Source organism: Polypterus senegalus, chromosome 3 (genome assembly GCF_016835505.1).
Source record: "Polypterus senegalus isolate Bchr_013 chromosome 3, ASM1683550v1, whole genome shotgun sequence".
In the NCBI taxonomy this organism is placed as follows: Eukaryota; Metazoa; Chordata; class Cladistia; order Polypteriformes; family Polypteridae; genus Polypterus; species Polypterus senegalus.
Genome location: NC_053156.1, coordinates 305839674 through 305983552, shown reverse-complemented (window position 1 = coordinate 305983552; position 143879 = coordinate 305839674). Strand labels below are relative to the sequence as shown.

At 50.5% G+C, this 143879-nt stretch overlaps 2 protein-coding genes across 6 annotated transcripts in view; both read left to right on the top strand.

The window, feature by feature from the left end:
• utp25 (UTP25 small subunit processor component) overlaps positions 1–24616 on the top strand; it is a 25361-nt gene extending 745 nt beyond the window's left edge. Inside the window, exons 2-12 of the mRNA XM_039749558.1 lie at positions 2391–2430; positions 3122–3296; positions 4053–4244; positions 5604–5692; positions 10642–11046; positions 12774–12990; positions 13067–13269; positions 14606–14788; positions 18377–18486; positions 22138–22383; positions 24083–24616. Coding sequence (XP_039605492.1) covers positions 2391–2430; positions 3122–3296; positions 4053–4244; positions 5604–5692; positions 10642–11046; positions 12774–12990; positions 13067–13269; positions 14606–14788; positions 18377–18486; positions 22138–22383; positions 24083–24338 — 2116 coding nt within the window. The 3' untranslated portion in view covers positions 24339–24616. The remainder of the gene's footprint in view (positions 1–2390; positions 2431–3121; positions 3297–4052; positions 4245–5603; positions 5693–10641; positions 11047–12773; positions 12991–13066; positions 13270–14605; positions 14789–18376; positions 18487–22137; positions 22384–24082) is intronic.
• A 10781-nt stretch (positions 24617–35397) lies between these two features.
• Positions 35398–122324, top strand: LOC120526401 (synaptotagmin-14-like). 5 transcript variants are annotated; one of them, XM_039749555.1, is made up of 9 exons: positions 35398–35425; positions 49252–49299; positions 70039–70191; positions 91978–92190; positions 103975–104246; positions 104355–104804; positions 112942–113131; positions 117394–117450; positions 119759–122324. In XM_039749555.1, exons 1-9 carry the CDS (start codon positions 35413–35415, stop codon positions 120070–120072), a joined length of 1710 nt encoding a protein of 569 aa, XP_039605489.1. In that variant the 5' UTR covers positions 35398–35412; the 3' UTR covers positions 120073–122324. The 5 variants fall into 5 exon arrangements, with proteins under 5 accessions (XP_039605489.1, XP_039605491.1, XP_039605487.1 ...); XM_039749557.1 differs by lacking the exon at positions 49252–49299 and having other exon boundaries at positions 35408–35425; XM_039749553.1 differs by lacking the exons at positions 35398–35425; positions 49252–49299 and adding an exon at positions 55219–55445.
• The last annotated feature ends 21555 nt before the right edge of the window (positions 122325–143879 follow it).

The window sequence follows — 143879 nt, the reverse complement described above, 5'->3', positions numbered from 1 at the left end:
TGCTCCTGTATTTTTACAAAAGTGCCACAGTTGAGGTGGGCCAACGCTTAACCACTTCTAGTGCCCTTTAAACGTCACAGCAAATGTCATTCATTAGATATAGGAGTGCGCCATCTCATTGGGCCAGGAAAGGCTCAAGTGTCAGAGAGGGCTGGCAGGAGTTGAATAAGGAGCTGCGAGCCAGTAGCCAGTCCGAGGGTTGTGTCTGTTTGACATGGTGGGCATGCTGTTCATGCCAGGAGCCCACCCATTGTGCACACAGCCTCTTTTTCGATGTCTCTGAGGAGAGAATTTGTTCTTTTCAGGTCTGATTGGATTCCAGAAGCTCCTTCTGTCACGTCGGACTCGTCCTCTTAGTTCAGGGTGGACGGTCTGAAGAGCTTTATTTGTGAAATGCTCGCCTCCTTCGAGTCTCTGTTGTGGCATCGATGAAGCCTCGGTCTACAAAAGACCACAATTCTTCATTTTCTATTACAGCAGATAGAAGTGCCACACTGCGATCTGTTTGGGTGTTTTCACTTGCTCGGAGCCAGCAGGGGGCACTGGTGTGCCGACTGTAGCACATGAGGGGTGGTGGACTCCACTATGACACTCGGGGTCAAAATGGGGGTCCCTGAATCGTCAGCCTGGGCTATATGGTCCTAGAGAGCAACTCTGCCAAAGCTGGCCCATCTCAGTCAGAGGGTGGCGAGTCGCATTGGCACCAGACAGACAGACGTTTCGTTTATATGACTTTCCAAACTATGCCAACCCACAAATGACCAAAAACAAAAAGAGAACAATCTGAATACGTGGCGGCCGTTCTTCACACGCCAGCTTAGCTCTCTTTGTCCTTGGGGTGAATTTGACTTTTTAGAGGAGCTCAAGAAGAACCAAATCCATCTTATTGTGCCGTAGCCCACCTGAAGGGGGTGAGCCAGTCTGGGCCCGGCCAGCAGGGGGCGCCCACCTTGTGGTCTGAATGTTTGTCCCAGTGCAGTGACGCCGTGCTGTTAAAGTGGCACCATCCAGGGTCCTGACTCTCTGTAGATGTGTCCTTTGTGAAGAGTGGGGTGCGTCCCGGCTAAGTCGTCCCCCACAGCCTGGCCATTCAAGCCCCCCAAGCCGCCTCGCTGTTACCACCTAATGTTTAATGTGTGGTCAGCACCCTGGTGTAAAGATGGCTCCTGGCACAATATCCGGGTTGGCGCTGCCCACTGGCACCTACTTACCAGGTAAATGAGAAAGGCGCTATATAAATGTCATCTTGTTAGAAATCAGATTCACACTAGAATGACTAAAATGAGGGGGCACTTGCACCTTGGCTAATGACAAAAAGAGCAGTCCTGGGGGGCACAATAAAGGAGCCCCCTTCTTGTGCGACACAGACAGGATGGGCAGCAACTGTCATAATGGCCCTCGGTTTTGTCTTCATACGATGACCTTTGGGGGGGTCCAGCGTGTTGATTCGGTGGTCCTCTCCTGAAGTGATGTCACCTCTTGAGCTAGAGGACCCCGCACTGCCCGGTGTTATGAGGCCATTGGTGTGGACCACCTCGACACCCACTCCCTGACTTCTGGGCGGGTGAGAGTCAGTAAGCAGTTTCTTAGTGTTGAGCCCCCCAACCACTCCCCTTATCAGGACAGAATAAGGGGCATTACCAGGGGTCTCAATTATTAAACTTAGCGTGGATCTGAGTGTGAAAGTAGGCAGAAACCTGATGTGTGCCCGTTTGTACCCACTCACTGTTCTAAGTGACCGTCGACTTGTCAGAGCATTTCAGTGGTTGGCACCCTGACACTGCCAGTCATCCTCGCGCATTGCTGTGGCTTTGTGACACGCCGGCTCCTTTGACCCTAGTGTGGTGTCCTTTGAATGTCACTTGACACCTGAACAGCATTGTCACTTGGGCTGGTGCCACCTTGGCATTTTCGTGTGCGTCTGCAGATGGGCTGATTCAGCAGGAGAGGGAAGTCCAACAACCTGATGGTGTGCCCTCCACTACCGCAGACTTGGGTCCGATGAGCCAGAGGGGGTCTCGGCAGCTTTGTGCTAAATCGTAGTTGACGTGGGTGGCTGGCTGGCTGGCACTGTTGTCACTGCCGATATATGTTGAAGGGTTTGCATGCCCATTGGGCTCAGAAGTGACGGGTGTGGTGGTCTGCTTGATGCTTCGCCACAGTCAGATTCTAATGGGCTTGGGCAGGCGGTGGCACCTCGGCGAGCAGCAGTGGGTGGCAGACATCGACTAGACGGGTGGCCATCGTTGTGTATGTAAGGCTGCCCACTGACCTGTCGGAGTCCAGACCCCCAGGCCTGTGTGTGCACTGCTTTTTGATTGGATGGTTTGACTCTTGTGGGGGTCTTTGAGGGTGCAGATGTGCTGATTGAGCTCTTTTTGTGATTTTAGGGTCGACGTCACAGCGGGACCTTCACGTGTCACCGAGCTGGTAAGACGATTGATTTCATTTTGTGTTCTTACGTAGGGCGAGAGGAGGAGGAGCAGACTGGGGGGCCATCATCATCATCATCGTCATTCATGTCCTGGCCTGTCTCGGCACACTTGGGGTTTACGGCGGGCATAAGGGGGCTATCAGTATACAGCCACGTGTGTGCAAGCAAAGCCCCCCGAGGTGATGTCATCCCAGGGCGCTGAGCGGTCAGACTAAGAAATGTGCCATCGGGTTCTGCGGAGATTCTTGACACCATCACTTGCCATTGCTGGTGTTTTATTGGTGGTCTCCTTTGGTTATTTGGTTGCCCCACAATGCTCACCCATATGCCCCAGCCTTCCTGGGGGTCTCTCCTCCTATCTAAGGTGAGTTGAGGTGTTCGTTGTCCAAGAAGAACTTGTGAAGATCAAAGAGCGGGCCGTGGTGCCCATCGCGCTGGTGGCAACACAGGTGACATATTCAGAAAGGTTTGAATGGCTTTGTGGTGGTCTGCCTTTCAGTTCGGACCCCGTGCCTCGGCGTCACACACACTGGCCCCAGAGCTTCACCCCTTGAAAGTACAAGTTGGGTCTGCTGGGGGCGTTTCGTCCTTTGACTCTTCACTAATGCGCCCTGAAGGCCTCGGGGAGGGGGGCTCATTCAAGGTGGGTGGTCCGTGACGTAAGTCTGACTGCTGCTCCTCTTCCAGCCAGGCAGTCCGGAGCACTCGAGTGAAGGCAGTGACGAGGACAGCGAGCCCGAGGGGGCATCGGCCTACCAGACACTACTGTCCTCCCTGACCGCGGCGCCGGACGAGGACACGGAGGAGGACGATGATGACGACGATGACAGTGATGATGAGGAAGGAGAGGACGAGGGCGCAGGTAAGAAAAAAGGTTTTGAGCTCCGCCCATAAACGAGACCCCTCTGAGCTGGATGTCACTGACCCTCGGGTGGCCATTAGGCCTGCTGGGGTATACTGACAGACAGCGAGACCCCCGACGGTCCGCATCAGAAGACCACGCTTAGCATGGCTGTGCCCCCCAGGGCTGTTTGCTCGGCCCACCTCTGCTGACTCAAGATTGTGTGGTCAGTTTACTGATGATGCAGCGGTGGGGGTCTCGTCGATGCGACACCGGGCTGGCAGGCGGGTGCAACAATCCAACGTGTTTAGAAGGTGGATGTGGTGGTCCGCTCTACTCCCAGACCTGCTGTAGCTGCGTTTGTGATGATCTCCGTATCCTGCTACAGGTTACCTGGGGCTCCCGGGTGGGCCGCGCTGACCCGGACTGCTGTGTGGCACTTAGCCTTGGCGCTCACGCCGCACACCTCAGTGCCTAGACCCCCAGCCGTTCTCATTTTGAGGTCGTGTGCCCCTCGCCCTGCCTGACCAGCAGGACCCCCCGTGTGATTCTCTGGTTGCTCCTTAATGCCGTATTTACGGCCCACACGGGTGGCACCTTCGCTCTTTATCTGCAGGCTCGTCGCCACTGTGCTGCGAGTTACGAGCCGCTTTGCCAGTCACACCTTTTGGACACACACAGGAGCTGGCGCGTCACTAGAGTCCACGGCCTAATGTGGAAGGTGCCAGTCAGTAGAGACCTGCGTGGCACCACTCAGTGTTGACTTTGTGTTTTTAGAATTGGAGGAGGACGAGCAGCCAGACGACGACGACGTCCACACGGCAGAGCTGGGGGGTGACGGGGACCCCGATGACACCGCCGAGGACTTCACAGACAAGGAGCACGAGTCCAAGTTCAGCCTGGAGTCCAACTGCCTGGAATCGGACGCCACGCCGGAGGGGCCGAGGACCCCGAGTGCCTCTTGTCAAGGTAGCCAGCCGCCCGTTGATTTGCATGCCACTTTGTTTGTTTGGTTTATGTGTTTATTTTAATATTCTGATTCTGTTTGGAGAAAGTAAGACGCCATGCGGTCGAGTCAACGTGAACGATCCACAGTTGGTGTTTGTGACGATACTGGGACGAGTAGCGGTGCGCCCGCGGTTTGAGACGCTCGTCATGGGGCACATCCAGCAGGCCTCTTTGGAATCGGCGGAGGAAGACGAGGGGGGATCAGCGCCGACATACTTGAGTTTGGGCGTTAAGAAAGGTGCCGGCTGCCAGTCGTAGCTCCAGACGTCACATTCGGAGCATGAAAGACGAAACCAGCAGAACTTCAGGTTTAGGAAAGAGTCTGCGGCAGAGAAAGTCCAACTTCAGAAGTGGATTCGGCCCACGTCAGTCTGTAGGGAGACCCCCCGCGCCAGTTGTTGTTTCTGGCCCTTTTAAACTTTCCTCAATCAAGTGGTAGTACTGGTTGTGTGCGCCGTCTGTTGGAATGACAGATGCAGTGCATTTGATTAGTACACACACACGACGGACGCCTTGGGTTGGGCGTGTCAAGAACGACACACATGAGTGACGTCACACGTGGGACCAGCTGCTCTTGGGCTTTTCTTAAAGCGGGGGGTCTCCTGGTGTGCTGCGGACATCTCTAATTGGACCAAACGCAGGTAGAAATGCCCTTTGCTCTTTAACGCCTCTGGCAGCCTTGGCACCATCACTCCCAGTTTTACAACACCAAGGAGCCTGTCATGGATGTCACCCTGTCATCCTCGTGGGCCCCTTGGTGACTGCGAGTGCCCATAAACACGAGATAATAAAACGTCACCTCATCTAGGAGAGCCTGCAGGGGACCCCAACGTTTAACAGATGAACTTGGGCAGCCTGAGGGATTCGGGTCAAAGTCCACGCAGCAGAGCCCACATTCCCAGCCTGCCCTGCGGGTGTCCATATGGGGGTCCCATCGGGGGAGGGGGGGCGCTGACCTCTGAGCAGACCACTCCTTCTGGCAAGGAACTTGCCAGTCCACTACCATCTCCCACCCTGGCAAAGAACCAACTTCCAGCCCAGTCGGAACATCAAGCTTGGCACTCGCAGTGGATGGCAAAACAAGAGGGAAGAGGAGAGCCCTGGTGATGGGGTACCGAATCGGGGAACCCCGAGATAAAAGCAAAGCGCCAGTCAGCGTTCCGGAGGGCCGACTTGGAAGTTCTCCAAAGGTGCCACTTCAGGGCAGCCATGTCGTGTGAAGTGACGGCCGGGGTTAAACGCTGCAGGTGAGCGCGACTGTGGATGAAGGTGAGACCGGCGTCCTCCTCTGACGTCAACGTTCTCTGTCTTCTCTTTCAGATCCCTTCATGCAGCATCTGTACACGGAGCTGGACGAGGAGGACATCAGGAAGGCTTCATCCGGCAGCAGATCCACAGCCCAGCTGAAAGTAAACCCCTCTTACGTTTTGATTTGTCTTAACTCGCAGTGTGCCACGCTTGGCCGAGCTGCCCGATGTGTGCCGCAGCTTGTTTAGCTCTTCATGCCTCGTGGATGCCCTTTTGTGTGCCGCGATGCCAGGGTGTATAGTGCTGTGAAAAAGTATTTGCCCTCTTCCCGGTCTCCCCAGTTTGTGTGTTTGTCCCAGTGAAGAGCTTCGGGTGACAGTAGGAGGCTGAGGGGACACACAGCCCCCTTATTAAAGCGTAGTAAAGCTGTCCAACATCTTGATTAGCTGTGTGCAAATGTAATCGCCCCCTCAAACATCTGACCAAAGCTCGTTGGTAGCGTGACTCGGCAAGGCCTGTTTGTGTAAACCTGAGGGCTGTGAGGCGCCCGTCAAAGGAGACCCCTGAAGAGAGTTGCTGAAACTGAACTGTCAGGGTGGGTGACAAATCCGTTGTCTAGGGCACCACAATGAGCGCCAACCGCAATGGAGAACGCATCGGCCTGCCCCCGAGGGCACACTGATAGTAATAGTGATGGTCATTCATTCGTTACATTCAAAGAGCCCCTTTCTCACCAGTCAAAGCGCCACTTCAACCCGCACCCACCTGCATGGTGCAGTGCCAGTACACTTGGCACACGTTCTCTGTGAGGTGGCGACAGGTACCCAGTTAATTAGATACTGTGCACTATTAGGGGTCGGAATGACTAGACCAGGGGTGTTTATTTCTATAGCACATTTTCATACAAACAGTAGCTCAAAGTGCTTTACATATTAAAGAATAGAAAAATGAAAGATATAATTATAAAAAAATAAATCAACATTAACATCGAATAAGAGTAAGGTTCAATGGCCAGGGGGGACAGAAAAAACAAAAAAAACTCCAGACGGCTGGAGAAAAAATAAAATCTGTAGGGATTCCAGACCATGAGACCCCCTGACCAGTCCTCTCTGGGCATTCTACCTAACATAAATGAAACAGTCCTCTTTGGATTTAGGATTCTCACGGAAGGGCTTGATGATGATGGTCACGTAGACTTCTGCCTTTTAATTCGTCCATCAATGTTGGAGCATCATGAAGCTTTGAGTAGGTGGAGGTGGCGCAGGAAAAAGAAACAGAAAAGAGAGTAGAGGTCAGTACGGATTTTAGAGCCACCATGAGTAGTTATTATGATGAATTGAACATACAGAGTATCAGGATTAAGTTAATGAAGTTATAAAATGGCCATGTTAAAGTAATGTGTTTTCAGCAGTGTTTTAAAGTGCTCTACTGTATCAGCCTGGCGAATTCCTATTGGCAGGCTATTCCAGATTTTAGGTGCATAACAGCAGAAGGCCCGCCTCACCACTTCTTTTAAGTTTTGTTCTTGGAATTCTAAGGAGACACTCATTTGATGATCTGAGGTTACGATTTGGAATATAAGGTGTCAGACATTCTGATATATAAGATGGAGCGAGATTATTTAAGGCTTTATAAACCATAAGCAGAATTTTAAAGTCAATTCTGAATGACACAGGTAACCAGTGTAGTGACATCAAAACTGGAGAAATGTGTTGATTTTCTTTTCCTAGTTAGGATTCTAGCAGCTGCATTCTGCACTAGTTGCAAACGATTTATATCTTTTTTGGGTAGTCCTGAGAGGAGTGTGTTACAGTAATCTAGTCGACTGAAAACAAACGCGTGAACTAATTTCTCAGCATCTTTCAGTGATATAAGAGGTCTAACTTTACTTATGTTTCTTAAGTGAAAAAATGCTGTCCTAATGATCTGATTAATATGTGATTTAAAATTCAGATTACAGTCAACAATCACCCCTAAGCTTTTTACCTCCGTCTTGACTTTTAATCCTAATGTATCCAGTTTATTTCTAATAGCCTCATTGTATCCATTATTGCTGATCACTAAAATTTCAGTTTTCTCTTTATTTAACTTGAGAAAATTACTATTCATCCATTCTGAGATACAAGTCAGACATTGTGTTAGTGAATCAATAGAATCGTGGGTCATCAGGTGCTATTGATAAGTACAGCTGTGTGTCATCAGCATAGCTGTGGTAGCTCACGTTGTGCCCTGAGATAATCTGACCTAACGGAAGCATGTAGATTGAGAATAACAGCGGACCCAGGATAGAGCCTTGTGGAACACCATATTGGATATCATGTGTCTTGAGTTGTAATTCCCACAACTAACAAAATATTTTCTCCCTGTCAGGTAGGATTCAAACCAATTTAAGACACTGCCAGAGAGGCCCACCCATTGACTAAGGCGATTTCTAAGAATGTTGTGATCAATGGTGTCAAATGCAGCACTCAGATCTAAGAGGATGAGAACAGATAAATGGCCTCTGTCTGCATTTACCCGCAAGTCATTTACTACTTTAACGAGTGCAGTTTCTGTGCTGTGATTTGTTCTAAAACCTGACTGAAATTTATCAAGAATAGCATGTTTATTTAGGTGGTCATTTAACTGCATAATGACTGCCTTCTCTAGAACTTTACTTAAGAAGGCAGGTTAGAGATGGGTCTAAAATTTTCAAGAGCGAGGGTCAAGATTATGTTTCTTAAGTAGGGGTTTAACTACAGCAGTCTTAAGACAGTCTGGGAAGACCCCAGTATCTAGTGAATTTACTATGTCAAGAACATTATCAATTAGCACGCCTGATACTTCTTTGAAAAACCTTGTTGGTATCGGGTCAAGGACGCAGGTGGAGGGTTTTAATTGAGAGATTATTTTTGTAAATCAGGTAAATCTATCCTAGTGAAAGAGTTTAATTTGTTTATAACAGGATGTTGGGGTTTAGGGGATCCTTAGTGTTGGGGAGATATACTATGTTATTTCTAATATCATTAATTTTTGATTGAAAATACAGCGACAGCCTCACAGGTTTCACTGGAAGCACTTAGGAGGCATTCCTTTGAGCTACCTGGGTTTAGTAGGCGATCAATTGTTGAAAATAAGACTCTGGGATTACTAGCATTGTTATTTATAATCTTAGAGAAATAGCAGCGTCTCTCAAGACGGACAGTGTTATTGTATTCTGTTATTTTGACTTTTAATATTTCGTGGTGGATAGTAAGTTTAGTCTTCCTCCATTGACGCTCAGCTCTACGGCATGTTCTCTTTAAATCAGACACTCTTTGGGTCTTCCATGGTATAACAATGCTAGAAGATTTTTTCACTGTCTTTTCAGGTGCAACTATGTCAACAGCAGCTCTCACTTTAGAATTAAATCTTTCCACTTTACTATTTACATTGTCCTCGCTGTTATAGCTGGCACTATAAACGGACTGATTGCTTAAAATGTTTGTAAGTTTTAAAGCTGCTGCGAATCAAAGAAGTGTTTTTTAACAATATTTCTATATTAAAAAGTAGAAGAAAATGGTCTGATAGACGAATATCAGTGACCTGCTTTATATCAACTTTCAGTCCTTTAGTAATCACTAAGTCTAACGTATGACCTGCTTTATGTGTAGGCTGATTTATGAGTTGTCTCAAATCAAGAGAGTCCAGGAGGTTCATAAATTCTTTTACTTTTAGATCACACTGGTTATCGATATGAAAATTAAAGTCACCGACTATTAGGAGTGTGTTATAGTTAGTAATTAAAATTGACATTAAGTCAGAGAATTCCTCAAAAACGACGTTATATTTAGGAGGTCTATACACGGATAGTACTAGAACTTGAGAATCTCCATGAATAACAACGGCGAGATACTCAAAGGACTTGAACTTACCAAAACTGACATCTTTACATTTTAATCGGCTCGAGTAAATGTTAGCCAATCCGCCCCCCCTTTTCCCTGGCGGTTTGCACGAGTAAAACTGATGAGACACAAACCAAGCAAATCGGGCGACCAGCCAACCTCATTATCTGAACATAAAGAAAGATGAAGGACTCAGCAAGATTGATCTTTCAGCTCAATAATCAGAAATAGAAAATCAACAGTTGTGGAAATGTCTGCTGTAGCAGCAAGCCGTGGAATTAAAGAACGAGTTTAATTAACAGCTTCTCATTGTGAAACTGGTTGGAGTTTGAAGCCGCAGTTTAGCTGCTCATCTGATGGCTCGTTTCACGTCTCATTTCTGTTTGGCTGCCATTTAATGAAGTAAAGAATCAGCTGAGAGGACTGAATCCTTAAAAACAGGGCTATTAAAACGCAGGGAAACGGGTCACTAATTAAGAAGGTGGTTAGAATGAAAACTTGAGGCCCTCCAGGACCAGAGTTCGACACCTGTGGACTAGACTGTAGTGGGCACTTTAGCCTGGGCACCGGGAATAGCCCCCTACTCTCTCTGAAGGAGATCTTTAGTGACCACAGCGAGTCGGGACCTCCGTTGTACGTCTGACCGGGGCATTGGCGTCAGCGCCCCCTGCAGGCCTCACCAGCACCTCTTCCCACGCAGTCTCCAGTTTTTTGTGTGTGGACTGCACTTTCCGCTTGACGTCACTTTGTGCCCACCGCTGGTCTTGGGTGTGTGTGACGGCCGCGTTGACGAGTGTCACATCTGTAAGTACTTTATAGACGCCGAGTGAGCACAGAAGTCGGACGTTTTTAAAAGCTGCCACTGGTCGGTGCTGAGGTGTGTCGTGTGTTGCACAGGGTCCTGATTTGGGTGCTGAGGTGGTCCGTTGTGTGGTGGGTGCAGCTCCCAATCCACCCTCCCATACAAACCATCCCCTTTGGTATGACCAAGCTTTTGGGTCAAAGGACCAGAAAAAGGGGACAAACGGAGAGTCCCAGTGGTACAAGTGATGGGAAGTGGCAGCAGGGGTCCGTGGCGTGAAGCAGACACACTGGAATGTGATTCATACCAGGCATCACAGTTAAAGGCCTCCTGAGGCGGGCTTTGAATGAGGAGAAGCCGCGAGGGTGAAGACCACAGGTTGGGCGGGCGCAGGTGGAGATGGCCGCCGCGTTGCTCTAACAAGCTGGCATTTTGTCTCTTACAGTGGCAAAGGCTCGGAAACCTGCTGCTGTCTAACAGCTTAGAGACGTGCAGCTCGCTGACTCCGGGACACGCTCCCTGCGAGGGTCTCCTCCACAAGCCCCTGTCCACCACCTGGCCCAAAGTGAACAGGCCCTTTGTACACGCGGAGGAGCAGCGGACCTTCACGCCTCTCCAGCAGGAGCTCTTCAGCCTCATGGCCGCCTACAAGGACGTGTACTTCCCCGAGAGCTCGGTGCTGGGAGACGGGCCTCCGGTGCGCGCCCTCTACTGCCTGCACGTCCTCAACCACGTGCTGAAGGCCAACTCGCTGGTGCTGGCCAACAACGCTCACCTGCGGGACCGTAAAGCCAACCTGAAGGAGGAGGAGGAGGACGAGAGGCGAGATCAGGGTCTGACTCGGCCCAAGGTAGGCCACTAGTGAGTGTGTTTAGTCTCCATCACCTGTGACTGTGGGCCGCGTGTGGAGTGGACGCACGTTGGGCACCTGAACCTTTAGAGTTTCTCTTCCAGTTAACTGAGCAGGCGCGCCTTCCTGGTACAGAGTGGCGGTGAACATCTTGGCACGCGTCGCGTTCTAGTTGTAGTAAAGGCCGTTTGTTCTTCAGCCGAGTTCTGTCAGAGTACCCAGTGCCACTGCACAGTTAAATCACATGAAACGCCACCGGGCAGTGTGGCACAGAGGTGAAGGCTTTGGTGCAAATGCTGCTGCTGACACCGTGTGACCCCGAGCAGGTCACGCCATCTGCCTGCGTCCCGATGGGAAAACCAAAAGAGGTGGAGTCCGTTGTATCTGAGAGGATGAGGAGGGCGTCAGTCAGTCCATCCGTCCGTCCGTCCAACCTGCTGTATCCTAACTGCAGGGTCACGGGGGTCTGCTGGAGCCAATCCCAGCCAGCACAGGGCGCAAGGCAGGAAGAAGCACTGGGCAGAGTGCCAGCCTACCGCAGATAAGTCAGTCAACAGTTCAAAGACGCACGCACACACACACACACAGGCCTCCGTTGGTGAAGGTTTCTTCATTAAATGAATGCATACGTGCCATACGTCATACCAGGGTCCCACCAGGTGGGGGCATCTGACTCCCTGGTCTCCCACAGCGCAGCCAGCCGCTCTCTTGAGCTCCTAGGCCGTGCCATCACCTCTCAGCTGGCACCCGTGAGAAGACGCGCACAGACCAGTGGGCCCGAGCGGTGGACGCGCACCTCGTCAGGGTTTGCAGGTCGTCCTCTTCCTCCTTTCATGGCCGCCTGTGGTGTCTTAAGGTAAAGTCGACGGCCAACTACTATTGTACTCTAGCAGGACTGACTGTCCCTTCTCGTCTTATTTTATGTTCCCCAACAGGACGAAATAACCAGAAAAGAGTAACAGAAATGGAAAATGAGAAGACGGACAAATATTGAATAATCTAGATATGCGTGCGCACAACAGCGCCATCCCAAATCGCTCTGTGAGTTTTCCGTTGAGCCTCCATTGTCACTAAACAATAAACCCAAGCACAGATCAGGTTGAAAATGGGGCGACAGACGAGCCCGGCGGTGTTAATGCTGCTGTCGCGTATTGCGCTTCTTCCTGACGACACAACCACCTCAGAGTGAAAAGTGCTGGCGGTGGCTGCGATGACTCGAACCCCGGGGTTATCGGCTGTGGCTGTCGTGGGGTAGAAAACAGCAAGCAGTGGACGGTTAAATTGTCATTTCAGCGTGGCACCGAGCCGCGTACAGGGTGATACAGGTCTGCAGATATCGCGCAGCTCCGTTTAATCAACTGAAGCTGGCACTCTCGGCTTGTCGTCTGTACTGGCAGCTTGTACAGTTGCTGATTTATAGTTATTATCATCATCATCAAGTGTGTCGTTCGTCTTGGTGATCCCCAGTACGGTGGTAAGGCGTGAGAAGGTTGGCATGAACCTCATTCTGACCAGCACTGGCACAGCAATAGTAACGTCACCCGTGATGCCAAGAGAAAACACAGACGGGAGGGGGTCTCGGCAGCGCCACCTGTCAGAAAGGCAGCAGTTAAACCAGACGGCGGGCCCTCCTCCCAGCAGTGTCCCATAATGCATTGTCGCCGTCGTCGGCTCATGAAGGTTCAATGGCCGCTCCCAGAGTAACCGCTCGCTCGTTTGTCCTCCAGGTGCTCATCCTCGTGCCCTTCAGAGACGCAGCCCTGCGCGTCGTCCAGACCTTCATCAGCCTGCTGGAGGCCACCGACAAAAAGCTGGATGTCAGCAACAAAAAGAGGTTCAAAGACGAGTTCGGCTCGGGCCCAGAGGACCGGCCGCCCAGCCGCTCTCGACCCGATGACTACCACGCCACCTTCTCGGGGAACGTGGACGATCACTTCAGGATAGGTGGGTGTGGGTGTGGGTGGCTGGCCTGGTGACTTGTTGTTATCGTGATGTTCATTGTGTGCTTCACTCTACGCAGGGGTGGCCATCCTGCAGAAGAGCATGCGTCTCTATGCCCCCTTCTACTCCTCGGACATCATCATCGCCTCCCCGCTGGGCCTGCGCACTCTGCTGGGAGTGGAAGGAGACGTGAAGAGGGACTTTGACTTTTTGTCCTCCATTGAGGTCCTCATCTTGGACCAGGCCGACATCTTCCTCATGCAGAACTGGGAGCATGTGCTGGTAAGAGACACTTCGGAAAACGGGAATCGCAAGGAGAGGGCAAGACGTCAGAAGTGTCCTGTGTTGTGTGTAACGGGAGGTGTCGGGAGCGTTGATCTTCTCACACACACACATTCAAAATGGAGGAAGTTGGGGACACGAGTTCATTCACGCCACGTTCTCAGGGGGCTCTGCACGGCTGGAGTTGTTCCAGTTTCAGTGCAGTGTGAGGTTTGGTTTGTCCCGTTGAGTTATGGTGGCTTACGATTCTACTGGTTGAGCGAGACCAGTTCCAGTACAGCGTGGGATGCCATTCCCGTCTGGCCTGTGCCGCTCTCCGGTGGAGTCCATGCTTTGATGTTGTCGTCCCACCTCTTCCTCCGCCCGCCTCTTTATCTCCCTCCTGGCACAGATGGATGATCAGGCGATGTGCCCGCACCCTGAGAGTCTCCTCTTCTCTTTGGTGGTCAGCAGGTCTGCGTGTGGTCCACTGGCTGCGCACTTCCTCACTGGTGGTAGGGTCCTTGAAGGACCACCAGAAGAAAGTCCATTCTGCTCTAGTATCTCGCGACCCAATCTTGTCCTCCTTAGTGTCAGTCTCTTAAATGACCCGTCATAATGAGACACTGTGCACGCACCATACGCGGCCCACCGGAGAGTCGGGACCCCTAAGAAGCTGTGGCCTTGTTAAACCACAAAGGAGACGTTTAGTGTTCCTGTGGTCCTTCTGGTGACACGTCACCCGTGTCTGATTACAGTCCAACAGCCGCTAAGATGTAAGGGGGTGACGGCGAGAGGTGCTGGAGATTTCACCGGGCTTCACCAGGCGTGACTGTGCAGAGATGGCAGCGAGTCGAGATACGCACTCCAAGTCGAGTGGCTCGCCGTTGTTCACAGGCCCAGTGTGGGCAGCAGGAGCGGCACAAGTGACAACCGCGTCACACATGAGGGAGTCGGAGCAGAAGTGGAAACTCGGTGAGCCTGCGCCTCCGTTAACAGAAACACGTGAGGTGTGAGAGACGAGCGGGGGTCCTTCAGTGGTCCGCCCAGTCCACACGCCGCTCTCCTCGCATCTCGGGGTCAAGAAGAGGGGCTTCCTGGCTTTGGGCCGCTTTAGTCCTCGCCTTCTAGCAGTTTGTCATTTACCTTCTAGCGCATGACATTGTGATTTGTAGCGAGCAGGCTGAGGAGACCCTGGAGAGGAGTGATGGTCCATAGGACCACCGAGACGGAATACGTGTGTGTGAATGAGTGGAGTTCAGATACTTGGGATCAACGGGACAGAGTGACGGGGGGGGCAGGCAGGCTGGAGTGCCAGGAGTGACGGGTGACAGACGGGTATCTGCTCTCGTTTCAGCACATCATGAGACACCTCAACCTGCAGCCGCTGGACCCCCACGGTGTGGACTTCTCCAGGGTGCGCATGTGGAACCTCAGTAACGCGGCTCAGTGTTACCGGCAGACGCTGATCTTCAGCAGCATTCAGGAGCCGCAGATCAACGCCATCCTCACCAAGAGCTGCCACAACTACCGGGGCCAGGTGGGTGTCTGCTTTAAACACTTCTCCCACTTTCGCGTGGGGTTGCTAAGCGGCCGGTCAGGGTCCGGTTTTTGGTAAGCATGGTTACTGACAGGTGGGGGTCTCTGCTCCATGTTCTTTAATTGAGAATGCAGGACGTTCTTGAACCTTAGTTACCGAGGTGGGAAAACAAAAGAGAGCGGAGATACAGTAGCTGGGCATCGGGCTTTACTCCCACTTTCACTCCCAGCATGCATTGTGTTTTAATCATTCACTGGAAACGGAGAGAAGCCATTGGAGCAGTACGGTCATCGTCCCCTTTTTTCAGTGGGGAGGGGGGGCCGATGACTGCAGTTCTGGTTTGGCACAGCGCAGGGGGCATCCTTCTTGCAGGTGGCTTCTGAGTAGAGGTTCCCTGATAAATACCCACACATTGTGTGCCAGGCCTGGCTAAGTAGCACCTGAGCACTTCCGGCCCTGTTTGCACACAGTGTGCCAGTTGTGGTCGCTCACGGCCTCCACCCTGACGTCAGTGGCATGTATGCTAACCTCACTGGGCTGCCAAGTCACGATTGTCACGCCAGCATTCTTCAGTTCTGGTTATAATGGGAAGTCCTTCCTGGCAGACAGTGCAGTGTTCAGTAGTGGGCCGACTTGAATCTTGGGGGCGTCAGCCCAGCTTGGCTCATTTAATGCAAAAAATAAACAGAAATGGCCACTAAGACTTCAGAAGAGGGGCCGTCAGGTTTGGAGGGTCTGTTTCCTTTGGTCACCACATACAGTCATGTGAAAAAGTTTAGGAACCCCTCTTAAGTCTTTGGATTTTTGTTTCTGATTGGCTGAGCTTTTAATACACGACACGCCTTATGGACACAGTAGGATTTCAGCAGTGACATGAAGTTTATTGGATTAACATGCATCATAACAAAATTAGACGGGGGCATAAAAGTGGGCACCCCAACAGAGACGTGACATCAATACTTAGCTGAGCCTCCTTTGAGCCTCTCGACGCTGTCCTCCTGTAGCCTGTGACGAGTGTCTGGACTCTGGATGTTGCTGTTTCTCACCTTCTTCATACCACATCTCTCCACTTCAGTTCAATGTGATGGACAGCCTGCTTCAGATTTCCGATGATTTTCAAGTCAGGGGACTGTGACGGCCATTCCAGGACATCGGACTTCTCCCTCTGCATGAAGGCTTTTGTGTTTTGGTTCATCGTCTTGTTGGACTATCTGACCCCTGAGTAACTTCAACTTCGTGACTGATCCTTGAACATCATACTGAAGGATTTATTGAATTCATCGGACCCTCGACTTTAACAAGGGCCTCAGTCCCTGAACTGGCCACACAGCCCCACAGCATGATGGGACCTCCACCAAATCTGACAGGAGGTAGCAGGTGTTTTTCTTGGAATGCGGTGATCTTCTTCCGCCATGCAAAGTGCTTTTTGTTCTGACCAAATAACTCATTTGTGTCTCATCAGTCCAAAGCACTTTGTTCTTAATGACTCTGACTTCTCTAAATGAGCATTTGATACAACAAGCGACTCTGTTTGTGGTGTGAGTGCAGAAAGGGCTTCTCTCTCATCACCCTGCCATACAGATGTGCTGAATTGTAGAACGATGTCCAGATACACCATCTGCAGCGAGGTGATCTGTGGTTGTCTGTCACCATTCTCACAATCCTACCTCTCCATATGACACTCCTGTATTTCTATTGGCCTGCCAGACCTGCTGTGTTGGTTTAACATCAACTGTGCCTGTGGCCTTCCATTTCTTGATTCCATTCCTTACAGTTGAAGCTGACAGTTTAAACCTCTGAGATGGCTTTTTGTGTCCTTCCCCTAAACCAGGAGACTCAACAATCTTTGTTTTCTGATCTTCTGAGAGTTTCTTTGAGGATCCCATGCTGTCTGTCACTCTTCAGAGGAGAGTCAAAGGGAAGGAAGCACAACTTGCAATGGACCACCTTAAATACCTTTGACCACTCATGACTGGACACTCCTGTCTATGAAGTTCAAGGCTTAACAAGCTCATCAAACCAAGTAATCAGCACTGAGCAGTGACAGGCATTCAAATCAGCACAATGACAAGGGGACCCACATTTGTGCACAGCCAGTCTTTCACATTTGATTTAATTTCATACAACTAAACGCTGCGTCACTAAAAGTCTTTGTTCAGAAAACGCCGCAGTACTCCTAGGAAATGACAGACACACCACTGGGAGAGTCAGTTGTTATGTAGGCTGAGTGGGGGTCCCAAACTGTTTCATAAGATTGTAGGAGACATTTGAGATTTATAGGTGGGGGCCGTAAGGGGGTGGAGTCAGTAGCCCTTACTGGGCATCTTCAGTGTACTGTGGTGGGGGAAACCAAAGAGGAGAAGGTTTGTGCCAGTGCCCCCTCTTGATCCAGGGTGGTGGTGCAGACCTCCGATGAGCCCAGAGAGAGTGGCACACAGACATGACCGTATAGATATTGACGCGCACACACACACAGCGTCTCAACAGGCTGGCATTTCTGCTCTAGCCTAACTTTGAGTAGAGACTTTTGAAGTTTGTCGTTCTTTATGTATGAATATCTAGAAAAGAAATAAAAGGGAGCCGACATCACTCAGAGGTTCCGGTTTGGCTGGACTTGGCGCCTTTGAGCCTCCGTATCTCCAGGACACAACACGTTAACGGCGAGGCATACGAATGATTGAGGAACAAAATGGCAGCTTCTGGGGCGAGTGTGACTGCCGTCATTATGGAGAAGGTTTCGATATTTAAGTGAATGCCATTTTAAAGTTTGCCCTCAGTGTCTGATTGTATCCAAAGTCCGTTCTTTCTTTTCATTTTATGACCAGCAAAGTTCAGATTCAGTTTTTGTCTCGGGGGCAATCAGCCCCTTTGTGACGAGAGCTGTGCTCCGTGGTGGCGGCAGCGGGCACTCTGGGCGGAGGACATGGTGCTTGTGCCACACTCTGGAACATTTATTATTGTTTAGTACGAGTTGCCCTTTGTTTCAGGTGGACTTGTTTGGCTCCACGTCACACACTTCATTCCACAGTCAAGTGTCCTGAGGACCTAATGAGCTGAGAGGCAGCAGATGCTAATCGGTGGTAACGTAATGACTAGGAGTGAGTCGTTATTAACTCGTTTATTAAGGCTGGAGTGACGGCTCTGTGCTGCTATCTGGGAGGCTGTTACTGCCATGAGGCGGGGGTTTGGGGGGTCCTCCTCCTCCTCTGCTGGGCCGTTGAGCAAAGCCCCTCAACCTGAAAGCTGGGCCATGGCTGACCCTGCACTCTGACATGAAAAGACAAGGCGCCCCCTGGAGGATTACCAAAGTCAATCAAATAACGATAAAGTCCATGTGTGTCAGAGCGGCGGCTTCTTCTTGTTCTTCATCATCATCATCATCATCATCGCTCCCTGGTGGCGCTCTTGTGCCGACTCTTTCACAGTTCACGCTTTGCCCCCCTCGTCCTTCCAGCCTTTGTGATTTGCTCCGTGTTCTCCCTGCGCCTGTCAGTAGGACATTGCGGTGACAACGTGAGTGGACGTCCTCGCTCAGATCTCCCAGACTCCTCCTTCACAGTCTGACTTTGCTCTTCGTCTCTCTCACAGGTGGCCGTTAAGAACTTACCCAAGGTGGGCTCCATCTGCCAGGTGGTGGTGCCCCTCCCTCACGTGTTTCAGAGGTTCAAGACGGACAGCTTTGCTGATCAGGATGCGCGGTAAGTGAGCGCTGCGCTGAGGGCGCGTTTCAGACTGTGGGTAGCGACGGACACGTTGTGCCATTCATCTGTGGTGGTCTGCAGAGTGTCGGTAGTGTGTGGCTGTGTGTGTTCAGGTATCCACAAACCTCTCATATAGCGCCTTGCCAAGCTCTCTGCAGGGCCTCCAGCGCACCCCAAAGTCCCAGGTCCCATAAAGATCTCCACTCGGCTGTGCTAGTCGTCCATGTCATGCTGGGCCGGCGGGCACTGAAGGCCTTTCTCCGGGCACTGCGCCCGCCAACAAATCCTGTGACGAGACTTCAGAGAGAGAATTTCCAGTCCTTCGTGCCAGGAGATGAGATTGAACCGGACCCCCGGTCCGCTCGCCCCTCATTCCTGCGCTCTCCGCTCTCGTACGTTTTAACACTAGACACACACAATCGATTTGTTTCCTTCGTTGTAGTGCTGCTCTGGACGTGTAGGTGGCACATCAACGACCAAGTGAAGAAGAAGAAGAGAGGCCCAGAAGTGTTGGAGAGAAAAGAATTCAAAAAAAGAACAAATTCAGAGAATATGGAAAGTAATAATCAGCAGGGGCGGAAATAAAAGACAAAGAGCAGAAGGCAAAAGTAAAACGTCGTAAAGAATTCAAATAGGATGGCGCGGTAAACACATGAGAGCAGGTTAGAGATCGTGAAGGTACGGAAATTCAAAAGTCTCACCAAACTGATCGCATTCACGCAAACAAACAGAAATGATTACTCGGTGAAATAACGGAACAGCGAGAAGAGATGACGGGATATCTGGACAAACTGCAGGCGATGTGACTGAAGTGTGGAGACATTGTTCGGCTTTAAAGTCAGAGACTCGTACGTCGGCTCAGCCGCCTTCCTTCCCATATCCGCGAGAATGAAAAGATTTGTTGTCTGGTGAACACGACAGGCGAATGAATATCCAGATCTCCACTAGTCTGTTCACGCTCCCGTCATTCAGTGCTCGGAACGCAGATCTACACGATTCAGGACCTCACGCTACGAGAATCTGTGGTCCCGCAACAATTAAAGCAACGACAAGTTGAATCTCGAAGAAACCACAATTGAGTCGGTCCGGCGTCTCTTTATGATCACGGAGAGGCGATGTGACAAAGAGTCGTAAGAGTTACACGATCAGACGTGTTCGAAGTTCTACAGCCAACAGTGGATACGAATCCATACGTCCGCAAGTATCGCACTTTACACGAAATGTGTCTGAAAACACGGACAAAGACGTTTCCTTGGATTTCTGTGCGAATCCAAAAGATCACGCGCTGACATTCCTAATAAACCACCACGTGCCGAGTGCTCAGCGCTAAGAGTTTCAGAGTTGGTATTCGAGTTTATCCAAACGCACAGCGCGATTCGACACAAGCGGCAGATCTGACGAGCACGTAGGGCCCACACGAGGGATGGCGGGCAGTGCCCCCTTGTTTTAAATGAAGTTGTTGTTTTACTACCACAGACCCCATTTCTTTATATCTTGATTGGTTGAAATCAATATCGGGGCACTCGATGGGGGCCCATCGCCACTTTTCCAGCCCGTAGGGGTCTCAAGGCTGAGAGGCACAGGTACAGTAGAAGTAAGACCCCACATTGGTTAGAAAGGGGCCCTATAGCCAAAGCCATTGAGGCTTTGTGAGTTGTGAAGACCACCCTGTGTGTGTGACGGCGAGTCCACGTGTAGAGTGCCAGGCGGTGGGCACTTGGGGAGGGTCCTGTGCCTGAGACTTTGTCCTGTGTGTAGACCACCCCAGTAACGTACCCACCAAGTCTCACAGAGCTGATCGTCAGGCTCAGTCCTTCACGGTGGTCTGTCACGGAGGTAAAGGTTTGGTGGTCTGCTGGTTCCTTTGTCATTTGCAGTGAGTGAGGCTACAAAGACGACAAGCTTGACTGCTGACCGTGAATAGTCGGACGTGACACGTCAAAGCCAAGTTGATTAGTGGAGCGGGCACCTATGACACGTGTTTGGGTGGCCTGGAGCGAAGGTGGTGCCATCTCCAGGTTGGAGTAATTCCTGCACTCGCAGTCAGTCGGGCTCGATGGCTTTTTCGGTGTCTTAATAATTTTAGGTGACAAGTCTGACGTGGAGACCAATTGGGAGGAAAGGATTTGGAAAATGAAAGCGTCAGGTGACTGTGACTGTGAAATCCAAATTCATTTGAAGGTTAGGTGGACTGGCAATGCCACGTGGGCACTGGTGTGCATGATGGATGGATGGATGGATGGACGGGCGTCCTGTCTGGCGAAGGTTTTTGCTTGCTGGGATGGACTCCAATGCCCCCGTGACCCTGACCCCTTGCTCAGGATGAAGCTGCTTTACAACGCGGACCACTGGATTGTCCCCGAGTCACATTGCTCTTCACACAGTTGGGCTCAGAAGTATCTGGACGCTGGTACAGTTGCTGGCTTAGTTTTTTTTTTTAACCCCAATAAATGTTGGCATTGAAGCAATCAAGTGAATGTGGGCTGAAGGTGCAGACTGCCATCTTTACCCAGATTGCATTGGTTCAGGCCTTGCAGCTCTCTTTCTAAGATGTCACCTTGCTGTGACGAGGCCGGGGGTGAGCAGGACCCTCGTTAATCGATTACCCGTTGAGCAGATCGTGGCTTTTCATTTGCCCTCTCACTCTGAAGGTCCAAAGAGCTGTCTGTGCCAACCAAGCAGGTCAACATTAAGCCACCTCATCGGAGAGACAGCAGAAACATTAAAAAGGACGGCGGCACTGGTGACTCGGTGACACCAAATGGCCTTGGCAGCCGAGTCGAGATGGCTCTCCAAGAGGTCGATGCGTCGTCATTATCAAAGTCTACCGTCAAGAGAGCACTTTGGGCAAGACGACCAATCCAGAGGGCTTACCACAAGGGGCAACGCCTGGTAGGACCACCACATTCTGGTATGCAGTGTCCTTGGGAACGATGGCGCTGAGCTCAGCATGTGCCACCAGAATTAGACGAAGAGAAGACTCGTCTGAATCGTAAGATGAGGGCCTGACGGTGGACCTTGGGACACAGCTGTGACTTGTGGCAGTAGCAGCAGGACGACGACTGGTGACGCATGTAAAGCTGGACTGTCTGCTCACGTTCGGCCATCTGCCGCACGATGGATGGACATGTGACAACACAGACTGCAAAGGCCAGCCGAGCCAGGGAGTCGGCCGCCTGAAGACCACAGCAGCAAATCGTCACCAGTCAGGAATTGGAGAGGGTCCTGCGATTGGTGACAAGAGCCGGCTTGTCCAGTTTCTGACAATGGCCGTCAGTCCTAAACGGCTCTTAGGATATTTTTGAATTATTGCTGCAGGTCTTCACCTCATTCACGTCTTGATCTTTTGTGATGAGGAGGAGGAGGATGATGATGAAGATGATGATGTCCAGGGTCCAAGTGATGATTCAACTGGCTGATGATGCCGTGGGCTGTGCTGGGGTGACGAGGACATCGTAAGGCTCGGAGTTTGTTTTGTTTATTATGGGGTGCTGTTTGTGTTGTCACCTTTTAAGTACCGAAGTCCATGGGGTCAGGATTCGCCCGCCGACTGCCACGTGTGTCGGCCCCCTTTTCTTACGCATTGCTATTTCTTTGTGACCGTCGCCGCGAGGTCCTTTCACTTCTTCTTTGTTTTCTCCTGTGCAGCTTCCAGTTCTTTGTGGACAAAGTCCTGCCGCAGTACCGGGACGCGGTGATGTCACACACCCTCATCTATGTGCCCTCCTACTTCGATTACGTGCGGCTGCGTAACTTCCTGCGCAAGGAGGAGATCGGCTTTGCGCCCGTCTGCGAGTACTCCAAGAAGTCGGACGTGTCCCGGGCCAGGCACTTCTTCCAAAATGGAGTCAAGCCCTTTTTACTCCTCACTGAGCGTTTCCACTTCTTCAGAAGGTAACGTGGGGGGCCGAGTGTCTGTCTGGGGGTGTGTTGTGACGAGTTTCTCTGAAGGGCGAGGTTGGCATCTTTCACGTCGGTGCCATCTTCGCAGTCGTGGCGTTTATGCACACGTGTTTTCTAGAAGGATCTCTCATGGGCACCGCAGGGAGATCAGAACTTACTTAATACGAGAGAACGCACCCCTGAGATTGTGACAGCAGAAGGGCTCTGCGATGATAAATCATTTGGCCTCGTCTCGCTGGCACATAAATACACAAGTAAGCCAGCAGGATACCCACCAGGTGGCACGAATGAGCAGTTTACTGTGGCTTGGGTTTTCAAACGGAAGTCACGCCCCGGGAGGAGAACGGCTGCTGGGCATCGTAAATGAAATGTCAGAATCTTGTCATATTGGCATCTTCTAATTGTCACCATCTTAAGATGTGTGCGGAATTGGCAGACACAGACCAACACTCGATGACTTTCTCTCGGAACGTTTTGAAGCTTTCGTTTTCTGGTGGTGCCCCTTAGCCTCCATTGTAAAGTGCCGGCGAGGGCAGGACAGAAAACACTCAAGGTGACAAATACATTCATGCCACGTTACATTTAAGAGTAGGCGGCCGTGCCATGTGAAGTGCCGGGGGCTGCGGTGACCACTCTGGACACGGCACTCACCCAGGGTCTTGGCAACGAGGCCCTGCCTATTCTAGTTGAGTGGAGTGCCAGCCGAAGGGGTCACACATACGGTGTCACTTTGGAGTCGGTGGTTCTGCCTCTTTGGACATGTGAGAGGGAAGGAAAGCCCCCCGTCGCCAACTCCACACGGGCAACATCTGGGCCCAGAAATCAAATCATTAGAGCCATAAAACCCATAAGGGAGGCCTCACTGGGCACCAACAGCCGTCGCTTGATAGAAAGGTGGCACTGTAGGGTGAACTGGGTGGGCAAAGGGAGACCATCAGCCGTTAGTTTAAAAGAAGAAAAAAAGTGAGCTTGTCAATCTAGACGGCCATATTGGAGTCCATATGCGGACAGTGTGCCCAGGCTGGCGACTTTCACAAGTGCTGTCACGGCATATGAAGAAGTGTTGCTGTGGCATCCCGGTGTGGGCACAGATGGCCTTGAGGTCTGTGCTGTGAATCCTCAAGTGGCAGAATGTGAGGCCCTGCGTTTGGAGTCCTTTTAAGTTGTCACGAGGGGACGGTGGCCCGCGCCTAGGAGTTTGGGCACTGATGCCCCATTGTCATTATCTCTGTCGGCCGGTCACCTTGCCTAGGGCCACACATTTGTTGACAGCTGAATCTGAGCCAAGTGCCATTTCCTTTCCCCAGGTAGCCAGCCACCTTACACCCGTTAAATGTCACAGTAAGTGAGGTGACTTGGGGACCCTCAGGCCTAGTGTCCTCGTGCCTGAGCCTTGTTGAACAGTCACGTTCAAGTCGACCGGACCCCCTGCCGTTGTGTGCAGGGTGGACATTTGGACTTTGTCTCGTGCTGTTTGCCGTCAGCCCCCTCTTATTGTCCATCGTGCTGAAGCTTTGCTATTTAAAATGTCGCCTTCACGACCAGCCAAGTGGGCGGGCACGCAGAAGATGGCATGATCGGGTGACATCTGCCTGGTGCCTTTTGTGGCCCTGATGCTGTGTGATGCCTCGTCACTTGGCGGGTCACATTTTGTGACAAATGTCTTGTGGTGTTCTCTCGTCTTCCTCAGGCACTCCATCAAAGGCGTCCGCAATCTCATCTTCTACGCCCTGCCCAGCTACCCCCACTTCTACAGCGAGGTCTGCAACATGCTGAGCGCCCCCAGCAGCGGCGAGGAGGCCACCTGGACGTGTACCACCCTGTACTCCCGCTATGACGTCCACCGCCTGGCGTCTGTCACCGGAGCCGAGCGCGCCGCTCAGATGCTGCAGTCCCAGAAGTCGGTGCACCTGTTTGTGACGGGTGGGGAGGAGGCGGCGTTGTGACATTGCGGATCATTTTTAGGTGCTCGTGTTGAACGCCGGGGCCACAGGAGGTGACGTGCCTTATGAGACATTGTGACACTTGGAAATGTGACGTCTCACTTTGACCTCCCAGCCTTCTAATTGGACGAATTCTTAAACGAGCTGCACGCGCATTTGGGGGCAAATCGAGTCCCAATTCCATGGACAGTTAAGAATGACGTTGGGGTCTTGGACGCCATCGCGCTGGCCGGTGACGTGAAGGGGGCGGGGGGTTTGATTAATAAAAGTGGCTTCACAGATGTCTGTCTTCTCGTGTGTCCCCAACATGAGAGTGGTGGTCTTCTGGTGGGAGATACTGGGGCAGCTGGAATGTTACAAGCACGTCAGTCGTCACGTGATTGGCTCTCAGATTCTTTCGCCCGATTACTTCATCGATGGAGGAGCTTGTGGCCTGTCATGTACCCCTTGAGCCCCCCGGTGTGAATGGAGCGTCCGTCTGTGTGTCGATCCTTGAATGAATCGTCTTGAGGCTCCGCGGTGGTCTCGTTTCAAGTCCTCAATTACAGAAAGGTGTTCAACCACACAGAGAGACCCCCGAGCTTATAAGGACATCCATGAGCGAAGTGGTCGCCATGCCGGCAGTCCTTGGTCCTGATGCACAACACATATGGATTGAAAAGTAAATCGAGAAAATACACTTGGTTTGGTCCGTGTCTCCGTTATATAGCGCCTTTAGCTATTAAGGCACTGACACTCTCTGCTCATCTGCGGTGCGCCATCTGCTGGAAAGTGCTTGCTAATGCATGCAGTAATTAAACGCCTTCAGCTTTCAACTCCAACAGATGGCGCACTGCAGCTCTTACCACTGCTGTTGAGATGCCGATAGCTTAGGGCGAATAATTGAGACAAACTGCCGTCAAAAAACTTCAATAAAAAGAAATGCAGGAAGCAAAGAAAAGAACAGGAAATATGAAGCCCACGGGGCTCTGCCCTCACTAATGCAGGACACTCTTCAATCGCTGGCCAGCCAGGGCCTGATCTGAGACCCCCCCAGTGTGACAGGCAGTGGGTTTGTGCCCCCTCTGTCAGCCCTGATGTCCTAAAGAAAGTGTTGACTGGATGTGCCATCTGTTGGAGTTGTAAATGCAGTGCGTTTTGGTCCACATTTCCAGAATGACCCACTCGTTCCCAGTATGGCGGTCTGTTGAAATGATTAAAATTTGGACCTCCACTCCGGCCACATGGCATCTCGGACCAGGCCAGCTAGTTTTAAATATGAAGCGCGTGACACCCGAGGCGACTGTGAAAGGCGCTATATAAAGTAAGGAGCTTGTGTCCTTTTAATCAGTGAGTGCAGGCAGTGCATTGTGGGATTGGAGTCCCAGGGTGTCTTGGGTAAGGGTGGCGCCCAGTGAGCTGACTTGGCGTTCAAGTGCCACTTGACTCGTGTTTCTTTGGCACCTTTATAAGATTTCTGGTTCCAGGGATGTGCCCTTAGCTTAAAGGGGGGCTCTCCACCCAAACCGATGGGTTTTCAGCTTTAATGTCATTTATTGTCATTTAATGTCACAATGTCGTGTGTCCTGATGTAGTGTGGATGAGCTTGAAGAGCAGCAAACGAAAGCCAAACGCCCTCGTGTTGGGACACTTGGGTACCTCGTGTAGCACACGATCCTCCCGTCATGCGTGTGACCTTTTATGCTTCAGCGCATGAAGATGAAGACGAGTTTGTGCCACCCGCCCCATCCTTGTCACCCACATCATGCCCGAGACATCCTGGGCTGAGGGGAGCCATCATTCGGTTGGTGCCCCTCCTCCCCTTTCATGGACCCGGGGTCGTCCTTACTTGAACACGTTTTAAATAAGGTGGAGCTTTTGGATTGAAGCCCCGCCTTCCTGTCATTCATTGGTCAGTATGCTGCCGTCCGTTGGCAGTTTGTCTACTGACCGTCTGTCCAGCCGGCCACATCTTCTTAAATGCTGAACTCCTGTGAAGAGCTGTGCTAGCCAATGGATGAGCAGGTACGTGGCAGGACTGACCAATGAGTGACGAGCTCTCATCTGAGCGCGCTCCACTGCTCTGCTTCTTTTAGTATAAATGGAGCTTTTGGGTGAATTGTGAGCAGGCGACTGCCCACCTGCCTGGCACGTGGACTGGTATCATTCAAGCCCACCGTAGCAGGAGCTTTGTGATCTCCACAGTAACACCGTGGCTTAAAATATTTTTTTCCAGCTATCATCACAGACCATGAGGGGTAAATAACATGAAAAAGGACAGTTGTGGGGTCTCTAAAATGGCCAGCCTGTGTCCTGTTGGGGTTTGGAGCCTCCTCTCTGATGCAGCCTTATGAAAGAAGGCACAGAAAGACCACTGCCGGACCACTTACCGAGTCCTTAACTGGAGACCTCCATCTTGCTGTGTTTCCGTTCCGTCTGATCGTGCCCATTCTGTGATCACTGGAATGGAAGGCATCTTGAGGGGGATTGGGGGTCTTCGTCACCTTCTGGGCTCCAGTCACAATGATCAGAAATGTTTTACTAAAGGGGACTTGAGCTGATCTTTACAAAGACATGTCACACTAGAGACCTCCATACCTGTGCCCAACTACATCGCCCTCTACTGATGGAGCTCTGCCACTGATGGCACACCTGGCTGGTGACTGCGCCGCCCTCCTAAGTGGACAGTCCAGTGACGCTGTGACTTACTTGGGCCACTTTGCTGCTCTGCGATGGACTGGCGCCTTGTCCCGGGTTTGTTCCTGCCCTGCACCCTCTGCCAACTGGGATTGGCTCCCGTCCCCCTACCCTGGCAGCCCAGGTCTGGGTTAAGCAGGTCAGAATGATACCTGTGTGTGACCAGTGACCTCGCTCTCGGGCACTCGGGTCGCGTCCTCAAAGTCCCTGGCAGCTTCTTGAGCAGCAAACTGGGGACCTGTGGAGCCCCCAACACTGAGGCCTTGGCGGTGGTCCTTGTCGTTCTGCTGGTATCTTCAATGTAATCGAGAGACAACCGTTGGGCAGCACTGAGGTGGTCCCTCATTGGCTCATTAATGTCATGTGACTCTGCTTCAGCAGTTGGGCTTGTTCAGGGGGCTCATCCCCCCCCCTCCCCCTGGCACAATATGCAGGTCTCAGTTTAAAGAATTAGATGTGAGAAGCCACACGGTGCCACCGTAGAACAGACTGCTGCGCTCCTGGGACTGTCACATCACGCTCGGTGTCCCCTCACCTGACCAGCTGTTATATAGCGCCTTGGAGGTGCCACCGCTGGTGGTGGTGGATGGAGGAGAGTCTCACCGAGCTCTAAGGACCTCTCTTCTTGATAATATAGCGCCGGTGTGGTTATGGCCATGTGTCTGTCCAGCGTCCTTCAAGTATCCGTTATATAGCGCCTTTCACGGTTCTATCTGTCCGCCTGTCATATAGCGCCTTTTCTACCCATCTCTCTACATCCAAGCCATTGTTGTTTGTCATGACACTGCAGGCTGGTGACGTATTTCATGTTGTGGGCGCCTGCAGGTCTGAACTTCACTGGACTCTGGGCACAAGGCCACCCAGAAACCCCTTGACATATCGCAGCCCAGCGATGGACTGGCATCCTGTGCCCCCTGTGAGCCTGGTCTGGACGTGTTGCTGCCCCTCTGTCTGTTATATAGCGCCCTTCATGTCTGTCATGGCAGGTCAGCATGTCACCGGCCTCTGTCCACCAGTGTGTCCCTCTGAGCTCGTCCTGCTGTCCCCTGTCGGCCATCGACTTTATCTCACAGTAAGGCTTTGGGGCTCATCGGTGATCGACTCGCTGGCCTGCCCCTCTTTGAAAGGTCACACAGTAGAGGTGTGCCCACGGCTGGCACAGTCCCGGCAGGTGTCTGGGTCTGTGCTTGTCAAGCCGCCCAGAGTGCTGAGTTAATGAGCTCATCTTCATGACAGGGGGCCAATTAGCAGTGTGGCGGGGGGCTGAGACCCCCAGTCTGTGGCATCACCTAATGTTTAATTTAACAGCGCAGTCAGGCAGCAGGGGCAGGGACACCTGACCGACACTGGGGGTCTGTAGTCCTCGCTCTTGTTAATTAAATGAATTGCCCTCTGGCTGACCGAGTGGGCCGGCTGCCTCCTCACCTCCACGTTCTCTCGGTCGCCGTGTGGGTCTTGTGCCCAGCTAAGGATGTGGCAGGGCAGCAGGCTGGCACACAGTCCCCCAAGTACGGAGTGAAAGTGAAGTGCCCACCCTGGACATCTGCTCCGTGGGATCATCACTGCCTCCTTCACATGAACTGACCATCCACACCTGGCCTGGGCAGTGCCCATCTGTGCTGTTGCCATTGCCTGACTGTCCCGCTCGGAGGTGCCCTGTGGCTCAGTAATCTTGAATGTGAAGTCCATGGAGAGATCGGGGGTCCTGCCTGAAGGGCGCAAAGCTCGCTGACACTGGAGGGGCCAGCGCCCAAGTGGCTGGCAGAGTGGCAGTGCTATGCCTCTCAGTGATGGGTGCCTGTCCAAGTCCAGTGGGACGCCACTCCGGGCAGCAGGACACGTCCAGTGGGGTGTTGGCTTTTCTTCTGTTGAGTGGCAGAGTTTGTCAGTCTTACTTCTGGTTTGATGGGTGAGTGAGAGGGTCTGGAAGACCCAAATGTGCCACTTTCAGGCTGGCATCTTGGTGCTGAGAGGCATCAGGAGGAGTGCCGGGGCAGGTGCCACCTTTCAAACCGATTGATTGTTCGTTTTCTTTATAAACCCATCTGGGCGTTTACTGCCAACTCCCACACAGTCTGCCTCTGCCTGCAGCCCCCCAGCGCTTCACCCCTTACAAACGGTGGAACGGGCACAAAGGCAGCAGCGCCACTCCTGGCCTAAAAAAGGAAAGGTTGTCATGAAAGGCACTGTGGCTATGAGGTGCCAGCCAATCTGTGCCAGGGTGCTATGTTCCAAACACATTGAAGACAAGCCGGGCACAAGGGCAGCTTAGTTCTCCACTCGAGCCCCTCCCAAGTCTGTGAAGTCCCCTCAGAGGGTGTCGGTGCCCTGGACTTGTGATGCCAGGGTCTGGTCTGCCATGTGGTGGGTGACATGTGCGCCTGTGTGCCACTGTTACAAGTGAGAAGAGGTGGCCGTACTCGTCTGCCAAGTGTGACACAGCTGGTCACTCCTGCCCAGTGCTGCCCTCTCACCTTTGAATGAAGCCTTTGGCTGACGCGGGCACGAGAGGCTGTAATGTCATGTGTGGCCAGTGGGGGCACCGCAACATGAAAATGGATTAAACATTGAATCAACTGGGGTTGGTACAACACAGGGCATCCTGGGAGTTGGCAGCACAGGGTCTAGAAGGGCATTCAGTGCAGGGCATCTTGGGAGTTGGAATAAAGGGTATAAAAGAGCACAAGTTGCAGGGCATCCTGGCAGTTGGCACAGAGGGCTTGGAGTGCCAATGGTGCAGGGTATCATAGGAGTTGGTGGTATAGTGCCAAAAAGGTCACATGGCTCAGGGCACTCTAGGAGTTGGTATACAGAGGCTAAGAAGGCATAGAGGGCATAATGATAGCTGGTAATAAAGCCCCAGGAGGGCACACAGTGTGGGTGGCTTGGGGGTTCATAGCACAGCGAAGAGTGAGTCCATACTGCCCATTTGGTCCTGAATGCCCACGAAAGCTAGAGATGTAGTCATGAAGCAGATCCTTTGGACTGTGCCATCCTACTGCAGCTACAGAGATGGAGAAACTGGTGAAATGGGGACAGTGAGAGACTGGCACACTGGCACTTCATGGGTTGAGGAGGAGGAGGAGCAACACAAAGGAGAAGTTCTCGGTTTTCAGCTCCCAACGCCCCCCATTTACAGCGACATGCGGGCTCCTTTAGTCCAGTTGCCATGACAACCAGGAAGGGTCAGCTGCATGCAAGTGTGAGGGGCCGGGTGTCCACCACCTCTCCTCTAGAGTGTCCAGATGAGGCCAGACATCACAAAAGGGGTCTGGCCTTCTAGATGGCACCTTTATAGTCAGGTGCTAGATGAGCTCGGGCACTGCCACCCGCTGGCTTCCCTTTATTTTACAGAGTGTAACACGGGGCACCGGGGTCTGTTTGTGGATGACATGCTGCCATCAGCGTTGTGTGTGACGGACCCTCTGCTTCATCCAGGTCACCTGTGGGGATCCAGCCCCCCACAGCCACGTCCTCCACAGCAGTTGCAGTTAAATTAATGGAAGGATCGACTGAGGAGAAGTTGGCGCAGCAGAGGTGGAGCTCCAGTCTCGCGGGTACGCTGGGTGGGATGGAGTGACGATCTGAGGGCGGCACGTGAGAGGTGGGTAACCAAAGAGAAAGAAAGAAGTGGTCTGTAGGTGGGCTCAGACACAGGAAGAAAGGATTTAAGGAGCATTGCTGTGGGTGAAGTTCAAAGTGGTGTCCAGCAGGGGTCAGCGCAGGGGTCAGCGCAGGGGCCGCTCGCTGCTCTTTTGAATGAACGTCGTAACTGACGAGCGCAGACGCAACAAGCTGGCCAGCTGACTCGTTACAGGGGGGGGCGCGGCAGACTGGTGGGCATCACAGTTTAATGGCAGTGAAGGTGAGGGGGTCAAGAAATCCAATGAGGGTCCTGGTGGGTGGGGTCCAAGTTGGGGGGGTGGCTATGTTTAAGTTAAGGAACAGGGTCTCACATTGAACACTGTGGGCAGTTTGGGGTCTCCGTGTCACAAAAAGACACAGCAGCACCAGAGGGAGCCCACTGGAGAGCAGCTGAGGAGGATCAAAGTGAGAGGATGAGGTGTGTGCCCGGGTCACCATGCCAGGGCTGTAGGTCGGACCCCCTAGTAGCCTGCAGCAAGTGTGGAGACCACCAACAGTTTCTGGCTGTTCTGACAAAGTGCACTTAGTATTACTCTTCTGTTAAAGACCCAAACCAGCACCGGTCCAGGGGTCCGAGTACCCCCCCACCCACTGTGATGGAGCAGCACATAAAATGGTGCGAGGCTTTGAAAAAGATAAAACAGGCCAGGGTCTTCGCTAGCCCACCCAGTCAAGGCCTCACCCAAAGCAGCCGCGCCTGCCAACTCCACCGACGGGCATCACGGCTTGTCTAGACCCCATATCATAAGTGGGCAGGCTTTTAGAGTTCAATCTGTTCAATATACACAGAAATGTGCCACATGAGAGGGGATAACCGTAAACCTCAGGCTTTAATCTTCACTAAGAGGACAATTTGACAGCAACAAACAAAATCGAGAAGGATTTGTGTGAGGAACCATCCTTGGCCACCACGTCCAGAGAAGAAACTTCCAGAAGTCAGTAGAGCTGCCCACACCTGCATTTGAGGAGCCCTATGGTCTGAGCGGGCAGTCACCGTCACCATCACCTGCCACTCAAAGTGACACGACTGCTGTGACAACAGGACTCCTCACCAACAAGGAAGTCGTATTGCCCAGTGCCATCAGCAAGTCATCTCATCAATGCCACTCTGCCCCACAATAAACGACCAGTCCATGGAGCCACGACATTTGCCAGTCTCATGTTGGCATCACAGACAACTTGTGTGTTAATGGGATTTAACACCAGCCGCTCCACTCTCACTTTTACTGTGGCATGAGTGCCACCAGCTGCTCTAACTCCCATCACGAGAGCCGAATGGGAGTCAAAATGGACTCGCTACCCAGTTGGCACGACGGGCATAGCAGTCCAACCTGTCCCTTAAAGCTCGTTACCTGCGTGTCTGACCATTGGCATCATCCCCAAGCAGTGCCCGCCCAGCCATGTTGTGTCACAGCAGTAGGCTACAAACCGTCTGGAGGGCCAGCGCTTCAAAGCGTCGTGTAGGCAGGGTGGGAGTCACGCTGGGGGCTTGTGTTTGCAGCCCTGACAAGTGACAACAGGTGGCCGAGATCTAAAGTGACAAATTTACACAGCTTTGGCCCTTATAAGAGGGACCTCAAGTCTGGTCTGGACGTCACATTCACCACACATTGAGCCCTAGGGGATGGGGACGGGGGGACACATGCTGGTTGAGCTACCAAATGGTGCCCCTCGGTGTCCAGAGTGCACGTTTCCCGCCGACTCTGTTTGTCACATGATAATGACGTCTCGGTGACGTGACTGATTAGCCGAGCGAGTCGTCATTTCGCTGGTGTGGCTGCGTCCCCCTGATTGACTGGGGGGCTCACTGTATAGACGCCTAACATTCCCCCTTCAAGATTTCTTTTTCTATGTATTTGCGTAGATTTTGAGCCCCAACTCCCAGGAGTCCATGCGGCACTCAGGGGTCTGTCTGGCTGACACTGTGACTTGAAGCTGAACGTCCGTCGCGTTTATTTAACAAAGACAAACGTCCTGCCGGCTCGTCACGTTTCTCAGTTACCCGCCGTGACAATCGTGTCACAAAGTATCAAATGTCATCCCCCCAATCCCAAAGCCCCCCCGGCCGGCCCTCCCGTCGATGGGACAGCCTCACCTCTCAGAGTCTCCACCCGAATTGCTGAAACTCGTGCGACGCCGTGCTCCGCCCACCTGCGTTACACGTCGCTGTCAATCAGACGCCGGGCCCCGCCCACCTGCTGGCCACCTGACCGGCGGCTCCAATTCTATCAAATTGCCATCAGGTGAGGTCACATCAGAATGACCTGTCCCTCCCACCTGTCCATCAAGGTCCTACCTTGCCGGTGGTCCTGCTCCTTACAGACAGTGACTTGAAGGTCTGTCTGGTGGTCCCTGGTGCAGAGCCCGTAGTGTGTCTAAAGGGTGGGCTCTCTTCTCTGTGAGTTCTTCATTTATCATTGTGGGCTTGTTTTAGTGGGGTCTGCACAAGTCCAGGGAGGTCCAGCCATGTCACCTCATCCTCAGAGGAGCCATCTGACCACACTTTGGGGGGACGGAGAGGAGACATGACAGTTGGGGTTAAAGGGTGGGCTTCAACAGCAATACAGTGGGCACCGAGAGCCACCCGACCACCTCCCCTCACATCTGACCCCACACCTCCCTGCGTGGGCCCCTTCTCCTGGCTCCATCCTGGGGTGTCCCCTGGTGGGCTCACCTTTCTGTCTTTAATCTTATGACAGAATTTGATGTGAAAGGCGGAGCTTGATCACCACGGGTCTCTTATTGGGGTCTTTTACATACGCTGTGTACAGTCTGACCCCTTCTTTAATGCCAACACAAGTTCATGCATTGGATGGATTAGCCGGCGATTGATTGATTGATTGATTGATTGATTGATTTGCTTGTCTGGTTTCTTCTGTATCATATAGCGCCTTCTGACAGTCTGTGCCATTGTGTGTACAACGAGGACAGACCCTTGGCACCTTAGAATGGGGAGACGAGTTCATCCGGCGGACTGGCGTGAAACGTTGGTTGTCTTGTGTGTCATAAACATACAGTCCAGTGCAGGGGTAGGCACTGGGGGTGACGTGGGGGGCGGAGTGCCAGCCGTCCACTCTGTGCCACCTCAGCTGCCCCCTTGCACGTGGCACTGCTCACTGTTAGACCACTGTGGTGGCAGGCGGCTCACCCGGGGTCCCCAGCTGCTCTTGCCGTGCCGCTCGCCACCACTTTGCTTTGTTCACCTTTGTCCCCCACTTTCTTAATGGCTGCTTTTCATTTTCATTTTTACTCCTTCATTGTTCTGGTCGGCTGTGAGATGACAAGGGACGAGACCAGTGGGGCTCAATGGAGTGCTTATGGCAACTAACTGAGCTGGCAAAAAGGCAGTGATGCCACCTACAGGGTGAACAAAGTGCCCACAAGTACCCAGGGCCACCAAACTACACCTGAGATCACAGACCTGACACACCTGCCAGGACAGATGATGGAAAAAACAATGGAGGCTACTGGTCAGAGAAACTGGGAAGAACTGAAAGGACAGGAGTGGGATGGCAGCAGGCAAAGCAAACAGACACCTCATCCGAATGAAGGTCACGAGGGCCAGGAGCCCACCTTAGCAGTAACTGTCACAAGGCAGGAGCCCACAGGTGACAAATAAGAAGGGGGCGAAAACAGGCAGACTGCTCCTAGAGGGCACCACGGGCACCGCAATCCAACAGTGTAAGGCAGAAATGGGAGAAAGTGCCAGTCAGGTCAAGTGAATATTTATATAAGGGCGGGGCCAAACTAATGAATATGCAAATGAGCGAATGATTAGTACAAATAAAAAACAAAACAAAAAAAAGGCCCTAAAACCAACAAAGACAACAATAAAACAGGAATAAAAATCATTAGGAATGGCGATGCTGGCAGTGAAAGGTGCCATAAAATAAGTGAACAACCGCTGGCTTGCTTACTAATAGGAAAGACCTGGCAGTGCCAAGGTGGCTTGGGTTTGCTGTTGCTAGCTATCAATTTGTTATATAGTGCCTTTCACATCTATCGCTCTCTCTATTTGTATATCTATTATATAGCACCTTTCATGCCTTTGGACTGTGGGTTCAAATCCCAACATTAACACTGTGTGACCCTGAGCGAGTCACTTTACCTGCATCCGCTCCAATTGAAAAAAACTGAAAAGAAATGGAACTAAAAAGATGTAAGTCACTTTGGATAAATTAATGTTAACCTATCTGCCTTTTACACCAATCTATCTATTACTATCTATTATGTAATGCTTTTCATTTATATCAGTCTATTTCTTATACAGCGCCTTTAATACCTATTTGGTATAGATCTATTCCAGGACTATCTATCTATTATATAGTGCCTTTCACTCTATCTATCTATCTATCTATCTATCTATCTATCTATCTATCTATCTATCTATCTATCTATCTATCTACTTTCATGTCTACCTATTTCTTATATAGCGCCTTTTCGTTCTACTGTATCTAGTGACTTTCTGTAGTGTGTTTTCTGTATAGCGCCTTTCTTATCGATGTCTTATGCAGCTCTTTTTCTTGTCCATCTTGTATTTTAGTGCCCTCTTTTTTTTATAGCGCCTTTTCTATCCGTTTGACGGGTCGTTTCCTAGCCGCCTGTTCTAATTTTCAAACGAGCTCCGCTCGGCTGCCTCTTTCCAGAGCCCGGCCCGTGACGCGCCTCACTCCCCTCCGCCCGCCTTTCCGTTTCGCCCGCTCCTCCTCCTCCCCCCTCGTCATTCGGTGCTTTGGTAGATCCCGGCTGGAGCATCATGGCGATTGATGGTAAGTAGGCCGACAAGCTTCATCCTTGTGTCTGCTTTTCGTTCGGAGGGTTTCCGGAGAGGCGCTGGCCCGGGAGCGGGGGGATTGCGAGGCGAGGAGTCTGCTGGTTGTGTGCGGGTGTCGTGAGGAGGTCGCCGGATGGTTTGCTGTTGGTGGCCGCCAGGCGAGTGAGAGAGTGCGGCGAAAGTTTGAGCGGCTGCTGTTTGCACAGACGAGAGAGAGAGAGAGAGAGAGAGCGAGCGAGCGAGCGAGCGGCGCTGTGCCGGATTGTGGTGCTGAACGGACAGCTCCCTCCTTCTCTCCTTCTCTCCTTCTCTCCTTCCCTCCTTCTCTCCTTCTCTCCTTCCCTCCTTCCCTCCTTTCGCTCGCGTCGAGTCGGATCGGTGATTGGGGGCTCGGGGTCTGCGCTGTGCTGAGTTCTCAGGGTATCCTTGTACTTGAGGGGTACACAGGGTGCTTTTTATGTCGCAGGGTGCTTTTTATGCCCACCTTTCTGTAGAGAGGTTCACAAGCCCCTCATTACCAACCCTCCCGACTACAACTTGTTCAATCTGAAGTAAATAAAAGCGCTAGAGGGCGAGAGACGGGCCATGGCCAGAAAACACCAACCGACCAATCCAAGTGTGCCCCCGGGGTGCTAATCGGGCTGGGGTGGTCTCGGAGATCAGACTACAAACGGGACAAACCCGTAGCTCCCGATGAACGCTAAGGGTGGTGTGCCGGTCATCGCCGAGCACTCGGGGACTCCAAGTCAAGTGCGCTTTCACAGTTTTCCCGCTCAGTTTGCGGCTTTTCACTTGCTGGGGGGTCGTTGTGCCCCCTCTATATCTCCGTCCACTTGAGCTGCGATGCCCCTCAACCTCCTCCTCGTTTACCGATTCATCATGCAGCCAGCCTGGCTCGAGGGCTCCTTCAGACCAATCGAGTGACAATCGGGACGGTGGGCTTGCTGCCTCGGCATGGTAGCCCCCCCCCCCCCAGCCCCCCATTCGCCGGCCGCTAAGTGGCTTTGAAGCCCCCGTGTGCTCCTGAGCTTTCTTTGTGTAAGCCGATGGCTCGACCTGCTCAGGGAGCCCAGAAGGTCAGAGGCTGAGCAGATCATCCGTCCTGCCTGCGCGCCATCTGTGCGAGCGGCGTCAAGGCGCTATACACAGCTCGCGCATGCTCTGCTCGGCCAGCTCTGCAGGTTTTTAATTTTATCTTCCGTTTCCTGTCCGAGACATTCTGATGGACGTTTTCAGGCTTTAGGAGGCGCCAGCGCTCTGTCGGGGGTCCTGCTGCTTTTATTTATAGCGCCTTGCAAGTGACAGGCAGCTTCCTATTTCTGCTGTGTGGTTTTTGCATCCTGTATTGTGTTTTAAAAAGTCATTAAGACAGAAAGAGTGCCCTCCTTACCTCATATAGCGCCTTTCTATGGTGAATACCAGGCACTTGAAAGTGCAGCTGGCAGTCTTTGCCAGGACGTAGAAGAATCTCAAAGTATCACACTGGCACAATCCACGTCAGGGTCACAGTCGGGTACAGAGCCAACCTCAGCAGCCCGGGCACAGGGCAGGAAGAAAGTAGTTTTGAGTGGGGTGCCAGTCCAGTGTGGTCTTCCAGAGCACGGTCACCTCTGGCACGATACCTTCATTCATGAACTTGTGCCAGTCTCGCAAGCTCTTTGTGGTCCGTCACTTGTCTGATTTGCCAGGCGTTGTGTGATGCCCAGGATGGTGTTTCAGGTATTGGGGGCATTGGGTTCAAGTCCTGCTGTCTGCTCTGCATGGCATTTTATTCCCGTTATGTTAATCGAATTCCCAAATCACACATGTCAAGGGGCACACCAGGGAGTTTTGGTGACACGTGAACTGGCAGCCATTGTGGCACTTTGGTGTCTCGGCCACTAGGGGGCTTCGCTGTTTGAACCAAAGCCCATGCGACTGGAGTCTTTATCTTATATAGCGGGTGGGCAGTGAGGGGAGCTGAACTGACCACTTTGTGATATATAGCGCCTTTCGAAGGGCAAGGTGTTTCTGTGGTATGAGCAGCACATGGGTGGGGTGGCGGGGGGTCTTTAGTCACCTTTTTATACTCCCTGTTGATGTCATGTTGTTGTCCTCCATTCATCTGCACTGCCCGCCTCACCCCTTTGGTGCTGCCATCTGCTCAGTTGCACATTTCATTCACAAAGTCCTCACCTGCTCCTTGTCACTGAGATGAGGGGTCTTTGGCCCCCCATGTTGGCACACCTTTACGCTCTTAGATGTTTTAAGGCGCCATGAGGCTCTTTGCAGGCTTTGACTTCAAGTCCTCTCACCTTCTCGAGGTTTCATCTTCCATTTTTAAACCACATGTTTGACTGGCATGGCCAGCTTGCTTTCCTCTGTTGCTATATAGCGCCTTGCAGTGAGGACAGGTGTGTGTGTGTGCGGAGTCACCTAGCAGTTTAAGTGTGTCGGTGGTTCAGTGGTGGGCAGACCACCCCTCAGAGCCACCATGGGGCCATCAAAAGTCATCTGTGCCCAGGAGTGGCTTATGGGAGAGCTTGGGCGCTCACTAGGGGGCGCTCCTCTTATAAAATGGCTGGAATGGCGGACAGCACAAGGGGTCCATGGGTGGGACGCCCTTTATTTAGCATTGTAACACAAGTGTGTGTTTGTATGTATTTATATTAGAAATAAAGTTAAAGAAATAAGATGAGGTGCCAGGGCACCACCAGGGGTTGCCCTTATCTATCAGCTGCCTGCCTGGCACAAACGTCGATGTCAGATAGCTGGTCCACGGTCTCGTTAAGGTCACTTTGGAAATGTCGAGGTCCTCTGCTCGGCGGTGGCTTCATGTGGCGGAGCGGATGTGGCAGGTGAGGTGATGTCACGGCTCCCGGCAGAAGTGACACCAGTGGTCCTCTGGATTGTCCTCCTCCACTCTGAGGAAAACGGAGCTTCAGTTCGTGGTGTCACCTTGAGGGTCTTCAAAGTAATATTGGAGTAAGTAGACAGGACCTCATCACACCTAACACACACACACACACACACACACAAGTTGACTGGCATGAGTGCCAACGAGTGAGAAACAGGACTGGGCAGGATGGCCAAGCTCCCTTATGACCCTGTTGGCATGTCTGTACTGAGCAGAAGGCATCCAGCTGCTGGTCATGTTCTGTGGTGCCCACAACCCTGGGCTGAGCAGGTGCCATACCAGGGTGTGACGTCACCAGTGCAGGTGGCCTCCGTGACCGGAGTGGAAATGTGATCAGTGAAGTTGGCAGCTTCTCACCCTTCTCCAGTGTAGATGCCAATGTGGTCATCTCTGCCCACTTTCTTGGCTTTGCCAGTCAGATTGTCACTCAGACCTCTTCTCTGTCTCACTGCTAATTTAGTGGTACACAGTCATGTCGGGGGGCTCAGCCATAATGAGGGTCAACATGGAGAACGTGATGCTGCCAGTTGCCACATGCTGAACTCTGCCAGTTGCAGAGGTTGGCACATTGGCCTTGACTGCGTTACCATCTGCTGGGCTCCAAAAGCTCCTCATTCACACATTTTCCATATCTGTAAAGGTGGGCCACAAAGCTTCAGGTGCAGATCCAGACCCCCGCAGCAGGCTTCTTGGCCCACACAGGCCCACCAAGCAGGGTGAAGGCTTAATAGAAGGACACCATAAGGAAACTGCGGCCTACAGAGATAAAGACAGAGCTTCTTTATATTTCAAACATGTCGTTGTCAAAAGAGTCCAAAACAAAGAAGAAGAAAAGCAAAAAAAAAAATAAAAGCTAAGAAGGTCAAAAAACAAAACAAAGCAAAACAAAACAAAGAACTGAAAAGTCCGACGAGCCAAAGTGCCCACAAAAAACCACAAAGAGAAAACAAAACCCAAAAGGAGCGGCGGCGGCGGCGGCGGGCTGGGCGGGAGTCCGGCGAGGGGCGGGGCCAAACGCTCTCACGCCAACTCGACACGCCCCCTGTAGGCTCGTTGGACACACAAGTGGGCGGAGAGATGAAGCGGCAAAGCGACGAGTGTCCTGTCAACTGCGCCTGGCACGGCAGCTCTCATTATCCTGCAGGTGTGCCAGGGTGACGGTGCCCTTGAGCCAGATGGATGCCACCCTTTTGTGGTTTAGTCCCCCGTCTTTTCTTATTCTCGCATCTCCAAACTGTTGATTTTCTTGTCTTTTCTCTGGCCCAGCAGATTCTCATTTCTCCGACCCTTTTCAAAGGTTTTATTGAAGCTGGCATTGTGTGCTGGGCACGCGGGTGCCAATGAGACCCAGTTAGCGGGCTCGCTTGGCTGCTCTGAACCTCAAAACGCCGCGTCACTGAGAATGGAGGCACCGACACTCCCCGGAGACTTCAAGCTGCACCGAGGGACAGCTGCTGGCGGTCGCCCCCTCAAAGATCACGGCCGGGCCTTATGTTTCGTTTGAACGCAGCCTTCCGGGGAGGCTCTGATCTAATTAGACTTTCTCGAAGAAGACGCGGCAGCCGGCTACCCGCTAATTAGCGCGAATCAAAGCAAAGCCGCGCGCCGTCTGCTCTGCTCTGCTGGGCTGTACCGGAGGTCACCGGGGGGCCGCGACGCGCCGCGCCGCTTCTGTCCTCTCAAAGCCTCCGAGGAGCTCCGGGGCTCACGGCGGGCGGACCCGTAAACGGGCCTGCGGTCTCAGGTTCGCTGCAAGTGAAGACGTCACCGTGCAGGCTGTTTATAGCGCCTTTCAGAGGTGACGAGCACTGCACCTACTGGCACGCAGAATGGACGGAAACCGTCCAGGCTGGCAGGTCCTCACGCACAGCTGAACTTGAGGAGGAGGAGGACACAAAGGTGGTACCCATGGAACTGTGCTGGCTGCCAATTGCTGGTTTGGTGAATTGGCGCTGCAAAGTCGGCCCTTGTTTGAGTGTTCACCCTACATTGGACTGGCACCCCATCCAGTGACTGTTCCTGCCTTTCACCCGATGCTCTCCGGGGTGGACTCCAGCTTCTGGATCAGCAGGTTTCAAAATGGAAGTTCACGATTCGGTCACTGATTGCTTTTTCCTGACACGTCGGAATTGCATTAGTGGGGTCTGTGCTGAGAGACGTCTGGAGGGTGGGGTGCAGTTCTGTACGCTTTGGCTCAAATGAGAGGGGGGGGGAGTCATATTTCTGCATTCCTGTTCCTCTTAAAGACCCCCTCCTTACATTCATCTTGTCACGCGCTGCTGGGGTCCACCTAGGCGCCTGTGGATGTGACGTCACTTGAGAGGGTCAGTGGCCCAACGGTGTGTGCGTCCATATTGTGCCTGTCCCTGAACTGTCACCGCACAGAGGTTTAAAAAGTTGGCAAGGTGGCTTTAGTGGCCGACTCAGGTGTGCACAGGCCTTGGCACCGCGTATTCAGGTTAGGCGGGTGGCTGAGTCCCAGCTGGTGAGACCCCAAAACTCCCCGATAACCGTAAGCGAGTCGCTTTAATAGCCAAAGATTACAGTTGATTTGCTTTATATGGCGCCTTTCATGTCAAACTCCAACATGAGGCGCTGGATGAACGAGCAGATTCCATATAGCGCCTTAACTAACAGCAGTCCTCCTCAGAGGGCGTGTCACGCAATCCAAGTTCCACGAGTTTTATGTTATATAGCGCCTTTCACTGCGAGGCCCTGACTAAGGACAGCAACACACCCCGTAACTTGAGGTCCTTCACCTGACATCAGGAGCTGCTGTGAGCCATGCTGAGGGCATTCCTGGCACTGCGGGTGAGAAGCAGCTGGTTAGGGTGGCAGTGCCCTCACTGGCACATCACAAACCACCAGAAGCCTGTAGGTCGGCTCAATGAGCCTCTCCATTGCGGAGGTCCGACACAAGCTGTGGCTTCACTGGGCACTTCAGAGAGACTGAGTTGGGGGTCCCGGAGTGGAGTCCAACCTCACATCTACAAGTAGCTCGAGGAAGTCCACTGTCTGTCTGTCTGCCTGCTGGTCTGTCCATTGACCACCCGTCGGTCCGGTCAGTTCTGTGAGTGTCCGCACATAATCGACTTCACATGGTGTCAGAGTGGGGCCCCCCTTCAGGCCAGTGGTCTCCTCGTCTACTCGGTGTTGTTGTGTGGTATCTATGGAGACAGAATGCCAGTATGGCTCCTCTGGCTTGCTGGAGTGGCTGAGAGCAGGGTGGGCAGTGCTGTCCATCAGAGACCCTCAGAGAAGCTGTGAGTGTAACGCTGACCGCCATCGTGTTGTGCTGGCAGCGCACGTCTTCTGCATAAAACTTGACCAAAATGCAACGTTTGCCCCTAACATGCCCCTTTGATGGCCACTCTTCTTTTGGTTCGTTTTCCATAGTCGGGTGACGAATGAAGGGCACACGTGTCAGCGGTGGGACACAATGTGCAGAGTCAGGTCATCTGTATGAAGACCACCAGAGCACCTCTGTCTGGCTTTTGAGGTCCCTCAGAGGGCATCACGTGGGTTTGCTTCACTGTCTGCCTGCAAAGAATGGCTGAAGGGACTTTAATGACACGGGGACCGAGGTGGAGTGTCCATTCTAGAGCAGTGCGCTGCCATTGCTGCTGACGTTCTAGATTGGTCAAGCACAAAGGTTCTAGAGCACCACTAGGGGAGCTGCTGCTCAGTTTGTCGACCTGCAGACCTCCACATATCAGTGCCACTCAGGAGACCCCTGATAAGACCTCCTTACACTGTGTCTCATGGGTGGGGTTTTGGGAGGAGTGACAATGACTGTCAAGTGGGTGTGCCCTTAGAGTGGGTGTGTCTTGTTACGGGCGTGTCTTACAGTAGGTGGGCCGTGCCGTGGGCGTGTCTTCTCGTGACCATTTCTTGTAGTGCGACTGCCTTATCTTACAGTGGGTGTGTCTTAGTGTGGGCCTGTCATACAGTGGGTGGGGCTTGTAGCGGGCCTTGTGGAGTTGACTCCAATGGGCGCCAGTAGAGTCCAGCTGCAGAGCCCCAGAGGACCGTCCATGAAGTCACCTGCAGGTACTTGGAGCTCAGCTTACAGTCGGACCCCTCTTGGAGTTTTCACTGTGTAAGTCTTGAGATGTAAGCATTAAATCCGATTGGCTGCTCAGTGGTGCTCGGGAGGTCCGCAGCTGGACCCTTCATTGGTTTCCATCCTGTTACCCATCATGCAGTTCGAACGTCACCACCAGAAATTCCACCTTGGCTTCCAAAGCAAATTGGCTAAGGGGGTGAAGCCTCTGGACTCACTGGCAGCTCAGGACTTGCCCACCTAGGTGCAGACCACCAGATGAGTGGGCCATAGGAATGTGATAGAAAGGTCTTTATAGGAGCTGCTGGGCCCCCTTCAGGGTGGTCTTGCCAATTCAGCTGGTCTTTAACCCATTCATATTCTGTCGTTAGTTCAGTTAGTTAACCCTCTGGGACACGCCGCGGTGCCCATCTGCTGCCATCTTCCCTCTCTGGAGTGACGTGTCGTGGCGTAAGGCCCGTCCTCTGCCAGGTTGTTTTTCTTGGTGGTCCTGCATTTGGGATGGAGTGTCGTGGTCCATGCTGAGTCTGTGCCTGCTGACCCATCAGGGTTTGACCTCCAACAGCACGCAGTGACCGCTGCTCCACTTGTAGAGCTCTGCTCATTCCTGTCCAGATCTTCCTGAAGCCTCCATTATGGAAAGTTCTGATCTTCTTCTTTGGATCGCGAGCCACACAAGAAGCCCCCCGACATCCCTGGCTGCTCTGTCGTCTCTCCCAGTCCGGACCGCCATTGCAGGTCATCACGGGGTCACCATGTTCTGTGCCCAGTGCCTCTGGCATGGAGGTGACCCTCTGGGGTTCAGTCCTTTCCGTCATATAGCGCCTTTCAGAACGTTTCTCTGAGCTCCATGAGGTGTGAGCAGCACCCTGGACAACAACAAATGGACTCCTGGATTTGTTTGGCCACTCAGATCTGCTGAGACGTCTGTGCTGGATGTAGGGGGGCTGAGGCTGCTCTGAACTGCTCAGGGGCCACTAAAGTTTAGGACCCCCAGCCCACCACACTCAGTGACCTCACACAACGTCTGTATGTCGATATTCACCTTCAGTTCATGCTGTAGAGGAGCCATCCATCCATTTTCAGACCTGTCATGGCATCTCTTTGTCTGACCTGCCGGTGGTCCCAAGCCCAGGGTGGGCAATGCATATGATGAACTCATTCTGGAGCTTGAGGGCGGCGCCTTTAATTACCTCTCTAACCAAAAGCAGAGCAGTGCAGCCCCCTGGTGGTGAAACAGTTCAATTGCAGTGCGCAAGGCTGCCCGTTAACCCACCAAATCAGACCCACCTGTGTGTCACTTATTGACCTGAAGGTTGGTGCTTGTGAGGTACCCCTGTGTGGCATTCCGTGTGGAAAGGCGCTATATAAACCATACAAGCATTCTGCCTCATTGACTTTAAACATCCAGTTCTAAAATGGGCATCGTGGCCCCCTGGTGGTTAAGACAGTGACCTCCTGGGTCAGTTCATTCCAAGTGGCTCGTGTTGCCCACCGGTGCCCATGGCATCCAAGTCTGGAATCAGCTGTACTGTGACTTTCAGTGAGATCATTCAAGTCAAGAGGGATGCTACTTGGACAGCGCGGCCGCTCAGTCATTCAGTGGGTCACTACATGTCATTGATGGCAAGGACGGGTACCATGTGACATGAGCGGGTCTCCCTGTGCCAGTGCCGTAATCTGCATTTCTGAGTTTATGGCCGTCTGCTTTCCACTCATGCTTATTGAAAATGTCACAGATGCTCTCTGTGCTCTGTCTCTGTGACTCCCATATTGACAGGTGCCCAAGTAGCAAGACTGGGCAGTGCAGGTGACTGGCAGAGGACACTGTCCCTCTTTTAGTGACAGAGGTGGTGGGCCCACTCGCCATGTGTGAGCTCTGCATGTTCCCCAGACGCCTGGGTGGCTTTTCTTTTGGGTGTTCCATCTTTCCAAAGGCAAGTGTGGCATTTTAGTTGGCAAGTTTAAGTAGACCTGGCATAAGTGAGTGGGTGAGCTGTAATGACTGGCATCCCGTCCAGGGCCGGCTGCTGTCTCCGAGCTCCACGTCATTCTAAAGTGGATTTAGTGGCGTCCTAAAATGGAAGGGCAGGCAGAGGAGCAGCGCCACCATGTGGCAGACAGCAGAACTGCTGCTGACGAATCTGAAATGCGAGAGGAGAAATAAAAACTCGGGTGGCACCGTCCAGTGTGGCTCAATCGCTAGACCAGCTCGACCGTCATGTAAGTTTATTAGACGGACGCCAAGTCTCGGTTGGCAGGAATATTTAAGTCGCTCCGTATTATAAATCATGAATCCAAATACTGAGCCTGGACTGGCGCCACCTAGAGGGTGCAGATGCCAACTCTCTGTGAATCTAAAAAGCCGAAAGTGATACTGAATAATGTATGGGGGGATGCAAAATGTGGGGGGCACTTTACACAGTTTGACCCCCCCGCTTCTCCAGGAGGTCCTCACCCCTTACTGACAATGGCAGAACGCATTGAGCTTCTAAGGGCAGCACCACGCGGGTCCAAAAGTATGCAGGAAGCTCAACTGGCGAATGAGCCGATCCGTGGCATTTGTGGTTTCCTTGTAAAATGAGGGCAATGAAATGTTAAATGTCCACCTTCACTGTCATTTAATGAACTAAGTTGGTGGTCTGTGGGGGTCCTGCGCCTTCTTACAGTACAGCTGGTTTTAGAGTTGGGCATTGTGAGCAACTAGGAAGCAGCTGACCCAGCAGTGCCATGTCTTAGCCACCAGGCGGGCACACTGCCCATTTTAGAACCTGATCAAAGTTTTGTGCCAGCTGCCTGTGATGTTTGAAAGCCTGCCATGCCACAAGCCCACCCAGCCTACTGTTAAATCCTCTAAGATGAAGACTTTGAAAAAAGAAGACAATGAAGAACAACTTGGGGACAATAATTAATGTCAAAGAGGCAGAACATCCTGATGGCACTGGCAGTCGTTTAAACAATCAAACTTTAGCTTATATAGCGCCTTTCTGTACTGAATGCCATACAAAGGAGCTTCCCAAGTGCCAGACGTCACCAAATTCTGAGGCATTTTAACAACTGGCGCTCAGGCGTGTCTGATATTAAGTGGTGGGGAGGAAAGTGGCAGCCTGGGGCACCCCAGTTCACCCCTTTAGCCACTAGGGGGCTCTGCTGGTCTGCTATTGGCAAAGTCAGCGAGGTCAGTGTGGCGTGATGGGCTTTGGGGTCCTGAACCTGCGTGTGTGTGTGTGTGTGCGCGCACTGGGGGCACAGCACCCTCAGATTCTCAAACCCCCCCACCCGACCGACCTGCATGTCCAACATCTTAGTCTCAGGTCTCAGGTATGAGCCTGACTTAAAGAGGAAAGAACGAATTCACCTTAAATAGCAGGTGACCAGTGACGTCGAGTGACATTTTCAAGAAGCGCTGGCATAACACATAAGGACTGCCATGAGACCACTGTCACTGGTCACAGTTCAAGACAGCTGGCACTACACTGGAAAGGCGCTATATTAAAGAAGGTGAGGCCACCAGAATTTGTCACCGACTCAAAGCCATTTGTCCGTTTTTATGTCTTGTTTGTCCTGCCTTGTGTCAAATGCGTCACACTCGGGTGACGTCCTGTCACTCTGGCCGGCGCTCTCTTTTCATTTGTGTGTGTATGGCACTCATCCTGGGTGGTGCCATCTGAGCCCCATCCCTCTGTCACTCACTCCACTTTGTGCCACTCAGGTGACGTCATTTCGGCAGCAGTGAGGGTTCAGAGGAGGGTGGCTGGCTGGCTGGCTGGCACTCCATGGTAGGGTGAGAAGCTCAGAGGTCGTGAGGAGAGTCAGGCGAGGGTGCTTGGGCACAGATGGCCAAGCAAGGAGCCGCTTTGGCACATCCCACTGGGTGGAGACCCTCCGGCAGACCCAGGACATGCTGGAATGATGACACCTCTTGGGTGGGTTGGGAGTCACCTGAGGAGTCCTGGGGACAGGGACGTCTGGGCTGAGATTTTGTTCACGTCATGTTAAGGTGACACCAGGCCCGTGCTGACCCCTCTCGTTGCCGCTTTAGGGGGGCTGCCTTATCGTTGAGGGTTTCAGAGCACATCACTGCATTTGCTGCTTTGTTTGACTGGATTGTGTTTTGTTCTTTGAATAAAATAAAAAATCTCTCTACGGACGGGCACAGCTGGTCCTGATCCTTGGTTAAAGGCGTCTGCCAATCGAGTGGCACTAATGGGGGTTTCTTTTAGCCCCCTTCTAGATGTTTCATGCTTCTTTGTCTTGATTTTTGGTTTGGCACCATGTTGATATCCTGACTGATTGTGGTTCTGCGCCGTGCCCCTTGTAAGTGTGCCAATGATGTGCCACCAATGGCTCTTCTTATCTGCCCTGTGGAGAAGACGTCCTAGTGGTGGTCAAGCTCCTCAGGTGGAAAGGAAGGCTCAGTGGGCAGATCATTTTCCAAGGTGCCTTTGATGGATATCAGGTGCCAGGTTTGCAGTGGGCACTAGTCCATGCCATCCTCTTTCTGAACTCATTTAATCCACAGCAGGGTCAAGGGTATGCGAAGCCCTCCTTGGCAGCACCAGGTACGCAGCAGGGTCAAAGTGCAGGTCAGAGCGGGCACAGCCTCTGATCAATGAGGCGGTGGCAGCAGGAGCAGCGCTAAGCAGCGTGCCAGCGTCAGGAGATGACTGAGCGCCTCATAACAGGCTGACCCCGCTGCCATGATAAAGTGCAGGGGACGGCCAATTCTTTTATTCCTTATGTAATGGCAGTTAAATGAGGTCAGGATTTATGGTGGCTGGTCACACATAAAACACAAGAAGTCGTCACGGCTTAATAGATGCCTCTGTGCCACCATAATGAAATATTGAAATGCCAGCCCTGGGATTTATGTGAGTCGAGCTGGCCAAGCGACTCCGGGCTCAATGGCATCTTGTGGTAATTAATGGGGGTGAGCGCAGGATTACAGGAATAAATTAACGGCCGGCCGGGCAACAGGTGGCACAGAGCGAGCAATGCCATCGGCCAGTATGGGCACGGGCCCTCGCCTTCACTTACTGCTGCCCAGAGTCTTTCTTCACCCTGGGGTGGCCTTTGCTGCTGTTAAGGTGACAGCTGAGCACAGGCAGGCTGAGCGACTCGCTCAGGGTCACACCATGTGGCCGAGGTGAGAACTGAACTGGCATCAAACCTGTGAAAGGCTGACATGGGTGACTTGAAATGACAAACAGACAAACTAAAGGGGGACGTTTAAACTCAACGAATAAACACAGAAGATGAATGAGTGAGTGACAAGGGGGCGGTGGGCAGTCAAGGTGGGCACTTGTGGCTGTTTCTCCTCATTCACGATTGGTTCATATTTACTGTTTATGCCACTCAGAAGATCTGGCCACACCCCTCATCTTGTGATCAGTTGTCTTCTCTCATGATTGGTCAGCCTTTGCTGTGCGTGCCTCTCAGAAAGTGTGGCCACACCCCTCAACTTTTAACTGGTTCTCCTCACTCATGATTGACATTTCTTGTTTATTGCACTCAGATATGACCACGCCCCCTCTTGTGATTGGTTGTACTCACTTATGATTTGTCAGCTTCTGCTGTTTATGCTGCCCAGGAGGTCTGGACCCACCCCCTCATCTTGTGATTGGTTGTCGGCGCTCAAGATTTGCAGTTTATGCCACACACAGGAGGCGTGGCAGTACCAGGCAGTACTTATTGGGGAGATGGAGCCAACACACTCATCTTAGCCACTAGGGAGCCCCCCTAACCCAACACATGCTCTTTGAGGTATAGAAGAACATGCAGAGGGCACACAGGTGGAGATTGGACCCCAGGACCTGAGAGGTGGCAGCACTAACCAGTGTGCCACCGTGCTGCCCAGTAATAATACATTTCTGCCATGTGTGTAAAGCTCCTTGTGATGGTGTGTGCTGGAGGGCTACTGTGACTGGCATTTTCAGTGGTCTTTCATGGAGTCACTTGGCCTTTGTCTGCGATGTCATTTCCAGCTGGTAATTTGTCTCGGGTGAAGCAGCAATTGAGAATGGACACTTTATTTGGCAAATCCAAGGAATGGCATATGTGGCATTTGCACCCATGACCTCTGAGGGTGGGTGGCTTTGTGGTGAGCGGCCTCAGCCAGTCAGAGCCAGAAAGTGAAGCCCTGCTGTCCATACTTTGTGCATATAAGTGACTGAGGGCACAGATGGGCAATGATGGCATCTTGGATGGTGAAGGGGTGTCACTGCTGAGAGTGACCTGTAGATGACAAAGATGTCCTTAAAGTCCAAGAATCACTTGTGGCCTCACCAATGAAAATCAGCTGATCAAGTGGTCCACTGTGCCACCTTCCAGTCCTCATGTACTTGGTGTGGCTGACTTTTCGAATGTCAAGATCACCCCTTCATCATTGACCAGGCTGGTGCACTGTGACATTGGCCAGCTGTCCCCTCACTCTTCGGCCAGGAGGTCCTCCCTCTGCTTGGCCCTGGAGATTTTAAAGGCATTCCTAGAAATAACTGAGCGGTAACGATGGACCACCTTGGAATGGCAGACTGCCCGTTTCTGTCAACTGTTCATCCTGAGATCAACTCCTGGAATTGCCACAGCGGGCATCCAGTGCCAGGCTCCACCCCCTCTCTGTGCCCCCCATACAGTAACATATACATTTTGTGTCATTGCCTGTCTCTTGTCACACGTCTTACACAAGTCCTGTTGTACCACAGTGCCGGTAATGGGGCATCGTCCACCTGTCCTTGTCATTCTACACCTGTGGGCACTCACTGGGCAATGAACGTCAGCTGTGTGTAAGCAACTGTGTGTCTCTGTCTCCTGTCTGTGTCACGCCATCAGTGTCATTGTCATTGAATGTCCATTTCTTCTGCAGGTGGAGAACGCAGCTGTGGAGTTCATGAGCTCGTCTGTATTAGAAAAGGTAAGCGGGGGGGCCGTCACTTCATCTGGTGGACCTGGCGGGTGGCGCGCGCTTGAGAAGTGGCAGAGGCCAAGTGTGGCACTCATACTTCACCTGCTCCATTACGGGCACTGTGGCATGAAAAGTGCGGGTGGCCAACATCTGTGAAAGCTTGACGATATGGCAGACAAAGCTAGGAGGGTGAGACTGGCATGGAACTGGCATGGAACTGAGCCTGGGTGACCAACTGAATGACAGAAATTCTATCAGTGAATCTCCTGTGTGTTGGTGACTGGAGGTATAATGTGACGCCTCTGCCAACCTAATATATAGCGCCTTTCACTCTATCCATCATTATTATATAGCGCCTATCTATCTATCTATCTATCTATCTATTTATCTATCATATAGCGCCTTTCACCTCGGTTTCTTCGGTGTCTTTGCCAGTCTTGTCCTCCATGGTCTCATTTAAGGTGACTGCTTTTGTCGTTTCTCGCTCTGAGGTGGCATGGTGGTGCAGTGTTTAGCAGTTCTCCAGGTTCAGATCCCGTGTGCCCTCTTCACCCGCGTGTAGTTGTTTGTTCTGCGTGTGTTTCTGTGGTCAGGTCAGGTGGATTGGCGACTCCATTGCAGACCCCCAGACCGAGTGAGTGTGTGTGTGTGTTTGCCCCGTCAGTGCTCTGCAATCAGACACACACGTCTTTGGGGTGGGGTTGCGAGATGAAGGCCCACACAAGCACAGGAGACCCCCATCACAATGCACTGTCTGACTTTTATGAGTGGTTTGGCTGTCTATCCCTTCCTCTTCGTCAGTCATTGTCCGCACTTCTCTATTTTAGCGGTCTGCCACCTAGTGCCCCCTAGATTTTGGTAGATTTTTTTTTCCTTTCTCTTTTTCCTGAACTGTTGTCTCTGCTGCCCTGCAGCTTCTTCATAGAGGTTTCGTCCCAGTGCTCTCCTCCTGCTCTTCCTCTTCCTCTGAAACCGCCAGTTGAGTTGAACTGAACAGCTGGGCACGCGTGTGTGCGACCTGGCTTCACGGAGGCTGTTTCCATGGTAACCTGCTTCCGCCGGCGCGGGCACTGAAGCGGACTGTCTGCTGCACACGAGCACGTGACGACAGGGAGACAAAGTGTCGGCTGCGGCGGGGGGCTCAGCGCTATACTGCTATAGGTGGTCAGCATGGTGTGATGGCGGCCCCTCATCTCCAGGGTCCTGGGCCTGCTAACTGTATCTGTGCCCCATCCCCATGCTCTTCCATTGTCTTTCCATCCTGATAGATAGATAGAAGTGAAAGGAGCTATATAGATAGATAGATAGATAGATAGATAGATAGAGTGAAAGGCGCTATATAATAGATAGATAGATAGAGTGAAAGGCGCTATATGATAGATAGATAGATAGATAGAGTGAAAGGCGCTATATGATAGATAGATAGATAGATAGATAGAGTGAAAGGCGCTATATGATAGATAGATAGATAGATAGATAGATAGATAGATAGATAGAAAAATAAAAGACAAAATAAGAAATTACAATCAGGCCACATTAGTTAACATAGAAAAGGAGTAAAGACCGCTGGCCTTGGTGGACAGAAAAAAAATGGAGAAAAATAAATAAAATCTGCAGGGGGTCAAAGGCCACGAGACCACCCAGTCCCCTCTGGACATCCCACCTCACACAAATGAAACAGTCCTCTTTGTAGTTAAGGTTCTCACGGAGCCACTTGATGTTCTGGCTTGTAGTCCATCACTGTTGGACATCAGGATGCTTTGAGTCGGTGGAGGTGGCAAAGGAAACAGAAGAGAGAGTTGAGGTCAGTACGGACTTTAGAGCCACCGTGAATAGTAATTATGATGAACTGAACATACGAGTATCAGGATTAAGTTCAAGTGAAGTTAGGAGAAGGCCGTGTTACACTAACGTGTTTTCAGCTGTTGTTTCTTAAAGTGCTCCACCGTATCAGCCTGGTGAATTCCTACTGGCAGGCTACTCCAGATTTGCCCAAAGCCCGCCCCCGCCCGCCTGCCTGCCTGCCCGCCTGCCTGCCCGCCTCACCACTTCTATTAAGTTTTGTTCTTGGAGTTCTAAGGAGACCCTCATTTAATGATCTGAGGTTACGATTTGGAATATAAGATGTCAGACACTCCGATATATGAGATGGCGCAGATTATTTAAGGCTTTATAAACCAGAAGCAGAATTTTAAAGTCAATCCTGAATGACACAGGTGACCAGTGTAGTGACATCAGGACTGGAGAAATGTGTTCGGATTTTCTTTTCCTAGTTAGGATTCTAGCAGCTCCATTCTGCACTCGTTGTAATTGATTGATGTCTTATAGATAGATAGATAGATAGATAGATAGATAGAGTGAAAGGCGCTATATGCCAGGTGGACAGATGCTGATTGGACTTCTGGGCGTCTGTCCCTTCCCTGAGTTACTCCTCCTCATGCCTGGTGCTGTCAGAACAAACTGTGCCCCCCGAGGCCCCTGAATTTATCATTTAAATGGGCAGAGGTGACTCTAATGACCTGTTTGGGGTCACATAAGGGCCCCGCTGGTGACCGATTTATGACTTGTGTGACCGCTGATCAGATGTCCCTAGATTTTATGTGTCCCTTTCCAGTCCTGGTTTCTTGTCCTTTCCCATCTTTAGTTTTCATTTCCTGTCTCCTGGTGTCACTCGCTTTGTTTTTTTTGTCATTTTACACCTCCATGTCCCCAGATTCAGCGTCTCTCGTGTCACCCCTCATAATTTTGGCTCTTTAGCAACTGATTTGATTCTAAGAGTGCCAGTTTCTTGTCATCTTCCCCTGAGCTGGAGTTGTCACAGCCTTGCCAGGTGTGCCAGTGACAGCACGTTGTTTGTAACTTTCGGTCCCGGTGGGCCGCCACAGGCTCACAACAGCAGGCGCCCTGGTAACCGAGGTCCCTGGGTAGCCATGTTGTGCCCTGCTCTGTCCCTGGCCAGGTCTGCTCTTTATCGTGGCTGTGAGTGCCAATGACTGTTCAAAGCTGAGCAGAGCTGCTGTGTGGCTCAGGGTGGCACGATGCCTGCCAGTTTAACGAGCTGAATGACAGGGTGAGGCTCAGGCAGGTGTGTCTCCTCAGTCCTTCACTTTGATTGGTGGCTTTTCACAGTTAATGTCAGCTGAAGTCACTCACAGCTGAATCCCAAAGGGACGACGTCCACCTCACAGCCGCTCACCGCTGAACACACTTGGCAGCCTGAATACAGGGATACCACCAGGGGGCACCCAACCCTCCCCGACGTAAGGCGCTATGCTGTAGCGTAGACCACCCAGATGTGTGGCTGGGGTTCGGCATTGCGGCTGTGGAGGTCTTGGAGTCTTTGTGTCCGAGGTTGCGGATTTACACCTTCACTGATTATCTGAGGTTCACGTTTCCTGGCACAAGAACTCCAGCTTTGTCTTTGGCCTCTGAGTTTGGGTCATCTTGTTTGGCATCATTGAAGGGGCCCGCTGGCTGATCGACGCCGTTTCATCTTCTGTCTCCTGCCAGCTCCATCTATGGCAGCACACACGGCTCTCCTGTTTGAACCCGAGCCTGCAATGCCAATCACAGAAATGAAAGTACCAATGCCCTGGCACAGTGCCCAGATTTTACAGATGTTTGTCGTTCAGAAGACCAAACTGTCACATCAACTCAGAGTCAGAGCGATGCCCGAGTGGCAGCAATGGGGGTCCGACTGGCCACAGCAGTAGAATGGGAATTAGCTGAAGTAAAGGAGTTTGGGGACATCAAAAGGAGGGCAGAGAGATGGAGAAGGGCATGAAGTCTTTTACTGCCCACCATATTTTCATTGTTTGTAAAGCAGTGATGCACCTTTTGGTCCAAGGGGGTCTTTTCCTACTGTCGACTTTGCAGTGGGCACTGCCAGCTCTGTCATTTGCCTGTCTGGGTCCGTCCTTTACATGGCTGACACTGAGTGCACTTCCAGTCTGTCATTTTGTATAGCTCCTTACACCCTCACCCGTTGGCACACAGAGAACACTGATGGCCGCCATCCATTTTTCCAGCAGAGGGAGGCCGTTTGTCCGTCATGCTGCTTCGGCTTTTTAGATTTTGTGGCACCCAAGTGCCAGTCACAGTGACGATAATGGACATGCAACAAGATGGAGACCAACCTGAAAGGGCAGAGGCCAGGCAGCGGGGTGGGCAGAGGGGATGGCATACAGTTTCATCTGATTCTTGGCAGAGCTGGTACACACTTGTTGGTACACATGCTGTGGGTGTGTTGGGGTGCCACCTTATCTGGGCATGGGGGTGTTGAGCTCTGGCACCCACGTGACACTGACCAGGTAAGACAATGAAAGGACAGCTGGACACGGCTGATGCTGATTGGTCGGTGATGTGCCACCTCCTGCCCTGTTTTGAATACTTGATTTACATATTCTCAGTGAAAGCTAAGCACCCATTGGCTGACCCCTAATTATGTAGATTAGTGAAAGGCTTGAAGTATTTTAATGATTTATAATCACGAAAGTCACCAGAGGAGAGCACTGTGAGGTCCAGCCTGCCCGAGCACCCAGTGCCATGCCACCCTCGCCTATGGTCCTTGGTGTGAGAGTGGTGCCAGTTCCAGTAGGCATCAGCAAGGAGGGCCCTTTCTGGACACACAAACTAAAATGCCTGTTGGCAAACACCAGGGTCACTCAGAAGACTTTTTGGGAGATTCATTTAAATTATTTTGGGACTCGCTGCCCCCTAATAATAATACTTTTGCTTATATAGCGCCTTGCCTTACACGTCCATGCTGACTTGTTGTCTTGTTGACAGCATGCCAGTCAAATCACTTTGACTCTGTGGCACATTGTGGGGGAGCGCAGCATGTTTTTTGAAAATGTGACAAAGATACCCCAAAAGGTACCACATTGATCAGCACCCCCCTCCTGCCTGGCACTGCCCTTTGCTGTTCCTCAGTTCCTTCTGATGGCGGCTCACACACTTCATGTGCCACGGAGCATTGAAGTTCTTAGGATTGGGATCACCAAGACTATCATTATAGTTGGCAAAGCTGGCATTGCATTACCAGAACAACATGACACACGCCTGGTGGCTCCACTCCATGTGTGACAGGAAATGCAGCTGCGGATTTCATTTGATTTAAATGGTGAATGACGGGCAGATGGGTGCAGAGTTAAAGCAGGAGAACCCGCGCCAACAAAGTGAAATGCCCCTCTTCACGTGTCACTGGCACACATTTCACTGGAGGAGAACGTCTGGTTACAAAGCAGAGCTCTAAACGTTTCTTTGGTCCATTCACTAAACCCGCTTATCCTGAACAGGGTGCGAGTAGCCTACCCCAGGGCACATAGGGCACAAAGCCGGGCCAACACCTGGGCATGGCGCCACTCCATTACAGGGTGAACACACACATGTACCGAATACACCTAACCTGCATGTCAAGGAAACCCGAGGGGAGAACATGAAAACCCCACGCAAGGAGGATCTGAGACGTGAATTTCCACTGTGCCATCTTGCAAATGTCCTTTTGTGCCAATCGAGTCGTTGGTTGTGTGCTTCAGATGCTTTCTTGACTGACTGACGTGCTGCTTTGGACGGACCACCTTCAGCTGCCTGGGCTCTGTTGGTAGGAGAGAGCGGTCGTCGCCTCAAATGGGGGTCTCAGGCCATTAAAGCAAAAATGTGAGCCTCCTACAGTATGTGAGCCACCCGTGGGTGCTCCGCGCTGCGCACTTGTGGCTTGGCATCTTTGTAACGTGACGATCCCCTCTGGCTTGGGGTCTGTCCAGTCACACTACACGTACCAACCCCCCCCCCCACAGTCTGGTCCCAGTTCACGATGAGGCCGCGTTCAGCACCACGGACAGCTCCGCGGTTCCCCGCCGCTCGTCCGTCTTCTCCACTCCGCCCCGCACTCCGTGGGTTTCGTGCCGGCGGAGTGAACGCGCTTTTCGCGTCTCGATGCGGATTGCATCATGGCGCCTGTGTACATCTGAGCGCCAATCACAGAGGCCCGGCGCGCCTAGCGAGGGGCTCGTCGGGCGCGCCGGCGAGAGGGGATGTGATGGAGCTGCTGCTGCCCCCCGAGCCCGCAGTCGAGGCGCCGATGAGGACCAGGATGTGTTTCCAGCGAGACCTGCTGGCGCTCAACCTCCGCTCGTCCCTCTCGGTCCTGATCAGTAAGCTCCTGTCTTCTGTTTGCATGCCTGGAGGGGAGGGAAGGGGAGGGGAGGGAATGGCGCGCGTGGGCTCTGCGTGGCGGTGCGTGTCGCTGTCGCCGACGGGCAGTTCGCTTTCGCCCTCCACGGACGTTCTGTTTCGAGGGGCGGATGGCCGCTGAAAAGCACAAAGAGCGCGGGTGTCCTGCGCTTCAGCCGTCCGCCAACGATCGGATCGTCTCGGTGGAGCGGGCGATTTGGCCACAGGGAAGAAGAGTACGACCCCCGGGGGTCAGTGCCGGACGTGGGCGGCGGGGACGGCTGTCTGAGTTTAACCGTGGACGAGCTCGCGTGAGAACCGGCGCTGTGTGGACGCCTCTTGGCGACTGAGCCTCGGCTTTGTGTCAGGGGCTCGTGCACGTGACCCACGGCGACCGCCCTGATGGCTCGCGGCGACTAACGAAAAGTCAGCGCCATGGGGCTGGTGGTCGCGTTAATAACGTAGGCTGACTTAGCGGTGCGTCCCCGCGAGAGTCTGTCGGTGCTCGCGCGAGCGGTGAGCTCCACCTTATATAGCGCCTTTCACGGCGCTCAGTGTTATATGGCTTATGGCTCCGTTGATGTCTTGTCATGTGACGTGTTATTCAATCTCCCTCCGTTTTCTTGCACGAAGCCCCCTTTCACATCCACTAATGTTATCGTGTGCCTCTCCCCCGTTGAATGAAGCCCACCTTCTTTGTCTTCTGTGGCTATCAGGACACCCAGCAGCGGTCACAGATCAGACCTGAATGACAGTGAGGCTTAGTGGTTAAGGCGTTGGACTGTGAGCGCTGCGGCGGCTCTGGGCTCAAATCCCACTGCTGACACCAGTGTGTCACCCTCAGCAAGTCAAACAGACAAAAGAATCTCAGATGATGTAAGTCACCTTGGATGGAGGTGTCAGCCAAATGACAATTTCAGAAAAGCTGCCGTGCCAGGTGGCCGTCCACTCCCCGACTCAGCCATAACTCTTCAGCTGCTTCTGCTGTTTCTGCACAGTCTCAGTGGTCTTCAGATGCGGCCCACCCAAGCCCTCCTGTAGATTTGCTGGCATGTTTAATATCACAGTGGAGTGGCGTCCGAGTGAGCCGATGGCCTCCCATTGTCCTGCGGTGCACGGTTGGCTGTGACCCCCAAATCATCAGGACCCCCTCCACTCCAGGACTCTCCTTCAGCCTTTGCTAAACATGGCATTGTACGCAAAGAGCCAACAACCCGTTTGGTGCTGCCAGTCCAGACGTCTCCCCTCGGGACCTCTGAAGTGACTTTACAGACCAAAGCGCTTGGAGGTCCTGACCGGACCCTGGCAGGACTCGGCGCTGCTGGCCTGTTTCCCACCCGCGCCCCCCTTTGCTCCTCCGTCATTCCCTGTGTGAGTAACAAAGTCACTCAGTGGGGCCGTGGACTGAGCTGGTGGTCTTCTGCCACTCTGAACAGTTGTTAGGTGACCCTCACGTCCACCCGCTTGGTTTGTGAGTCCCACGCCTCATGGGACGTCACTGGTCGGGAGACCACACTTGGCGCGTGGAGGTCACTCCAGAGATGTTAAGGTCTGCCCCTCTGTCATTGTCACGTGGCCCAGCCAGGCCTGTCATTTAACTGGCATTGAGGAAGTGACACCTCTAGGACTGTGTCCCTGTGTCACCATGTCCCTGTGTCCCAGGTCTGCTTCCACTGTTGTAGCCTCTGATGGCTGTCAGATAGCTGGGGGTCTTTGCCTGACTTATCAACAACAACAACACGGCTCTTAGGGTCCCCAAGTCACAGTCACCCAGCTGCCCTAAAGGTGACCAGCTCCACGTCCCTCCCAGTGCTGCTCTTGGTCATCTATTGTGGTGAGAGACCCCTGAAGGAGGGAGAACACAAAGTGACAAAGCAATGCTACACTTGCAGGTCTGGTCACAACCAGGTGTCAGATGTGGCATGTCACCTGTCACCTCTTGGCCTCTTCTTCCTCTTCCTCGCCCTTAACTCCTGCCCTGTCTCTAGACTCTTCATTTCTTCTGGGGGCAACGCAACCCACCAAGTGCCCTCTTATGGACCCAGGTGTCCCTGCAATGGGAGCTCCTTGAGTCCCCTGGCTCTCCAAGGCCACTTCAAATCCAATTAATTAGAATAGAAAAGGACAAGAAAACAATGGCAGGTGACTTTAAAATGGTCAGTAAACACCAGGATGTTACCTGACAACAATAAACGCATGGCATTAAAATTATGTGACGTGTAACAAAGAAATCCTAACATAACATAAGAGAATGAACTTCCTGGAGCTCCTGGCACCGTCCTCATTTAGGACGCGGACCCCCTGCTCTGATTGGACACTATGAGAGGCTTGTGTGCTGCCACCTAATGGCCCACAGGACTGGCACTGCCCTCCCCTCTGAATGGAGTCCCGGCTCTGTGCTGCCACCTATTGGCTTGGAGGTCACCAGTCCCAGAGCAGCCCTTTATGTCTCAACGGTGTCCACACTGCCCGCTGTCCTTTAGACACCCTTTGATCTCAGGGAGGTGCCTATTGGCACAGCCCCATGCCCTTTGCCACCCATGAGGTGCCCTTACCACTTCACAGAATGCAGCTCACCTCTCAGTTAGACGCCATATGCTGCTGTGACGACTGAGTGACATCACACGGCTGCCCGGCTCATTTTGGTGTGTTGATTGAGGACCACATGGGTGACCATCTGTGTACTGACCATGAAGTCCAGGAGGAGTGGGAAAAGACAAGAAGGGGTCAGGATGGGGGGCCACACCAGGCTCTGCGGTGGGGTTGGACTGGCGAGGGATGGCAGAGGGACAGTCAGTTCAATGGAGTGGTCACCGCTAGCTGTGCATGGAATGCAGAAATGAAAGTGAAGAGAAACGGCGTGAGGAGGACATCACAATGGCCAAGGTGAACCACTAGGTGGGCCTGGACAGGAGAAACAAGTCCATCCGTCCAGCTGACTCTCCTTCCATTTATTCTGTCCGGTCATCCATCCACTCCTCGACCTGATTATCCATCCGTTTATTTGTCTGTCTGTTTATGTGTCCATCCATCCATTATCGTTCTGTTTAGTTGTGTATTTATTCTTCTGTCCATTCACTTGACCTGTCTGTCCATCCATTTATTCTTCTAGTATGTGTCTGTCCGTCCAGCCATCCATTTTTGCTTTATTACCTGAATAGTTGTCTGTCCACTCATCTGCCCATCCCTCCAGCTGACACTCATCCATTTATGCTGTCCATCCATTCAAGCCAACTGACCATCCGTTTATTAGGTCTGTTCATCTGCCCACCCATCCAGGTGTCCATTGGCCATTTATCCCTGCATTTCTATGCCTATTCCTGCCTGGCTGGCTGACTTACTGCTCTGTCTATCTCTCCAGGCCTCCTCCAGCTGACTGTTCTCTTTCTTTCTTTCTTTCTTTCTTTCTTTCTTTCTTTCTTTCTTTCACACTTGTCCATCATTCTGTTCTTTTCCGGCTCTTCATCAGTCAGCCCCTCCAAGTGATGATCATCCGTCCATCCTTTAAGCTGACAGTCCATCCCAAAGATGTTTGTAAGGATCAGGGGTCTTAACCCCCGGTGACTGTCACGTGCAGCCCTCCATTAGAGTATCTTAAATTCAAAGTCCGCCCACCGTCCGTCGATCAGGCGCTACATGGCGTAAGATGCGCAGGGAGACCAGCGACTCGCCGCCATTGCTGCTGTGTATCTGGGACTGGCAGGTGAGGGGCTCAGGGGCTGAAGGCTCTGCTGTCCTTCTCCCCTCCATTTCTTCAGTCTGTTCATTCACCCCTCCCGTTTATTCTTCTGTCCGTCCCTCCTCGCGTGTCTCGTGGTCCTGCCAGGTGGCGCGAGTGACATGACCGACGTGACGTGGGCGGCGCTGCCAGTCGAGTCGATGTGGCGCTTTACACGCAGGGCGGACCCCGAGAGCTCGCCTTCTGTAACATTGGGGGTTTGTTCACTCCGTGGTCGGACCGTTTTAGGCAGAGCGCTGAAATTTTATAAGCACGCAAATCAGCCCGCAGGGGCGGCGCGCGGCCGACGAGCAATGGAGGAGCCCCCCGGGCTGAGGATCGGCGCAGCCCACCGTGACCCGCGAGGCTCCGCTTGTGCTCGAGCAGATCGGGTGTCGCGCGGGCGCTGAATAATTGAAGCGGTGCTGACATATAGGCGCTCAGCCATATGGTGTCATGGCGAGCCGCCGTGTGACGCCCCGGTGAGCGCCTCGGGTTTCAAAGGCTCTCTTTATGAAGAGGCAGGACGGGTGCAGAGCTGGGGGGCTTCGGTGGGCGTCCCGTGTGTGTCGGACTCCATTTCGAGAGCCTGAAGACAAGCGGGGGGCTTCCGAAAAGCGCGCAGGTAAGCGGGCGAGACTGAGGGATAAGCAAGGCGCTATAAAAGTGGGGCGGCAGGAGGCAGTGGGGTCGATGATGGACGGGGAGCTCCAGTGGCCATGAAGGTGGATTTGTGGGCACTTCATTGATCGATGGAACCTTGAACTGTAATCTGCTGCTGCTGGGGCCGCAGGTGTAAGGCGCTATAAAGTTGTTAGCTGTGGTGGCGGCGTCATGGCGTGCCCATCAGTGGCTCTCCTGGTCCTTGTGTTTTTCACTCTGAACCGTTGTTAGGTGACCCTCATGTCCACCTGCATGGTTTGTGAGTCCCACGTCTCATGGGATGTCTCTGGTCGGGAGACCACACTTGCGCCAAGCGTGGAGGTCACTCCAGACATGTTAAGGTCTGGCCCTCTGTCATTGTCACATGGCCCAGCCAGGCCTGTCATTTTATAACTGGCATTGAGGAAGTGACACCTCTAGGACTGTGTCCCTGTGTCACATGTCCCTTTGTCCCAGGTCTGCTTCCACTGTTGTAGCCTCTGATGGCTGTCAGATAGCTGGGGGGTCTTTGCCTGGTCCTTGTGTTTTCTACTGTCAAAGCTGACCATTCAGGGTCCCTGATCCTTTACATCCATGTTTGTTCATCCAAAGTGACTTCCAAATCCCAGCTGTGGCTGTAACCGTGTGTAATGTCCGTGATGAGGGCTGAACGTGTGCGTCTGAACAGTGTATAGCGCCTTTCCAGAGTGAAGACCCCCCCCACACACACACACTTACAGTGCGGTGGGCACTCTGAGGGGTGAAGTGGCCCACTCAGTACAACAGAACCTGTGGTTTTCAGTATAATTTCCAAAGTGAAGCCCACAAGTCATTTTATTTGACGTTTAGAGTTCATTTACTCTCAGGTCTGCAGCAGGAGCTTCAGGATGTGAGGAGACTCACTAAGGGAGCTTTTGGGGAAAAGCAAATTTGTGACTTTCAACATTATATAGCGCCTTTCCAGAGTGAAGACCACCCTGACCTCCGGAATGCAGTGGCTGCCAGACTTCTATTGTGTGAAGTCAGGAGAGTGTAGTGACTCAGTCAGTGTCACCAAAGACAGGAGCGGGGACTCTCAGTACCATATAGCGCCTTTCCAAAGTGAAGAAGAGGTGTTTTACAATGACAGTGCAGTGACATTGTGAGCCTTGTGACTTGAGCCCACCAGCCATCAGTGGTGACAGCTGAGCTTGTGACTCTCAGTACTGTATAGCGCCTTTTCTATTTGACTCGAGGTGATGAGACCTGAGCCTGTGATTGGTCAGTGCCATATAGCGCCTTTCAAAGTGCTTCTCTCCATATCTGTACCATGTGGCCACTGGCAGGTCAGGTTATGCCCATTGCTGATTACTCAGATGTTATATAGCGCCCACCTAGTGGGCAGAGTGAGCTCTGGTGGTCGATGCTGAGGACTCGACTCATGCCTTACCAGGGTGATCAACTCCACATGGCACACCTGTGTGGTGCCACGCTGCGAGTCAATGGCGGAGACCACATTGGGCGCCATGTTCTGGGGCCCATTGCCCAGGCCACTCTGCGCCTGTGGCCTGCCACCTTGCTGTTTTCAAAGACCCCACAAGTCCAGCTCAGAGGACAGATTTAGCAGCAGCACTGCCACTCCTTTAAGGTGCCTATCCTCTGGTGGGCCTGCTCTGGGCACAAATGCTGCATGGCACAGTCTGGAGCGGGCACTGCTGTTAACTTTACAAAGCAAAGAGTGTCAGATGTGGGCACACCTGGGCTGCTCCAGCGTAGTGAAGACCCCGTAGGAGTGTCACACGCAGCCCCTTCATAAAGAAGCTCCTGCTTTTGTTGGTCACAACTCATCTTTTAGTGTCAACCACAGACTCGCCAACGTCATTGGGTCGTTTCCTTAACGTCCCAGGAGTTGTGGAGGCCATTTTGTGAGGTCATTTGCACCGCTGGGGCCATTTTGTGTGAGGCTTGAATGGCCGTTCTTGATCAGGTGACTGACACTGGGATTGTCATGCGTGATGTCATCGCTGTAGGCACATTTAGAAGGTGGCACGGCGTGGTGTGGCGCGGTGCTCTCACGACGCTTGCTTCTGGAGGAAGATGAAGAGAAATGTCCTTCTGTGTGGCTCGGCCATTTGACCTTCAGCTTGTGTCAACGGCTTCTCCTGCCCTTAAAATATTTTTGTCCCCTCCTGAACTTTTCCCGAGCCTCCTGGTTTGTGTTTGTGCAAACTGCAGGAAGGGTCTGCTGTGTCACCGAATGGGAAGTGGCGTCCCCTGGGGGTCTGACACCCTGTGACCACTGCAGGCTCTTTGGTTGCATCAGGGACCCCTGCTGTCCGCTTTATTATGCAGACCAGAACAGCCCATATTTTGTGACCCCTGACCCTCAGATAGCAGAGAGGGGCACAGGGGTGGTGACATGTCCCTTCACGCATTATGGAGGATACTCGCCATACGTGCCACCTGGCTCTTCTGTCCTTGTACAGATAGGACCCAACGACGTCCCTTGAATCACATGACTAGCTTGTGCTGTAAACCAAACCCGACTCTGCCACAGATGACCACTCGCTGTCCAGGCATTGTGGACATTCAGGACCCCACGAGATCTTCTTCAGTAGAACTGTAATGAAGCCCAAATGTCTGCCTGGACTGGCAGGTCGATCAGATGGTGGCGGTGAATGTTTTGTCATCGAGTTGGTCACCTGTTGTCCGTATGTCTACTCTCCTCCTTCATTAGCATAGTCAGGAGGTCATTCGGTTCGCCGGACTGCGACTGGACTGCCTTGAGTTTGACCGAATCATCAAAATGGCCGCAGCGTGAGGCCCAGGCCTGAGACCCCAAATTTCACAAATAACTTCTGAAAACTTCGGACCCACCTCTGGTGGTGTGGGACTTTGCGTGTCATTCATTCATTACAACGTCCGCCTAATTGTCACCATTTGTGCCACATGAGAGATCCTGGTATGGCGCCCGCCGTCTCACTGCACCCCTCAGCGTGTCCACATAGTGACGTGAACATTGAGCACCGGGTGGGAGTCCATCTTCCTCCTGCCTTCCACCTGTCAGCGCGTCACATGGCCACCTGTCTGAGGCCCCGCCCCCTGTTCTCGTCTTCATTTGCATACACTGGGGCACTGCAAACAGGCCGACTGCTACTCTATCTGTCCGTGTGGCGTGGCGTGGCGCGTTGGCATTGTGGACGAATATCGACAGATCAATGAACCCGCCTTGGCTGATTTTCAGTTTTCATTTTTGGTCAAATCCATCAAAGCATTTTTGAGATGTTTGGGGTTTTTAGTTTTTTTTTTTTTTACCCGTAAATGTCGATGTCCTTTATCAGCAGGCACTTCCTTGCCCTCGATGTGCCATCTTGCCAGTGTCAGCTGTGTCACTAAATGGGACCCTCTACTCTGCATTACATGTGCAGTCCGCCCTCAGCGTTCACGAGGGGTTTACACTCCTAGAAAACAACATTAATCCTATGGGGGGGTCCTGTGACCACCAAACACCGAAGTAGAATTCTTAATAACTGATAACAGAGCGGAACACAAAATAAAATGAGCAACGAAATTTAATAAAACGGGAAACCGTCAATGCTGAGGGTCAACTGCAAAGGTCGACCCCAAGACATCAGAGTGCCACGCCAGGGTGTTGGTGAAATAATAAAATCATGGCGTGTCTTAAGATGTCTCCACTCTTCATTTCATGGTGGTCCGGCATGGAATGGCCAGCAGCTTGGCCAGTGAGGAAGTGATGCCCCCTCAGGATGGCAGAGGGCAGAGAAGGACAAACAGAGAGACCAAATCAATGCCAGTCCTTTGGTTTCCTGTCACACGTCATGGACCAGGGTGACTCTCCTATTCAGCCACAAGTCAGACCTCCAGTCCGGACCCCCAAACCGGCTTTCTCTGTTGGCAAACAAACAAGAAAGAGACGATGCAGTTAAGTCCTAAAACTGTCCCCCTCTGGTCAATTCTTAAACTCCGGGGCTTTCAGAACCCGAGCTCTTTAAAGTGAGACGATAGCTGAGACCTTTAGACCTCAATAATGACAAGTGGTCTCCAACACCGAGGCCTTCACATTAATAAGGTGACCCTGCTAGACCAGAGGGGTCAGAGGGTCAGTGGCACCCCTAGGCTCAGCCCCGTCTCTCATAAAGTCAGCTTACAACGTTGGCACCATGTTGACGAGAAGGGGACATTCACTCCAACGAATCTCAGTCTCCAAAATTAGCTCAGGTCAAGTCCTGCTGTCCACCACGCTGCTCGGTCACTTGGTCCCCTCGTCTGCGGCCGCTTCCTGACATTTGTGCGCATTTCGTCAATTTGAAGTTTCCACCCACGTCAGGCTCAGCTCCCTCCATCTTTGCTGGTGGGCCGCTCTCCGGGGGGCTCAGGTGGCTCAGTTCTTCTGCTCTGGACCTCCTCTGGTGCTGCTTGGTCTTTTTTTTTAGATGTGTCTGCGTATGAAGAGAGGAGCACCAAGTGTGACGGCCATGTCTGCCTGCCTGTCTGTTCATCTGTCTGTCTGTCTGTCTGTCTGTCTCTCTGTTTGTCCGTATGGCACCCCACAGACCAACTTGGTTGACATTTGGCACACTAATTCTTCCGGGACGTTCCGGTTATCGATTGAATTTCCTTGCATTTCTTTTCCAGGCTTTTCTGAGCCCATCAGGTGTCGTTTCAGGGCTTTAGTTCTTCTGTTGGTTGGAACATCTTGATGGAGGCCATTTTGTTTGGTTTTTGTGGTTTTGGTTGTCATGGTGCAGGTCCTGGTTATTAGGGGCGTGGCCTCTAGGGACACAAGAGCAGGATGAGCGGTGAGGGGTTCAAAGGTCACCTTGTCAGCCATTTTATACCTGAGATTGGCCCAAACCTGGCGACTCCCAATCCTCTGACCTTCTGACGACCGGCTACTGAATTTTGGTTTTTGGTTTGGACCCTCGCTCTGTCTGGACTCTGCTCCTTCTCCTGTGCCCCACTCCCGTTTTTGCCGATTCCTGCTATGATATCTGAAATGGCAGAAATTCTAAAACGTTCAGATCTCTCACTGAAAATCAGCAGGCAGTTTGTCAGCTCGTCGGTCCTAACAGTCCGTGTGACTTCAACTGCGTTTATTGGACGTTTACCACTTCCGTGTCACTTAATGACATCACTCAGACACCCGCTGGCACAGAAACACACACATGATGTCATCCATCCATCCATTATTGACCTGCTGTATCCTAACTACAGGGTAACGGGGGTCTGCTGGAGCCAATCCCAGACAGCGCAGAGCACAAAGTAGGAACAAACCGCGGGCAGGGTGCCAGCCCACCACAGGGCACACACACACTCACACACCAAGTGGCACAGTAAGGAGACCCGTCTGGGTTCTCTTCACGGGTCCTCCCTCTCACAGTCCAAAGACATGCAGGTCGGGTGCACTGGCCGTCCTAAATTGTCCCTCGTGTGTGCACCTATCTGGAAATGGCACACAAGAGGTGACAGTAAGTGACGATACTGTATATAGCGCCTGACACCCTCCATTTTAACGGAGAGAATCGACCTGCAGCCCAGAGGTGGCCCAGTTTATACTCGAGTGGCATGACGTTTATTGTGACTTCACACTGGCATCGGCCAGTTGGCACGCCTGCTTCAGTTCTTGGGCAAATTTCGCTTTATTGTGTCCAGTGGCTACCTGACTGGTGTCACACGGGGGGATTCTGTCCTTGCTGGGGGTCCCCCCTTTTTCTTTTTTATAATGTCAAATCTCCAGGTAGTCGGAGACCCCCCACCACTTCTGCCAGCACCACAGTAAAGCCACATGGAGCCAAAGGGGGTCTGTTGGCTGCCAGGCTGCGATCCGATGGCACCTGAGGAGTTCTGCTGGGTTGGATTGCCACTCACTGCCATCTCCACATCACTTGAGCCGGAAACTGATGTTGTGCTGAGACCCCATCGGCCTGCTTGTGCTCCGTTTATGACGGTGGGACGTTGTGGCCACTGTTAATGTCACCTGCCATTATCTCCGGTGCCCCGATTGCAGGAATGACGGCTCTTCAGACAGCAAGGAAATTTTGGGGCGTCCCCTTCATTGTTTGAGATGACAAAACCGAATGGCGGTCCTCAGAGTGTGTCTCGTACGCGGGACTACAGCAAAACAAAGAGCAGCGGTGGGCTTGACATGGCTGCTAGCGGAGCTCCATCTGGTGGGCAGCTCTGGCCAGCAATGACGCCTCCTTCTGGGGTGCCCGGCGTCACATGCCCTGACAGGGTGGGGGAAAGAAGGAGATGACGATGTGAGCGGTGGCGCCCCCTCTTGTCCGGGTGGGTTGTTACATACGTCCACTGAGCTGTGCATGTGTGACCCTCTCTTATCTCTGAGTGGCACTAAAATGTGACAGCCGGCTCTGACAAAGTGACCGAAGAACGTGAAGTCCTCCAGCGTTCATGTCAGTTAGCTTAGCCCCTCAAATGCACCTGACGGTTACGCCATGTCTGCGATTTCACACTCGTGGAGACCAAACGTGACCTCCCCGCAGGGCGCTATATACGCAACGTGGCGTTCTCTTCGTCACGAGGCCCACTCTCCAGCTTCAGACCCCCCGGTGTGTCTGACATTTCCTCCTCTTCCTCACATTCTCTGCTCTCGGGGTCTCTCTCTTCTGACTCTGCTGACCCTCTGCCACCCCTGCTACTTTGGTGTCACTTGTCATCGGTGCTCCAGTCCAGACCCTGTATGAAGCCAGCGCTGACCCCTGCTGGACAGCTTTAAACTGCTTGTGTGCCCACTGAGAGAGCACGCCCTGAATTCCCACTTGTTTCACTTTGATCTGCTGCCGCTCATGGGGGTCTTGATCAGAGGTCTTCTAAATGTGCAGATCAGTCGGATTGTCCACTTGTCTCCGGCGTCTGAGCGCATGTCGACGGCCCCCATGTTCATGTCACTTTAATTTACGACGCACGTTGACCTTACTGGCCTTCAGTGACTTGGACCAGGACGACTGGCCAGTAAATACCCCCGGTGGGTTTCAGCGGGCGCTCGCTTGGCGCTCTGTGGGTCTCAGCCTGTTTAGTCAGCGCAGCTCTTCTCTCTCTGAGATTCCCAAACCGCTCGCTTGCTCCTTGGCTGTCCCTGTCACTTCGGGAGGTCACTTCACGCTGGGCGCTCCTCATGTCCTGCGCCATCTCTTTGGTCGTCTTTCACTTTTCCCTCCGTACTTTCCTCCCGTTGCCGTTTCTCTTTCCTACGCTCCTTTTTTAACGGTTGGTGCCACACTCGTTTGTCTTCAGTGTTGTCTTTGTCTTTCTTATTTATCCTCCTCGGAGTTTCCCTTCATTTCATTTGTGAATATGCGCCCTGCTGAGACCCCCCAGTCGTGTCATGCTGTGCCCCCCCAGTCCAATCCTGATTTTTACCGAACATGAAGTCTCGACAGGCCGTCTCTGTGCTATCAACACTCACTGATTTCGTCTCCTGCTCTTGTGCCCGCTATGTGTCAGCTTAGCCCAGTTAATATCTGGGTAACTCAGGCCCCCCATGACTAGCACGTCTGCATTCGGGGGTCTCTCCTCTCACTAAGCTGTGACGACTTGCACCAAATCTAGGCGACTGTCCCACCCTTTGGTTTGCCCGTCTTTCCTAATAATGTGTGCCCCCATTGTGTTTTCATCCATCCATCCATTTTCCAACCCGCTGAATCCAAACACAGGGTCACAGGGGTCTGGTGGAGCCAATCCCAGCCAACACTGGGCACAAGGCAGGAACCAATCCCAGGCAGGGTGCCAACCAATTTTAGAATCGCCAATCCACCTCACCTGCATGTCTTTGGACTGTGGGAGGAAACCCACGCAGACACGGGGCGGACATGCCAACTCCACGCAGGGAGGACCTGGGAAGCGAACCCTTAAGGGTCTCCTAACTGCGAGGCAGCAGCGCTACCCACTGCGCCACCGTGCCACCCCATTGTGTTTTCATGGTTCTCTAATTTTTGTGCAGAGTCTGCTGCCGTTCATTACCTCGAGTCACGGTCACCTCTTGGGCCTTTTCACTGCGTCTCTCGTCTGAAGTTCTGTCCTGTACTCCTCAACTTGCCCACCCGCACACCGAGCAGGACCCTTCAGCTCACAAACGCGCCCCGGTGCCCGACAAGCCTGCTGTGACCGCAGCTGGCACATAAGTATGGCGGTGTGTGAATCGGCTTCCCTTTAAAATCCTTTACACATGGAAACGTCTTCACCCACAGAGAGCCGCCGCTTCCTTCAGGCAGCCGGGCAGACGCAGGTCTCACAAGGGCAGGGGGGCAGACAAGTGAGGGGTGGGCAGACATAGGAGGGGTGGGCAGAAAGTGCTTGAAGGAAGCGAAATCGATGTCAATGAAGCCTGCAGATGAGTGAAACTCGGAGGATCGACCCTGAGATGTGCGCGGGCACAAAAAGAGCTTCACGGGCTCAGACGCCCTGTTGGCACACATGTGCCAAGAGAGATGCCCCTGAAAGGCGGGCATTGCTAATTGTAATGTTCCAATGGCTTTGTCTTCAGCTCTGAGCTCTCCCTTTATGTTCTTTTCTATTCTTTTCTATTCTGCTGCACGTCAGCTCAGTTGTCTCTTTACCTTTGCAGCTCGTTTCTTGTCTTTTTGTGTCTGCTGTGGTTACCAGGAATGGGATGTGCACGACTGCAATTCTGAAAGAACACACGGGACCCCCGTTGGACACACTTGTGCCCCTCAATCCCACCCATCTGATCCCCTTTGCCTTTCCTGGACGGGCGCGTTTGCTTTGCTTTTTTTTTTGAGGCCCTGTTTTCAGATCCAAGTCGTTTTGGGTTTTGTGGTCTGGCCTGAAAGACGCAGGGTGGGCTTCGCAAGTCAAAGTAACTCAACAAACAGGCTTGTGGCCTACACGGGCCAAAAGGAACCAAAGCCTGTAGTGTAGAAGCCCCTGGCCCACCGAGACAAAATATTCTATTCTATTCGACTATGTTATATTATATTATCCAACCTGCTATATCCTAACTACAGAGCCAATCCCAGCCAACACAGGGCACAGGGCAGGACACAAACCACGGGCAGGGCGCCAGCCCACTGCAGCATATTCTATTCTATTATATTATGAATATGAGAATCAAAAAGGCAAAACTGCAGAAAGCCTCCCCTTACCTGTGGCCCACAATGACACTCAATGGACGCCGTCATGTTCTGCCAATCACTCACTTGATTACAATAATAAGGGTGGCACTGCCAGTTATCGACTGATTTACAAAGAATAACTTTGAACAATTCAAACACTTGTCGTTCTTCATTTACCGCTTTCTAGAACTGAGTAACACAAACGAGGAGGACCACCACGATGGCCAGGGTCTCACCCACGACATCCTGTCCCCAAGTGTCACCTGCAGGCTTCAGCCTAAGTGGCTCCCAATCAGGCAAACCGGCTTTTTTAGGTTCAGAAGGCCTCAGATCTCCCCAGAGACGTAACCCGAGATGTGAGAGAAGCTCTTTATAATTGAAATATTTATTTCAAAAGAGAGAGAAAGAATTGAATTGGCATAAACTGTCCCAGCATGCATGCCAGAGGGCCACCTCCCAGGCTCACCTGAAATAAGTAATACCACCCCGGGATGAGAGGGGGCGCTGTCTCCTTCTTCCTCAAGGCGCCCCTCAAGGGCAGCGACCCATCAGAAGCCCCACCCCATACAATAGCAGAGCGGGCACAGAGGGTGGTGCCAGATGTTGATGTGGACGTGGCTTCCGTGCTGATTCAAGCCTCAAACCAGTTTGTCACTCATCTCCCTCTGATGGGGGTCCTCAGGGTGGTCCGTCGGTCTCTAGTATGGAGCTCTCAGATCATAAACCCCGTCATATTGGGAGTCACTGTGACCTTCAAACCCGATAGCCCACATGCTTAGTTAGGTTTGAAATGTGTCATTTGTCACCTTCTGGCAGGGACTCTTAGAGGGCGAGGACCACCGGTAAAGAATCAGAAATATCCCACTAGTGATCAGCGACCTCGACTTAACATGAAACGACACTCCTTGTGCCTCAATTACTGAGATTTTGTGACCCTAAAAACAGAGGGGGACCCCAAATCACCTGCCATCTTGTACAAGCAGACAGCATAGCGAATCAAACAGTAAATCGTATGTGGGGGTCTTCACTGACCACCCCTGGCCGAGCTTGTGTTAGTTGTGACTCAGGATGTCACGTTTGCTTTCCAGGGCCACCGTCAATTGTTCTCCATTGTCTCCCCAGTGTCTCCAGAGGCGCTCGGATTCCTGTCTGCAGTTGGGGTCTTCGTGGTCCTGATGGTGGTCCTCCTTCTATACCTCAACAACAAGCTGTGTTTTGGAAACATCGGCGAGCTGTCCCGCCTCGACGACTACCGAAAGAGCAAGGATGTGCCAGGTAAGAACCCCCCGAAGGAGACCCTCACTTTAAGTAGGAAAGGCGCTATATAAATGAAATGTATTACTATTACTGTTATTAAGAAAGTGCTGACTTCATTTGAGCGGAGCTCAGTTTGACCGATGCCACGCTGGTCTGGTACATTCAAACCTGCCCAACACTTTCACTCCTGTTAAGGGTCAAATGCCAGCGAGTGACGCTCTGCCAACATGTCGATCCTGCACTCTTCATTGACCCCTCTCAATTATTAACACCCAAGTCTCAATGGCAGCGCTTTACTCCCAATGCACCTTTGAATGCCAGCTAGTGCAGCTCCATTTGCAATGCCAGGCCTACAGGGGGCTTATGCCAGGCAGTGCTCATTTACACTTGTATCATCATCATCATCGTCATCATCGTCACCATCCTGGCTGATTTTTACTCTTCGTCAGGGTGGGTGGACACCCCAGGGTGGTGGCCTTGGCCTGTGTGAGGTGAAAGCTGACATGTCACACAAGAGAAGGAAGAGAAACCTAAAGAATGGAGTGTGGCCTGGCAGCATCATCGGGTTTAAGTGGTGCCCTAGAGCACAGCAGGAACGAACTTGGCCCACCTGCTCAGTGCCACCTGGGTGATAACTCACCCGTGGCAGCACAGGCATGTCAGGACAATTTGGGGGAACCATTGATCAATGGTGCCACCAGAACATGACCTCAGAATCTGCCCAAGAAGCTGAGAGTCGGGAGGGCACTGGGCCAGGTGGGCACTGGCTGGGCTACTGGAGGTTAAGGTGAGGTGGACACTTGTGGATGTTTATTGTGCAGCCCAGTGCCCCAAACTCTCGTCTGACGGGCAGGTGGGTGCACACATGTCCCTTTGCTTAGAAGTTTCTGGGCTGTCATTTCCTTCTGTGTTTGTGCCAGGCTGGAGAGTGGCAGTTAATGAGCACAGAGGAGCACCGCCTTTGAAGTTCCAAGGGATCCCGTGGGCCTGGTAATGGAGAATGCCGTTGGGGACATGGCATCCTCCTCAACTGATGCTGGACAAGTGAGAGCAAAACTTCATGGGGCAACTCGACTGACTGCAAATGGCAGCTGGGCAGGGGGGGCAGAACTCATGCCAGGGGTGGGGGGACCAGCTGGAGCGGCTGGAATGAGGGGGTCTGTGCGGCTAACCAGGACCCCGCGCCCAACTTCGCTCTCGCTCTTTTCATTCACTCTTTTGTGCTCTTAAATATTTTTTGGTTTCATTTCTGTTTCTATTGTATACTGTGTTGTGAAAAAGTATTTGCCCCCTCTGACGACCTCCACCTATGATATTCTGCACAATGGCAGAGAAATGGAACAAAGTGGACACACAAATTAAGAAAGTCAAACTTATTCAACACCCCATCACCCAAGTGCCCTCAGAGTGTAATGCCAGTCTGCCACCTCACCATGTTAGCCTGCTCTTCTTTGCTTTAATTCAACCCCATTGGTGGGTTGGTGGGCATCTCCTGCTCGTTTATGGTCCTCTCTATTGAGGTCAAGTCGGCACATTCCAGAACTTCTGAGCCATTCAGTCGTAGACGTTTGTGTTTTATTGTGCCACCCGACCCAAAGACGCTCCAACTTCAGGTTTGGACAGACGAGGGGACGGGAATGTTCAGGTGAGGTGCACAATCCCTGGTTCCTTCAATAAGGACAAGACTTCCAAAGCATCTCCCCACCATCAGCCCACACCGCCATGAGGTCCTCCCTGCCCGACGCCATCCTCAGAATTCCATGTATGACTCGTCTGTCTTTATTCCAAAAGCCTGAGGGTCTCTCGCTGTTTCTTTGTGCTGATGTCCTTCTTGGACGGCTGGCCCCTCATTTCATCATGGAGTCCTGAACCCTGACTGACCTTAGCTAAGGCCTTGAGTCCTTTCAATGACCTCCCACGGGAGTCGTTGCTGTGCCCTTTGGGCTCCGAATGTCAAACGTTTAGAGATGAAGCCTCTCAGGGTGCCACCTCAGACGTGTCTTCCTGTCCTGGTTAGTAAATGTCACCATAGATGAATAGACAAGGAGCCACCAAGAAGTTCAAAAACTGTTGAAAGCAGAGTCCACAACAGAACTAAAGATGGCGGCTTTAAGGGCAAGCAGAGGAAGTGACATCAGTGGGTCAGGCGAATTTCCCATAAGTGGGCACCCCCTGGCACGTGTGTGACAATGTCTGCCACTTTACTTCTGATCTCTTCTTGCATTTCCTTGATGGAGGCCTCATGTTCCCGTGGTGGTGATGTCACTGTCACGGTGAGGGGCAGCGTTTTTAGATTAACAAGCCTGGCTGTGCTCAGTTCACTTTGGTCAGCTGTTTTGAGGGATGCACTTCCTTTTTGCTGGTGTTGGACACATTTGTGGTGCAACTTGACGAGGTAGCGATTTAGAACTTGTGTTTGGTGTTTCTTCTGATTCCCTTCCATTAATATGACTTTTCTTTCTGAAGATCTCAAGTAGTAAAGATGAAAACCTGGAAATGTGCTGGAATTTTACTAAAATCGGCACAATGCAATAAAGTCAATTTGAGCAGAGAAACCGGCCTCACTATGAGGGAGCTATGATGGCGTGGTGGTCTTTGAGGTGTCCCCAGGGGCCGATTATTGTGGCCAAAGAATGAAACCTGAGCTGTGAGGCAGCAAAGCTAACCACTGTGATCGCAGCCTGCGTCCCGAGGTCCCATCACAACTCGGGGGGCTGTCACTGTCACTACCTGTTCTGCGCTACATGGTGAGAAGCACAGCGGGCCCAATCCAGCAGTGAAGACACAATGTACTGGCCAGTGAATCCGTGCAGAAGAACCGAGTATCACCATAGAATTGTCATCACGGTCTGCTGACGCACCACTCAGCCGAAATACCGCGAGCTGGGGTATCGATCGGGTTGTGACATCATGCACACGTGTATACGCCGTAAATTATTCACGCAAGCAGGCAGCAGATTGGGTAGAACCATAAAGCAGGAGGTGGAGTATTCTTACAATACGCATGTGCACTTCAAATCAAGCAGGAAGTGACATCCCCATCCAACATGGCTGCTACAGTTCAATGATATATCATAAAGCATCATGGGTTTCTGGGGAAACAAAAAGTGTGCCTAAACCATCTGCGTGGTGATGAAGAAGGCCACAGACAACAAATGCCACTAATCACCTCTGGTCTGAAGCCATTCATTGTGAGTAACAGAAAAAGCAGAGGCTAGCAGGAAGGGGGCACTTACTTTTTCACAGCCCTGGAATTCTTTTGCTAGTATTGTCAGGTTCACTAGTCACGTGTATCTCATGTTAGCTCTGTATGGTGTGACCCCGTTTTCTACGTAAGACCACCGCCGAGCCATCGGTCACTTCTTCTGGCTGTGCTCGTCAGCTCTTTTTGGCTCCCTGTGCTTTCCGGTGCTCTCTTTAAAAATTCTTTTACTTCCTTAGCTTACTGGATTGTGAATTTCTCTCGTTACCTTTTAGGTCGCCTCACGTAGACAAACCTTTGGAAACTTTTCTTCTTATTTTGTGCTCTGGAGGTGAAGTGCAGTCAAAGTGCGGTCGTCAAAGACGTCGTCAGGAGTCGCTGGCGAGAGGTCACTGACCGTCCTCATAAAGCAGGGCCCACCCTGGCGGTCCATTTCTAGCATCTCCATAGCAACAGCACCGGCAAAAGCATCGCGGCATCCGTGAGAATGAAGAACCCTAATTGGGATATCATGTGACCGACGTACAGCGTCAAGTACTGAAGTGCGTGATTAGCTGCATTTCATGTGTCCTGGCAAGTTACTGATAAACGGACCCTCGGACCCCCAGCCCTAACCGTTGTACTAAAGGAGCAGCGGGACTCGGTCACAGATTGAGGGGCTTTCATTAAGAGGTCTTCCTAAAAGTGCCGAGGGAGTTCATTCAATATAATCAATAAATCAATAAATCACATTTATCAGGAAAAACCAATGCTAGCTCAGATGCGTCCCACCCAATCTGATCGGAAGTCGGACCGCGTGTGTGGATTGTTACGTCTGACAGGACCCTTTAGTTTCTGACTCGTAAGTAAATGTTCTCTTTTCAGTGGACTCTCAATGACCTGCAAATAAACACATTGGATTTTGTATTTTTGAGGGTCCCTGTCAGTCACGGACCCTTGGAATCGTCCTGACTCCAATATGGGACCCATGGTGGGTGACACCACTCCAGAGATGACGATCAGTTATATGTGACACCACAGCCCACCATGTCCTCCTGTCAGCCCACTTAGTCCTACGCAGGGTCACACTGGGGGGATACGCACAACACGAGATGTGACTTACTGAAGGGGACTCTGAGATGCACATCAGGGGATCGCCCTGCATGGGTTACAGTCCTTGATGTCACCAGGGTTGCCGTTTAATGCAGTGCGGTAATTCTCTCTATTCATGGCACGTGCCCACTTGATTGTTTCATCAATATGGGAAAGGCGCTATATAAATAAAATGCATCATCCATCCATCCATTGTCCAACCCGCTACATCCTCACTAAAGGGTCACGGGGGTCCGCTGGAGCCAATCCCAGCCAACACAGGGCGCAACCCCAGGCAGGGCACCAGCCCACCACAGGGCAAGCACACACACACACACACACCAAGCACACATTAGGGACAATTAAGGATCACCAATGCCCCTCACCTGCATGCCTTTGGACTGTCGGAGGAAACCCAAGCAGACACGGGGAGAACAAGCAAACTCCACACAGGGAGGACCTGGAAAGTGAACCAGCAGCGCTACCCACCACGCCACCGTGCCGCCCTTAAAGTGCAATATTAGTATTATTAAGGGGGTGTGTTGCTAACCCCCTTGGTCTCCCTTCAGCCCACACCTTTCATAGACAGTCATATGGGTATCACCTGTGGTGGTCCGCACCCCCCTAGAGCCACTGAGACACTTGATAAGTACAGAACTCCTGCAGCTCATACAGCATTGTGTTAAACTGGCGCCTCTCCCTGCCTGCCACCCTGACTGTCTGGGGGTCTCTGTGCCGATGCTTTTACAGTGGAATGTTGGGTTTCTTTTGTTTTCATTTTTTTTTTAATTTCTAAACTTGAAGAGACTGAAAATGGACCTTAGGCCAGCAATTAGGACCCTCACGTGTCTGGAGGATGACTCACAAACTATGATACACGTGGTGACATTTCTGTTTGGTTTTCCAATTGGAGCACCGACTGGTCACGTGACTTACTCAGGGTCAGACTGTGGTGTCAGGAGTGGGATTTGAACCCACAGCCGCAGGGTTTGAGCTCCACAGCCTTCACTGCTGTGCCACACGGCCTGCCTATGATAAGCGGGGGGACAGACAGACAGACAGATGTGACAAAGCCAGTATGGCGCTTTGTCAGGTCAAGTAGGACTAATTGAGTTTAAAACAAAAACCCGCAGCCCCAGTGAGTCCCCCGGGACTGAACTCGGGGGTCTGAATGGCATAAAAGATTTTGAAGTCCTCCGCCGCACCCCCACACACTTCACCTTCAGGGTCGACAGCCACAAACGGGGTGACTGTCACTCATGGGGACGGCTCAGGGGACAATCCTCTGCTCGACGATGTCATGGCTTTTTGAGTGGCGAGGGGTTCTTTCTTTCTTTCTTTCTTTCTTTCTTTCTTTCTTTCTTTCAAGCACAGCAAGGCCCACCACAGAATGTCATCGCGGGGCGGATCAATAGCCAGACTGAGAAATAACGCGCTGCCGCCATCGATCGAGGCAATTAATAAAGTGGCTGCTGGCAGCAGGCGATTTCCGGATCGCGGTGTGCGGCCCCCCAGGGACGCGGATTACAGCACAGGCCCCCCCTCTACAGCCTCCCTGTTGAACCCGGGGAGGCAAGCGAACAGTAAGCACAGTGGGGGCAGCTCTCTGACAAACAACACACTGAAATGTGAAGGAACTGAGCGCCAATATGGGGGGATTGGGCTGCTTGATAAAGACCCCCTTCATTCGGAGTTCTCTGCCTATGATGCTGGGTCTGTGGGCTTTGAAGAGGACACTAAAATGTGCACAAAACAGAAATCTCTGATGTCTACTAAGAGACCTTGCAGGGTCCGGCCAGGTGAAGCCCACCTGAGCTGAGCCTGTGCGTCTGTAAGCATTGGGGGTCCCAAATCTGTCATCACCTCTTCATGGCTGCTCATGTGGCCTGTTAGCCATCTCAGTAGATTAAGGGTCCTGGTGAAACATTCATTTGGGGACATCACTCTGAAGGAGCAGGTGGGCACCTTTATTGTAAAGTGGGCATGTTTCATCGATACACTTCACGATTTTTTTTGTTGTGATGCACCATCTGTTAGAAAGGCTAATGCAACACACATTTTTACTACCTGCATAACAAAAGCCTTTCCAACAGATGGTACACTGCATATGCTGAGGTCTACTCTGATTACGTAGATTTCAAACCATCTTAGCCGGGTGGCACAGTTAATGCCCATCATATGGCGTGGCATCTGTTCAGCTTTTCTCACCTGACGACTGGAGCACCGGCTGCAGCCACTCAAAGTCTCCATGAAATTTGCTTCTAAGCCTCTGCCCACCACACTACCTGGCCAGTGCTGGGTGCCCCCCGGTGGCAGCAGATTTTTGTGCCCTCCATGAGTTGTTTAACTAGCTGGGCTTTATGTTGAAATTCTTGTTATCAGTGAAAGACGTTTGTTTGAAACACACGAGGAGTTGTCTTGAGATCCATTTGTGCGTCGAGGCCCATCTGACTTCTCTCCCGACAGGAGGTGCCAGCTGGGAGTGACTCGGCGGTTGGTCTGCCTGTTCAGATTTGTGAAATTCATGGACTCGGCCCACCATGTGGCCCCCCTCGGACCGTCTGCCATGTCTTCGTGAAGCCGCGCCGGCTGCTCTCTAACCCTCCTGCTTCTCCATCTTGTCCTTCACCGTTTCTTCCTCGTCTTAGATGGCAGTCGTAATCGACGTTGTGGAAGTTTCCAGACAGACGCAGGACACTCAAGTCCAGAAACACACGCGTTGATTTTCTTCTTTGCACACACAATACACGCAGTGCACAGACCCCCACAGACCCCCACAGACCCCGCAGTGCTCAGCCCTTTCCCTTTCTTCCTCTCTTTTACTGCCACCTCCACTCCTCTTCCTCCCGACTCCCTCTTATGTTGTCCCTGGATGCGCTCCTTGACGATCTTCCTGGTGTGCCCCCCTTACAGGGCTGAACTTCCCACCAGGGCGGCTGCCCTCTCGTGTCCCGGGACGTGTCGGCCGTCATTCTGTACGTTTTATGTTGAATTGTTGTCATTATTGTCATACTGTGATGTCACTTCAGTAGCCATGTGCCCTTTCTTCAGGGGTGCTTTATGGGTGGAGCCACCGTGACATCACTGCTCCTGATCCCGCCCCCAATGTCGTGCACTCTGTCAGTTTTGTGTTTCTCTTGTTGGGATTTTATACTTTATGTCGGTTTTCTGCACTGCTGTTTGAGTCTCCTTTACTTTGGTATTCCTTTTCAGGTTTAAATTAATATTCGTTCATTTTAGAAAGACTCCGAAGTGCCTTACGGTCACCGATTGGAGCCTTGCAGCCTTTTTCTCCCTTTTATGAGGCACATCATATTTATTATTTGTTGGAATTTCATTCCACTTTTGGGCCTAGTCGGGCAGAATGAAGCAGGCTGTTGTAGTTGGGTGTAAGCCGGACTGGGTGAGCCTCGTTTGGGCTGAGCACTGGAGGCCCTGGCCTGCTCTCCTCCGGGTCTTTGGTGGTCTCAGCTCATTCATGCAGCCACTTCCCAAGGTGGTCAGGAAGGTGGGTTGGCGATGCTTTGCTTTCCATGACCACCCTAATCCTCCGATTCCTCTACTCCAAAGTGTTATATAGTGCCTTTCTCACACATCAGCCAGCTGGGGCTTTGGCTGCAATGGGACCCCCTGCCCATTTCAACGTTGTCTGCCGCATTCCGTTAAATGCCCGCCGTAAACTGGGCACATGTGTGGCTGTGGCTCAGGCCTGCCATGAAACGATGAACTCCAACATAAAACTGTAAAGTTAGGAAGATGGGAGGCTGGCAAAGCACAGAAGTCGCCAGCCATCGAGTGGCTCTCCTGGCCTTCAGCTGTTTATAATATTTGATAAACTGACGTGGCTCCCGTCTTTATCCATTTGGGATTCACTTCTTTAGTTGTGTGCTTCCCAATCGGGGCAGCGGCAGGTGATGTGACTCGCTCAGGGTCACACAGTGGTGTCAGCAGTGGGATTTGAACCCACAACCTCAGCCCTTTAGTATTATATTCAATTATCTATATATTAGATCATGTTTTTATTATATTATATTATCCACCTTAATAAAAGAATAAGTATCCGTGTGTCTGTGTTCCTGTGTGTCCATCTGGTTGCTAGATCTCTGTCATTGTAACAGATGGTGTGTCACAAAAAATACAGAAGTAAAATACATTGCATTTTACATTCCAACAGATGGCGCATAAGAAACATTAATGCTGGTTTGATAAATCCCATACCAAATGGCATATAATAGAGACATTTGCATTGAATGTGTCCTTCCAACATGTGGCACGTCACAAGGATTTAAATGTTGAATTGACAAATGTCAGGAATTTTATTATAACATGCATTAAAAAAACACTCTAACAAATGGTGCACTGCAACCGTTAATGCTAAGGTCTACGTTAATTATTTAGATTTCAACCCAACTGAGCACAGCTTGCATTATATTATTATATTATCTCTACTAATAAAAGGCAGAGCCCTCACTGACTGACCGACTGACCAGACTGACCGACTGACTGACTGACTGACTGACTGACCAACTGACCGACTGACTGACTGACTGACCAGACTGACCAACTGACCAGACTGACCGACTGGACTGACTGACTGACTGACTGACCGACTGACTGACTGACTGACTGACCGACTGACTGACTGACCAACTGGACTGACTGACCAGACTGACCAGACTGACCAACTGACCAGTTTCACTGACTGACTGACCAACTGACCAGACTGACCAACCGACTGACCGACTGACTGACTGACTGACTGACTGACTGACTGACTGACCGGTCACTAATTCTCCAACTTCTCGTGTAGGTAGAAGGCTGACATTTGACAGCTCATTCCTTACAGCTTCCTTACTAAAGTTAAGCAGGTTTCATTTTGAAATTCAACGCGTGGTGGTCATAACTGAATCCTACTTACGTACACATATACTGCCAAAGCCTGCAGCTCGGTCGCCGTGTGAGGCGGAGTTACGTCCCTCATCGCCACGCCTCCCACGTAACTAAGTGCCTGCCCATATAAGGCTGTTCCTCAGTGGCAATCCAATAGAAACTCTGCTGCTAAATATTCAGATGAAGATGAGATGGTCAGGGTGGTGTTTGGCACAAACTCGGCGAAACTGTGAGAGAAACTTTTAAGTGCCGGGTCTTAGCTAACATCAAATAACGCCGTGGACATCGCGAGATCGCATGAGATAGCACAGGCACGGCTCAGAAGCTTCGATGCATGTACTCCGAACGGCCCACGTGAACTGACTGTGAATGCAGACAACAAGCAACACCTCCAAAGAGCGCTGAGACTTTTGATATCATGAACGTGTCTGCAAAAACTGTGGTCTCCTGCCCAGCAAAAGTCGAGCAGCCAGCGCGCGTGCATAGCTGTGCCGGCCTTTGAGACGCTGACTGCGCTTCTGCCTTAAGTCAAAGTGAACACTTTTAATTTTTTTCATCCTCCCCCTGCGCTGTAGCCCAGACAAGTGCAAACACGGGACCCCTTTTCTACACCGCGGCAAAATAATATTAAGGCGATTCACACTTCCTTTTGCACGTATACGATTATGAGGTCCTCACCTCGGATTATGAAGACACGCACACGAGTGCAGGACTGACAGTGCCATCACAGCTGATTAATGGTGGGGACGTCTCACCAGTCTACACAAGACCCACCGCGACTGTCCCCAAAAGGCGATCATAACGTCAGCGAACACATCTCTCTATACTATATAAAAGAAAAAGTCAACTTTCCTTTCTTTACACCTTTTTTCCTTTTATCCCAAACCAAAGCCTTTCTCTCTTAACACTGCAGAGGACACAAAACTAATTTTCTTTAAATGGCGGTAAGGCACATTACCAGAGGCACAAATTTGAACGTTCACATAGAAAATGTAATTTCTATACCACAGCCGTCGTGTAGCGCCTTTCAAAAGGGATCAACTACCGAGAGATGATCCATATATATTTTAGCTGCTGTTAGTTACTTACCTGTTGTGTGACACCGTCTTTAAAATGGAGTTTACCCGCAATCACTCCAGTAGTGCTCAATGTACCCTAACTTCTTAAAACGGTAATGTTTTACTGTTTAATAACTTATAGACTACATTTTATTATTTCTCCCTTGCACTCAGTGACCAAAGCTATACACACACATATAGACACACATACAGACATATATATATTTAATTTGTGTGTCTGTGTGTATAGATATGAAGATATGGATGTGTGTAAATATATTTTAGATACTTGGCTGACCCGACGTTTAAGTTGACCACTTCTTAAGGGGATTCAATATGAAGATCTTTAATTTGTAAATATTTGATACAAACTCATTCATTTGGTTACATTACATTTTTATTACTTTAATACTCGTAGTTTCTGTTATTTTTGTGATGAAATTGAAACTTTTTTTCTATATTGAGGTCGCCCTTTTGAACCCCCCTGATATTTACTACACGGTGAGACATTTGTACTCCATCAACATGAATTAATTATTTCCAGAGACACCATTTTGTCTTTTTTTCCAGCGCATCGCACATAAAAGAAAGAGAACGATGGGAGCACCAGAACTCTTCTCACATCACGTCGCTTCGTACCTCAGGCTGTAAGCAGTAAGTGTGTGATGAGCTCAATACCGCTACGCTCTCCACTCACGGGACGGACGGACAATCTCGACCGCTTTGATATAAAAGTGTTCTGTGTATGTCGACTCAAACCCATTATGACAGCAGCAGTCCAAGCTGTGAGAAAACACTAGAAAGGGGGCGTGTCAGACGTCGTGGCACATTTTCTGATGCAGCGAGACGGAAACAACTTCGTGACTCTGCCGCCAAATACGCAAAACGATGACATCAACAATCAGGTTACGTTATTTTTAAAATGTTTCCTTTTCTTTTTCATAACTTCTTTAACACACGACTTCTCCACTGCAAAGCGCGGGTAGTTTGCTAGTATTATATTATATTATCTTATATCATATTATATATTATTATATTATATTATATTATATTATCTTATATCATCCATCTATCCATTATCCAACCCACTATATCCTAACTACAGGGTCTCGGGGGTCTGCTGGAGCCAATCCCAGCCAACACAGGGCGCAAGGCAGGAAACAAACCCCGGGCAGAGTGCCAGCCCACCACAGGGCACACACACACACGAGTGCCAATTGAGGATCACCAATCCACCTAACCTGCCTGTCTTTGGACTGTGGGAGGAAACCCACGCTGCCACGGGGACATATGATATGATATGATGTGATGTTATATTATATTATATTATGTTATATGATGTTATCTTTATTGGTAATCAACCCTAACCGTGCAGAATAGTAAACCTTAGAGTGAAGCGTTTAAAGCCTTTCATTTATTCACATGCCGTGCCTTTCATTAATTGCTGGTCCTCAGTGCCGTGTCTCGCTTGTTAAAAATCCTAAAAGGTGACGCGTGACGCCAGCCCAGCGATGACAGTAAAGGACAGCTTGACGTCTTCTCTCTTCTTGTCACAAATCCCCTCGGCCACCGCACACCGTTATCTCCTGGAGCCGCCGTTTCTCTTCTGACCTTCGTCCTCCTGACGCGTGTGACAATCAATCAGCTCCTACTGAGCTGTGTGAAGTCCCTCGCTCTCTGGCGGTCCCACGGAGGGTTGGCTGATGGGCTCTTCCACCCCCCCATGCCAGATTACTTATCACAGCAGCTGACAGTCCTGTCACTCTGTGAAAATGGAGACCACCGATACGCCTGCCGGCTCTCCGCAGCCACAACACACTCCAGGAGCTGTGACGGTCCCTTTGTGAAGAAGGTTACCTGACAGTCTGAGACACGTGGGCAGCGCCATCTTCTGGGTGCTCTGCCAGTCCCTTCACCTCATTTAGAACTGTGACACTCAGAGCGTCTTGTCCCGATGAGCGGTGAGGTGACAGGAGTCAAAGTGGACAGAATGGAGAGACCCAAACTGTACGAGGAGTCCCCTCGTCCTCATCCTGGAAGCGACTCCCAAACGAGAGAAAGCAGGAAGCAGCTTAGGGCAGCACGTCAGCAGAAGGGTGGCCAGATACCCATCACGGTGGGACCCCCACCCAGTGTCTCCCAGCCGGAACCCTATCAGGTATGATGTGACATCCAGGAATTCCATGGCAGTGTATGTCACCCCACAAAGCTCTTTCTGTCTGGGCTGAGGAACACATCCCTGGCCCCCTTAGACTGCCCACCCCTGAATGTATGGCACGGGTGCCACTCTGGGTCAGCGGGCTGAGAGAGCATCAAGTGAGAGCCGCAGGTCACCAACCGCACGTCCCCATAACTGACAATACAAAGATGGCGAGAGGTCAGTACTGGATTTGCGATTTCACTGGTTGTCGGTGGTCTTCCGGGGGTCTCTTACCTTTACCGTCTGATCTGAGCTCTCGAGGTTTACTTTTATTGCTCTCCAGTATGTTGTGCCAAGCAGCTTCTGCGTTGTCCTCCGAGGCTGTGACGGATTTAGAGGTTAGTTAGCCTTGGACTGAATTCTCTGCCCTTCCAAACGTCCCTCCCAGATCTGCTGGTTTTTGTCTCGTGTTCTGGTCGGTGGTCCGCTGGGTTTGTTGGGTCGCTCACTCGCTGACTCAGCAGGAGATCGTTAGAAAGTGCAGAGCTCATTGGTAAAACACGCAGTCTGGGAGTCAGCGACTGGCCACAACTCATGGCACTCGCCTTGACTTGTGGGCACAGTGGGCACAGCGGGCACAGCGCGAGACAACAACATTGAATAGGGTGACCATAAACCCCTGGCTTGTAATAAGAATAGGAATTATTAAGAAAAACATAAATAGAAAAGTAGAAGGCGAAGCTCCAAAAAGTGCAAACAGGTAAGAGGAGTTGGCTACAAGGGAACCCCACCGTCCCAAAAGGGGATTCTGACGCAAAATCCAATGACAGGGCAAAAAAAAGAGAAAACAGCAACACAAAGACCCCTCACAGGCCAGTGGGCCGCAGCTCTGACCGCCAGACCAAGGCAGTGGGAGGGGCCAGCAGTGGTGATGTCACGTGACTCCGCCCACAACCCAAATGGCACGTATAAAAGGGCCAGACGTACCGTAATTACAAGACTGGAGATCAACGTTACACAACAACACCCCCTGAGGAAGGTCAGGTGATGAAGACTCATGGCAGGGCCACGGAACTGAATGCCAGTCCCAACGAGAGATGTGAACCCGCAGTGTCCCTGTGGTCTCAGGGTGTCCTCCTGCCCGCTGGGGTCATCTGAAGGCAGAGCGGCACAAAGAGCAGCCTCACGTGGCACTTAGCGATGCCAGCAGGGCATTGAACACTGTGTTGGATGATTGGGCGATGGCCCGGCGCCAGGCAGATGTTTGTGAATAACAGGCAGGTGGCCAGGGGGGCAGGACTTCAGCTGGTTTGTGCTGTGCCCACCATCCACCACCAGGTCACCTAACCTGCCCGTCCAGGCCCAGGGAGAAGAAGCCAACTCCACGCAGGAGCACCCGGGATGTCACCCCTGTCCGTTTTTGTCTTATATAGTGCCTTTCACTCAGCGTATCGCCATGATCTGATTTTGCTTGACTTTGTGCTTTCATTCGATTTGTGAAGCGGCGCCCATCGGGGTGTTCATGTGTCGGGCACTATAAAGATTGCCTTCAGTCCCTGCGCCCGAATCACGTGACGGCCATGAATGTCTCCCGTGGCTTTGCCATGTGCCCGTGTGGTGAAGGAGCGACTGCTGTGGTCCTCACCAGGTCCTGGTCTGAGCCCCCTCTGTGTGGAGGTTGCATGTTCTCCCCATGCCCACCTGGGTTGGCCCTTTATCCTCCCACATCCCAAAGTCATGTGTGTTTGACTAAGTGGCATCTCTAAAGTGGCGGTCAGCCCAACTGACATCCCACCCAGTGACGGACCCTCTCATGAACCTCCTGCTGATGGAGTGTGTGGCTGGATGAGACCAAAGTGACTGACTGAACGAGAGCTGTGGGTCACATGCAGAGCAGGATTAACGTCACCACAGCGTCATTTGGGGTCCCCCTTAGACCACCTGCTTGTTTAATGGACGCTTCATTCAGTTTGTCAAACCTCGGTGAACCATCAAATCAGAACTCTAACTCGCTGTGTCAGCTATGGGGTCCTGGGGTGCCCTATGGTGGCACAGTGGTAGCAGACCAGGGTTCACGTCCTGCGTGGAGTTTGCATGTTCTGCCCGTGTGCTTGTGGGTTTCCTGAAACAGTCCAATGGCATGCAGGTCCAGTGAACTGGCATTGCTAAACTGGCCCTGGTGTGTGTCTGTGTCACCCTCTGATGGGCTGGCGTCCTGTCCAGTTATTGTTCCTGCCTTGTGCCCCATACTGTTAGGATAGGCTCCAGTTTCCCTGTGTCCCTCTCCTCGACTAGTGGGTTAAGAAAAAGGAAGGATGGGTGGGGTGCTGCAGCCTATGCCATCAGCATTCTGTGCCAGGAAGCACAAAACATGTCAGTTAATTAGCGGGCACACCCAGTGGCTCCCATCTGTCCAGTTTAGGGTCAACACTGAAGCCAACCTGCACTTCTGTAGCATGAGGGAGGAAACCAGAAAGCTTGGAGATGAAGCAGAGAAGTCAATGAACTCGGAGGCGAGTGGACCTTAGTGGGCTTCTCCTTATGGGTACCCTGGTGCCATGCCAAATAGATGATGTGGGCAGCCCTGGGGTGGTGGCTTCAAACAAAAACTACAGCCACCACTGTGTGACCCTGAGCAGGTCACTTCACCTGTCTGTGCTCTAATTGAAGAAACTGAAGAACTGAAACCAGTTGTATGTCAGCTGCTGGAAGTCGCCTTGGATAATCACATCAGCCTGGTGACATTAAGATGACATCTGAGCAGAACTTGACAGTGAGAAGGAGAAGCCCCTCAATTCGTGACCCACTTGGACCTCGGGTGACGAGGCTGCCCCTTCTCAGCACAACTGCGCAGAAGAACAAAAGGGGCCACAAAATCGACGGTTCAAGAGGCGCCATTTGAGCGACCGGCAAGAAGAAAGCGCAGGAGAGCCGCGAGGACACCGCGAGGACACCGGGATCGCAGCGCCCGCCTTCGCCACGTCCGCGATAAATCATCTCCAGGAGACGGACGGGACCGGACGGCACTGGGCGGGCTGGGATTAATGGAGAGGAGCGCGGGGGCCCCTCATTCCGCGCGACCGTCCAATCAGCGTCCATTTCACGAGGCCGCCGGGCGCGTCCACTGAGCCGATCTGCGCGGCCTTTGCCGGGGGCGGGGACGCGCGGGATGTGGGCGGGGCTTCTCTTTGCCGCGCATTGCGTCGCATTTTCGATTTGTTTTGTGCCTTTAATTCAAATGTCAGTTTTATTGCGTATTTTGTGTGTTTGGTTGTTTTTTGCTTTTCTAGTTTTTTCTTTTTTATGTTAAATGCAATTCTTTTTATTCAAGAAATAAAATATTACAACCGCACACAGATAAGAATTACATAACAGAAATGACAAAGCGCCAAAAATCAAATTCAAAGAAAACAAACGAAAAATAATTAAACAAAAAAAAAGAGTAACAGGAGTAAAGAAGAAAGAAAGCGCATTTCTGTGGCTCACGTCCTCGGTGTTTCTCAGACAATTTTCTTTTCAAAATACGTCATTTACTTTTATTCGGTATTTTGTTTTTCTCTCTTTTTTACTGACAATGTCATTTGCTTTCATTTAAAATCTGGATTCCTTGCTTGTAGTGAGCGCGTACTTTTTTTCTTCTTCTTATTTCAGATCATCGCTTTTCTTAAATAAGTACAATGACCTTACCTTTTTATTTCTCGTTTTCTTGCTGTTTTTTAATTTGTCTTCTCTGCTTTGCGTCGCTCATCCGCTCTTGAGAAGCCCAACTTGAGGGCCCCCAGGACTGAAGGTTTCTATCGGGGGTCCGCATGCTTTCTGTTTTCTGTTTATTCCGTGACGCTCCAGTCACCCGCTGGACCCCCATTGTCTCTCCCATCACAGCTTTAACTGGTGGCCATTTTAGAAAACAGGAAGCAAAACCGAAATGCGGCGTTTAAAACTAAACTGAGAAACGAGGACCACCCCTGAGGACCCCTGGCCTGTGGGGTCTCTGAGGTCCTGCGTGGTGGGATTTGATCTCACAGGTTGCCAACGATGCTGTGGGGTCCACGACGACCTCCTGAGAAGTGGCCGGAATCCCAACAGCCTGGCCAGTGGAGGTGCCCCCGATGGCAGGCCGCCTGAGGGTTAATGCCCACTTTTGGGAGGTCAGAGCGCAGGGTCAGCTATTGTCCGGTCCGCCCAGAGCCATTTTAAGGGCCTCCGTTCCTGACTTCCCTGAATGTGTCTGAGGTGCCCGGTCAGCTCGGATCAGCCTGGGATCAGATTATCCGACTTCCAGTGTTCAGGAATTTCCAAAGTGTGTGGTGACCTTTGAGAAGCACACGTCCAGCTTTGTTAGCCGCTCCCACTCAGTTAACGTTCAGTCCGAGCAGTCGTGAGGGTGTCATCCTGCTGTCCTCTGTCTCCAGGTGAGCCAGACCGCGGTCACCAGTGACATCTTAGGCTCAAGCAGATGTCCACAGATGAGACCTTAATGGCTCAGTGGAGACAAACAGAGGAGATTAGGAGGGGGGTAAATACTTTTTCACAGCACTGGCAATCCTGCCTACATGAGGCTGCAGCCGCCATATTGTGGCGCAGTGTGGGCGGGGCCGACGGCAGTAATGTCAGGAGGCCCCGCCCCCTCGGGGCTCAGCATGGAGCAGGCAGCATAAACAGAACAAAGAGCAGGAATAAAGGACAATAAGGTGACACCAATGACCAAATAGAAAGGAAACCCAAATGAAAAGAAATGAAACGAGCCGAGGACGACAGCCCAGTGGCACATCATGGGGTTCCTTCTGAAAGTCGTTTCCATGTGTGGTGAGCTAAACGATGTCTCTCTCGTCACCCATGATGTCACACCAGTCACCCCATGTGTCTTTGCTTATTGCCATTTCTGTTTCAGCTTTTACCTAAAAGGAAGTGACCATTAGAAGAGAAGCCCACCATTACCTGGAAGGACCACTGAGGGTCTCCCGGACAGACACCCACGCTGAACAACATGGCATTTTTCAAAGGCTTCCAGTCCAGCCTGCCTCTGCCCTCGGTCTCCTCCATTGTGGACTCACTGACCAATGCTATGGACGATTTGGCCAGCGTCGTCGGGGACGTCACCTACACAGTGACAGACTCTGTAACAGAGCAGGTCACCACTATGATTCACAATTTACAGAAAGAGGAGGACGAGGAGTTCAAAGGGCACAAACAACGGGGCTCTGAGGAAGAGGGCCACACCACAGAGACACTAAAATACAAGCAGCAGGCCTCGGCCCGCGACCCAGAGGCCTACACCACGGACTACAGCACGGGGTCCTCACGCTCGACCGAAACGTTTACAGAGTCGACCTGCAGTGACAGGTCGCAGGCCACAGACAGCAGCAAGGGGGAGAAAAACAGAAACCCAAGAAGAGGCAGAGAGTCTCACCCAGCCGAGGAGCAAAGGCGAGGGGGAAAGGGGCACGAGATGCCAGCCCACAATGGAGACCCTCAGGCAGGGGGCCCAAGGAGAGTGCCCAGCGAATCCCAAAGGAAGGAGAGGAGCAATGGCACAGTTCGAAGTGGCGGGACTGCCGAGACCAGGAGGGGATGAAATCCAGGGGGGCATCAGCTGGCACCGAACGGGCCAAAGAAAACGACTCAGGAGAAGCCAGGGGCCAAAACACGGAGGGCACCAAGAAAGTGAAGACAGAGTCCAAAGGCAAAAGTCCAGAAAAAGAAACAGCGGGCACCAACGGCCCACCCCAAAGCAGCCAGGCTTCAGCTCGTGAGGACCACAAGAAGAAGAAGAAGAAGAAGAACAGAGCGGCAGGTGAGGGGGCTTGGTGGGTCGTTGACATTCTTGGCCTCTCACTCTTCTCTCCTCGCTGTCTCCTCCACTTCACCTGCTCTCTCAGCCTGTACCTCCTCTCTGGAGGCTTCCTGTCTGCTTCTCCTCTGTTTGGGGGTCTTCTGCTCTACACGAGGGGCAGCAGCAGTGCAGCTGCTCCAACCTGACTGTCTGAAGCACGAGCAATCAAAGCTGCGCTCGTCCTTTAATGGAAGCTTTCAAACAAAAGCAGCGCAAAAGGGCGGCGGGGGGCCGAGGGACCTGCAGCATCCACCGCTAATGAGCTCTGCTGGGACTCGAAGGGAGCCGAGGAGCCTTCAGAAGAGCGGCCCACCGTGACGGCCTGCGCACACGCTGACACAAACTGAGCCAGGGAGGTGGAGAGAAGGAGGGCGGCCCACCCGGGGCCAAACACAGGGTCGAGGGAGGGGTGGGGTGGTGGAGTGCCGACCCCCCAATAGTCAAATACGGATCAGAGGAGAGTGGCCCCCTAGTGGCAAAGAGACTGGGAAAGAAGAACTGCAAGCCAGCTGGTTGAAGCACTCGTAGCAACCTAGAAACAGGGTGTTGTGAAAAAGTTTTTGCCCCCTTCCAAACAATGCTGCAGATTGTACTCAGTGTCACTGCGGCATTAGACGTGTGGCAAGAAACACAGCTGGGGTCCTTCATGTCTGTGCTGGCAATGCACCTTTATAGGGCATTGCCAGGGTCTCTGCTTGTCTGCCAAGGCAGAGGTTGGTCTTCTGTGTTGTTATTCTGGTGTGTGTTGTCAGTTGTGATATTTCTTAAACTTCTTAATCTATCAACTATATAGCGCCTTTCACCCTATCTATCTATCTATCTATCTATCTATCTATCTATCTATCTATCTATCTATCTATCGATTATATAGTGCCTATCTATCTATCTATCTATCTATCTATCTATCTATCTATCTATCTATCTGTCTATCTATCTATCTATCTATCTATCTATCTATCTATCTATCTATCGATTATATAGTGCCTATCTATCTATCTATCTATCTATCTATCTATCTATCTATCTATCTATCTATCTATCTATTATATAGTGCCTTTCACTCTATCTATCTATCTATCTATCTATCTATCTATCTATCTATCTATCTATCTATTATATAGTGCCTTTCACCCTATCTATCTATCTATCTATCTATCTATCTATCTATCTATCTATTTATTATATAGTGCATTTCACTCTATCTATCTATCTATCTATCTATCTATCTATCTATCTATCTATCTATCTATCTATCTATCTATCTATCTATCTATTATATAGTGCCTTACATCTATCTATCTATCTATCTATCTATCTATCTATCTATCTATCTATCTATCTATCTATCTATCTATCTATCTATCTATCTATCTATCTATCTATCTATTATATAGTGCCTTTCACTCATGTGCGCTGGTGAGGAGTTTGGATTTCTTCACAGGATTAGCTTTACTAGGGCAGGACGGCTAATTTGTGAATTACTAGTAAACCATACGGACCACCGGTCGCCATGCCCAAGATGTTTCACCACCTTGTCTGCTCATTCTTTCTGGGTCTTTGTCACATAGTTGTCTTCTGTCCTGTCATCCTTGTCACATTGTGCATGCTGGCCTTTGTCTCGCGTGGCTGTGCCATCGTGTTTGCCTGTTGCTCCCTTGTGCTGTCCTTCATGGTGGCTTCCTATGTGACGATGTGCTTCAGAGTCATATCTTCTGATGGCTTCTCTCTTCTTATCACTGAAGTGCCTTCTGCGATTTGCTTGTCCCTCACTCTTATGACCTAACGAGTTCCAAAGCACACAGAGTCCCAAAATTGCTCAAAATGCCCACCGATTGAGCCGTCAAATCATGGAAAGTCAGCAAAAGGGACAACAAGGAGTCTTTATAAATAAAAAAAATGTATTTTGCAGACATGCTCTGTAGTGATCCGAATCCCAAAGAGCACAAAAGGCATAAGGAGTTGTCCGAATAAAGCCATTTAGAGGCAAGCAATGACTGAGCACACAAATCCAAAGAGAACTACAAAGAAAGCAAGGGTTCAAAATCCATAAAAGCAGAGAATAATAACAGAGAAAGTCACAACCACGTCATTCAATGAACCGCAGGGGACTGTGGGTTTTCCTAAGCCTTCACAGGGCGGAGGGCAGTCCCTTGTAGTGATGTACTGGTGGTCTCGCCTCTTGGTGGACCACCCACAAAGCACAAGGGAAGTAACAGAAGGCACATCAACACATACAAACTAAATAATCCTCATTTAACACAGAAACAGACACAAAGGGGAGAGCTGAAGCCCAGTGAGGCTGAAGCACAACGCTTAGCAGATGTTGCTGTTCTTCTTCTTTCTCGTGACGTGACGGTGATTAGCTCTCAGTCTGCTGTTGTACACAAGCACAGATCTCCATGCCATCCTTTATGCACGTGTGATAAAGCGAGTTGTTTGCCAGTCACATCACGTCATCAGTTGCTGCAGTTTGCTTGACGCTCAGCAGATGTCGCTGGTCTTCATTCTCTGCTGTCATGTCACTTGATTTCCCTGTCACTCTGCTGTAACAAATCCCCGGAGTGCAGGTCAGTTTGGCAAAGTTGGCACCACCTCATGTGTTTTGGATTATCAGTACCATCTGGTAAGAAGATTTCCATGAAGACCAAGGTGAAGGTTCAGGGCTCAGTGGTTGCCAAGTAATTGTGTGAGAGACCCTGGCACATGAGGGTTATTCCTGCCTGCGGCTCAGCGTTGGCGCATGGTGGATGGTAGAGTTGGGCTATTCAATGGAGTCGATGCTGATGGCTCTAATTTTATTCTTTTGTTTTTGGAGTTTAAGGATGTTTTCATTTGATTGCATTTGTTTTAAACGTATGAACTGTTTTGGGGCCGTTTGTGAAATTAGAGGCGCGCCATTGAAGTGTTGGGGTCCACAGTGAAAGTCACATCACACAGCACAGTGCCAAAAAGAAAATAAATCCAATGTGCCCCTGGAGATGGCATTCCCACCCACGTCAAAGGCAGCTCCTATTTGGAATACCCGCTTCTGGTGTGGCACGCGCATAGTTAAAAAGTGGCCATGATGGAAGAGGCGGGGCTTCCTTGGTCGGAGCAGAAGTGACATCAGAGGCCCTCCACTTAAACGAGGGGACAGCGACCTGTGACCGTGTCGCCCCGGTCTGTCCCTGTCCCTGTCCCTCGTCCCCGAGCAGGCCGCGCCCAGCTGGCAGTTCACAGATCCAAATGGCCCTCAAATTCTCCGTGCTGCTTCATGCTGCTGCAGCCTTCACTGCATGTGGTGACATCAAGTGACACTCAGCGACCCGCAGTGACAAAGTGAGGACATGCGATCAGAAAGGCTTGCAAATTCATTACAAATCTCAAACTGCCCCCCCGCCATTCCTAGAAGTAGTCAGACCCTCTGCTGTGGCCCCCCACAGCGCTTCCTGGAGGAACTCGAATGGCTTGGTCATCGTTTAGGGACGCCCAAGTGGACCTGTGTGTAGAACTGTGGCAGGGCACCTCACAAGCCCACCGTCACATGAACCCGTGCCGGTCTTTAGTGCCCCCTCTGCTGACCCCTGGGGACGCCACTTTGGCCTCTGATGCTCCTCTCTTGTGCCTGCAGGCAGCGATTACCCTGACGGGGATCTGCGTGGCTCTTCCTCGGAGAGCGAAGATGACATCCTGGGGAAATACCAGGAGGCAGTCAGCCGGTCGCAGGGCAGCCGTGCCACCGATGGGCGCCACCCGAAGGGATACGTCTGGGAGACCCGGCAGAAGTACACGTCGCTGTCTGCAGAGTATGACGGCTACAGCAGCGAGGCGTCCACCGAAGATGGTAAGACCACCTGCATGCCTTGTCCGACGCGCCGCCTCCACCTGCATGCTGCCCCGCCACGCTCGCCGTCTGTCCAGATTTACTTCTGATTCGATGGCAGCACAGTCCCTGCTGGTGTTTGTGATCTTTGAACACACTGGTCACCCTTCTGCTGATTCCCAGCAGGACCAGTTAGGGTGGACCATTGGCCAAATAACACAGCCTGCCATGCAAAGACTCCACAGAGATGCCAGAAACATCCCATGGACTGTGAGGGTAGAGCGCCCCCTGCTGCCCTACGCCACCTCCATTACCTAAGCAGGCCGTCCATTCAGTCCATCAAGCAGCTTCACTGACCCCGGTGAACTTTGTAAGGTGAGTGGGCTGCCTGACCTGGTGGTTTGTCCCTTTGTGTCCTCTCTGCTTTGAATGGTCCTCCACAATAAGAAGACGGGAACGGTGCCCCCTGGAGGGCACACTCCTACCCCGCTGCCAGGCTTTGGCTTGACCGTGATGGGTGGGATGTGCTTTAATCTCCAAAGGTTTATCATGTGAAGACAATTCAAGGTCATGATGGGTCAAAGCCCACCCAGACAGCATCAGGGACAAGGTAGGAACCAACACTGAATGGGACACCAGTCTGTCACAGGGACCCCAACACACACACACACACACACGTCTGCTTTAAAGTGACCTGTTAAAAACTGCAGAATGAAGCATAGTGATTGGACTGGCAGAAGAAAGGACGTGATTGGCCAGCCCATCCACTGGCCTGCCCCTTCAGGCTACCAGGAAATAACAGACGCGCCTTCATGTGACACCAGGAAACGTGGCTGAGCGTGGCGACCCTTTAAGAGCTGCGTCGGGGGGATTTCAATAAAATTATGAAAATCAAATGTGAGCCCACCGGGTGTGCCACTGCTGGCTCGTATTGTGGCATTCTCCTGGCATTAGCATCTAGAGCAGGGGTGGGCGACCTCAGCTATGTGTGCCAGAGTGCAGAGCCAAAAGTATACAGATAGATAGATAGATAATGAAAGGTGCTATATAACAGATAGATAGATAGACAGATAGTGAAAGGCGCTATATAATAGATAGATAGATAGATAGATAGATAGAGTGAAAGGCGCTATATAATATATAATAGATAGATAGATAGATAGATAGATAGATAGATAGATAGATAGATAGATAGATAATGAAAGGCGCTATATAATAGACAGATAGATAGATAGATAGATAGATAGATAGATAGAGTGAAAGGCGCTATATAATAGATAGATAGATAGATAGATAGATAGATAGATAGATAGATAGATAGATAATGAAAGGTGCTATATAATAGATAGAGAGATAGATAGATAGATAGATTGAAAGGCGCTATATAATAGATAGATAGATAGATAGATAGATAGATAGAGTGAAAGGCGCTATATAATAGCTAGATAGATAGATATTTATATGTATTGCTTCTTCTCTTGTGCTGTTGTAACGTGTATCCAGCAGGGGGCGTAGGCTCCCATTGAGACTGTAGTTTTACTAAACTTATTTAATTATAAGACTTGTACATTCATACATATGTATATAAATATATATGAGGTCGTTGTAACTTGTAATATGTGAGTATGGATCTCTGTGGAGTGTCCTTGTTGTGTCTCGTTGTCATTTCCTGGTGTGGCACTGATGCCTTGGGATGATTCATTCGGTCCCCATGAGTCCCTTCTTTGTCCTTCATGCCGTGACGTTCTGTGATTGTGTAGAAATCGCTTTGCAGGTGCTTTGTTGGCTATGTGGCTTCTCATTTTATTTTGTGCTCGTCTGGCCTGAATGTGTGAAATCCCCTGCGATATTCAGGGACCCCCAGTGGCTGAATACCGAATCAAATGAGACACGGAGGAGTAATCATTTCGGATGTGCGCGTCTTAAATTGACAAATCAAATTAAACACGGACATGTCGGCAGTCGGCAAACACAACCCATGGTGGCAAAAAGCCGCTGTCTAAGAGCAACCCAGCTCTGCTGCCAAAGTGCCCACCTCCTCCTGCCAGTGCTAGGGCAGACTGGCATTATCCGTGTGCTATGCCTGGGGCACAAGTCCTGGCAGCTTTTCTTAGCTGGGCCTCTCTTGGAGATGCAGCCTCTGCGTCTTTTCTGACAAACTGATCAGTCAGAAGCCAAGTGACACCCCAGAGGTGGCTCTCTGAGGTGCCATCTAAGTGTGAAACAAAGTGCCATCACTCAGACACTGCCAATCTTGACGGACAGAACTTCACTCCAATAATCCACCAGCTAAAGGAGATGGGCAGCTGTGCCCCCAGTTAACCAACAGCAGGACGTCCGTCCTCTCCTGCCTTTAGAACACTCTTGCAGATCCCAAGCCTGAGCTTCCTCCATGAAGCTGACTGCTCAGCCCACCTCTGTCGAGATGGGACCCCTAGGCACCAATGGCTGGAGCGATCAACTGGTGCTGGACTGGAAAATGGAAGGAAATGGAGGACACAAAAATACAGAAGAGAGACCACCGGCTGGGCCAGCAGGTATAACTTCACGAGGACACAGTGGGCAAGAACCTTAAAGGGAATCCTGCAGTACCGCCTGCAACCAGCAGGTGTGACCAAAGGCCAAGAAGGGGCGGAGCTCCAAAAACTGAGGCAGAAGGACGTGCTGAGGGGCCCTCCATGTGTGCGGAGGAAGAAGGGCTTCACCTACACCACCTGCGAGTCACCTGCGGCTTAGTAGTCAGGACAAAGTCGGCTAATGGCTGACGTGTTCACACGCAGTGTCCCTGGTGGCTACACTTGCTGGGTCAACTGCTCTCTCAGTCACAGTGATGGCGATGCCATCATCTGCACACGTGGAAGGCCCCTCAGCGCGTCCTGCTGGTTGCTGGCGGTACTGCAGGTGGAGGAGAAGTTCCAGGTGTTTAAAGTGTCTTCTTAAATTAGAACATCAGAACACTCTGGGCGAGGACAGGCCATTCAGCCCAACAAAGCTCGCCAGTCCTCTCCACTTGTTACCTCCAAGAAAACATCAAGTCGAGTTCTGAAAGACCCTCACGTCTTACTGTCCACCACACTACTTGGTCGCGTATTCCAAGTGTCTGTCGTTCTTTGTGTAAAGAAAAACTTTCTAATGTTTGTGTGAAATTTACCTTTAAGTTTCCAAATGTGTCCCTGTGTTCTTGGTGACCTCATTTTAAAGTCACTGTCTTGATCCACTGGACTAATTAATTCTCTTCATCATTTTAAACACTTCACTCAGGTCTCCTCTTCATCATTTTAAACACTTCACTCAGGTCTCCTCTTCATCACTGTGAAGGCTCAGCTCTTTTAATCTTTCCTCATAACTCATCCCCTGTAGCCCCCCATAATCAGCCCAGTTGCTCTTCTCTGGACCTTCTCTTGTGCTGTGATGTCCTTTTTGTAGCCTGGAGACCCAAACTGCACACAGGACTCCAGATGAGCCTCACCAGTGCGTTATAAAGCTGAGCAGACCCTCCTGTGACTTGTACTCCACACATCAAGGCGCTATATAACCTGACATTCTGTGAGCCTTCTTAATGGCTTCTCAACACTGTCTGGAAGTTGATAGCTTAGAGTCCACTATGACTCCTAAATCCTTCTCATAAGGTGGACTCTCGATGTTCAGACCCCCGTTGTGTATTCAGACCTCACATTTTTACTTCCTATGTGTCATTCTTTACATTTACTGACATTAATTGTCATCATCCACAAGTCTGCCCAATTCTGTCTGCTGTCTGAGTCCTTCTGTGATGATATAACGGATTCCAAATGATCTGCTAATCCGCCTATCTTGGTATCATCTGCCAACTTCACCAGCTTGTTCTTTATATTCCTACCTAAATCATTTATAGATATTAATAATAGCAGCGGCCCCAGCACTGCCCCCTGCTGGTCACCACCCTTAACATTGGCCAGTTCTGATGAGGTCCTCTCACCATCGTCACCCTCTGCTTCCTGTGTCTCAGCCAATTCTGCACTCACACCCTGAGCTGCCACTTCTTTTAACTTGATGCCCAACCTCTCGTGTGGCACCTCATCAAATGCTTTCTGAAAGTCCACATCAATCATCTCATCTGCTCCACTCTGGTCGTCTCCTTTTGTTTCCTCCTCATGGAATTCCAGCCTGTTAGTAAAACACGACCTCCCTCTTCTGAGCCCACGCTGATGTCCCTCATAACTCCTGTCCTTGTCATGTGTTGATCAATCTTCTCCTTAACTAGCAAAATAGTGCGCAGTGGTGAAGTACTGCCTTAGAAGTTTTATTAAGAAGAATATTAAACCTTTTTAAACTGAGTGTAAATCTCCCAATAATTATTATTTAAGGATCTCTTTGTGTACCACGTTGTCATTTCGGCGCTCTGGTTGTAATCTGACCAAGCTGTGCGCTGAGCTGACTCTGAGCATGTAACGTACAGTCGGCCATGTGAACAGTAATCTTGTCTCAAATCTCACAGCTTGGATTGCTGCTGTCATAATCGGTTTGAGTTTCATGGTTTGTTTCAATGACGACAGTATTTGTAGGACTCGTGTTGAAGTGACATTCGCCATCTGTCAAGTGTTGTAAGTACACAACCAGTTTCATCGATAAAATCACATCCAGCTTTTGAGAGTTTAAACATTCATAAACTTCAAAGTGTCCACTACTCAAATCGTCACCTGTCAGTCTAAGATGTTTAAGAGGCGTTGGCGGTTGTCCAAAGGTGTAAAATATTTGGCCATTTCGGTACACTTGAAAGTGACAACCGAACAATTCAGTGGCAGCCATCAACTCACATGCAGATCCATAGGTGAAGGGCTTAAGCATTTCACTCTTCTAGTGCTCCTGTGTAGTCTAATTATCTCCTGTACGTCATCAGTCCACACCTTGAACCTGTCCAGTCAGTCAATACATAAGACACAATGGATATCAAGAGTGAGCCTGATATGGCCGTGCAATATGTAACACAGAGAATGGAAAAGGCAGGCGCCATCTCTGGGCATGGAAACCACTCGGTAAGTGACAGTTCTTTGATCGATGGTGATCACCTCGATAGACATGTTAATGGGGGTACGGTTGGAATGATAAAGGAAATAATGTAAAGTAAGTCTAAAATACCTACACAATAACTATAATCGTAATAAATGAACAATAAAACAGCGGAGAAGCCGTGGATTAAATAAAAAGGCTGAAGTTATCAGCAGGGAGACGTGAATCCCGTGGCGAAGCAATGAAGGGAATGTAGAGACCGGAGCGACGGGCGGCCTTATATAGGCAGGCAGCCAATAATGTGGGAGGAGTTGGGATGCGGGACCCAACGCCGCCTCACACGGTGACCGAGCTGCAGGCTATGGACGTATATATGGACGTAAGTAGGATTCAGTTAGCGTTGGGAACCCACTTACCAAATTTCTTGAAGATGGGCCCATAAGTAACAAAGACTGTTGAAAAGTTCAATATGGTGGCCGACAGTGGCATCATACCACCAAAATAAGTACATACATCGGTCTCGGTTAGCGCAGGGAAGCCGCCTACCAAATTTCATGAAGATGGGGCCATAAATAAGAAAGTTCAATATGGCGGACGTTGTTGACTGTTACGTGTAGAATTTCAAAATGAAACCTGCTTAACTGTTGTAAATAAGTTGAAGGAATGAGCTGCCAAATGTCAGCCTTCTACCTACACGGGAAGTTGAAGAATTAGTGACCGGTCAGTCAGTCAGTCAGTCGGTCAGTCAGTCAGTGAGGGCTTTGCCTTTTATTAGTGTAGATAATTCCTTCCATTAATTTTCCTGTGATGCTTGTTAAGCTTACTGGCCTCTAGTTGCTCTGATCTGCCCTGTCACCCTTTTTATATAACAGGATGATATTTGCCATTTTCCAGTCCTTTGGAATCTCTCCAGTGCTCAGTGACTTCCTAAAAATATGTGTCAAGGGTTTATATATGTACTCACTAGCCTCCTTAAGAACACGAGGATAAATATTATCTGGGCCTGGTGATTTGTTTGATTTCATCTTATTTAATCTGAGCAGCACTTCTCCCTCTACAATTTCCAAATCCCTCAGTACCTCCTTAGTAGTTGTTTACCTCTGGCAGGTTATCCACTTGCTCACTTGTGAACACCTCAGAAAAATGTAAGTTTAGGGCATCTGCTATTTCATTGTCTGTATCTTTTAATTCCCCTTTACTATTCCTGATGAACTTGACCTCCTCCTTAGCTGTTCTTTTACTACTAAAATACTGAAAGAATCTCTTGGGGTCTTCTTTCGCCTTATCTGCTATATTCCTCTCCAACTGTCTTTTAGCCTCTCTGATATCCTTCTTAATGGTTGCCCTCATGTTCTCATACGCTACGGTTCTCTTTGCAGTCATTAGTCTTATATGCCTTATACAGCAGTTTTTTCCTTTGCAACTTCTTTTTTAAATCTTTATTAATCCATCGTGGAGATTTTTTTAGTTTCCTATTACTTCCAAATTTAGGTATGTATCTGTCCTGCATTACATGTAAAACATTTTTAAACCTGTTCCACTGCTCCTCGACTGTCTCCACATTTAAAAGCTTATCCCAGTCTATCCTACTTAGACTTTGTCACATCTGCTCAAAATTAGCCCTACTAAAGTTCAACTTAACAATTTTAGTCTTTGCATCTGTACTCTTACAAAATACTGAGAATTGTATTACATTATGGTCACTTGACCCTAGTGGTTCAATCACCTCTACACCCTCAATTCTATCCTGATTATTACAGAATACTAAATCCAGATAGGCTTCACCCCTTGTTGGTGCTTTAACATGCTGTGTTAAAAACAGTCGCTGATTACTTCTAAAACTCCTGCTCTTGTGCTCCTCCATCTGTAAGGTTATCCCAGTTAATATTTGGATAATTAAAGTCCCCATGACTATAATATCCCCTGTAAACTTGCCTTTTGATATTACTAAAAGATGTGTGTTGAAATTACTGTCTGAATTGGGTGGTCTATAACACACTCCTAAAATGAGACCTTTTCCCTAATATTTTCCAGGCGAAGCCACATGTCCTCACTAAGATGGGGCTCATCATCCAACTGAAGATGACTTACATTTAATTCCTGTTTGGCATAAACAGCAACCCCACCTCCTTTTCTGTTCTGTCTATCCTTCCTAAAAATGTGTATCCCTCTATGTTACACTCATCCCCATCTTTGTTATTTAGCCAGGTTTCCGTTATTGCTATAATATCATAATTGTGCTCTGCTACATACAACTCCAACTCACTTACCTTATTTTTGATACTTCTAGCATTAAGGCAAGCTATTTTTAATGTGTTAATCCTTCTATCTTTACGTGTTTGCTTAAAATTTACATTACTATGCATTTTTATTTCTACACCATTGTTTGTTCTTCCATGTATAGATCTAAATCTGGCCTGTCCTAAACTCCCTGCCCCCCAATCCTCGACTAGCCTACACATACGCCTCCCCAATACATTGGTGCCCCTCCGGTTCAGATGTAACCGTCACGGCGAACAGGTCCCATCTGTTCCAAAAGGAGTCCCAATGCCCCATAAACCTATACCCTTCTACCCTGCACCAAGATTTGAGCCACGCTAAGCCTTCTAATCTCCTCAATCTTACCTGGACTGGCGCTGGCACAGGCAGAACTTGGAGAAGACTACCTTGTCAGTTCTGCTCCTCAGCTTGGTACCTAACTCTTTGAATTTGGATCGCAGAACTGACAGACTACCCTTATGTATGTCATTTGTTCCAACGTGGACAATGACAACTGGATCCACCCCCGCTCTGGCCAAGAGCCTATCCACCCTTCCAGGAGGTCTCCCACCTGTGCTCCCGGAAGGCAACACACCGCATGAGACTCTCTCTCTGGAGCACACCTGCGCTTCAGTCCCCCTAATGATTGAGTCCCCAACTATCACTACCTCTCTCTTTTTGGGAACTGGTTTTGAGGTGGCCCGTTGGGGCTCCTCAACCCTGCCTACCACCTCAGAATTATCAGAGTCACCGTCCAGCTCCGCCAGGACATGATAACGTTAGACACTTCTAATTCTGGGGTTGATGCCCCCGGACAGTGTGCACCCTTTACCTTACGCCTTGTGACCGTGACCCACCTATTCCTACCTGTCTGGTCTGGAATCTCCTCCCGCACCACCTTAGGGGTGCACACTATCTCTAAAGGACACCTGGGCCAAGTCCGCCAATTCTCTATTACAACGCAGGTCAGTTCAGCGACCCTGAGCTCGAGGTGCTGGATCAGCTGGCATCTCTTGCAGATGTAGCCCTCATAGACAACTGGCTCTTCCAAACCATCATCTAAAAGTCCAACATCCAACAGGACTTGCATTGCACTGGCCTCATTATTAAAATTTGATTTGGGATTACTAAGCTGCCTTAACTATATATATTTTTTTTTTCTTAAAATTAAATTTCTTCTTCTTTCAGCTGCTCCTTAACTTAAATGGTAACACTAAGATCTGCTACAGATATTTTACACCTTTTCCCCCTTAAGCTCCTGTACTGTTCTCCCTCTCAGCTGCCTGCCTTTCTATGAGGTTAACTTTACTTTTCTCTGTCTCTCCTAACTTTGCGCTCTTCTTACTTATAAGCTCTTCACTCGCACTGTTTGTATTCCCCCGTATTAATGAACCAATACGCTGTCGCCCACTTAACTGTTCTGCCTCTGGACGGCTAAGGACTGTTTAATCTAAAATAAACAAATCAATAAAACTTTACTACCTTATTTGCTCCTTGTGCCTGATCGGTGTCTTAACGCTGGCTGCTTACCTGCGCACTACTGAGTTTCCACCTTTTACTGCTTTGAAGTCAGCCGCGGCCTTTTTTTCTTTTCCTTTAAACTAAGGAATCGCTGTTACGACGACGCGGTTATTTATTTACAAATGCCGATATCAGTTACTGCTGCTTTCTATCCTGCCGCCTCGATGCTAATTCAAATACAGATAACAAGAACAAGTACAAATACAAATAACTTTTCCAAGCGCACCTCCGCACACCCAGCTGGCGAGAAAAAAAAAGCAAAAAAAAAAACGTGAAGTGAAAAAAAGCTTTAAAAATTCTCACACGGCTCCGTAGTGGCAACCAAAACCCAAGTTTTAAAGAGCAGACTCCAGCGTTTACAAAGCACAGGTCAGCACAAATCCTGTAAGAAAGTGCAGAGCAGCAACTCACACACACAGACAGACAGACACACAGACACACACACACACCTGCAGACACACACACACACACAGACAGACAGACAGACACACAGACAGACACACAGACACAGACAGACACACAGACACACACACACCTGCAGACACACACACACACACCTGCAGACACACACACACACACACACAGACAGACACACAGACACACACACACAGACACAGACAGACAGACACACACAGACAGACACACACACACACACACACAGACAGACAGACAGACACACACAGACAGACACACACCTGCAGACACACACACACACACAGACAGACAGACACACAGACACACACAGACACACACAGACACACACAGACACACAGACAGACACACAGACACAGACAGACAGACACACAGACACACACACACACAACAACAGCTCTGGCGGGTGGCGAGCAGAGCAGCGCCGTACTTGGATAGTTGAAGATTCACAACGAGCAGAAGAACGTCTCCATCTTGACAACGTGAATGTTAAGATCACAATTCATAAGGCAGGCGCCTCGTTCTGTAGGAGAGATGAAGTTCAACTAAGCTGTCGTCATTTGTCGTTTCATGTCGTCCGTTGTTCTCCTTTGTCTTTATAATTTTTTTGACATTAAAAGCATCGCCTAATATTGTGAGGGTCCCCCTCGTGCCCCCAAAGCAGCTCTGCCCCATGGAGAGACCTCTGATGGCTCCCCGTGGTATCTGACACTGAGATATCAGCAGCACATCCTGTAAGTCCTGTAACTTGTGAGGGGGGAGGGGGGGCCTTCATGTTTTTCCAGATGTCCGACTGGACTAAGATCCGGGGAATCTGGGGGTCAATCCAACACCTTGACCTCTTTGGCATGTTACTCAAGGCATTCCTGAACACATTTTAAAGCGTGGCAGGACGCCATCAGGGAACACCGTGATCACAAAGGGGTGGACGTAGGTGGTCCACCGTACATGACTTTCAAGGCCCCAGGTCTCCCAGCAGAACATTGCCCAGAGCCGCACCCTGTCTCTGCTGGAGTGCATCTCACTGCCATCTCTTCACCAGGTAAATGATGCCCACCCACCTGGCTGTCTACACGACCTAAAAGAAAATGTGATTCACCAGACCAGGCCACCGTCCTCCACTGCTCTGGGGTCCCATTGTAGGCCCTTTCAGTGGAGGACAGGGGGCAGCATGCACTGTGTGTTCTGACACTTTCCTCCCATGGACACCATTAAGGTTGTCAGTAATTTGTGTGGCAGATGGGCACCAATGGACTTTGGGTTTCCATGTTGCCTGGCCACTGGTTTTCCTTCCTTGGAGGACCACCCCACTAGATCTGCCATTGTGGAGATGCCCTTGTCACAGTCGCTGAGACCTTCAAGAACAGACTGTTTGCTTGCCGCCTAATGTATGCCAGCCCTTGACTGGCACCGTTGTAACAAGATCATCAATGGGATTCACTTCACCTGGCACTGGTCGGAATGTGCCGGCTGATCGGTGAGTCTCTGCACATACCACGTGTGTCTCTTTCTATGTTTGCACACATCATCTTCTATGAACCTTTTGTTATCAGTCAGTTGGATTGTTAGGTTGTTATTTGTTGAAGTTCTGGTGCCACCTCAGAACCACAACAGAGAAAGTGAAAGTGTTTGTTGAATGGCGTCTTTCACCGAGCTACGCACCCCTTTCAGAAACTGTGCAGATCTCTGAGGTCCCTCACTTGGCCAACATTAAGTTGGCATTCCTGGTGTGGGCATCCTGTTAATTACAGGCATTGTCAAAAGTGACAGTGAATGAACCGAGTGACCCTACAACCCCCTTTAAGCCCCTGTGCTCTCCCACTGTCTCTTGGCACTTGAGGTCTTCTTTGGCAGCCTTACCAACTTCGCTTCATCCAAGTAATCTAAGAACCTTACAAGCCTTTGCCATTTTGAGAGGTCACACATCTAAAACTGGTCTGACCCAGGAACAAAGAGCACCAGGCCTACGCCATCCCACGCCTGGACCCTGTTGGCACCACAGAATCGGCCACTGGCATCTGACACTAACTCATCACCGAGATGGGCATCATCTCAGTCTCTGGGCCACTGCCACTTAAACAGCAAGCCCCGCCCAGGTTGTTATTGCTCAAACGTCTGGCCCCTCCCAGGCCCCTGCCACTCAAACATCTTGCCCTGCCCACTGCCTTCCTGCCCTGCTTGTGAGGGGCTCTCTGCCCCTTTTATTTAATAACTCAGAAATGAGCTCAGGATGATTTTTAACACCACTGCCTGTTTTTAAAATGTTTTGGATTTTCAAGCTCTCGGGGGTCCACAGGTTTATGAGACCCCCAGGGCCTTTCAGAAGCTCCAGACAGTTTAAATCACGTGAGCCGTAATTCAGTGATTCATGAATGGCCATCTGGTGTCCTTTTAGGAATGAGGTGACAAGGAGGACATGTAAAGGTCACCCAGGAGGCGTCTCAAATGGAGTGAAGTGTGGAGGTGGGGGCTTCTCTTCACAACTTCACTGTCCATGCCCAGAGTGGGGATTTTGAGGTCTCGGTGGGGTACTTGGGGGTCCATCTGCCCTCCTGTCTCCTTCATTACCCCCCTCACCAGACTGCATGTATTCTTACCCAACAGTGAACTGCATCCAGAGGATGAGGAGGACACCCCCATTAGACGAGCTGCAGCCTCCTCCCTATCAGGACGAGGACGGGTCCCCTCGGCTCTCCTGCACCCCGTCAGACTTGGGGGACGGCAAGTGTGAGCTGTCCCACTGCAGCGACAGCCCCCGGCGCTCCTACGGCAAGTGTCCCAGTGAGGGCAGCGCTGGCCACGAGACCGAGAGCTACCTCAACAAGGGCTACGAAGAAGATGTCCCCAGCGACAGCACGGCTGTCCTCAGCCCAGAGGTAAGTGACACGGAGCCTAAGTCTGTCGAGTAACATCCTCCGGGTTGGGAGGGGGCTTTGGGGGGTCTGTCCTTCCTCACAATCTTGCTCTTCATTGCTCTCTTTCAGGATATGTCGGCCCGTGGATCTGCTTCTTTGCTCCCGAAATCCTTTGAGCCGGAGACAATGGCAAAGTGTGGCACTCTGGACGTGGTGCTCGACTACGACTCCCAGGAACAACGGCTCATAGTCACGGTGACAGCTGTGACAGACATCTCCCCCCTGAGTCGGCTGGGGAACACCTCCTGGCAGGTCCACCTGGTCATACTGCCCACAAAAAAGCAGCGGGCAAAGACTGGCATCCAGAGGGGGCCGAGCCCCGTCTTCATGGAGACGTTCAAGTTCAACCGAATCGAGTCCGAGATGATCGGCAACTACGCGGTTCGCTTCCGCCTTTACAGCATGCGACGCATGAAGAAGGAGAAGGTGGTGGGCGAGAAGATCTTCTACCTCACCAAGCTTAACCTGCAAGGCAAGATGTCGGTGCCCGTTATCCTGGAGCCTTGCTGCAGTCTCACGGTAACTATGACAACGAGGGAAGGGTGGTCTGCTGGGTCTCCCGGTAGTCGATCGTTCAGTGAGTGTCACCGAGGTCACTAAAAGGTAAGGTGGGGATCACAGCCTGCTCTGACCACTGGGGGGCCGTCACTGAGTGTTCTCTAGTCGTTTCTTGTCACAGGCAGACATTTTGTTGTTGTGGTAGTAGGATGCCAGCTTTGCCAATTCAGTCTCAGTAATGGCGGCCCTGGAGACGTCTCAGAAGGCCCTCGTCTGTAGGACCAGGACCTTCTCACACGTCCAGATGGTTTACCTTGTGATTGACATGGCTGGTGGGGAAAAGCTCCACCGGTGATGATGGGGGGCTTCTGTAGTGTGCATATGTGCTCAAAGCCGGACCACAAACACCTCGCTGCACGAAGATAGATGAGACTTTATGGAGCCGCGGTCTACTCCACCCTTCAAAACCCCCAAAAGATGAGAATGAAAAACAGCATGCATGTCATGAACTTGGGAGGTCCTACGGACAAAGTCCCAAAAAATGGTCACAAAAAGACCCCCCACCCCAAGTGAAAGGGTCCATCAACCTTTGACTTTATTTCACCAAAGAAGCTCTGAGGATCACAAAAAGCTCAGGAGGGTTTGCCTTCAGAAACAGCCAACAAGTCCCAAGACACAACAATGAAGCTAAAGGCGCGTGCAATGAACCGCAGGGGACTCTGCCTTTAGAGGCTTGAAGGGCAGTGCCTTGATGGTGACAGACGAGTGGCCCCGCCTCCTGGGGAACCTCCCACCAAATACATGGAACATGAAATGAAATAATGCATAAAACCAATAAAACGGAGAATAATCCAAATAATTCACATAAAGAGACCTAAGAAGGGAACGTCAGACTCTGCCGGCTCAATCCTTACGTCAGGACGCTGACAAAGACAAACGGATTGGGAGGACAAACCAGGAGACCTGGGGTGACGACCCTCGGGGCGTAGGGAACATGGGGTCTGTGCTAGATAAGGTCACTTAGCCACCTACGGCACCTGGTGGGCTTACTAGCCAGGAGGAGGTCACTCGGAATCAACGAGGAGGGGACGGCTGCCCGTTTTCGTTTTGGCGTGAGTGCCATCTCATCGCACTGTCGGTGTCACTTCACTTTGTGATGATGGTTCACTCCGCCAGCGCCACACATCCCGTCACTGTCAAAACGTTTAGTTCTGTTCGCCCGTTTATCTGCTCATCGGTCCTTCGCCCACCTCATCTTCTTCCTCATCGTCGTGTATTCTTTTAGTCCTCCCTGCCCACTTTTGTTCTCTTCCTGCAGGTGGCACTGCCATTGTATCTTTTGCCTCTTCCCCCCATCGTGTCCTTTCTTATCTCTTTACCGAGGTGCACGCCGCCGTGTCCCTCGCTGCTGTCGTCTCCATCTTGTTTCCGCCGCTCTTTCGCTGTTTCGCACACCCGAAGCACACGTCTTATGTTGAAATCTGCGGTACGACCTTCTCTTGGGCGATTTTGTTTTTCTTTCTCTAAATTTGTGGTCAGAAAATCAAAGCCGAGGTCGAACCTGAGAGTCCAGAGGAGGACCCTCAACGCCGCTGGAGCAAAACCAGAAATCGCAGTCTTACGTCAACGGCGGGATCAAAAGCAAAGTCACACGTCATCGCTGGCTAAAATCCACTTCACGGACCCCATGAGGTGCAGTCCTGGTGCATCGTGGGAAGTCCATCCTCAGTGAGCCCAGTTCACTTGACGACGCCCCTGTTCATTAAGTAGTGTGGCAAGATGGCGGCTCTTGTGCCGATGTGGATTTGAGGGTCTTACTCTAGTGGTAGGCGTCGTTCTGCTGCCTGGTGCCCACTTTTTTATCTTGGTCTCTGTTGCTTTGGTACTCGCACCTTCATTCTTGTATGGACTACTAGCTGTGCTGCTCGTCTCAGATGGAGGGACATCTCAGTAATCAACGTAGACCTCGGTGTTAACGTCTGCAGGCCACCAACGTTTGGAACGTAATCTGCAATGCGTGTTGTGATAAAATGACAGCAGTGATGGCCGTAAGGAGTCCAAGGTTTGCGTCTTGGGTCCTCCATGCGTGGACTTTGCATGTTCTCTCTTTGTCTGCGTCTGGGTGGTCTGGGGGGTCCGGTTTTCTTCCAAAGTCCAAAGACACACAAGTTAGGTGGCTGGCCGGTGTGTGTGTGGGTGTGGATGAGTGCTCACCCTGTGATGGACTGGCTCCCTGTCCAGGGTTTGCTCCTGCCTTGTGGCCTTTGCTGGCTGGGATTGGCTCCAGTACCCCCTACAACCCTGTTTAGGGCTATAAAATGACTGGGGAAAAAAAAAAAATGGAGCATCCCAAACATCTGAAGTAATAAAATGCATTCCTACAAAATGTTTGTGACGCGCCATCTGTTGGAATGACAACCACAATGCCTATATCTCTGTTATATACCATTAAAGCAGTGTTGATGTTTGTGACGCGCCATCTGTTGGAATGACTGAGGCACATCAACTGGCTGGACACATAGAGAGACTCGCAGACACTTATTAGACCTCTTTTATATAAAGTTTAATTACGCAGCTCTGTGTTTTTGCTCCACTGGTGTTTCTGGGCTCAGCACCACTTGTCAGGTTTTAGACGTCATTAAAAAAGCAAACGTCACACAAAATAGAAAATGGAACAGAAAGTTAAACTTTTAAAAGCTAAAGAAACAAAACACCAACTTGTGACCTTCTTGTAAATGCGAACGTCACGCTGCCGACGTCTTCAGTTCAAATGAGGCCCTGCAGCCACAGGGGGCGCCGTGACTGAGCACCACCACAGGCGGAGCGCAAATCGTCCGACGTCCTTCAGGGGTCTGTCACCGTGTTCTACCTCCAGGCCACAGGACAAAGACATTTAGACAACACGGGGTCCGCACCTCAATCCGTGGGTTCAGTTATCTGTGTTTTAAAAATATTACGTGAAAGACCCCAAAAATGAAAAATGAATTCCTAACATTGAATGAACTGTCAAGCTGCCCCCAGGGTGAATGACCCCATTGTCCCCCATTTATGATGTGCCCCACTCCTGCCCCCTCATTGTTGCCACACTACAGCTGCTCGCCTCACAAGTTTCATTGTGCTTAAGGCGGTCAGACCTGGCATGGAGTCGAGATGTGGAAACTGAAATGTGCCAAGCAGAAAAGGCCAATCTGACCTCGGGGGGCCGCTCCAGTGTGGCACTGACTCAGTCGACGTGAGTGGCGTGCGTGGGCCGTTGAGCTCCGTTCAAGATGCAGTTGTTCCCTAGTAAGTGCGGGTCACACGCTCACCCTGATTAAGCCCCTCCCCTCAGTACGGCCCACCGGTTGGATGGCATGGTGGCGTGAGCTCCATCAGTCAGCCGTGCTGAGCCCCCCGTCTCGTCTCCGTAACCCTCGTGGATTGACTGTATATTTAGGGTTCAGGATTATCTGTGGGGGGCATGTAATGTAGTGGTGTGGGGGGCACTACTGGATTACAGACTGCAGGGATGGGTGTCACCCAGCATCATAGCCCCCAGGCAAAGCAGTGCACGGGGGTCCCTGTTTCAATAGCAAAACAGAAACGTCGTGGCCCCCAGCCAGTGCCCGTTGTGCCCATACGTTAAAACGGTCCCGGTCCAATGTGTGCGAAATGTCACAGGTGGCGATGCCCATTTAGCTGGCGGGCACCGCCACCCACTGAGAGAAGTAGAGGAACACCCAGGATGAGCGAAAGAGCCAAGGTTCATTTGACAAAAGTCGACTCCCGCGGTGGCAGCGAGTTAAACGTTTTCTTTCTTTTTGAATTTGGGACTTTCTTTCTTTGTTTTCTAGCCGGCTCTGCTCCTCATATAATATAATATTCATTATTTATTATTCTGTATTTCACCGTGAAGCCTGCATTGTGTTTGTGGTGCTGTGACAGAAACGTGCCATGCGGCTGGTGACGTCATTTGCATCACAGACCCCCAACTCTTGTCAGCCGGCATCGTTAATCAGGGCACCGTGGAAATGGCTCCACAGCAGCTGGTGCAGATGCGGTGCCCGTGTTGTGCCCGGTGAGGTCCCTGCCCACCCTGTTTTGTGATTTTCATTGTTTTTATTGAGTCATGTCACTGTAAACGTACCCAGCGTTAAGAGTGAATTGAGTATCTGGGCTGCGGATATCGAGGGAGTGACATCACAGCGGGCATCTGTGTAACGAGGTGACTCACCAATCACTGCCACTCAAAACATGCACACAAACCCCCAAAACACTCGTGTGGTCTGACGCTGTCATCCAAGGGGACTTCCACCATGTGACAGACATTTTTGTCTTTCCAATTGGATCACAAGCAGGGGAAGTGACTCAGTGAGGGTCACACAGTGACAGAGTGGGATTTGAAGCCACAGCCTCAGGGTCAGGGTCCCAACTCCAAGCCTTAACCAGTATGCCACACTGGTGACTCCAAAGATGAGCACAAAGTCCACAATGAAGAGTCACCTGCGGCTCCTGGGCCTTCTTAGCAGACTTGTATTGCCAGAGGGAGGGGCTCGGGTCATATGACATCACCGTGGCCCCGCCTCTTAGTGGCTCCACCCACAACATACAAGGGACATGAGGACATTTTATTAGGCAGAACACAATCACAGCGTTCCAAATGTCACCAAGACGTGAAACCTACGAAGTCCAAATGAACAAACCTGACAGCAGATCATCAAGTCGCCTCACACGGAGCCATTCAAACCATCATACAGCGAGACCACCCGCCACCCCACCGCCCCATGGAAACATCCTGGCCTGCGTCCTGCACTCAAGAAAAAGGCCGAGGCCCAGCACTCCCCAGTGGGAAGGGGAACCTCATGTAGCCCCCCAAGGGCCCGACGACATTCATTTAGGGTTAATAAATTAGCCCTGAGCCCCCCCACAAATAATCCAGTAATCAGAGCCTACTGGTCTGGCGTTTAGACGACACTTCCAGTTAATTCCGGCGACACCTCAAGGACGTCCCTCTCAACACGCACATTCCACGGCTTTGTCACGTGTGCTCATGAAATGTGCTGCATTTTTAATGGTAACAGATGGCACACACAGCTGGCACTAATCACCTAATTAAGGGCATTTCAATCGAACATGAATGAGAGGAAGTAAAGGCCTGCAGAGGAGGCACTAATCCCGTTGACGGTCTGACTACGGGGGTCTCAACGTCACATCCTGGGAGGCCAGCGTGCCCCCTTCACGGAGTTTGGCCTTCATTTACCCGATTTGTTTCAGCTCTCATTTTGCCACCCTACTGAGGGCAGACCCCTGAAATGAATCATGGACTTGATTGAATGGGATTAGCCCTCCCTCCATTGCTCCTTTTATTCTAATTTACCTTTTCCTTTGTAAAGCTTCGGTGTGTCCCACGCGACTCCACCTTGGCTCCTTTCACTGTCGGGCAGTCAAGAAGGAGATGCCATTGGGGGTCTTGCAGTGTGCCTGTCCTTGATTTGTCCATCTTGGATCGGCTTCTGAAATTCAGCTGTCAGGAAGGAGTGGACAGCGCATCGCGTGTGTGGGAGCTTTGAAGGACCACTGGTGTCCACACTAGGAGTCCCCAAGGCTCACAAGTCCTGCAAGGACCACTGATGCTGTGCCAATGTGATTCCTGTAGATTGACCCTGGCTGTGCTACCCACCTAAGACCGGTTAGAGATCGAAGCAATCAACGCAGACCTCAGTGTTAATGTTTGCAGTGCACCATACAATGTACGTAGTCTCGGATAGAAGCCATTTGGTATGGGATTCGAAAAAGAATGTGTAAATATTTGTGATACGCCATCTGTTGGAATGGAAAATGCAGTGCATTCTATCACTACTAATATTTGTGATGTGCCATCTGTTGGAATAAAGAATGCAGTGGATTTTGTGACTGCTAGCTTTTGTGATATACCAGGGGTGGCCTTAGGCATGTGCAAAGTGTGCACCTGCACAGGGCTGCCAAATCCCAGGGGTGGCCACGCCAACGTATATTGAATATAAAACAGAAAGAGAAAATAGTGACACAGCTAAAAACGCAACGACAAATTTCAGCAAAAGTTAAACGCTTGTGTCATGAGCAGGAGGCGGCTGTGCAGTGTCTACAACGGACGAGGCCATCCACCGGGCATAAGCTACCATATTGACATTGGCGGGCAAAGGAGCCACTGATTCTTCCTCTGCCCATTTTATTACTATCTCTATACTAATAAAGGGCAAAGCCCTCACTGACTGACTGACTGACCGACTGACTGACCAACTGACTGACTGACTGACTGACTGACTGACTGACTGACTGACCGGTCACTAATTCTCCAACTTCCCGTGTAGGTAGAAGGCTGACATTTGGCAGCTCATTCCTTACAGCTTACTTACAAACGTTGGGCAGGTTTCATTTCGAAATTCTACGCGTAACGGTCATAACTGAATCCTACTTATGTACACATGTACGGCCATAGCCTGCAGCTCGGTCACCATGTGAGGCGGAGTTACGTCCCTCATCACCACGCCTCCCACGTAACTGAGTGCCTGCCCATATAAGGCCGTCCGTCAGCAGCAATCCAATAGAAACACTCTGCCGCTAATATTTGCTGGTGAAGGACTGTGATTATGCAGACGAAGATGAGATGGTCAGGGATAGACTGGTGTTTGGCACAAACTCAGTAAAAGTGCAAGAGAAACTTTTAAGTGCCGGGTCTGAGCTAACATTAAATAAAGCCGTGGACATTGCAAGATCACACAAGATAGCACAAGCACAGCTGAGGACCTTCAATACGTGTACTCTGAGCGGCTCACGTGAACTGACTGTGAACGCAGTATGCAGAGATCAAGCGCTGAGCAAAAAACGAATTACACAATTGAGAAGGCAGCAAAAGAATATGAAGTGAGTGACGCATACAAGAATATTCATAAGTGCAGCTACTGCGGAAAAAAAGCACCTGGTGAAAAAACTCAACGTCCAGCTAAAGGAAGACAGTGTAAGAGATGAGGTAAATTGAAGCACTTTGCTAAAGTTTGTAGGACTCGGAAAGGTAAACCCGTGCCTGCAGTGTGTGACGTCTCAGATAAAGATGAAGACGAGCTGCTTATTGATGCAGTAAGATAGATAGATAGAGTGAAAGGCACTATATAATAGATAGATAGATAGAGTGAAAGGCACTATATAATAGATAGATAGATAGATAGATAGATAGAGTGAAAGGCACTATATAATAGATAGATAGATAGATAGATAGATAGATAGATAGATAGATAGAGTGAAAGGGCTATATGATAGATAGATAGATAGATAGATAGATAGATAGATAGATAGATGAAAGGCACTATATAATAGATAGATAGATAGATAGATAGATAGATAGATAGATAGATAGATAGATAGATAGATAGATAGAGTGAAAGGCACTATATAATAGATAGCTAGCTAGCTATCTGACGCTGACCAAGCCTTTGAGGACACATCAATAGGACAAATAGCCACGCTGCCACTAAATATTCGCAGGCAAATCCACAACTTAATCCCGGGAATGCCTGTTAAACATCTTAGATTCACGAGTAGCGATTTGGGAGGTGAACACTTCGATGTCATCTTTACAACGGTTGACAAACACGGACTGTAACTTGAACACAACACGTCCTCCAAATACGAACCTGATTGAAAGAAATCATGAGAATCAAATCCTTGATGACAGCCACACTCATGACAGTGACAAAACAATGACATTGACAATCAGGTGACGTTATTTTCAAAATGTTTCCTTTTCTTTTCCATTACTTCTTTATCACACGACTTCTCGGCTGCGAAGCGCGGCTATTCTGCTAGTGCAGTATAACATTCACTCCAGTAGGTGGCACACTGCAGATGTTAGCGCTGAGTCTATGATGATTGCTTAGATTTCCACTTGTTTTAGACGAGTAGCACAACTGCTAATGGGTCTATACTATATGAATGTAAAGAATTATTATCATTAATCCCAGTTTGCGGTGGCAGAAGCTACAGATTAGTAATTCTTTATTGAGATGGCAGAGGCCCAGCAGTCAGATGGGCACACAGACGCTTTTTAAGGTGAATTTCATTTTCTTTCTGTTTGTTTGCTTCTGGCGACCCCTGGTGGTTCCAAAGCCCTACTGTCTCCCTTGTTTTTATTTTGTATCCACAGGGATGCGATTCCCAAATGAGCATGTCGGAAATGTCCTGCAGTGAAAGCACCTCATCATGCCAGTCGCTGGCACATGGTGCCACGCCGGAGATCCTTGTCGGACTCATCTACAATGCCACCACTGGCAGACTCTCAGTAGAAGTCATTAAAGGAAGCCACTTCAAAAACTTGGCAGCCAACCGACCACCCAGTAAGTGGATAATGACAAACTCCGTTTCTTTTCTCCTATTTTTATAAAAGCTTGTCTTTGTTCTGCTTCACTCTGTGAGCTCCCAGTGACAGGGGGCTTTGTAGAAGTGGCACTGAGGAGGCCACCTGCCTTATAATGGCATGTCTTAAGATCAGAACACAGCAGGGGGAGTGCGTTTGTGTCTTTCCTGCGCACATTTATAGAACTTGGTTACAGAGGGGTGACGTGACACAGCTGTGCCCGATGCCTGCTTACTGTCACTCTGTCTAAGGCGCTGTGCCCGCTACCTGCTCGGTTTACATTTTCTATCACCCATGGCTGACTGCTCTGATCATTTGCAGAAGCACTGTGGCCCTTGTGTGCAGGGCGGGTGGTCACCTCTCCCCATGTGGCACAGATGTCATGGCCCACCAGCCCACTACAGGACTCTACAAAGGTGCATGCCACCCCGTGGCTGCATACAAACTATAAAGGCGATGCTGAAATTGCTCATTTCAGACCCCCAGGCACAGTCCTGCCATCGCGGTAAAGGCCCCTGCCACCTTCGCTCCTACACGATTCAGAAGGCATTCAGACCCCCTTCACTTTGTGGTGTTGTCAATTTGATTTGAAGAAGATGCATTTATTTGCCATTTTTGCCCATCAATCTGCTACCCCATTACCCCCTAATGACAAACTGAGGACAAAAGATCCGAACCTGGCATCTCTCATCCCATGGAGTATTCGGACCCTTCATTCAGTGCTCTGTGGAAGCCCCTTTGGTGACAATTCCAGCTTTGAATCTTCTTGGGTTCGAGTCTCTTCAAGCTTGGCATACCTGGGCAGAGTCTCCCATTCTTGCAGGCAGATCTTCTCAGGCTCCATTACATCAGATGGGACGTGTCTGTAAACACATGAGTTGTAAGGGGCTTTGGCTGGACCACCCGAGGACACTCAGAGACCCCCTCAGGGCTGTCTTGGTCATTGAACTGTTGCCCCAGTCTGAGGTGGCGTGCACTCTGATCAGGACCTCTCTGTATCACTTCTGACTGACCTCCCTGTCCCCATAGCATGAAGACGTCACCACCATGCATCACTGTAGGGGTGGCATCAGGCGGGTGATGAGTTTGGAGGTCTTTGACCCCTCTGATGTGTTTCCTGAGCTCTCAGACTCCTTCAGATGGCAAACTGCAGTGGGCTGTCATACATGGCTGATTGATGGAGGGCTGCTGAGGTGGTCCTCGTTCTGAAGATCGGTGACAGTGACCGTTGGGTTCTTTGTCACCTCCCTAATTAAGTCCCAGTTTGGCCAAAAAGCCAAGTCTAGGAAGAGTCCTGGCAGCTCCAGACATCTTCCATGTCACAGTTGATGAGGTCATGCTGCTGCTGGGGACACCCTGGCCTGACCACAATGTGATCACGGGGGTCCACAGGGAGTTCCATGGGCATCACGACTTGGTTTTTGTCCTGGCATGCAGTGTGAATTGTGGACCTTCGGCACGCGGGTCAGTGTCTGCCTTCCTAAGTGACGTCCAGTGGGTCGAGTTCTAGAAACATCTCCAGGGAGGCGAGAGTTCAGTTGGGGATTTCTAAAGAACTTTCTGCTCACACGTCGTCACTTTGTCATTCCGGGTATTTGAGTACAGATGGGTGGGCAAACATGGCAAATGTACCAAATGTACAGAAACGTACAACCAAAGTGGGGGTCTGAAGGCGTTTTCATGGCCTGGGGGTCTCCTTTGAGGTGTCAACAGATTTGATCCAAATGACGACCGGAGCGAAATCCTCGAGAAGACTGCAGTAGTGGGCAGGCCCGCTAGGTGGGTAGGTGGTCGCCCATTGGCAGGAGGGTCTGGTATGAGAGCTGAGCTGGGGGGACACATGAGGGGGACGGGACATTTGGGATCAAACATGCACCTTGTGCTCGAGGGGACTCTGAACGTCCAGGATGTACGAAAACGAAGCAGCGGTGGACCCCCGAAGCAGAAGCCTGAGATTGTCTCCGAGTTTGTGTTTTCTTCTCCTTGACTGAAGTCGGAGGTGGCAGCCGTCACCCTCAGGCCACTGCTGGAGCCCAGTGCCACTCGTGTCTTATCTGTCTGAGGTCAAAGCTTTATGAGTTGGGGTTTGGGTTGAGCGTCTTCACTGAGTCAGGTGGGCACGTCCGCTTATGTCCTGACTCAGCCCAGACAGGCAAAGGCCAAAAAAGGGAAAGGGGATCTGACAGCCCCCTGGTCCAATAAACAAAATGAAGAAACATGCAACAAAACCAGAGAATCCCAGAAAGCTACAAAGATACAAATCCCAGTCAGCTCAAGAACAGCAACCAAAAATACAAAAGTCCAAACTCAGTGCAAGAGAGATGTGGCCAGCAGGGGGCGCTGCAGCGCCCCAAACACAAACACAAGTCCCAGGTTCAGAGAAGCCATTTAGTAACAATGACACCTTAACAAGGCCAAAGGGGAGCTTTGTCCTCCTCATCACCCGACATCTTGGACCCGGGAGGGCTTCTGGGGTTAGGACCTGCGCCCACAGACGCACTCCGGCTCATGCAAAGTCCCAAAAACCAAGGAGCGCAGCTTCTAGTGGCAACCCCTGGCAGCACCCAGGAATCCCAACAGGGCTGCTCTCTGGCACTACAACTCCCAGCATGCCCTGCAGGTGTCCACTGTTGGAGCTGACTCCAGGGTTCCTGCCACCTAGCAGTTTGGGTAAGCATGTGCATTGTAACTTGGCCAGCCCGGGAAATCTAGTCCTGACGGGATGCCAGTATACCCACTCTTCAGATGCCATCCCATGCCCAGATCCTTGTGTAGGCCCACTTTTCATGCCTGTTTGCCAACTGGGTGTCCCGGCCGGGCACGGGAAGGAAGTTCATTCTGCCAGAGATGCCAGTCAGTGCCCGCCGTCCATTGCAAAGCAAAAAGGCAACCCAATAACACAAAAGCAAACCTGCAAAATGAAGAGAGCGGCGATGACAACCAAAAAGCAAAGGGACAAAAAGAACATAAAAGGGAGTCGAGGAGCAGAGCCAGGGGTGCGAAGCACTGAGCGGGGGGAGCTGAGGCCTCCCGTGTCCCACCTGATAAACACTGCAAGAGTGGGAGTGGAGGACAAGTGAGGGCCTGGGAGAGAAACGAGCAGATTTACAAAAAAATACAATAAAGGAACAGAATCTCAGCAATCAAAGCTCAGGATACGGCTTTGTGGAAATGAATTTGTCAAACGTCTTCTGTCACCTCAGAGCAGATGGTGACGGTCTGGTGCTTCAGATGTTCTCATCAATTCCACTGAAGGCTTCAGGCTTCACCTGAGACCCCGAAGTCCAAAAGGGCCCCACCCTACACTGAAGAAGCAGGCTTCAGGCCTGCACAGAAAAGTCAAAAGAGTGGAGCGGGCATCTGTAACACCCCTGGCCCCCTAAACAGAGCTTCTTAATGATGGTGGAGATTTAGGAACACATTGAGAGGGCAAAGCAAAGTAAGAAGAGCGAGTCACCGGCAAGAACACCTGGGGAGCCTTTGTAGAGATCCGAGGACCAAAGATGAGTGCCCACCTCTGCTGGGTGAATCCTCCTGTGGTGGCACATCACACCAGACACTTGCCGTGGTCCAGATGGGACCAGGGCTTGTTCTGCACGCTCTGATCTCACAGATGTGGCATCCCATGAAACTGCCAGATGGAGAGGTGGTCACCCATAAAGTGGAGCTGCAGTTTTCACCCCTACGGTGGTCCCACCCAGCCTGTGTCACACTGAGGACCCCCATTCCCACCCCGATGTCATAATGAGTCTCCACCCCACATGTACAGAATATGACATGAAACTCCTGGATTGTCCCCACGTCACTCGAGGACACTTCAGGTGACCACATAGCCGAGCTGCGTGGGCTGCGCTTTGCCCTTGGTGGCTCCCCTATTTGTAACTTGCAGAGTTCTCTTCAGTGCTGTTGACAGCTGGCACCCTGGGTGTCAAGAAGCTTGCACCACCTTAGCTTGTAGAATGCCCAGGATGCCATCGCCTGTCCACTGTCCATAAAGCTTTGACCTCGAAGTGAGCCTTGAAGATGCGCGCTGTTGTTCTGCCCTCATCGACCCGCCGATTCTCTCCTTCTGTGTTTACCTGAAGTCTTTCTCTCCAAGTGACACTGCTTGGCCTGAAGGTGGGGACCTTGTGGTGACATTGACCTTTGACATTGTCTCTCTCTCTCTCTCTCTCTCTCTCTGTCTCTCCTGATGTTCTGATCATATTGTTTCATTTATTGCTTCCCTCCCCTTGTGGTCAGATGGGCTGTTCTGTTGTCTTAAGCACTTGATAGGCGGACAGGTTTATATCATCCGAGGTGAGTCTCCGCCTGAATGTCACTTAACGTCACTGAACGTCACTGCATCTGCTCTGCTGCTGCCTCCCTGCTGCTTCAATGGGCTTAGTGCAGAACGCTGTCTGCCATTAAAGTGCAGCCACCTCCTCCGTAGTCCCTGTACCCTCTGAAGTGGGCATATGTGGGGTGGGGGGGCCAAACGGAAGGATGGGGGACACTGCAGTGGGTACAGGGACAGAGGACACAAACGTAGAGGGAGGAGCCGCGCTCTCTCTTCTTGGACCCTAGAGGGCACATTCAGGGTACCACCATTTATGGTGGTATGGGCACAACTGGCATAATGAAAAGAACGGCATCCTGCAAAGTTCTGTCTGGAGATCCCCATATGTGTGCACCAATCCCACCACTTGCACCCACTAACATAGCACCTGATCCACACCACGTCTTCATCCACTGAGCTTACTGGATTTCTTTCCATTACAAGCTGTGCTATCCGTCTAAGATGGGCAGAACTCTAAATAATCAGCATACACCTCAGTGTTAATGTTTGCATTGCTCCATCTATTAGGGTGTGTTTTGTAATGCATGTAGCAATAAAATGCATTCCATTTGTCATTCCAACAGATGGCACATCACAAACATTTGTAGTGATAAAATGTATTGCTACAGCGCTGTGTGATGCGCCATCTGCTGGAGTGATAAATGCAGTGCATTTTATTACTACAGCTGTTTGTGATGCGCCATCTGCTGGAATAACAAATACAGAGTAACTGAGCGAACACACAGGCACTTATCCTTCATTAAGTTAAATTTATTCAAGGCAACTTACAACATCTGAGACACAACTGGTGCCATTTATTTTGTTGTTTTCAGTTGGCGCACTGGCAGGTGAAGTGACCCAGTGTCACATCAGACACATCAAGGTCTGAAGTCCAAAGCCTTAACCGCTCTGCCCCACATTATACTGAGACATTTGAAAGCCAGCTGCCATGCCAGTGATTGGGCTGCGTGCTATTTAGGCGAATTTATTTGCATTTCACCCAGAAGGTGGCACTGAGCCACCCTGCTGCCTTCTGGACCACCAGACCACTGAGGGTCATTCAGGATTGATGCAGAGGTGTGAAGCCAAATCAGCAGCCATTTCATTTTATGTTTCATGCCTTTGCGTGGGTTAAAGTCCATGCCTACCTAACATGCGGACCCTCGCCACAGACCAGGCCGTTTTTGTGGGGTCTTCTCAGACAAAAGACTTTTGTTTTGCTCTTCCTCTGGACCCTGTGCTCCTCGCCCCATTCAAGAAGAAGAGAGTGCTGCTCGTAGATGTGCCCGCCCATCTCCATCCCACGTGCTGCCACCCCTTCACCCTGCCATTTAGTTCCTTGCACCTGTAGTGTGCCCACAGTCTCTCCATGCCCTCTGTGTCCATGGCGTGTGTTTATAGAAAAGGCCGCTGAAGCCCACCGAGTGGGACAAATGCTCACTCGGCATGCATGTGCTCACACATGGGGGTCTCGTTATACACTGTGAATGAGGTGGTCCGGGTTGAGGGGGGTCTGGACAAAGAGAACAGAGCAGCCTGAGACAAGGACATCAATGGTTGCTTCTGATCCAGGGTTGGGTGGGATGTATGGCGCATGTCTGGCTCTGCTGGGCACTATGGATGGAGGGTACCGAACACATGTGGGCTCCTGTGCCAGCCTTGACAGAAAAATGCCAACCCCATTTCCTCCATTGAGCAGGCTAATGTTGGAGGTGAGGACGTGGAAGTGCTTCCCAGAATTCTCTGTTTTGGTGGGCTGTCCCCTTATGTTAAAATCCCAAAGCCCTCTTGGCACAGTGGGCATTGTCTTCATTTGCCACTGCTGAACTGCATGGCGCCTCCTGCTGGTGGCACTGTGTGTCTGCTCTTGAAGACGTCACCATTGATCTTTTAGTGACCTCAGAATGAAGAGACAGCCGCTCCTTCACAGTGGCGCCACCTGCTGTCAGCCTGAGGGACTCGCTGTTCAGTTTCCCATTGTGATGGAGGAGCGCCACCTGCTGGCCCTGCGCCGGCCCTGCGCTTCTCTTCTCTTGAGATCAGACTGCAGGCTGGCAGCAATAGAAAACAGAGATCTCACAGCACACGGACTGGCACAGGTTGCTGCTCCTGTTGGCCTCTGGACCCAAACAATGGGTGGGCTCACTAGGCAATGCCAGGGTGTCCTGCTCAGCCCACCCCCGTTACACCCTGGCACTGGCACGTGCCCAGTGATCTGCCATGCTGCACGTGCGCCCACCTGCCCACTTGCCTGCCTGTCTGTCTATTGAACTCCCCTCTCTCTCCTAGATACCTACGTGAAGCTCACCCTGCTGAACTCCATGGGGCAGGAGATGTCCAAGTGCAAGACGTCGGTGCGGCGCGGCCAGCCCAACCCCGTCTACAAGGAGACGTTCATCTTCCAGGTGGCGCTCTTCCAGCTGTCGGACGTGACTCTCATTCTCTCCGTGTACAACAAGCGCAGCATGAAGCGCAAGGAGATGATTGGCTGGATCTCGCTGGGCCTCAACAGCTCGGGCGAGGAGGAGCTCGGCCACTGGACCGAGATGAAGGAGTCCAAAGGGCAGCAAGTATGCAGGTGGCACACACTACTGGAGTCCTAGGGTGTGGACTGAGGGGGGGTGCCACCTACTGGCCTTTTGTGTATGTGTGTTTAGGGCACAACGACCGCGATCCAAAGAAACGCTGGCTGCCGGACAATGGCTCCTTGGGCGGGGCAAGGCGTGCGGAGCCACCCGCCGAAAGAGGAGCCCCAATCTGTCCTGTCGAAAGTGGCAGCCTGTGCCCCTTCGTGAGGCCGCGCACAATGCCGTTATCTCTGCTGTGGGTATCCCAGGGCACAGCCCGGGGCGCTTTTATCTGATAGATTCAGCAGTTGGCGGAGGGGTCTGGGGTTGCGCCCTCGATAATGGCAGTTGGAAGTTTGCTTCCACTTATTCCCCGGGCAGTTGAACCACAAATGGGAGCGGGTAACAAAAAAAAAAACAAAACATAACCTCTGCGGTATGCCAGCTTCCTCACCCCTGTGTCCCTTGACCAGCTCGCGCTGCAGGTGCCACGTCCTGCCAACATACATCTGGGTGACCAGCAAGATCAACTCGCCTTTATGAGCAGCACAATAAAAGGGGCGGGGCTGACACTTGGGAATGGGGAGGAGCAGCCCCAGTCTAATAGGCACCCTAAAGGGGGCGGGGCACCTCGATGAGAGAGGTGCACCCCCAGTTTAATAGGGGGGAGGGCAGCGTCATTCTAATCCACACCCTCATGAGGGGCGGGGCATCACCAGTCTAATCGACACCTTAATGGGGGGGGTGGGGCATCACCACTTTAATAGGCCCAAATAGGGGAGGGGCTGCCCCACTTTACCAGCATGAAGGAGCACAAGACCCCTAATCTCTTATCAGAACGGCCCCCCAATGTAAGTCTCTACTGACTTTCGCACACAGTTGACGTGTCTTTATGTTGATTTATATAGCGCCTTTCACGTCTCATTCACAAGGTGAGATATCAACGAAAGGGTTTGGTCTCAACGTTACGAAGCCTCTTGGCAGATTTAGAACACAAAGGAGATGACAGCACAGGTCAGTAGGCATCGCAGCCCCTCACAGCGGGTCCATCATCGAGTACCACGAGGGGCAGACAGAAGCCAACGGCACCGGACACAGGAGAGCTAAAACTCTAAAACGTCTCGAGGTCGTCCCGCTGTGATGACAGGGAGGGCACCTTGTGGATGTCTATGAGGTGGTCCGAGGTTTGAAGTCCCTGATTGCATTTAGGAAGATGTGTGTCCCTCGGGTCTGGGGACAAAACCTGACGATTGCTGTGATGCCCTGAAAGCTCATGGGGGCGCCGCTCTCTTCTGGGTCACGTGCAGATGTTTGTAGTGGGCCGTGGCTGCCTCTCCTGGTGGGTGGGCTGGTAGAGAGCAGGTAGGACTTTAAGGATCTTCAGACCTCCACTTGAAGTGGATGGGACAGGCGAGCGTTATTGGGGGGCCGGGCTGACCATGTCCAGCAGTTTTCAGATGATTCTGAGGTAGGGACCTGCTGTGTCCAGGAGAGGACGAGAGCTAAAGAAATCAAAGATGTGGTCTGTAAGGGTGTGGTGTCCACAGGAGGCAGGCAGTAAGGCTGACATTGTGAAAGGATGTGAGGCCCCCCAAAAGACCCTCAGAGCAGGCCAGGAACAGAAGAGGTTCACCCCAAGGCAGCAGCCAGACCTTCACTGCCACTTGCAGGCTTCGGCCTAAGCGGGCCCCAGAAATGGGCAGGTGGCTTTAGAAGGACTCAAAGGGTTAACGAGGGAGAGGAACGGTCGACTGTAATCTTTATAAAGTGAGAGTTTGTTCAGAAAGATCGGAGAAATAAAACATAACGGGGAAGCAAAGATGAGCCACGAAAGTGAAAAAGTCCCACAGCACGAGCCATCCACCTATCCTGAGCATTGGGCATGAGGCAGGACCAACAGCCTGCCAGTCCGTCGCTGGGCATCAGGGGCCAATATGGCATCGTCGACCCACATGACCTGCAAATCCACGTGGACACGGGATGAACGTGCAAACTCTGGGACTTGAACCCTGGTCTCTTTATTACGAGGCAGCAGTGCCACCACTGTGCCACCCCAACTTAAATCCAATAAAGCAGCTCAGTGCTCCACTTATAAGGCAGAAGGAGGAGGAGGAGCCAGCAGCAGTGATGTCAGCATAGCCCCGCCTCATAGGGCCCCGCCCATGAAAGACAGGAAATGGAAGCACACTTAAAGAGTCGGAATATCCACACCCAAAAAAAAAAAAAATACAAAATGAAGATAAATACAAAGGGTGGGGGGTGTCGGGACCCCTGGCTGTAACACAACAGCCCCCAAGAAATGACCACGAAAGTGACAGGACTGGGATCAGTGAGGTCAGTGGGGTTTGGTCAGTTTTGTTCAAGTCACCTTAGAGTCCGCTGGCTGCCCTGTTGATGTGCAGGCCATGACAGTGGTGACATGGGCACAAGGTGACCCACTAGCTGCTGGGTTCTGACCATTGTGTATGACAATCGATAAGAATCGCCAGGGCAACTGGAACAGGCAAGTGATGAAGGAAACCTTCATATAGCGCCTTTCACAGAACGCTTTGTTTAAAGGGCCAATGATTTGTTGTACAGGAGTAGGCGTGACTGGGTACTTGAGACGAGAAGGGTGCCATCTACCAGGCAGACTGGGCATTACAGTCACAAAGGAGGGCAGAGAAGACAGAATCTTCTCTCCTGGCACTATACGGGCACATGCAGCATTTAATTAGGTACTGGACACAGGTGCGGCTTGCTGCCAATCTGATTGACTGATAGGAGAAGGGAGATGGGTGAGCCTCAGAGGAACAGTCAGATGAGGTGCCCAAAGTGCCAGGATGAGTTGGCATAACAGAAGAACAGGCAGGAAAGGCCTGAAGTCAGAGGAGAAGCTCATGCTGACAGGGTCCTTGTTGAGACCACTGGGGTTATCACTGGGCCTCCTCCTGTAATTCTGGGGACATAAAGCAGAGCTCAGTGACGTCTGTGGTCTGACCTGAAGGAGAACAATCGCCATACACGGGCAGCGTTAGCATCTCATGAGCAAAGGCTTCACACGAATAGGCCCAGTTCTAGTCAGCTGTTGATTAGTTTCTATAGCGTCTTCCATGGTGTCTGCTGTCACTTCTGTTTCAACCAGTGATGGGTTCATTCGCCACCTTTGCTTTCATAACACAACCCCAGACTGGCACCCACTGCCAAGCTTTCCTTCCCCTTGGCTGATTCTCCCTCAAGCCCCTGAACATCTGGAAATGCCAACTCCTGCAGGTCCACCTCTGCGTCTCATCACACGTCCATCCAGTGCTATGTCACCGTGAGGAAGACCAAGCAGGAGGCCGAGACGATTTGTCACTCGTCACTTGATATCACGGGCTAACAAAACACTCCAGAGTGAGAGTCAGGTGGTCCTTTATATAGCGCCTTTCTAAGTAAGTGTTCGAGCCGCACACTTTGAAAGGTTAGAGCTCACTCAGTTTTTATATTATATAGCGCCTTTCACCAGACCCTCAGTCCATCGGTTTGCATATTCAATCGCGCCCTTCACAATGTGTAACGACCCTTCACGAGTGACCGTCACCACAAACACTGGTGCTGGGACCAGCGCACCATCTCATATAGCGCCTTTCACATTGACCTTATCACTAGGCACTCGTCCAGGCCAGGGCCGTAGTGAAGCTGGAGCCGATCCCAGCAAGCACCGGGTGCAAGGCAGGAACAGTCCCTGGACAGGGTGCCAGCCCATTGCAGGGGCACACACAACATCACCAGTCCTCCTGACCTGCGTGTCCCTGGACTGTGGGAGGAAACCCACTTGGACGTTGGGAGAACATGCAGCCTCCGCGCAGGGAGCACCCTGGTCACCTTACTGCACAGCAGCAGTGTCACCACTATGCCACCATGCCATCCACCCACCCCGGTACCCGGTTTACTAAATGGAAGGTGATTATATAACCTGATTCCTTGAAGCTCCTGCTCACTGCACAAATCTTGAAAGGCTGTCTGCCCGCCACTCCAGCCCATCAAACGCCCACGGAGTAAAGTCGACATTAGTGGCATAATGAAGACTGGCACCTGCCCTATAGGGGGGCATTGCCACACACATATCACGCTTTTGGAGCTCCAACTTTGGTCCTGTCTTGCCCTGAGATGGTCGGAGTGCGGGGGTACGGGGGCTGCCAACCATGTCCCCATATGTCACTGCGGATGCCATGTCAGAGGTTTGTTTTTGTTTTTTGACCCTCCCGCTTCAACTGTCCAGCAGACCGCCGAGGAGTGCAGAGGAGGCGCTCACCGCCGACCCCCTGCCAGTGTTGGGGGGTTCACGATCTTCTTTTTGTCTTTTCTTTTTCAGATCTTCGATACTCTTTTGCTTTGATGGCCGACTTTCTATTAGAGATTTTTCGTATCTATTTTTCTATGAAATGACGAGCTAATAAAGCCGTGGGGTCCGCTGACGCTCTGTGAGCAGCACCGGTGCGTGTTCGTTCCTTCCTTTGTTCGTTTGTTCGGTTTGGGTTCCCGTGGGTGTCGTTTGTCACGTTCCTGATGCCATCCCTCCCTGTGGCGCCGCCTCGTGGGGCGAGTGACCTGCTCGGTATGACGAAGCACATTTCGGATCGCACACATGGAGAGCACATTTGGTCAAGAGTGACCGCCAAGAGACGGACCGGTCCAGTGCTGTCCCCTTATTTTCGGGCCAGACTTCTGACGTTTTTCCTACTTCATCATCAGGTCGTCCTACCGTTAGAGATGGATTCGTCCCGCATGCTTCCGAACTCGTGTGTGACAAGTATGACAAGTGTGTGCTTTTCTTGTGGCAAAATGGCTTTTGTCTGTCGCCAGTTTACGCCAATGGTTTCTAAAGCAGCAGCGGCGGCGGTGGCGCGCGTGCGCAGAACTCGGGGGTCTAAGGAGGACACCATGTCAGAAGGACAGACTTAGTTAGGGTTTATGTTATATAGTGCCTTTCACAGTAGACAAGATTCCAGACTTTACACCGCGTTCTTCTTCAGTCCGCGAACTTCATCGAGTATAGCGCCTTGCAGCATCACAAACCCACAGAAGTGCAGATGGCATTTTCTAAAGTTCATGCCACTAGGCCTCATGTTATATAGTGCCTTTCACAGTAAGCTGTAGAGCCAGGCTGAGATGACACTTTTCACACTGGGCAGGTCCGCAGCATTGACACTCATTCCTGACTTTATATAGCGCCTTTCACAGTAAGCCCCGGCACATTACAAAGGTTTGGACGACAGCAGGCCAGTCAGCCCAGCAAGGCTCGCCAGTCCTGTCCACTGAATTCCTCCAAAATGACATCAAGTCGAGTTTTGAAGGCCGCTTCACGGTGTCGCTACTCACTCCTCACTCCGTATATAGCGCCTTTCACGACATAAAGCACATCAAAGAGCAAGAAGGTTGACATTAGTCGTTTCTCACTTTATATAGCGCCTTTCACAGTGAGTACCGACACCAGGAGCATTGAAGGTCAACATGGCGGTCGCTTGTTCCTCACTTTATATAGCAGCTTTGTGTTTTATAGCGTCTTTCTACGTAGAGCTGCACCCCTTGTAAGGTTTTATATGTACAGCACCATTCAAAATGCGCGACAACACAAACGAGAGGGCACTTCATCCGCTCTTCATTTTAGTGTCTTTGGAGCTGGGACCAGGTCACCATTTCATATAGTGCCTTTCACAATGACCGCCATCACAAGGTACTTTAAAAGGACAAAGGGGACTACAGTGTGTCTATTTTTCTATGATGTCTTTCTCAGTACGCTGCACAACTCTCTTTAAGTAAAGCAAGATTGCGACCCAATCGATTTTTATTCCATGTATAGCGCCTTTGAAGGACCGCTCAGACCACCACACCACGCTCTTTATCTAATATGGTGCCTTTTACAGCCGCTTCATCTCCATTTTGCATAACAGACCAGGTTACACCAGAAGCAGTGAATGTTCCTTTCATATAGCGCCTTTCACAGCGACTCTCATCCCAAGGGCAGTCCTCATGCAGGCGGTAGGCAGCACCGCTAGGTGGCACTCGCGTATCACGCAGCGCCGGCGAGTCGGGCTGAATCCCAAGCGCGGGTCCGTGCGCGCGCCGCCGGTGACTTCTCTTGGCTCAACATGTGCTTTACGTGCACGCGTGTCCACGACAGCCGTTCTGTGTGTGTGTGTGCGCGCGCGTGTGTGTGTGTTCTCTTCCGTTTTCGGGACACTCTCCACTCATCGGTCCTGTCGGTGCCTTAGAGACTAAAGATGAAGACCGACGTTCCGCTGTGTCCGCTGGGTGGTCCTGAGCCGATTTGTACCAATGTCTTCTATCCTGGTTTACGATGGACACCATTTCTATTGTGATCTTGTTTAAAAAGAAACACTTGTCAAGTGAACTGCCGCCTACCTGTCTGTCTGTCTCCTTCATTTCCTCGCTGCTCCCTCACGGTGTCGCCCCTGACGGTGGTCTCTCCAGCCTGCCTGTTCCTGGACGGCGAGCTCATCTCTGGACCGTTGGCGCCCCCTGCCGGGTGGGGGTTGCGGGGCTCAGCCCTCCGGATTAGTCGATCATCGGACGGACCGGCAAACATTTCGAAGAACTTCAGTAACGTCTGCGCTCTTTGCCGTGGCTTGAATTGCGACGTTTGGTTTGTTGTTTGCTTTTCAACTCGCCTTCATCTGAAGTTAGAAGGCGCAGAGCCCGTCACTGGCTTTACAATTGAAAATGAGTCTCTTTGAAGGTTTCTGCAAGGAACAACCATAAAGGACCACACGTGTGACGACAATCACAGACTTGGAGGGGACTTCAAATACCAAAACGGGACAACAGCGCCCCCTGTCCAGCACGACGTCACTTCATCACAAAGCCAAGCATGAATCTCTGCAGCCTGGAGCTCCAAGTAGGCGGAGTTGGCGCTCACAACCTCCAATTGAGTTAAGGGTTGTGGGAGGGTTTTCTGGCTCAAATCGTGCCAAGTCCTGTCACTCATGTCAACTCCACCTACTTGGAGCTCCAGGGTGGAGGCTACAATACCCAACTGCACAACGCGAGTGTGGAGTGTGCCTCCTGCTGGATTGATTTGGGAATCTCAACAAAAACAGGACAAGTCCAGCCGTCACGGGGCAGTAAATCTGATGTGATAGCCCAAACACTACATTCACCATTCCAGTTGTTTCCAGCAGGTCACGGGTTCAAGGCCCTGCAAGTCGAGCTCTACTTCATCCCAATTTTTATGAGTCTTTTAAAAGAGAGAACCTGAAATAAGTGTAATGTGGATAGCCAGGCCCTAGGTGGTGTGTATGTCCTATGAGTGACAATGGGGGTGTGGTGTTACAGTAAGTGTAATGTGGGTAATCAGTCAATAGATGGCAGTGTACCTCTTAAGGTTGCAAAGGGGCCGCGGTGGGCAAACAGCCACTGGCTCCATAACTACGCAACCCACAGAAAGTGCAATGTGGTAAGCAGCCACTAGATGGCAGTGTACCTCCTAAAGCTATAGATGGGAGTATCTACAGTAAGTACAATGTACATGCACAGCCACTAGATGGCTTTATAATTTCTAAGTAGAAGACTCTACAACAACAGCAGTGTGAGCAGTCAGCCACTAGATGGCTGTGTGCCTCCTAAGGTTCTAAAGGGGCTGCGGTGGGCAAACAGCCAGTGGCTTTATACCGATATACTGTATGGAGTGGGGCAACCCACAAAAATGAAATGTAGGTAAGAAGCCACTAGATGGCGCTGTGTATGACCTATGATTGTGGACAGGGGTCTGTGTTAATATGTTTAATTTAGTGTGTAAGCCAGCCTCTGACACAGACAGACAGACAGACAGACAGACAGACAGACGCCTCCATGTCTACAAAAGCACACGTTTATTTACAGTACAGTCCACAACACATGGTGCCCCTGCACCAATCACCCTTTTTCCTTTGCCCTTAAAAAGGTCCTTCATCGCCTCCACTCCTCTCCCCCAAGCACTGTCCTCTTCCCCCCGACTGCAGCCCCCGAATGGAGTGTGGCGGCCCCTTTTATTCAGCCCCAGATGTGCTCCTGGTGCCTGATGACTGACTTCCAGTGTGGCAGAAGTGCTGCCCTTTCACCCAGAAGCACTCCGGGTATAAACCATCCCTGGTTTGTCAGCACGTCCCGGAAGTGCTGCCCCGCAGGGATCAATGACCAGCTGGGTACCCAGGGAAAAGAAGTGCCGCTCCCCGGGTTCCTCCTTCCTCCAGGCATCCCGGTAGGTCAGGGCTCCTGGCCGTCTATCACAGTAGGTAAGCAGCCACTAGATGGCAGTGTGCTTTCTAAGGCTCATCTTGCGCAATGGGGTGGGGCTAAACATGGGTCAAATTAAAAGTTTAACCCCGCCCAATTTTCACACCCCATGCCACAGGCTGGTTGACAGTTGCCAGGCTAAAATGACTGCATGTGTGATATTCTAAGTCACATGGTGAGGATTAGGGTAGTGGCAGGAATACCCGACTCAAATAATGACAACTGTCAAGTTAACTAAGTGACACCAATGTGCAGTTTTTGTCACTGGCATGCAGGTCACATCTTTCCTGCCTATGGTGGAGCTCAGCAGGACCCAAACCCGTGACGTCTGTGAATTACAGGCAGAGTTAAATGTTTAAAACTGCCCCTGTTTAGGAAGACCCCATTCTGTATGCTGAAGACTGAAGCAGTGGGAGTAAGTAACCACTAGATGGTGCTGTTCCTCATATGCCCACAGGCAGGTGAACCATAATAAGTTCAATTTGGGGCAGGCAGCCACCAGATGGCTCGGTTTACTTTCTTTGACTCGGGGACGTTAGCGTTAATAAGTGTAATGTGGGCAATCAGCACTAGATGGCTGTGCACCTCCTAAGGCTACAGATGGGGTATCCACAATAAGTGCAATTCCCATAAACAGCCACTAGGTGGCTTTATACCTCCGTAAGGCTGCACTGTGTACTGTATATCAGAACTGATCTTATGGCAGTAGTCATGTCAGTCTTTATAAAACCCTAATATCCTAACACAGGGTCACAGGGGTCTGCTGGAGCCAATCCCAGCCAACACAGGGCGCAAGGCAGGAACAAATCCCAGGCAGGGTGCCAGCCCACCGCAGGACACACACCCACACACCAAGCAACCACTAGGGATGATTTAGGCTTGCCAATGTACCTAACCTGCATGTTTTTGGACTGTGGGAGGAAACCCACTCACACACGGGGAGAACATGCAAACTCCACGCAGGGAGGACCTGGGAAGCAAATCCAGGCCTCCTTACCGCAAGGCAGCAGCACCAGCACGGTGCCACTGTGCTGCCCAGCAGTGGGCTAGTAACTTCAGTATGTGAGAAGGGCATCCCTCAACAAGTGCAAGGTGGGCATTCAGCCAGTACATGGCTGTGTAACTCCTAAGGCTATAGATGGGGTCTCCACAACAAGTGCAATGCACATAAACAGCCAGTAGGTGGCTTTACACCTTGTAAGACAGCGGAAGGAAGACTCTACAATAACTGCAGTGTGAGTAATCAGCCACTAGATGGCGGTGCACCTCCTAAGTAAGCAGCCAATAGATTTACGTATTTGACTGACTCCTTCATCCAAGGTGAGTTACAACAACTGAGATATGATTGGTTACAATTCTCTTGTTCTTCCAATCAGAGAACAGGCAGCTAAAATGACTCAGTCAGGGTCACACAGTGGTGTCAGTAGTGGGATTTGAACGCACAACGCTGGGGTTTGTAGACCAAAGTCTTAACCACAACATCACACTGCCTTGGAGGAGCACTTCACACACACATCAGGACCGGAAACTTGGAAACACAACAAATGGCCGTCGTGCCACTGGAGATGCCCTGTAAGGCAGCAGACAGATGAGCTCACCGGTGTTAGGCCTGTGCCATCATGTCCTTGTTAGTTTTAATGACATGTCCACAGTCTTAAATGACACACTCAGCAGCTTTGGTTTAATTGTGCTACAGCATGTCAGTGGGAGATCTGTGTCTTTAGTGTGACGTCACTGAAAACCTGCAGAGCGACCAAATCTCCATCTCAGGACGATCAGCCAGAAGTGAAGCTGAAGTGAAACGCTGATGACAAGCGGTGTGGACACGGGTTCAAGCAGCACAGCCTGGCAAAGGGGACAGACGAGTGCCCTGTCACTTTAACGTGTGTTACAAATGGGCAGAGCAGCAAATGGGGTGGCACTGCAGTCGCTGCCCTCATCTTGTGTTCATTGTGGTCAATTCTGGGGTACAATTATGGGTAGAAACTCAACAGACGAGGGTCCACCACAAAGAAAATGACAAAGAAAAGGCAAGCAGTGCAAGTCTGAGCCAAAGAACTAAAACGTGACAACAGGAGAAAGTGAGGTCAGCTCAAAATAAGAATGACCTGCCGACTCGGAATTGAGGTGGGACAAAACCTCAGAGCCACCGGGGTCCTCAAGACTGCAAACCTCCAGGGGGTTCGGGTTCAGCCCTCAATGCTGATCTCAGCTCGGACCACCAGCTCCGCCACACACTTGGGTGTCTTCGGTGTGCCCCAATGGCCACCGTCCATCATCACCAGTTGTCCCCACTGAGGGTTACCTGGAGGTCCGGGCCAGCCAGAGCCGAGGAGTTGGACATCACACAAGGACTGGACTAGTGGGTCTCATGGGTCTCAGATGACAAGTAGCAGAATGGGACTCACAGAGTGAGGAGTGGCACAGGACACGAAGGGTGACAGGAGTGGAGAGTGACACTGCAACAGATGGCATGGCATGGCATGGAGATTTACATCTATCTATCTATCTATTATATAGCGCCTTTCTATCTATCTATCTATCTATCTATCTATCTTTCTATCTATCTATCTATCTATTATAAAGCGCCTTTCACCTATCTATCTATCTATCTATCTATCTATCTATCTATCTATCTATCGCACCTTTCACTCTATCTATCTATCTATCTATCTATCTATCTATCTATCATAGAGTGCCTTTCTATCTATCTATCTATCTATCTATCTATCTGTTATATAGTGCCTTTCATATCTATCTATCTACCTATCTATCTATCTATCTATCTATAGTGCCTTTCACTCTATCTATCTATCTATCTATCTATCTATCTATCTACCTATCTATCTATCTATCTATCTATCTATCTATCGCGCCTTTCATCTATCTATCTATCTATCTATCTATCTATCTATTATATAACGCCTTTCACCTATCTATCTATCTATCTATTATATAGCGCCTTTCATCCATCTATCTATCTATCTATCTATCTATCTATCTATCTATCTATCTATCTATCGTGCCTTTCACTCTATCTATCTATCTATCCTTTCTGTCTGTGGAATCTCTGTCTGTCGATTACTCTGGTCTGGGTGGGCGTGGTTGTTGGTCGCAGGTTCGCTCCGTTCGTTTGGGTATCTGTGAGTATTTCTCGTTTTCTTTTTCTAACTTTCTTTACTATTAGTTTTATGTATAAAGATTTTTTTACTGATTTGCCATTTATTTGAAAGTATATAGTTTATTGTCAGTGGTTGTTGTAATAGTCGGACGCGGCTGCGGCTCGCCGCCATGGCCGCGTCCCGAGCAAAGCCTCCAGGGCTTAACCCGCGAAATTTTGAAAATCTTTCAAGGAAAAATGGAATTAAAGTGGTTGTGGACCCGATGGTTTCTGTTGAGGCGTGTGTTATTGAGGTAGCGAAAAGAGTTGGCTGTAAGAATGTGAAGTCAGCATCCCGAATGAACAAAACTATTGTAGTTTTTCTAAGCGACGAAGCTATGGTGCATACTATAGTGCAGGAAGGCCTGGTGATAAACGGCTCGCTAGTCCCGGTTCTGCCTTTATCGACTCCTGCTAAACGAGTTATTATTTCAAATGTTCCACCATTTTTGAAAAATGAGGCTTTATTAAATGAACTTCGTAGATATGGTGAAGTCATATCTGATGTGGTTATGATACCGCTTGGCTGCCGCTCACCGGATTTAAAGCATGTCGTGTCTTTCCGGAGACAGGTGTACATGATACTAAATAACTCGCGTGAGGAGCTTGATGTGGCCTTGAAATTTAAAGTAGAGGGTTACGAATATATAGTTTTTATCACTACGGAACAAATGAAATGCTTTAAGTGTGGTCAGACAGGGCACAAAGCGAGTCAGTGTAAGCGGGGTGAGATGACGGAGAGCTCGGATATGCCGGGACCGTCTGGTGTGCACAGAGAGCCCGTGATAGAACTTCGTACAACGAAGAGAATGAGTCGGTGATCAGTGATTCGGAAATGGAGGATCTGAGTTACGATTCAGATGAAGCGGCTGAAGATCAGAGTGAAATTACTGTAGTTCAAAGTATCACAGCTGGCCCGGGACATGAAGCAGGGGAGCTGGAAGTGTCCAGCGGAGAGCCTGCGTTAGGAAAAAACCTGAGGGCTGAAATGATCACGGCCGCAGCGGCTAATGCCGGGCAGATTAGTAAAAGTAATGGGAACAAGAAGGCTGAAGTCAGCCATGAAGAGGAGGAGATGGTGGCTAAGGTGATATCAGGGTCGAATATTATAAAGATGACCCTGCAGCGCTTCTCCAAAAAACACCCACCGAGAGTATTGCCGCTCTAGAGACGTGCCCAAGAGATGCGCCTTCTCAAGGGGGGGCGGAGAAGAGCGCGCTGGCTGTGCAGGCATTGACTGAAGAAACAACGCATGAGACGGGGGCCGATGGAGAAATGCTCGTTGAAGACAGTAACGATGAACACGGTTATGTTAAGCCGGTAACCAGAAAAAGAAAAGAACAAATAACCAGTGGTGGGCGCGCCAAGAAGAGCACTAAGACTGAAAGTGCAGAGGCCGCCGCTAGTGATCAGCAGCAGACAGACGGCACTGAAATCAAAGCGAGAGAGGAAGGAGGGGAGGACGGCAATGAATCTGACCCGTCGATAAGAGTTGATCTGTCATCTCACTCGAGCTTACACGAGGCTTACAGCACAGAAAGCATTTTGCGCTTTTAGAGTTTTAGAAGGGAAGCGGGGGGTCAGTATAGTCGAACACTTTCCTGATCTCCATCAGTTTCTGAGCTCGGCGAAGCAAGTGCGGCGGCGGGCTGCTGAATTAGGTATGACCTCCAAAGAGAGAGTCCGATTAAAGAATATCATAAGCAAAGTGAAACGTTCACTAGAAGCACAATCATGATGGCAGTTTTAATGCGATTACCCGTTTCTTTGGTTAATGTAGTGTTGTTGACCGCCACCTTATTTTCTTTTAAAATGCCTGTCTATTCCTGTGCTCTTTCAATATAAACGGCTGCAGAGATCTAGTAAAAGAACGGCGCTATTTGAGCACTTAGCGCAAAAAAGAATTAACGTGGTTTTCCTTCAAGAGACCCATACTGACGAGGCTAATCAGTCTGACTGGCACAGAGAGTGGCCAGGGCTGGCACATCTTAGTCATGGCTCAAATCTCAGTGCAGGAGTCGCGATCTTATTTTCTAAGAGTTTTGTACCTGACAGTGTTGTTTGTACTGAGTTAATCCAGGGGAGGCTGCTGAAGGTAGAAGCGCAGCTGGGAGAGAAGAAGTGGGTGTTCATTAACGTGTACGCCCCAAATGTAGGGATTGAGAGAACTCACTGCTTCTCAGTTTTAAATGATGTCCTGGGGACATGTGACAATGATGAGCTGGTGTTTGTTGGGGGCGACTTTAACTGCACAGAAAATGCGCAGCTGGACAGGAATGGGCTAGAACGCACCGGGTCCGTCCAATCACTGAGGTCTGTGGTCACCAATAATAATCTCCTTGATATTTGGAGGGATTTTTATCCGGGGGTCCGGCAGTATACGTGGGTGAAGAGCTCAGCTGGGCTGCTGTCTATGGCTCGACTTGACAGAATTTACATCCAGAAAATCACAGGAACCTCATAGCTAACTGCTCCATTCTTCCAACTAGTTTATCTGATCACTGTCTTGTTTCCCTTCAAATCTCTTTTCTCTCTGCTCCTTCTGTTAAATCCTACTGGCACTTTAATAATAATCTACTGAAAGACCCCCACTTCATCAACTGTTTCAAATACTTCTGGACACAATGGAGATACAAAAAGAAGACCTTCTCTTCACTGAGGCAATGGTGGGATTGCTCAAAAACTGAGATACGCGTATTGTGCCAACAATACACCGAGCACACCACCAGGGATGTGAATGCGGCCATTTCTGAACTGGAGAAGGATATTGAGGAACTTCATTCAGTTTTATGTAATAACTTTGACGGCAGGATTTTGAGTCCCTCAAAACTAAGAAACAATTATTGATGGACCTTATAGACAAGAGAGTCAACGGCGCACTCGTCCGCTCGAGAATGCAGTCGCTCACCCAGATGGACGCTCCTACGCAATTTTTTAAACTGGAAAAACAATTGGCCAAAGTAAGACCATCAACTGTTTAAAAAATGACAAAGGTCAAGACCTGCTGGAGCCTGAAGCCCTTCGATCCTGGGCACACCAATTTTACCAGCGACTGTTTTCTGCAGACATTGAAGAGGTACATTTAGAGTCGTCAGTTTTTCTCCAGGACTTACCTCAGGTTCTAGATGGAGAGAAAGACTTCATGGAAACTACGATCTCTCTAGATGAGTTGACCACAGCGTTGAATGGGCTGAACATTGGGAAGTCCCCAGGAATTGACGGTTTGCCTGTTGAGTTTTTTAAAGCTTTTTGGTGTCACCTTGGCGCTGATCTGGCAGAGGTTTTCTGTGAAAGTCTGCGAGTGGGTGAACTGCCCCTTTCCTGTCGCAGGGCGGTTATCACACTACTCCCAAAGAAAGGAGACCTCACGGAGCTAAAGAACTGGCGCCCAGTAAGCCTGCTGTGTGCGGATTACAAAATCTTCTCCAAGGCCCTGGCTAACCGGTTAGGAAGAGTCATGGCGAGTATCGTGAACCCGAGCAGACATACTGTGTCCCCAGCAGGTGTATTCTGGACAACATCTTCCTGGTTCGGGATGTGATTGATGCTGCCAGGCTCTTTGGGTTTGATGCTGGTCTTTTATCACTGGATCAGGAGAAGGCGTTTGACAGGGTGGACCACAATTACCTTTTAGCAGTGCTGAAGGCCTTTGGCTTTGGACCTTCATTCATTAAACACATTGGACTTTTATATCACAACGTTTTAGTGTCGTGAAACTCAATGGAACACTAACCGCCCCGTTCAAGGTCACCAGAGGGATACGTCAGGGCTGCTCTCTGTCCGGTATGCTCTTCTCGCTCTCCATCGAGCCGCTACTACAACAAATTCGCATCCGCCTTCAAGGTCTGAACATCCCTCAGTGCCCGAATTTACAGCTCAAGGTGGTCGCGTATGCTGATGATTTAACCGTGTTCATCTGTCATCCTGGAGACATCACGGAGCTGAAACATTGCCTGGATGAATTTGAAAAACTGTCATCGGCAAAAATTAACTGGGACAAAAGTACCGCATTTTTAATTGGCAACTGGAGGGATGGAGACCCACCGGGCCTACCTGGTGGCCTTAAGTGGAACAGAAGAGTCTTCAGATACCTGGGGGTGTTTTTAGGACAAGGAGGAGTAGCTGAAGAAAACTGGGCAGACTGGGCGGAAAAAGTTCAAGCCAGACTGAAGAAATGGAAGTATCTTCAAAAGGAGATCTCCTGTCGAGGCAGGGTCCTCATTATTAATAACTTAATAGCCTCCATGTTCTGGCATAAGTTACAGTGTATAGACCCTCCAATATCGGTCATCAAGAACATCCAGGCAATACTTTTAGATTTCTTTTGGGATGGCCTGCATTGGGTAAAGCGCAGTGTCCTGTATCTGCCTGTAGAAGAGGCGGTCAGGGACTCATTGACTTGGTGAGCAAGATGGAGGCCTTTAGGTTACAGGCATTACATCGGCTCTTATACGCCCTGAGCACCTACCATGGAGACAGCTGGCCTTTACCTTATTTCGTGGGGTAAGGAATTTAAATTTTGCTGAACATTATTTTTATTACATTCTGCCAACGTTGTTGGGTCTGACCTGCCGAATTTTATAAATCTGCACTTCAGGTTTGGCACAGAAAGTTCAGAAGGACCAGGCTAAATCTGGAAAGTATTTTTGGTTCTTGGAAGAACCTTTAGTCTGGAATCCTCTTTTAGATTGTTCGTTATTATTTTCTGACTCATTCGTATCAATTCTTTTAAACAAAAGAATTTTAAAAATAAACATTTATTTAATACAAATATGAGGTGCTGGCACACCCCTGCCCACCTAGCGACAGTCCTGGGGATCAGATCAGTACACCTGGTTGACATTTTTCTTAGTCAAGTACAAACAGCACTGCGGAGGTCAGGAGCGAGTTCACTGTGTGACGAGTACTTCACAGGTGAGGGACACCAGAAGCAGAGATGACATCACCCACCATCATTGTAAGACCACACGTCACTGACCACACTGACAGACCTGGACACCTTCTCAGATTTGGGACTCTGGTCGAGAAAGACTTTGAACTGTTTAACAAAAAAGAACTTTATAAACTGTGTGTCAAAGTGACATTTTATAACCAACTGAAAGAGTCGCCAGATACTTTGTGGAGGAAAGAACTGCAGGTCTCAGAGAACATAACACCTTCATGGAGAGCTTTTTATAAACTCCCGTTACAGAAAAGACTTGGGGATCTGCAGTGGAGGATAATGCACTCGGCCTTGGCCACAAACTCATTTCTGAATATAATTAACGCTTCAGAGACTGACCAGTGCCCGTTCTGTGACACAAGGGAGACCATCTTTCATCTGTTCATTCACTGTGAACGGCTGAGGCCTTTGTTTATTTTCTTGGATTTAATTCTTAGTGGTTTTGGTTTTGGTCTCTCAAAAATTAACTTTATCTTTGGTATTAACTATAATCAAAAAAATAGGAATAAGTCTGTTCTTGGGAATTTCCTCTTAGGACAGGCCAAGTTGGCAATCCTAAAAACAAGGAGGAATAAAGAGAAAAACCTCATGGGGACCGACGCTCTGCTGCTGTTCAAAGTTTTAAATAAAAGTCGACTAAAACTCGAATTCATGTACCATAAACTAATAAACAATTTAGAAATGTTCAGCGACATGTGGGGGACACGACAGGTACTGTGTGCTGTGGAGGGGGGCGAACTGGTGATCAACTGGGAATGAAAAGTATTGGTGGGCTTCAACAATATGCTTTAATTAATGTGCGGAGTAGGAGGAGTGTAAAGGAGGATTAGTGGTGGTCTTTGTATTATAATGAATTGTTAATTTTTTATTTATGTGCGGAGTAGGAGGAGTGTAAAGGGGGAGTAGTGGTAGTTGTCTGATATTTACTTTTTGTTAATCTTGAATATTGGGGCTGTTTATCTTATGACTGTGTATATTGTTAATGTTCATAATAAAGGTCATTTTAAAATTAAAATTATCTATCTATCTATCTATCTATTATATAGCGCCTTTCACTCTATCTATCTATCTATCTATCTATCTATCTATTATATAACGCCTTTCACCTATCTATCTATCTATTAAATATAGCGCCTTTCATCTATCTATCTATCTATCTATCTATCTATCTATCTATCTATCTATCTATCTATCTATCTATCTATCATATAGCGCCTTTCACTCTATCTATCTATCTGTCTATCTATCTATCTATCTATCTATCTATCATATAGCGCCTTTCACTCTATCTATCTATCTATCTATCTATCTATCTATCTATCTATTATATAACGCCTTTCACCTATCTATCTATCTATTATATAGCGCCTTTCATCCATCTATCTATCTATCTATCTATCTATCTATCTATCTATCTATCTATCTATCTATCTAGAGAAAATATGAACTTAATTAATTTTATTATCGGGCAAGCAAAACTGTCAATATGGAAGACCCGTAAAAACAAGATTACTGGGAGAGGAAATGAAAATGTTGTTGTCTTTTTTAGAAAAGTATGTGAAAGTAGGATATTAGTGGATTTTAATTTTTATAAGTCCACAAATAATTTAGCAAAGTTTAAGGAAATGTGGTGTGTGAATAATGTGCTTTGTGTATGTGATGAAGATAATTTGCAATTTGTGCTCTGAGTTTGGTGTTTTACTCCTTTATAAATTGGGTTGATAAATTAAGAATAAGTGGGATTGGAGGGTGGAAACAATGGGAGGGATTAAATAAATATATATTCCAAGAACAATATGAATATGTAATGGTTTAAAAGTGAATAATCATCATTAGGAATGTGTGTACGTGGTTTTTTGTAAGACTTAAGTTTTTGAGTTTACTGTGTTTTTTTGTGTATTTATTCCTGTGTTTATTCAATAAAGTTTGGTTTTAAAAATAAAAAAAAATATATCTATCTATCTATCATATAGCGCCTTTCACTCTATCTATCTATCTATCTATCTATCATATAGTGCCTTTCACTCTATCTATCTATCTATCTATCTATCTATCTATCTATCTATCTATCTATCTATCTGTTATATAGTGCCTTTCACTCTATCTATCTATCTATCTATCTATCTATCTATCTATCTATCTATCTATCTATCTATCTATCTATCTATCTATCTATCTATCTATCTATCTATCTATCTATCTATCTATCTATCTATCTATCTATCTATCTATCTATCTATCTATGTCTGTTACTTATCAGGCGCTATATAAATCTATTATTATTATTGGGAGTGGCCCTGTGCGGTGACACCACTGACTGGTGTGGGGTGACAGGCTGCTCAGGATAAGCAGATATGACGATGGATGGACAGACGGACACGTTCAAAGATTCCTTTCGCTGAAGAGGACAGAAGTCAGCTTGTCCAGCCTGGACTGGTTTCAGGTGTGTGTGGTGTGAATGAGTGTGTCCACTAAAGGGTGTGAGGGGTGGCTGACCTCACCTGGCCCACCCCAAAGTGTACCCGGCCCCTGCAGATCAAAGCTATCTGAAGACCCCCGGTTTAAATGCTACGTGCATCTTCACCTGACCAGGGGGTCATTTGGGTTAGGGTAGCGAGGGACCCCCACTGATGGATTTGGCATCCCACCCAGTGTTGATTTCTGCCAGTGAGCCTCAAATGGATGAAGTCTATGGAGAAGGATGACAAGCAGGATCTGGAATAAATCAAGACCACCATGCTTTAGTGTGTGGCCTGTGCACACGGGTGGTTAAGTGGGTGGGCCGTTCTTGGCAAGCAGAGGCTGCCAGGATAAACAGTGCAAAACTTTGGAGAGAATCAGAGTGAGGAGGAGCAGGACAGGGTGACAGTCACAGAACAAAGCTAAGGCCATCAGCGAGGGGCCACTGGCCAGGTGGAGGGCCGTGTGGCCCCTGCTTTTGGTGACATTCCTTCACTCAGGTTTCCATTCACATCCCATTCCTTAGTAATTCATGTAGCGCCTTCTCCTCCAGGGTGAAGCCCCCAAGTCTGTGTCTCTCTGGACCGGTGCTCTCCTTCAAATCCCCCTGACAGACGTCACCCTGCTGACCTCCCTGATCAGGTGCCCACAAAGTCCTCTCTGCTCTTGTCCTGTTTGTGTGTCATCCAGGAGAGTCCCCCCAAAATGTCTTTATTATTATGCAGCCCCCTGATTTCTGAGGAAGGTTTAGGTTGAGGGGCACTTGTGCCATCTCCATGGTGCTGGACCTCTGATTGGTCACCTATGGCTTAACAACATGGGACACTGAGGGGACAGGAGATGAGATGTGTCCATCACAAAAAGAGGCTATCAATCTGGGCTGCCCAGTTTATGGCTCTCTAAGTAAATGAAGTGGCCTCTGCCTGGACTGCCCCCCGTGACCCCTCAGAGTCCCACATTACAAGAGTGGGCAGTGGGTACAAATGGGCATCGTCCATACCCACCCCGACAAGTAAGGACATGGCAAGCCCACCAAAGCGATGACGCCATTCTTACAAAGGCAGAGAACACAGGACACCATTTCTAAATTAAAACGCCTCTACTGCCGGTGTGAAAAGGTAAATGCCCCCCTTAGTTACTCAACATTTATTGATAATTGACCTCTAATTAATCCAAACGTCACTAATCGTTGACCCTCACCATGTAACTGAGGTGGTCACCACAAGAGCATAAGGCCTCCGTACAAAGATGTGTTAAAGAAACTGACCACTCAAGGAAGGGAAAAGCGCCAAAGCCATATGTAAGACACCACAGAGAGAGGACATATGGAGCTGGCGGGCCCACCATAATGACTCCAGGAGCACTGTAGTGTCTCAACAAGTCACAAAGGAGCCCAGGAGAACATGAAAGATCTGCAGTCCTCAGCAGCTTCACTTCAGGTCACCATATTTAGAACTTCAGATGGAGGAACAACTGGAGAGAGGCAAGGAGGAGATGTCTGCTATCCAAGAGGAACCTCGGGGCAAAGAACCACCAGGATGATCCCCAAGCCAGCTGGAATAATGAGAACCGAGTCCAGAGTCAAACTCTTCGGACCACCCAGGGCCCACTTCAGTATGTCTGACATTTGACAGCAGAGCTACAATGAAATATGGGGGTGCTGGTGGGATGGTTTTGAAGGAAACAGGAATTGTGTGCTTGACCAGGATATCCTTAAGTGGAAAGTCCACTCGCCTGCCTGGGACTGGAGGCCGAAGCGTCTTTGGGTTATGCAGCAGGACGAAGGCACACAAAAACACAACAGCATGTTGAGAAGTTTGGGAGCCATGAACCCCATAGAAGGGACCGGAAACGAGCAGCTGACGCTCAAAGACCACCCAATGTGTCTGAATGAAAGCCAAGAGGGGCGGCTGAGGGAACAGGCAGGCTGAGATCACATTACGGGACACACTGCTGCTAAAGGTGCTGCAGCCAAGCATTGAAACTATGGGGGCAATCACTTTTTCACACTGGGTGTGAGATGACTTTGCTCCTTGAACATCCTGATCTGAAACCTGACTTGTGTGTCCACTCAGGTCCTTCTCTCTTCCACTGTGTAGAAAAAGAGGGTATTGGGAAGGGGGCAAATACTTTCTCACAGCCCAGTTTATGGTGTAAGGCTTGGATGAGCCCAGGAGGGACCACCACACTCACACACACACACACACACCGGCCATTTTAAAATCTTTGGGAGCAAAACTGGAGAGCCTGGCAAGTGTCACTGACACCCGGAGAGGCCATGCCAGCTGCACATAGAGAGCTGCTGCTACTGCCACTGTCCAACTGCCCCTCTAGTTAGTGCCTGGTAATGAACCACAGATCAGTAAGTGCCCACTTGGTCATGCCCTCCTACCCTTCTCATGTCATTCAGGCAGCCAGGACATGTGTGTGCGGTCCAGAGGGACAACAGGCAAGGCTGAAAACCAAAGAACTGATGGGCACAGGGGGCACAAGACTCATCAGTATGAGGGTCAGCAGCGGCTGGTCATATACAATGGGGGCCAGCAAGATGAGGGTACCAAGTGGGCTGAGTAGAGTGGCACAACTGTGGAATGGGGGCAGACACACAAGAGGTCAACTAGGCACGTGACATCAAGGTGACGCTTAGGAGCTCGATCCCTGGACACTGGCAACACGTCACAGTTATGGGAACTTGGAGCCTTGGAATGGGATGTTGGTGTGAACAGTGGTCACTAATGTCTCACCCTGCGGGTCCTCCTCTTTAAATTGTCCATGGAGGCACTGGTCAGCGGGCAGGGGTGAGACTTGACCTTCATATCCAGGACAGGGCATGGGGCTGCTCCACCAAACTCTGGTCAGGCTCACTGGGTCATGCCACTAATGATGGGCACTCTTTTAGGTATGGTGGGCTTCAATGACCACTTAAAGTAGCCTGATATGAGAGCCTGCAGTTCTTTAGCATCAAGACGTTCAGCCCTCGCGACGAAGATGCCGAGCACGCAGAAGCAAGCGACCCGTCGAGAGTTGCAGTACTCATTTTGACCATGGGGTGGCGACAAAGGCTCGCGCAGCCAGGCCGGCCACAGAAAAATCCAGCGGACATGCAAAGCCGACGGGACAGTCACAGTGCCACCAAAGCAAACTCGGGGACTTGTAAGATGTGACATGAAGAGGTCTTCTAAGTGGTCTGTCGGCTCCGCGATAGAAGGCACATAGTGAGTAGTAACCCCGAATAGACACGTGAATCGGGGGTCTGAAGGGATGGTGCAGTGGGGCCGTGGACACGAAATGGCACGCCTGTGCTATCACCTATCTATTATATAGCGCCTTTCACTCTATCTATCTATCTATCTATCTATCTATCTATCTATCTATCTATCTATCTATCTATCTATTATATAGCGCCTTTCATCTATCTATCTATCTATCTATCTATCTATCTATCTATCTATCTATCTATCTATCTATCACATAGTGCCTTTCATCTATCTATCTATCTATCTATCTATCTATCTATCTATCTATCTATCTATTATATAGCGCCTTTCATCTATCTATCTATCTATCTATCTATCTATCTATCTATCTATCTATCTATCACATAGTGCCTTTCATCTATCTATCTATCTATCTATCTATCTATCTATCTATCTATCTATCATATAGCGCCTTTCATCTATCTATCTATCTATCTATCTATCTATCTATCTATCTATCTATCTATCTATCTATCTATCTATCTATCTATCATATAGCGCCTTTCATCTATCTATCTATCTATCTATCTATCTATCTATCTATCTATCTATCTATTATATTGCGCCTTTCTTCTCTTCCTCTTCTGTATCTCCTTATTGTACACAGCACCTCTCACTTATATCTTAATATCCCCTTCCTTTCTCACACACCCACTTAATAGAATTCAGGGTCATGGGGGTCCGAGAAGTCCCAGCACAGACCTTTTGAAGGCTGCAGTTCATTGCGTGGTTCACACACTGGTCCAGTTTTTGGCCCCCGTACTCACTGAGTGGATAGAGGAGACCCCACGCAGACACACAGAGGGTGTTCATACTCCTCACAGACCGTGATTTGGCCTAGAATTTGAACCCAGCACATGGGGTCCATCAGGTGGTCCTGCTCACCGTGGAACCCTTTAGCCATCTCCGTCCACTGCTCCGTGCTCTCGTGTTCATCGTTCCTTTAAGTCCTCATATGGTGCCTTTCATTCCGAGGTGTCCCTCCATTTCTTACTTTTCTATATAGCGCCTTTCCCAGTGTACCACAGCGCGCTTTGAGCTGACCTGACATATCTGCGATTTCAAAGGGAGGCTGGCGAGCACACAAGCTAATGGCTGCCCCCCTATGTTCGTATGTTGGCGCACACACGCGTACACACGAGGCTCTCCTTCTCCCCGCCCCCGCTGCTCTGATGGTCGTTGGCCCGTCCGCCCTGCGCTTGGTCAGGTAGGTCTAACAATAAGATGGCGGTTTTTGACGCCTCACACTCGCCCGTGTCGGTGGGCAATAGGCGATGAGCCGTGCGAGGGGCTGCCCGCCGCTCTCGCTCATCCACAAGTCGGGGTGTCAAATTGCCAGCGCCCGACGGTTGGCAGTCCGCTCAGGGGCGCGTCGAATCGCCTGCCTAGAATGCGGCGGGCTGCCTTGGCCCCCTTCCAGTTCACGCTGGGATTTTCCCATCTGATGCCCAATACGGCTTTGTGATGAGGGGACTGGCGGCCACACAAACAAACCTTTGAACACACCGCCCCCACCCCGAGACCCCCTCTCTTCTTGTCTCAGACCTGCCGCCGTTACTGAAAGACCCCATTCATTGGGACGACACGGGAAGCGCGCTGGTGTGTTGAGGAGAGCGCGGCCACCGCGCCGCCTCGCACTGTCACCTCGTCCAAGAGCGGCTCATGAGGTGGCGGCATCCGATCAGGGCTGGAGGGGCGCTTTGATGGCTCCGTGTCTTTGTGTCTTTTATTTTCTTTTAAGTCAGACGCTTTCATGCAGAAAACGGGG

Excerpts from the sequence above, each read along its gene's own strand:
- LOC120526401 (XM_039749553.1), top strand. The coding sequence starts at position 55,331 with ATGGAGCTGCTGCTGCCCCCCGAGCCCGCAGTCGAGGCGCCGATGAGG. Across the intron at positions 70,192-91,977 it reads AAAGAGCAAGGATGTGCCAG|GCAGCGATTACCCTGACGGG; the intron begins GTAAGAACCCCC and ends TTGTGCCTGCAG. Across the intron at positions 104,247-104,354 it reads CGGCTGTCCTCAGCCCAGAG|GATATGTCGGCCCGTGGATC; the intron begins GTAAGTGACACG and ends GCTCTCTTTCAG.